At 34.2% G+C, this 106,497-nt stretch overlaps 12 protein-coding genes across 17 annotated transcripts; 6 read left to right on the forward strand and 6 right to left on the reverse strand.

The window, feature by feature from the left end:
• Positions 1-19,627: 19,627 nt before the first annotated feature.
• LOC142547156 (putative disease resistance protein At4g19050) lies at positions 19,628-34,257 on the forward strand. Of its 2 annotated transcripts, none has more exons than XM_075655280.1 (5): positions 19,628-20,354; positions 28,659-28,965; positions 29,107-29,358; positions 29,909-30,166; positions 30,423-34,257. In XM_075655280.1, exons 1-5 carry the CDS (start codon positions 20,336-20,338, stop codon positions 34,102-34,104), a joined length of 4,518 nt encoding a protein of 1,505 aa, XP_075511395.1. In that variant the 5' UTR covers positions 19,628-20,335; the 3' UTR covers positions 34,105-34,257. The 2 variants fall into 2 exon arrangements, with proteins under 2 accessions (XP_075511395.1, XP_075511396.1); XM_075655281.1 differs by lacking the exon at positions 19,628-20,354 and adding an exon at positions 28,320-28,407.
• A 189-nt stretch (positions 34,258-34,446) lies between these two features.
• LOC142547158 (zinc finger A20 and AN1 domain-containing stress-associated protein 8-like) lies at positions 34,447-36,684 on the reverse strand. 5 transcript variants are annotated; one of them, XM_075655285.1, is made up of 4 exons: positions 36,544-36,669; positions 36,014-36,123; positions 35,724-35,807; positions 34,447-35,417 (listed from the first exon to the last, which is right to left on the reverse strand). In XM_075655285.1, the coding sequence occupies exon 4, from the start codon at positions 35,404-35,406 to the stop codon at positions 34,885-34,887; it is 522 nt and encodes a 173-aa protein (XP_075511400.1). In that variant the 5' UTR covers positions 35,407-35,417; positions 35,724-35,807; positions 36,014-36,123; positions 36,544-36,669; the 3' UTR covers positions 34,447-34,884. The 5 variants fall into 5 exon arrangements, with proteins under 5 accessions (XP_075511400.1, XP_075511399.1, XP_075511401.1 ...); XM_075655284.1 differs by lacking the exon at positions 36,014-36,123 and having other exon boundaries at positions 36,544-36,684; XM_075655286.1 differs by lacking the exon at positions 35,724-35,807.
• Positions 36,685-45,191: 8,507 nt separating this feature from the next.
• Positions 45,192-48,714, reverse strand: LOC142547159 (carboxyl-terminal-processing peptidase 3, chloroplastic-like). Its single transcript, XM_075655287.1, is given in 12 exon segments — positions 45,192-45,579; positions 45,946-46,053; positions 46,186-46,335; positions 46,424-46,510; positions 46,695-46,814; positions 46,925-46,957; positions 47,040-47,128; positions 47,219-47,312; positions 47,314-47,385; positions 47,496-47,626; positions 47,868-47,949; positions 48,219-48,714. Coding segments are annotated over 12 exon segments (1,557 nt in total). The 5' UTR covers positions 48,561-48,714; the 3' UTR covers positions 45,192-45,330.
• Positions 48,715-50,283: 1,569 nt separating this feature from the next.
• LOC142547160 (H/ACA ribonucleoprotein complex subunit 4-like) lies at positions 50,284-52,339 on the reverse strand. Its single transcript, XM_075655288.1, is given in 2 exon segments — positions 50,284-51,927; positions 51,929-52,339. Coding segments are annotated over 2 exon segments (1,794 nt in total). The 5' UTR covers positions 52,271-52,339; the 3' UTR covers positions 50,284-50,475.
• Positions 52,340-66,299: 13,960 nt separating this feature from the next.
• Positions 66,300-69,591, forward strand: LOC142544893 (nuclear transcription factor Y subunit A-5-like). The gene is made up of 3 exons (XM_075651918.1): positions 66,300-66,538; positions 66,747-67,030; positions 69,395-69,591. Exons 1-3 carry the CDS (start codon positions 66,394-66,396, stop codon positions 69,518-69,520), a joined length of 555 nt encoding a protein of 184 aa, XP_075508033.1. The 5' UTR covers positions 66,300-66,393; the 3' UTR covers positions 69,521-69,591.
• Positions 69,592-75,905: 6,314 nt separating this feature from the next.
• LOC142544203 (serine/threonine-protein phosphatase 7 long form homolog) lies at positions 75,906-78,106 on the forward strand. Its single transcript, XM_075651265.1, has 5 exons — positions 75,906-76,674; positions 76,758-76,876; positions 76,961-77,048; positions 77,152-77,592; positions 77,705-78,106. Exons 1-5 carry the CDS (start codon positions 76,630-76,632, stop codon positions 78,104-78,106), a joined length of 1,095 nt encoding a protein of 364 aa, XP_075507380.1. The 5' UTR covers positions 75,906-76,629.
• A 234-nt stretch (positions 78,107-78,340) lies between these two features.
• LOC142547161 (uncharacterized) lies at positions 78,341-81,473 on the reverse strand. The gene is made up of 3 exons (XM_075655289.1): positions 81,439-81,473; positions 78,609-81,275; positions 78,341-78,496 (listed from the first exon to the last, which is right to left on the reverse strand). Exon 2 carries the CDS (start codon positions 81,023-81,025, stop codon positions 78,797-78,799), a length of 2,229 nt encoding a protein of 742 aa, XP_075511404.1. The 5' UTR covers positions 81,026-81,275; positions 81,439-81,473; the 3' UTR covers positions 78,341-78,496; positions 78,609-78,796.
• A 1,680-nt stretch (positions 81,474-83,153) lies between these two features.
• Positions 83,154-87,411, forward strand: LOC142547163 (leucine-rich repeat receptor-like tyrosine-protein kinase PXC3). Its single transcript, XM_075655290.1, has 2 exons — positions 83,154-86,272; positions 86,614-87,411. The coding sequence occupies exons 1-2, from the start codon at positions 83,929-83,931 to the stop codon at positions 86,937-86,939; spliced, it is 2,670 nt and encodes an 889-aa protein (XP_075511405.1). The 5' UTR covers positions 83,154-83,928; the 3' UTR covers positions 86,940-87,411.
• A 745-nt stretch (positions 87,412-88,156) lies between these two features.
• LOC142547164 (zinc finger AN1 and C2H2 domain-containing stress-associated protein 13-like) lies at positions 88,157-90,723 on the reverse strand. The gene is made up of 2 exons (XM_075655291.1): positions 90,409-90,723; positions 88,157-89,115 (listed from the first exon to the last, which is right to left on the reverse strand). Exons 1-2 carry the CDS (start codon positions 90,505-90,507, stop codon positions 88,345-88,347), a joined length of 870 nt encoding a protein of 289 aa, XP_075511406.1. The 5' UTR covers positions 90,508-90,723; the 3' UTR covers positions 88,157-88,344.
• A 7,533-nt stretch (positions 90,724-98,256) lies between these two features.
• LOC142544895 (uncharacterized) lies at positions 98,257-99,073 on the forward strand. The gene has a single exon (XM_075651920.1). It carries the CDS (start codon positions 98,547-98,549, stop codon positions 98,862-98,864), a length of 318 nt encoding a protein of 105 aa, XP_075508035.1. The 5' UTR covers positions 98,257-98,546; the 3' UTR covers positions 98,865-99,073.
• A 957-nt stretch (positions 99,074-100,030) lies between these two features.
• On the forward strand, positions 100,031-101,573 carry LOC142544894 (senescence-specific cysteine protease SAG39-like). Its single transcript, XM_075651919.1, has 2 exons — positions 100,031-100,583; positions 100,898-101,573. The coding sequence occupies exons 1-2, from the start codon at positions 100,031-100,033 to the stop codon at positions 101,488-101,490; spliced, it is 1,146 nt and encodes a 381-aa protein (XP_075508034.1). The 3' UTR covers positions 101,491-101,573.
• Positions 101,574-102,294: 721 nt separating this feature from the next.
• LOC142547165 (calcium-dependent protein kinase 32-like) lies at positions 102,295-106,239 on the reverse strand. The gene is made up of 8 exons (XM_075655292.1): positions 105,232-106,239; positions 104,405-104,528; positions 104,173-104,316; positions 103,751-103,903; positions 103,534-103,649; positions 103,273-103,440; positions 102,696-102,932; positions 102,295-102,606 (listed from the first exon to the last, which is right to left on the reverse strand). Exons 1-8 carry the CDS (start codon positions 105,730-105,732, stop codon positions 102,466-102,468), a joined length of 1,584 nt encoding a protein of 527 aa, XP_075511407.1. The 5' UTR covers positions 105,733-106,239; the 3' UTR covers positions 102,295-102,465.
• Between the last annotated feature and the right edge of the window lie 258 nt (positions 106,240-106,497).

Genomic DNA, 106,497 nt, shown 5'->3' on the forward strand with positions numbered 1-106,497 from the left:
GATGAATTAGATCAAATTTGGTTTCAAACCAAGCGAAAAATACCCGAAATAATCATTCGTTAAGAAAACCGATACATTTTATATCATATATAACTGAATAACTGAAAATAAAGAGAATCATTTGTGATATATATCAGTTCAGTTATGGTGAAAACTGAATTGCAGATGCTCTAACTGGTCAAATCAGTTTCAAAACAGTAGTTAAACAATTAAATACACAAGATATGTTTATAGATGTTCGGAGACTTCAACTGCTCCTACGTCACCCTTTCTACCACCTCGGTAGGATCCACTAGAAGACTTTGATTTATACAACACCTTGTACAAACCCACTCAACTTATGACTTACACAACTGCCTAACTGAACTCCTAGACTAGACTGAAGGCAACACCTTCCATTCAACACTTGTTTTACGTCTGTGTGTCAAATACTACATACCAAGTTTTACATCTTTATGCAAGACGATATTTGAGTGGTGGTATATGTGTGTGTGAGAACTGATCTTTGAAAACTACCCGAAAGTGTTCTCACACACTGAAGGAAATATGCTTCTAAAACTAATCTGATAACACGTTGAAGTGTTCTCTCTGGGTTGACTGCTTCTTCAAAGCTGATAATCATTATGCGTGCCCTATTTGTTTTTCCACACACTTCTTCTTTTACCTCTCTTTTTTTATTGGTCTTCACTGATCTTCTATTTATAGGTGGGAATCTGATTGTATAGTGAGACTCAATAATTGTATCTGTTGCAACTTGAATGCGTTTCTTGAGATTCTTGTCTCGACTTTTCCGACATCTATGTTGGAACATTTTGTCTTTAAACTTTGCTGCAACGTCCATTATTTTACTTTGATAGTATAATAGCTTTTGTATCGTTGTGCGTAGCTGGAATCCACTTAAGCTTGTCTTGATCTGCAACTGATTGAATCTTAACTGATACACCTAACTGGTCATCTAAACTGATATTCAGTTGGGCTTGTGAAATCAGTTGATTCGACAGTTGAACTGATTTCACTCTTTCAGTTGAACTGGTCATCTGGGCTCTTCATCAGTTAAACACTTCATCAGCTAACCGGGCTTTTGAAGGTCTTCTGCTGAACTGCCTATCAATCAGCTGGACAATCAGTTGAACTGTTCTTTAATCTATCAGTTTAGCTGATTCAGTTTGAGCAATCAGCCGACACTTTCAGTTCGCATCTGTTAGCTTCAGTTTTGGCCCGTTTAACTTATCAGTTCGGAGTCTGATCAGTTTCAGCTTTCTGCGCACTAAGATAAATCATTAGAAACAAAATAACAAGTTTTGTTATCATCAAAATCAAGATTGTGAACATGAAATGTTCTAACAAATATTATATTATTAATTTATTTCCTAGCATTTGTTGTTTTTTCCAATATTATTTTATTAATTTTTTTGATAATAAAATGGAAATAAGATGTGTATATTATGACAATTTATTAATGTTATTTATTTATTTTAAATAAATATGTTGTACAGTTATCATGAAATCTGATATCTATTTTAATCATACAATTTATTTTTATTAGTTATATTAATATCACATTATTATTATTAGAAAAATTATGTGTGACAAAATAAACTTGTTTTAATTATTTTGGAATGTGATTCTAATTTCAGTAAATTATATTAATTTATTGAGATAAGAAAAAAAAAAGGAGATGTATATTATAATAGCTTATTAATTTTTTTTATTTTTTTAAAAATACACACTGCTACATAGTCATCATAGAATATAATTAAATACTTAATATGACCTTAAAATGCACTTAATTTGATATAGCCGATACCTATTCTTCATGTTGATACTCAAATTTGGTGAGAAAATATTCGGTGTAGTATAAATGCATCCCACTTTGAGGGATATTTTGGTAAATTTATGTTGGCACCATGCATTCAAAATCCCAGTGGAAAGGACAACTCGAAACAGCGACTCATAGCTAGTGAATGAACGCTGGAAGCTAGAGATGAAAGGAGACAAAGACGAATATTCAAACACAGCCGTCCGATCTTGACACACATGGATGATTGTGTCCACATATAAAACAAAATATCATTTTCTTATATAGCAATCGAGTAAAAATCATTCTTTGAAGTTCATTCATTAGTAAATTAATTAAATTTTTTTTTAGGACAACAAAAGTTACTCACAAATATCTCGTATGACGATATCTCGTATCTTTATTATGAGATGAGGAAAAAAAATCAATATTTTCCAATTCTTTCATCAACTTTCCTATGTTTTTGCTTTGTTTTTGTTTTTGTTTTTTTTCCAGAGATAACTTGTAATATTTTTTGAATAATCAGAAAGCCATCATATACAAGTTTAACTAGCCAAATCGGAAATTTCTACACCCAATAAAAAAGGTGAAGAGGAAGAAGTGGAAAATTTTGCTAAACCGCTACTACATTCGCCGATATTTTAGGTCCCCAATCTCCACCGCACTCGTACTGATATAACTCAAATATTCTTGTGGCATGGTAGCTGCTTGCACAACCAAAAGAAAAAGTGTCGTTGCTTGGACATTTTGAAATCCATCCTCATATAAAAATCCTTAGTCCTTCCTGTAGTTCCCCATGTCTCACAAAAAAGTGTTCTTTTGGTTTGCTGCCCAAATGCGAAAATCAGCTTTCCATGGTGATCCCGTAAAGCACACCCAATTGCATATAATTTCAGTTGTTGATTAAAGGACACATCCACATCTAAATGTAGAGACCCGGGGAGGGTCCGAGCTCGTGCATCAGCAAATAACAGATATGTCTTGAATCCTGGCCCTGGATTTTAGCAGTAAGGCAGTGGAATTATGTTCTCTTTAAACAAGCTTTACTGGTGGTGCATGAGAATAATGAATGGCTCGTTGTCTTCGTTCCAAAATCGCATATGGGGCAGTGAACTAAAACAGGAACATGATGAGTCAATAAATTCCAGCTTGTGGTAATAGAATCATGAAACACCTTCCACTAGAACATACGGAGACCACATGAACTTCCACCTTGACTTCATCGTGACTTCAGTTTGATTTTCCCCAGGGGTGTATATTCATATTCCTAATTTAAACCCATTTCGCACTGAATATTTCCTTTCAGATCATTTCGCCAAAATCGTGAATCTTCTCTACTGGTTTGTGGTAATGGAACCGCTATAATCTCTGATGCCAAGAATGATGGAAACTTCTTGTTAATGAGGTTCACATCCCATTTACTATTAGATCGATATCAGTGATTGAACCATAGATTGATCATCTTCGTTGGGGAGAATTTTGTCCAAGGCAGCTTTGGAAACTAGACATGGTAAACGGTTCCTGGTTCGGGGTCAAGCGGTTTCGGAATAGGTCAGAACCGATTCCGAACCCGTTCCGGTTCTAGTTCTAAGGTAAGAACCTTGGAAACAATCCGAACCGCGGACCGGTTATATAATTTATAGATAGGTTTTCGGTCCGGTTAGAACCCGTTCCGGGTTCCGACTCCGAATTTTATTATTTTTTAATATAAATTATTTTTATTAATGGACAATTTTGTTTATTTAGTAGTTTGAGTGGAAACAATATTGATTAAATATAAAAATATAATAACTTAACCATTGATTTTTACAATTGAATATATAAAATTCATCACGATTAATTATAATATATTTTGAATACTCCGGATCTTCGTTGGAACTTGAGCTTGAAATTCATCGATCGCTCCAGCGGTTCTATTCTTTTTATCGGCTACAAATCAACGTTATAGGTATGTTAGCATGCGAAGTGTTTCTGGCTTTAAAATATTTCTTTGTTCACCAATTATTCTTTCACATAATGAAAATACTTATTTAGAAGCAACACTTGATCTTTGAACGATTATGACATCTCTTGCAATTGTTGCTAATACTGGATAAAATTGAGAATTTACTTTCCACCAATCAAGAACATATAAATTCTCTGTAGTATCAATATATTGTCTAAGATAAATTTGGATTTAACTGTAATTTGCTGTTGTCGTTGATTTTCCATTAAACTTCTATCGTTTCTAACTTTGAAAGAAGTTGAGTGCTCAGATTTTGCTTTTCTTTGTCGGCCTCTCATCCGACTATGCATTCGGTTCACATTATTCACTAGCATACATATCAAATAATTCTTAGAGAGAATGCATGATTGACTTCTTTTGATCGTCAACATTCTCGCGAATAAATTTAACATAATATTCAAAAAAACATGTCTACCCTATGCACTTTGACTTTGATTAAGGATCAACTAATGTTACTAGGCCATGCACAATTGAGATATTCTCCCATTATTCTATATTTTTATTTTTCATATTTGAAACAAAATCATCACAATATTCAATAAATTTATAAAACATATTGAAAAACAAAGATAGAAACATAGCTAAAGTAAGGTAGTTACAACCATAAAAATTTTCGGTTGCTTTTTTAAAAATTTCTAACAAAAAAACACAGTAACACAAAATATTTCAATCATCGCCAGTCAACATTAAAGACTCTACCGCAATATTACCGTAATAGAGATTAAGTTAATCTTGAAAACATAGCAAGGTTTGAATAATTTGATTAAAGAATTTAATCTAGTTTCAACATGAAGAGGAAATTTTGTACATTCAATTTCATTTGATTCGACCAGTGTTTTTCAATCACGTTCATATCTTCTTTCACATAATGATTTCTTACTTGAATTTTTCTATTACAATAGACATATGCTCATCACATTCACATTTAACAATTAAGTTGATAATATGACATGCACATCTAACATGAACCAAATTACCATTTAAATAGGTTTTAATGAATTTTTGAGGTATTTAAACGCAAAAAGTATTGGCACTTTTATTATCTAATACGATCAACATTATTTTATTTTGTATGCTATAAATTTTAACAACATTATTTAGCTATAATGTATGCGTGCGTGACGATACTAAATGATCTAGTGCTATTTTTTTTTTTTTTTTTGCATAATTTGAGTTTCATCAATCCAATGATATGTAACAACAAATTAAGATTCATATTTTAAATTAGTCAAAATATTAGTTGTCAAAATATAGTGTATGTGTGTGTGACGAATACTATAATTACTATAGAGACCCATTGTACAGTCACATTATTTCCAATGCATTCTTTTTTTTTTTTCCGATTCCCCACCAAAAGTCAACACACGCCTTCTCAATTTAATTGCGTATTACTTTATGGATTCAGAAAAATGACATAACATACGCTGGTATCCCTTGGAGAACTGATTTTATTATGACCTCATTCCCACCTTCGGACTCCATCGCTTAATTTTTTTCTCAACCTTCTCAATCAGATAGCCAAATTGTACCTTTTTATTCCTCAAGGTCCTAAATACACTTAATGTCCCTGAACTACTGGATAATGAGCTTCATCTTAATAAGACCAATCATCACATTACTGATAAGACTGATTTTTAAAAATTTATGAGCTGCCAGAAGTTGATTCATAAAGATTTAAGCATCTTTTTATCTCATTACAATCCTATGTTGTAGCTCGAAAAAACACGAAACTATCATCTAATCTAAAAAAATAAATATGATATCGAAGGACTAGAAAGGGAAATTTTGATTCCATGAATAAGGCCCCGATATTGAAAGGTGGACAACATCTATGATAGACCATGCACATATAACAAATAAAAATGGCGAAAGAGGATCTCCTTGGCGAATACCCCGGTGCGGAGTTTCAAGTCAACAACAACATCCTAATTTATCGCAAATGAGTAAGACATTGATGTCATGCACTTCATAATTAATCCAATCTAGTTTTTTGAGAAGCCCAATCGTTGCATAACTGCTTCAAGAAAACATGACCAGATCATATGTTCTGCTCATATCAAGTTTGAGCGTGGCATAGCCCGTCTTTCTAGTGTGTTTATTCTGGATCTAGTGAGTCAATTCAAATCCCACTATTATATTATTCGAGATCAATCTGTCCGTACAAATGCACGTTGAGAATCCTCTATTATTTGTGACAGAATCGGTCTTAACATTTTCGTCAAAGCCCTGGCTATGATTTTATAGCACACATTACACAAACTGCTAGGGCGAAATTATTTCATCATCGTTGGCTATGTAACTTTAGGCAATGGTGGAGCCACCTGCGTGTATACCCGGGCTTTAGCTCGGGTGGCCCAATTTTTTTTACAAAATTTATATGTAAATTTTGTATAATTTTGGAATAATATGATATTAGCCCGTGTAGATCAATTTAAAATATTAAAAGATTTTAAAATTTAAAATTCTAGCTCGGACAGAACCATATTTCTGGCAAGTCGTTATAATAACCGTAGAGTTATGCTCTGTCAGATCGGCACCTTATTCAACACTTTTTGGGAACTTTTGATAAAACAGCACGGACATTCCGTCTGGGCCCTGGGGCTTTATCAGGATTCATGTCAAATAAGACCATGCATCTTTATTTCGGGGTATTTTGTTTTTTAACCTCGATCAACTATTTAATTAAGAAAATGACCTCCTCATGTGTATTTCAAATACACATGGGGATGTCATTTTCTTAAATAAATAATTGACCGATGTCATTTTGCAAATTTTCTCCTTTATTTCTTTTTCAGAGAATGGGGAATGTGTTCATATTTGTATTGACTTTAGGCTTAATGCATTCAGTGACTAGTTGGATTTCCTCTTGTGTGGCACGATTTGAGGTGAACAACGTAGAAAAATAATCAAGAACGATTTCTGCCATACCTATGAGTTCTTCACAAAATCACCATGATTTGATATTAATCCATGGATGGAGTTTTTGGCCTTTTGCATCAACGCCTTTGTGTGAAAGAATCTTGAGTTTCGATCCCCCAAAGCCAGTCCATTCTACCTCTTTGCTTACAATATATTTCATCTTTAGTGCAATGATTCTCTATTTCCCTTTCGAGATCCTTAATTCTCCCAAAATCCTGCTTCCAGTTTGGTACTCACGAGAAATTTAGGATTCGATTCCAGCAAGTGTCACTAGTCCAGACTCAGGTTACGAGATTGTCCTGAGCTTGAAATAACGAATAAGACCGTTAGAAAGAGGCCAAGAGGGTGTCCCGACGTAGCCCCTCCAATTCTCAAGTCAGATACTGAGGATATAAGTGGAGAACAGCTAATTGTTGGTTTCTCAAACCGAATTTCAAAAAAAATTTATATTTTGCGTAAGCTTGACATAGATCGAATCATATAAAACAACATTTTCCACCAAAATGTTGAACGATCAATACCTATATTAATTTAATAAATAATCAACAACAGATAGAATATACTTTTGTTGAATGAAGTTGTAATACTTAGTTAAGACACCGTAATTCTTCCACGCCTACTCTCTCGAACCAACGAACTGACGTGTGGGCGTCACCAAAATATTGCTCTTCTTTTTTCTTTTTCTCGCTTACCAGTACACTGATATATTTCTCTATTTATAAATCTCAACCATTGAGAAAAATAAAGAGAAAATATATTATTGTGTAGAATATCTCTCAATTTGTTAAGATTTCTCATCTCAAAATCATATCTTCTATATATATATATATATATATATATATATATATATATATATATATATATATTATCACAAGGATCATCATGAATAATGGAGAAGATCTCATCTCCATCATAATTCAAAAATTAGTTTCTCAAATATTTATCTAATAAATATTTCAAGGAGAAAATAATTGGTATTAATAATTCAAAATTAAATATTTGGAATGTATATCTTTTTGTGATCTCTATCACAAATTATTGTTTGACAATTAATTCAAAATTAAATTTTAAGTTAATGAATAAGTGTTCGAAGTAAATCGGAGATGGCATGGGGAACTATGGACCTATAATTTCAAACTCCAATAAAATTGATAATAAATTAAACTCTTTAATTTATATATATTAACTAGCATTTCACCCGTGCGATGCACGAAGTGTTGTTTTATATAATTAACGATTAAAATTAGTAAGTATTAATGTTTGAATAATTATTTAAAATAATTAATATAATATAATGAATATATTTAAATTTTAAATATTATTATAAAAAGTTATCATATCAAAATATTTATGTCATTTGAGATAACACTCAAATGATTATGTTATTAAATTGACTTATTTATTTTGTTTAAGTGAAACTGTTATTAATAAATAAAAAATAAAAAATTAAAAGTCATATATTATTTGTTTATCAAAATTTTAAATAATAAATAAATATTTTTTTAAAATTAAAATTTTTTGTCACTTATTTAGATGAATAAATTTATTTAATTTTTGAAAAATTAAAAATATTTATATTAAATTTTTATTAAGATACATATATTAAAGTTCTATTAAGATATATAATAATAATAACATTTCACATGTAGTTAATATAGCAAAAATTAATGACATTTTTTAAAATAGTTGAAAAACTTAATATTATATTAAAATTTGATATTTTATTTAATATGATATAGAGTAGTAAAAATTAACTCTATAAATATAACACACAACTTAAAAACATAATTGGAATTAAATAGAATGATATAATCAATGCAAATACTTAAATGTAGTTTATCTTTTCAAAGAAAATCAAATTTAAATTTAAATTTTAAAAAATAAATTGAAAAAAAATCACATTTCATTACATAATTATTTCTTATTTGTTTCAAATATTAATACGATAGGTCAATATATTAATAATTATCAAATATTTTTCTTTTATAGCATATTAGTGTTGGCGAAGACTTTTTAAATAGAACAAAAACTATGTTTATATATATATATGACATTATTTGAGAATATTTTTTACTCTTTTCATGATCGGACACTTGATTATTTCATATATGTGTGAACCTCATAAAATAAAAAAAATATAAATAATACCTCTATATCAAAAAATAAAATACATGAAAAAAAATTGTAGCCTCTTGGTAATGAAAAATACATTGTAAACTGAAATCTTTGTTGTTTTCATATGCATGTTAATCATATCAACAAATTAATCAGAGTTTAAGCGTCAAATATATTTTTGAATGATTTATCTCACGAGTGATACTGAATGTTGCACTTATTTTTTTAATTCTAATTGAAAATTGATTGTCTAAATATGATGCAGAAATTTGTCTGAATTATTTATACAATTTATAATAACAACTAAATATATCATAGTAATACAAAATCATATCCTAAATTAAATAAATTGATATAATCAATGCAAAAAATTAAATTATTTTATATTTTCAATGGATTTCAGTTTCAATTTAAATAAAAAAACATATAATTCATAAATTAAATTTAAATTTATATAAAAATAATTAAATTCAAATTTGAATTAAAAAAAGAATTGTTATAATCCATGATAACAATAGTTGAACTTATCATTTATTGCAGTACATCTATTTCGAGATTCATTTTATATATATATATATATATATATATATATATATATATAATTGTCATTGTGCGGGAACTTACTATTTTAGGTAAAAACTCAGCTTATATATACATATATATATATAAATAGATATTGATTCAAATAAAGAAAATAAAAATATATAATTTATAAGTTACATTTAAATTGATATAAAAATAATAAAATTCAAATTTGAATTACTAAAATAATTGATATAATCAATGAAAATATATTATTGAAGTTATCATTTATTGCAGTACATCTATTTCGAGATTCATGATATCTATGTCTTTTTTTTTCTAGAATTGTCATTTTGGCGGGAACTTACTATTTTTAGCAAAACTCTGCTTTTGAATTGCACTCTTGAAAAAATAGATATAAAATTACTCAAACAAAAATGAATAGTCCATTGATATAGTCACCACATGTGAATCAATCCTCCATAAATTATCCCTAATTAAAGCTAGGTAATTTTTCGCATAACCTCTTTAATTATATCTTTTTCCTTAAGTCTCATTGATTTTATAATGAATAATATGTTTATGATCTAAATTGAGCGCTCTTATTATTCAAGTCCCGAATCAACACTTAAGGGAACCATTTATCTATCTTCTTTTACGAAGGAATGGATTTCGTCTTGTATATTAATATTCACAGCTATTTATTTTATTGTATTTCCAATGTACCAAGAACTTTGACACCATATAATTTGTGTCATTACTCGATATGTCAAAAAATACAATATCATAAATAGGAGTTTATTAATAACTCAGAATTAAGATTGACTCATATATGACCATTATTGATTAATATTGAAATATCAATGAGAGACGGAAATTTAAAGAGATTCAAAATTAATCATGCTCCAATCCTATATAATCAAATTATATAAAGCGTTTTTCATAATAATCTCATTAATAATAATCTGGATAAGATCATTCTAAAATGAACAACGCTAACAATTTTAAATTAAAGATCCCAACTTTAATTTCTAATTGCGGACATATTTAGATCATTATATTTTAAATATTATCATCATGTATATAACACTTATATAAAAATATTTAAAATCACATAATAATAATCTTGGGATTCCAGATATTTATGAAGCATCAAAAACATGCATGCAAAAACAATATTGAAATATTTCTCACATTAACTAAAATCATTTGTTTTTGGACACAAATCCCAATAATCTCCCACTTGCCCTTAAAGCAAATGAGACATGTTTTTGAGTCCCATCCCTTCAAGATGTTGTTCAAAACTTCGAGCAGGCAATGTCTTAGTAAATGGATCAGCTACATTGTTCGCAGAAGCGATCTTTTGAACTGACACATCTCCTCTCTTGATAATGTCTCTTATCAAGTGAAACTTCCGCTCTATGTGCTTTCCTCTGCGGTGGTTTCTAGGTTCTTTGGCATTGGCCACCGCTCCACTATTATCACAATAGAGCTTGATTGGTTCATGCAGGTTTGGAACAACTTCCAGATCTCTCAAGAACTCACGAAGCCAAACTGCTTCTTTTGCCGCTTCACAAGCTGCTACATACTCGGCCTCCATAGTTGAATCAGCAACACAAGTTTACTTAACACTCTTCCATGTAATGGTACCGTTTCCTAAAGTGAACACCGCACCGGAAGTAGACTTTCTAGAGTCCCTATCTGATTGGAAATCAGAATCTGTATATCCAATAAGAATCAAATCCCCAATAGAATACACTAGCATATAGTTTCTAGTCCTTTTTTCTAGTCCTTCTCAGATATTTGAGTATATGCTTCATTGCTACCCAATGATCTAATTCTGGATTTGACTGATATCGACTAACTACTTCCACTGCAAAGCATATGTCGGGTCTTGTACACAACATTGCATATATGAAACTACCAACTGCTGATGCATAGGGAATCCGTCTCATTGTCTCTTATTCTTGCGGTGTTCTGGGACACTGCTCTTTTGAGAGATGAATTCCATGTCTAGAAGGCAAGTTTCCTTTCTTGGAGTTCTGCATCGCAAATCTGACAAGTACCTTGTCAATGTATGATGCTTGAGACAATGCCACAAGTTTATTTTTTCGATCTCTAATAATCTTAATCCCAAGAATGTAACTTGCTTCTCCCAAATCTTTCATTTGGAATTTGTTGGCTAGCCAATTCTTTATGCTAGATAAAATTTCCACATCATTCCAATTGAGCAAAATATCATCTACATAAAGAACTAAGAAGACCACCTTTTGTCCTTCGATTTTCTTGTATACACAAGGTTCACCTATATTTTGTTGAAAACCATAAGATTTTATAGCTTCATCAAATTTTATGTTCCATGATCTAGAAGCCTGCTTAAGTCCATAAATAGATCTTTGTAGCTGGCAGACTTTCTGCTCTTGGCCTTTAACTACGAAACCTTCTGGTTGTACCATATAAATTGTTTCCTCAAGATGACCGTTCAGGAAAGCCGTCTTAACGTCCATTTGCCATATCTCATAATCATAATGAGCAGCAATGGATAAGAGAACCCGGATAGATTTTAGCATGGCAACTGGAGAGAAAGTATCCTCATAGTCTACTCCTTCTTTTTGGGTAAAACCCTTCGCCACTAATCTAGCCTTGAAAGTCTCGACTTTCCCATCGGGCCCTCTCTTTTTCTTGTAGATCCATTTGCTACCAATAGGCTTAATACCTTCAGGTTGATCTACAAGTTTCTAGACAGAATTCAAGTACATAGACTCCATTTCGAGTTTCATAGCTTCTTGCCATTTTTCTTGATCAACATCAACCATCGCCATCTTATATGTCAATGGATCATCGTCACCTCCATCAGTGACTGCAACTTGTGCTTCACCTATTTCACGATAGCGAATAGGCAATCTTATTTCCCTTCCACTATGTCATGGTGGAGGCGGGGGTGTTGGACCTTGAGTATTGGTCTCCATCCTTTCTTTTTCAACAACTTTTGTTGGTATGGGGCTAATCTCATCAGCCAACAACTCTTTCAGAACTACTTTACTTCTGGGTTTGAAATCTGCAATGTATTTATGCTCAAGAAAAGTAGCATTTGTCGATACAAACACTTTGTTTTCAGTAGCATTATAAAACAGACCTCCTCTTGTCCCCTTGAGATAGCCTACAAAAATACACACTTCTGAATGAGGTTCCAATTTTCCAGTTTTTCCCTTTAGAACATGTGTAGGACACCCCTACATGCGGATGTGTCTCAAACTAGGTTTGTGACCATTCCACAACTCTAGGGGAGTTTTAGGGATTGACTTAGATGGAACGATATTCAAAATGTATACTGCTGTATCCAGTGCATAACCCCAAATTGAGTTAGGCATAGAAGAATAACTTAACATTGATCTCATCATGTCGAGCAAAGTTCGATTTCTTCTTTCGGCTACACCATTTTATTGTGGTGTTCCAGGTGTCGTGAGCTGTGACAATATTCCATTTTCAATCAAGTGGTTCTTGAATTCATAATCCATGTATTCTCCTCCTCGATCTGATCGAAAAGTCTTGATTGACTTGCCGAGTTGATTTTCTACTTCAGCACGGAATTATTTGAACTTTTCAAAAGTTTCGGACTTTCTTTGCATTAAATATGCATATCCGTATCTTGAATAATCATCAATGAAAGTGATGAAATATTCATAACCTCCTCTTGCTGTGACATTCAAAGGTCCACATACATCGGAATGTATAATATCCATAGGTGTTTTAGCTCTAGCACCTTTTGCCAAAAATCTTTCCTTGAAGACATGATTCACAAACTGGTAGAGTACTAAGTTTTAACTCTTTCAAAGGACCATCATTTACTAGTCTTTCTATCCTTTCTACATTGATATGACCAAGCCTTAAATGCCACAAATATGTATCATTATTTTCATCAGAAATTTTTCTTCTCTTAGGGGTTGATTCAGCGACTTTGAACATTTCAGTTTGAAGTAAATTATGTGAAATTGGCTTAATAAAAAATAGACCATTTTCAACATAACCAGAACAAATATTCATACCATTCTTATTAATTGAAACAGAATCAATATCAAAAGAAACATAAATAAATTGTTCATGCAACTTCGAAACTGAAATCAAATTGCGTTGGAAACCAGGAATAAAATAAACATTGTTCAAAATCAAATATTTATTATTCTTAAATGACAGTCGCACTGTCCCAACTGCCGTCACTGATAATCTTTCCCCATTGCCTACTCTCATCATGAAAGCTCCCTCAGTCAAGATCCATGGACGACTCTAGCATCTGCAAAGAAACACAAACATGGTTAGACGCTCCTGAATCAATTATCCAGCTTGAGAAATCATTCTCAACAAAGCATGTTTCCATGACTAGTAAATCTAATTTACCTTGTTTCTTCTTTTGTTTCAGCTCATCAAGGTACTTCTTACAGTTCCTTTTCCAATGGCCATCCACGTTGCAATGGAAACATTTTCCCTTTGGTTTGGGTTCAGCACCCTTCTAATTCTTCTTTTGAATCTTTTTCTTGCCCTTAAACTTTCCCACATTTTTCTTCTTTTTATTCTTAGAAGAAGAAGCCTTTCCCACAGCCACATTAGCTTCGGCAACATTTGCCTTGCCATTGTTATCATCTATAAGATATTCATAACTTTGCAGCTCATTTAGGAGTTATGTCATATTACATGCCCTATGATTCATAACATAGTTTGTCCTAAATTGGAGAAAAGCAGGAGAAAATGTCTCTAGGATCATGCCAACTTGATTTTTTTCATCAATGTTCGCACCATTGATATCAGCATCATTGAAATGATTAATCATTTTCAACACATGCTCACGAACTGAAGAACCGTTCTTCATTTTGCAGTTCATAACTGCTTTCACAGCTTCATAGTGTGCTTGTTCAGATGGACGTCCAAACATTTGTTGTAGAGATTCCATAATCTCTTTAGCAGTCTCAAAGGCTTCATGCTTAGCTCTAAGCACTTCATTCATTGCTGCTAACAGGTAGCAACGTGCCTTGTTGTTTGCAACAATCCAATTGTTATATGCTTGTGACATAGTCCTTGAAGCATTAGCTGGAGGCACTGGAGGACAATCCTCCTTCAGGACAAAATGGTAACTTTCATTAATCAAAAGGATATTCATGTTGCTTTTCCATTTAGAAAAATTTTCACAAGTCAAAACTTGCGATGCAAGAAGAAGAAGAATATGATTTGACATATTTTCAGAAAAAATGAGAAATATTTTCAATGTGCAGTTGCATAAATATCACAAAATAATTTAAAGACAAAGTAAATAGAATGCATAAAACCACATGATAATACACAAAACATGTTACTTGAAGTCTTACAGAATTATAATCACCACAATTAAATGCTGCCATAGGGTAGGTCAAAATTGCTAATTATAATCAGACTTTCTCAATTAATAAATGCTATCTAAAATATCTCATATTTCTAGCATCTTTCTTATAAATTTTAGTCAAAAAGATAATTAACTAATTTAATCACCTTTTTTTATGAATGTAACCCACCGTATCATATTTTAAAACTTAATTTAGTAATTGCCTCCGTAGGGTAGATCAAAACTAAAATACATTTTAAAATCTTATCTCATGGAAAACAACCTTGCTATTGTAATTTGTATAAACCCTCCGTAGGGAGGACATAATAAAAATGTCTCGAAGCGCTACAAAAAACTCTCGGTGTTGTTCTAACGGTGGAGACCAAAGGTTAATATTGTCATATTACCCGCTCCCACTCATTATTTTACAAAAGTGTATTTGATTTATAAAGTAACTCTTATTTTATAAAACTCTTAATCAATTTAAACATTTTAAATTGTCAAGTCCTTTAATTTTAAACAATTTAAAATTATAAATATTGTGTGCAACACGGAAAAGGCACCACAAGCAGTACAAGAATAATTTTAAAATTAACATGCACATGCCTTGGACACATCAAATCAATCATCGTGAATATTAAATATATTATGCACGATACATAGGAACCGAGATTGAAAAAACAACTTTGCAATTTGTGGTATGAGACAACACTACATAAAAAATTGTCACCCTCGATATTTAATATTTAATTTAAATTTTAAACATTTTAAAACTATAAATCGATTATGACAATGATTGAAGTTTAACAATTAAATTCATAATATTCATTGATCAGTCCATACATCAACATGAATGTAACAATCAAATTGCATGGAGAAAAAATAAAAATAAAATCATGCTAATTACAGGAAAGGCTTTCACGAAGGAGTACAACATATAATCATAGACCAACCATGATAAATTAGCATGAATGTATCCGAAATATAGAGAGAAAAAAATCCCTATCAGAAAAGATTAAATTAGTATAGAGTATTGACCGCTTTGATACCAATTGTTGATTTCTCAAACCGAATTTCAAAAAAAATTTATATTTTGCGGAAGCTTGGCATAGATCGAATCGTATAAAACAAGTTTTTCCACCAAAATGTTGAACGATCAATACCTATATTAATTTAATAAATAATCAACAACAGATAGAATATACCTTTGTTGAATGAAGTTGTAATACTTTGAGTTAAGACACCTTAATTCTTCCACGCCTATTCTCTCGAACTAACGAACTGACGTGTGGGCGTCACCAAAATATTGCTCTTCTGTTTTCTTTTTCTCGCTTACCAGTACACTGATATATTTCTCTATTTATAAATCTCAACCATTGAGAAAAATCAAGAGAAAATATATTATTGTGTAGAATATCTCTCAATTTGTTAATATTTCTCATCTCAAAATCATATCTTCTATATATGATATAAAAACAAACTTTTTGTTTAAATTATATATATATATATGTGGGGACCCGGACGCTAATCAGTTCTTAATCGTCATCAGGATTAATTTACTAATCAAGTAATTAGGGTCATAAAATTTTTTTTCTTTTTTTAATGCGGAATGTAGTGAAATCAAACTAATATACAACTCAGTATAAAATAAAGTACAAGTCCTGTACCGTCTACAAATCAGTAAAAACTAAGGTTCAACATCTAATTATCAAGTGCCAAAACCCTATATACATCAAAGTCCGAAGTCTCCACTCTATCACGATCTCTCCTCATCTCCTGGACCCTGATCATGTCCCACCTATTGTCATGTACACATACAAACAAGACAACAGCCGGATAATTCCGGTGAGAATATAATCCCAGTATAAATCAACGAACATGCAATCATATAAACAAATATAAAGCATGTAACGATAACAACAATAGGTATCAAAATCTGAAACATAATCAATATCAGGCTGTCAACAATACTCGTAACTCTACAATTCAGACTAGACTCAATCCTAGTCTAGGGATCCCGGTTTCCAGAAGTTGGCATTCCTATATCGACCAACAGTAATAGAAAAGACTTCAGTTCTATCCACGTCGATAAGGTATCGATCACCAGAAATAGAAAAAGATCTGATTCTATCCACACCGATATGGTATCGATCACCAGTAATAGAAGGAACTCTAATTCTATCCACACCGATATAATATCGATCACCAGTAATAGAAGAAGCTCCAATTCTATCCACACTGATACGACATCGATCAACAGTAATAGAAGAAACCCAAATTCTATCCACATCGATAGCCAATCATCCGGTGACATACTTTGGCACTATCGCCAATACACTATCTTGTGACATCGTGCAATGTGCCCGTGGCGATCCCGCCACTATTAAGCACTTCTGTCACAAGATTACTCGTCTAATACATGTTATCTATAAATCAAGAAAACAAGTACATCAATCAAATCAATGTAAATATCAATGCAATAAAGTAAAGTATGTGATTTAGGGAAACTTAAGTCTAAACCGACTTAAGTCGATCTCCCGATACCACATTGACTTATACCTTTCGTTTGTAATCACTGTCTGAAGCAATCTCAGTTCTGAACTCAAGATTGTCTTTGTAAATCTGAAACGACATATTGAGAATCATAATATCAATATTCCATTCTCAATTCAACACTGAATCTGATTAATCCGGATTTAATTCAAATAACAGCATAACGGCACAATCTCAGTATCCTCGTCAATACCATATCAACAGACATCAATTACAAATCATAACTCATATCCGATACAATCTATAATCCGTCCATAATCCAAATCTGTCCGATTTCAGATCAATATAATCAGAAAATCATAACAATTCCATAATCAGTCCGTTTCTTAATCTGACTTCGATTCTATGATGTCTAACATGTCAAGAACATCATATATGACGTGTATTCAATTCCAACAACATCATAATTTCAAAACATGTCAAAACGTAGTAAAACTTACGTCCAAGTTGTAGCCTACGTTGCTAGGAACTCGGTACTGCAGTCAGATTCAAAATCAGACGGACGGATTTTTCACAAAAGGCGTAAGGATTTTTCACAACTTTCCCCTGACCCTTTCTCGGTTTTCTTCTGAAGGAACGAAGGGAATTGCATTGTATATATATATATATACATCAACGTACATGCATCAAGGCAAATGGCGCACCCTTCACGCAACACGTCTCGCGCATATGCGCGACCCTTCTCGGCGCATATGCGCGAGACAGTATGTCTCGGCGCGTGTCTTCCCAGCCGCTCGCGCATATGCGCGCCTCAATTCCGCGCATATGCGCGAGGCTCTTTGGACTCGACCTGTGCAGCTCGCGCATATGCGCGCCCTCATGTCGCGCATATGCGCGAGGTCTTCTGCCCATTTGGCGCTATGGGCGCGCATCACGTCGCGCACGTGCGCGAGAGGCACTGTCCTCGCACATAAATTATCACACGTTACCTCAAATCGTGTCTCGATTAATCCTCTCATAATCACATCAAATTATAAATCAATAATTATGGATTACTAGGATAAATATTTGGAGGAGAAAATAATTGGTATTAATAATTCAAACATTGAGATGAGATAAATGTATCGCTAAAGAAAAAACATTTTTCTTTACCATTTTCCAAACAAATTAAAATTGAGCAAAAATTTTAAGTTAATGAATAAGTGTTCGAAGTAAATCGGAGATGGCATGGGGAACTATGGACCTATAATTTCAAGCTACAATAAAATTGATAATAAATTAAACTCTTTAATTTACATATATTGATTTTATTAATTCCAAAGTTATTCCACTATAAACTTGGAATTGCACTCTTGAAAAAATAGATATAAAATTACTCAAATAAAAATGAATAGTCCATTGATATAGTCACTACATGTGAATCAATCCTCCATAAATTGTCCATAATTAAAGCTAGGTAATTTTCCGCTTAACCTCTTTAATTATATCTTTTTCCTTAAGTCCTATTAATTCTCTGATGAATAATATGTTTATGATCTAATCATAAATTGAGCGCTCTTGTTATTCAAGTCCCGAATCAACACTTAAGGGAACCATTTATCTATCTTCTTTTACGAAGGAATGGATTTCGTCTTGTATATTAATATTCCCAGCTATTTATTTTATTGTATTTCTAATGTACCAAGAACTTTGACACCATATAATTTGTGTCATTACTCGATATGTCAAAAAATACAATATCATAAATAGGAGTTTATTAATAACTCAGAATTAAGATTGACTCATATATGACCATCATTGATTAATATTGAAATCTCAATGAGATACGGAAACTTAAAGAGATTCAAAATTAATCATGCTCCAATCCTATATAATCAAATTATATAAAGCGTTTTCATAATAATCTCATTAATAATAATCCGGATAAGATCATTCTAAAATGAACCACGCTAACAATTTTAAATTAAAGATCCCAACTTTAATTTCTAATTGCGGACATATTTAGATCATTATATTTTAAATATTATCCTCATGTATATAACACTTATATACAAATATTTAAAATCACATAATAATAATCTTGGGATTCCAGATATTTATAAAGAATCAAAAAACATGCATGCAAAAACAATATTGAAAAATTTCTCACATTAATTAAAAGCATTTGTTTTTGGCACAAATCTCAATACTAAGGGTACTGTTTGAGTTAGACATCTAAATTTGTTATAGAAAAATATTTGGGCATGTCATGGTTCCTCTACTTTTGTTAAAGATGGGCCAAGAGTTTGAGCTGGGTATGAGCTATCACAGTTAGCAATTGTTTTGAGTTTATGTTGTAATGGCGATCTCTTGTTTACCGGTGAAGAACTCACCTTGGCAGTAGAGATCTTTTGGAGAGCAGTCATTCAAAACATCACGAAAGGCCCGAGTTTGAGCCGCTGACTTTAACTTTCCTCCATTTTTTCACTGTCAAACCAAATTTCATTGAAATCAATTCCCACCGGTCAGGGCAGTCTATTAATCAAAGTGTGAAGTTTGAATTTTATTAATCTGTTCATCAGAAACGTATTGGTGATCAGATGAACCAAAGTTTCCAAATTTCTCAAATCAAGCAGCTATGAAACTAAATCTATCCATTTTCTACTTCCAAGCCTTTCTTTATTGCACTCTCAGCCTACACTCGTCAATCCTCCAACCACTCAGCCTCTTCATGAAAGACTACGGCGCCACCGGCACCGGCGTCGTCTACGACACCGTTCCAATCCAATCCACCATAGACGTCTGCTCCTCCGCCACCGCCGTCCCTGCTACGTCACCTTCCCTCCCGGGAAGTACCTGACCGCTACTCTGTTCCTTAAATCCGGCGTGACGTTGGACATCTCAAAAAACGATACTATTCTCGGCGGCACCAAGCTGAGTGACTATCCTGAAAAGCAGGACAGATGGGACGTGGGGATAACTGGAGGCGGGGAGATCAACGGTCAGGGTTTGAAGTACGTGACAAAATTCGATGAGAGGAAGAATGTGATGGTGAGCTGTAATCAGACTGAGGGGTGTTTCGATGACGAGTGTAGGCCCAGGTTGGTGGGGTTTATTGGCTGCAAGAGTGCGAGGATTTGGAATGTGAGATTGAATGATCCGGCTTATTGGCGGTACGTAACCTGTTATTTTGGTTGCCGACTGGTGAGTTTCTTTGTTAAAATCCACTTGAAGGGTGTGCCATTAGTTCTAGCATTAGCTTATTAGAATATCATTTTCTTTAATACTTACGAGGTCGAAGCTGGCTCTGTTGTTTTGCCGATGCCCGTATGATGCCATTAACTCAATAACCAATATTTTATGATTATGTGGCTGAATTCTAATATGGCGTCGACTGAAGTTGGTTTCAGAACATGAAATGATTGTAGTTACATGTTGGCCTTGCTGGTGCCCGTGTGTTAAATCATAAGTCTAAGAGTACACTACAGATTCAAATGGCCTGTGTATAAGTTAGGAGATTACTTAACATCAAGAATTTTGGGCATGATCAACGTGGGATCGTAATATTTCTCATCCCTTGGGAGACGTTATCCAAGCTCACCCTCTATAGAAGTCTGTCGCCTTTCTTGACTATGCGATGCATATACCTTAATTCAGTTTATAATATGACATTATGCCGTGATATTGACATTATGAACGGCAACCTGATGACATCCTTTGTTAAGCTTTCATTGCGTCATTGCCAATGAAACCATCAGTTCTATTTCATAAGCCAAAAATAAGAGCAAACTCAAAAGACTAGAATTTTAGTTGGCTGGATACTCGAGCTTATTTGTTATTTCACGATTGCTCGTGCAGTACAAGATTGAAATGTATAAGTTATGGCTAAGTGGCATACATTCATTTCTTTCACAAAGGCCTTGTAACGTATCCAATAACAATTTATTTCTGTCCTGCTTTCATTTATCATTAGAGTTTGTCGATCTTATAGCTAGCATTAAGCCTCTTGTTTCATTAGCATGTCTTGAGGTATATTGTTCGAGGGAATGCTTGGTTAAGATTATCTTCAGTCAAAGATGTCGGAAGGTCCTTGGTTGATAACGAAAGGATTACGGTTTACATGTTTGTCTAATTTGTTGAGCAGCAACAATTATCTCCAATATCTTAACTCTTGTATGATGCCTAAATGGCATATTGATTGAATTATAATGTTTAAGCTGTATTTCTTGGTAAAGTGGCAGATCCTTGATGCTTTGGCCTAATAAATCATAAAAACCATCTCATAAAGCTAAGTAGCGATTGTTTTAGAGATAAAATAAAAAGCCTGTAAAACTCGATATAGGCCATAAAAGTTTAGTAGATATTTCCTTTTTAAACTTGGCCGATCACCACCCTCTTAAGGTCTCGGGCCAGGTGGAAATTATCATATTCGTGTTGTTTTATGAACAGCTGAAGTTATCGGTATGTTTGTGTTGTTCTAAGAACTATTTCAATCAAATTATTTCTGCAATCAAAATCTTTATTGATGCGATCCTTGTGAAATGGATGAGCAGGGTCGGGTGCTCCACCGGATCTGCTATCAAGATAATGAATGAAACTGAGCAAGAACTATATCTGTGACGAAGATATATCTCTGCAATATGGCTTCCGCTGTAACCTGCAAATAAGAAAAGAACTAGTGAATGGGCGCCTGAGGGGTGTCCGGCGTGGCCACTCCGATGCTTAAGTCAGCAGGTGAAGATGATAACCAGTGTAACTTAGATAAAAGTAAAGGCTACTGATGTAAATATGTGCGTTAACATGTGTTCGGTGAATGAATCATTCTCCAGCACAAGAGAAGAAGAGGAAGCCAAAAGTCCCTCAAATGAATTACATACCTGCTATTTATAGGAAAAAAGGTAGTAGGTACCTTGTTTTCAGTGCCTACTTGCCACTTCCTGTCACGCCACCCTACTTTTCTATCAAGTCACATCAATAGGATTTTGTCAGGTGCGCTTCTCGAGACAAGATCTTATCTTCTGAACCACTAGAATGCGGCACTGTTATCGAGGTGCCCGGGTAGAATGCCTCCCGGGAGATTTATACAAGAGCCCGGGACTATGACTGCCCGGAGAGTAGAGCATGGGCTTGCATCCTGCCCGGCTCCAGAAGAATCCATCTGCAGACTCACTCGGATTTGGGAATCCATTTGATATTCCGGGTCATCCATGACCCGGGCTCTTACGGGGGGATATCATCACACATCCCTTAAATAGTCGGGCTAGAGTCATACTCGCTGTCCCGATCAGTCATGCCTGGATTCCGAAAGAGATCATCAATCTTGTTCTATAAAAGCATCGGGGGCTTCATGTCTCCCAGAAATGGGATGAAATGCCGGAGTCTCATGTCTTATGGACTTGAGATAAGATGCCGGGGCCTCGTGCCTCCCGGTCTTTGCATAAGATGCCGGAGCCTCATGTCTCCCGGACTTTGCATAAGATACCGGAGCCTCATATCTCCCGGACTTAGGAATGGTCGAGGTGTGGTGCCCCGAGCCAGGTTTGAGAACCTTGGGCTTATAAATAACCAAGGTGCGGAGCCTTGGGCCGGGAGCATGTCCCGGGACTTGGGAATGGTCGAGGTGCGGAGCCCCGAGCCAGAGTGTAGTGCCCTGGGCTTACAGATAACCAAGGTGCGGAGCCTTGGGCCGGGGAGCATGTCCCGGGACTTGGGAATGGTCGACGTTCGGAGCCCCGAGCCAGAGTGTAGTGCCCTGGGCTTATAGATAACCAAGGTGCGTAGCCTTGGGCCGGGGAGCATGTACTGGGACTTGGGAATGGTCGAGGTGCGGAGCCCCGAGCCAGGGTGTAGTGCCCTGGGCTTATAGATAACCAAGGTGCGGAGCCTTGGGGGCCGGGGAGCATGTCCCGGGACTTGGGAATGGTCGAGGTGCGGAGCCCCGAGTCAGGGTGTAGTGCCCTGGGCTTACAGATAACCAAGGTTCGGAGCTTTGGGCCGGGAAGCATGTCCCGGGACTTGGGAATGGTCGAGGTGCGGAGCCCCGAGCCAGGTTTGAGAACCCTGGGCTTACAGATAACCAAGGTGCAGAGCCTTGGGCCGGGGAGCATGTCCCGGGACTTGGGAATGGTCGAAGGTGCGGAGCCCCGAGCCAGGTTTGAGAACCCTGGGCTTATAAATAACCAAGGTGCGGAGCCTTGGGCCGAGGAGCATGTCCCGGGACTTGGGAATGGTCGAGGTGCGGAGCCCCGAGCCAGGGTACGGAGCCCTGGACTTTAGATAACGTGCTGGGGCCTCAAATCTCCCGGGCTTAAGATAACGTGCCGAGGCCTCGTCTCTCCCGGACTTAAAATCAGATGTCGGGACCTCGTCTCTCCCGGACTTTCAAGAATAAGATGCCGGGGTCTCATACCTCCCGGGCTTTGCATAATATGCCGGGGCCTCGTATCTCCCGGACTTTCAAGAATGTGCCGGGGCCTCATACCTTCCCGGACTTGAGATAATGTGCCGGGGCCTCGTACCTCCCGGGCTTAAGAGATTTTGCTTTACCTGCTGTTTTAGTTTTATTAAAAATCGAATCACTAACCTGGAAATATTGAATCCGAATTCATTTCCGGTAGAGTGAAACTTCTCTGGTTGAGCTAAATTAGGTGACTAATATAGCTGTATGCTACTGAGTGTATAGTAAATGCTCTTCATGCCAATCCGGGATAGCTGCTGAGCTTTGAGCCCATATGAAATCCACATATAAGATATGACAAGCCGAGCAGATCGGACTTGTATGTTTGTCAAGCAGAGTTGGGCTTATTTTTGAATGGAAACCTATATCTACGTCTCGAGCTCAATTTCCCACAGACGGCGCCAATGATGCGATCCTTGTGAAATGGATGAGCAGGGTCGGGTGCTCCACCGGATCTGCTATCAAGATAATGAAGGCAAACTGAGCAAGAACTATATCTGTGACGAAGATATATCTCTGCAATATGGCTTCCGCTGTAACCTGCAAATAAGAAAAGAACTCGTGAATGGGCGCCGGAGGGGTGTCCGGCGTGGCCACTCCGATGCTTAAGTCAGCAGGTGAAGATGATAACCAGTGTAACTTAGATAAAAGTAAGGCAAAAGTCCCTCAAATGAATTACATACCTGCTATTTATAGGAGAAAAGGTAGTGGTTACCTTGTTTTCAGTGCCTACTTGTCACTTCCTGTCACGCCACCCTATTTTCCATCAAGTCACATCAATAGGATTTTGTCAGGTGCGTTTCTCGAGACAAGATCTTATCTTCTGAACCACTAGAATGTGGCACTGTTATCGAGGTGCCCGTGTAGAATGCCTCCCGGGAAATTTATACAAGAGCCCGAGACTATGACTGCCCGGAGAGTAGAGCATGGGCTTGCACCTGTCCGGCTCCAGAAGAATCCATCTGCAGACTCACTCGGATTTGGAATCCATTTGATATTTCGGGTCATCCATGAACCGGGTTCTTACGGGGGTATCATCATTTATCTTACAGGAAATGTTGGTGACATTATCTTCTCAAACATTAAAATAAGCACAAGGTATTATGATCCTTCATGCATGGTGGGGTAGAGCGGAGCCAATATATGTTACCACCTACCCACGAGATGAGATGACAAATCAAAAGCTGTTTCCATCTCTAATCTGCAATTCATAAACATAACAGCAACTTCCGAAAATGGTGAATTCTTATCAGGATCGAAAAGGCGGAATTCTGAGCAATTTGAAATTTATCAACGTGAACCTGAACTACAAAAGGTGGACGAACCATTCAGGCGGCCTTGTGGACTACAGACCGGGGCGTAAGGCTCGTAAATCACAGCACTGCCGGTTTCATGATGGAACACATCGATGGTTTGTATGTTCAGAATTTGAGCATATATGAGATGGGCTGATGAGAAGAATACGGCAAAGTGGAATAATCCATTCTGGATTTTACAAACAGTGAGGACCATAATATTGTTACACTTTTCGTAAAAGAATGAACACTTGTTTCTTCACCACATGGTTTGAATTTCAGAATAATAAACATGATCATATGATATACTTGTTGGATATCGGTTTTCTCGTGCCCAAAACGCAGCGGAAGTTTTAGAATTTTATTTTTATTTTTACAATCAAAATATTTGTTTGAGCACTCGTATGATTTTATATATTCAAACATTCATAGGGTGTTAGAATATTATACCATTGGTGAATTAAATCACTTGGCTCCAACTAATCCGGTATAGGCGGATATAACTCTTGATGAATCCCTACGAACTTTCTTCAAGAACTTCTTTCTTTATTCTTCTAATCAGGTCCACGACTAGATGATTTGTTCCTATTCTAATTTGCACTAGAAAAATTAGAAGAGATTTTACGTTGGAAATCAATGTTTGAGAGGCGGCTCAAACTTTTCCCAAAGAGAAGTGGCCGAAATTTGGAGAGGAGGAGGAGAGTGATTTTTTTTTAAAATCACTATGATGGAGGCTAGGGTTATGGCTTGATTATTATTTTTTATAATTAAGCCATGACCTAATTCACATAATTAACATTAATGGGCTTGTTTAATTAATTGGGTTAGTCCAACTAGTTTAATTAATTAATCAAAGTCAACTTTAATTATTTAGTATGTTGGACTTGTACTCCTACAAGCCCATTAAACATACTTCCCACCAATTTTAATTAATATTTAATAAACTCAACTTTTGAGCTTAATAAATTAAATCGATTATAAATTCAACATTTGAATTTATTATTTAAATTATAAATTCAACTCCTTGAATTTTATCACCTCCAAAATTTAATATTTAATAAACCCAACTTTTGAGTTTAATAAATTAAATTCTCAGATTTTATAAATTCAACTCCTAGAATTTATTTTGTCAAAATTTAATTATCATAAATTCAACTTCTTGAATTTAATATATCATAATATAAATTCAACTCCTTGAATTTATTCTCTCAACGGGAACAAACGATCCAGTGCTTGTGTGACCCTCAATGGTTTAGAGATACATCTAACTGTGGGTTCACAACTCCTTGTGATTCAGGACATAATCCTTTATTCGGGCTTACCCTTACTTGCCACATTCTATGTATCAACAATTGATTATCAGAATGTCAGAAATCATATTTCTGATTAAACCCATCGAATCATGGTAAGAGCGTCTAGTAACATCGCCCAATGATTCCCTAGGTATCACAGATAGTGCCTGCAAGAACCAGTCGATTATGATTAGCGTACAATACGGTCTCTTCCTCTCATATATCCCGATCAAATCTGCAACCATTGGTTCATCGAGGGTTGCATAATAATTCGATAACTATGTGATACATATAAATAGTGTCATAGCATGTACTATTGGAGAACTCTTTATTTAACGTACATCTCATACTATGGCCAGAGATTCCACGCACTATTATTTCATCAAATCACATAGGATATTCACACCCATAGGTGAGCGGTGAATCCCCGACTACAATGCACTGGCTCCTATATGTAACGCAACTGTACCCAACCTCGCCACCTGATGACTCTCCTGGAACCGGTAAACGAGTCAAAGCACAGCCCTAGCATATAGAGCCTCAGTGTTGTCCCGGGTCGTAAGGACTAATGGTGTACAATCATAACCAAAGACTTATCCTCTCGATGAATGATAATCACTTAGAAAGTCCGATGGAGGGTTGTTCGGTATGATCATCATATGACTACCTATCTGCATGTTTGGACATCTCTATGCCCTTATCAAGAAACGCAGTACACAACATCACATATGCTAGTCTCGAGCTCAAGCGACCTTTATCCATTTTTTAGGCGGCTGAATCGACTAGGAACGAATTTAGATCATACAGTGTTTACAAATGAGTTTCAACATCGAATTACGATTCATTTGTATTAAAGTATAATCAATGATTTTATCTATACTGATTGAATGGGTATATAGATAAAGTAAAACAATACCATAAAAAGTTAAATTATATTAAAATAAAGATTGTTTATTTCACTTGAGTCAATAAATTCTCTAACCAACCGTTGGTTTGCAGGGCATCTACTCTAACAATACTTGTATGATTATTCAGGTATTAGAGATCGTGTCACCTACATCAGTTCTTCGGGCTGAATTAAAACTTAATCTGCACCTATCCCTTCGTGTTGAAGTGTTGCAATTATTCGAACTCTTCCAATTGATCAGCTTTATACAAACTTGCTTGAAAAGGTTCCCTCTTCATACATTAAATCTTATATCATCCGTGGTATTGGTATTAAAATTTGGACAAGTTTAATTAATAACTTGAATTAAACTTCTAAAAAAAAATTAGGTCCACACTTGAGTAACTCCTACACTACTTAAAAGAAGGCAAAAGGGAAAAAAAGAAGAAGAAAAGAAATCTAATATTCATATTATGTTAAAGATGTGCGAATTAAAGTTAATGTGGTCCTTAATTTTTAACTTTTGTCTCCGCTTGAACCGGAAGCTGTTAAGAACAAATGTGTCTCACATGATCAATGTATACTGCGGTTAGTTTGATCCTACACTGGGGTATCCAAGAGGGTTGATTCAATTGATGTAAAAAATCACGTCATTTTTTCATGTGATATAATATATTGGTCGATGTGAAAAACACGTGACTCTTTTACCGTAATTGGATCAATATTTGGGGTATTACCCTAAGAATATGATGGAATAAATCAGATACTGGATGCTTGTGAATTCATATACACTTTTCATTTAGTTTGTCTAAATTCTTTAATCATTTTACATGAGTTTCTGTGGTTTCAGATGATTGTTTTCGCATATTATTCTATCAATGTTGGAATTTCGGGTAAAATTAATTATTTAATCAACTATAATTTGTGCTTTCATCAAATGAATGTTCATTTTGTATTTTTGATCTTTTAATACGAGGACAGTTTTAGTGGTATAATTACAAAATTAATGAATGTAATTACTTGAAACATTTAACTATAACTGCTTTCTCCAAAACCAAATTGCCTAGGAAACTAAAGTTTTTTTTTTTTTAAAGTTAAAGTAGGAAAAATGCTTTAATCAAATTCAAAGGAACGATTATGATTCTTTACTTGTTTGAATTAGATTGGAATATATTTTTTTACTACCTGAAAATGAAACTACATAAGACCATAGGATACAGCTTCAAGTGTGCATTTTCATCTCAATTTTTGGTTGAAAGAAATTAAGGAGAAGAAGGGAGATTTTCTTGTTTCCAGGTTCTTTACTTCTGTTAGCCCTTTCATATCTTGCCAACTTTTAATTAATGCTTTTGGTATGATAATATCTTGGTGGATAATTGTTAAAATTGTTGTATAAAATTGCAAAACTTCTCTAGTGCATGCATGCATGCATTTTAAGCACGTGTGTCAATGCTAGTTCATATATATACACATATATATTGATTTTCTGTTGTTGTCGTGAATCTTTTCACATTGGAGAAATGCTAATTACTTATGTGTTACTGCAGTGATGAGCACTTCCAAAAAGACTCCACCCCCAACAATGGCGGCTGCAGACCCACAAGAAATGGCAGATAAGCTGTTAAGGGAAGCCATGGAAGGCGTTGGATCAGACGATGAAGCGCTGAAGAAAGCATTCAATATCCTCAGCAGCCAGATGAAGGGTTACGTTTCTGCAGATGTGATTCAGCGTGCAATGCCAATTCTTTGTGAGTGTGTAGAAGATCGTAAGGAGATTGATGAGGTCATTAAGAACAAGGCCAATGTGGAAAATGATACGAAGATCAACTATCAGGAATTCATCAGAATCATTCGGTAACCCAAATTGTTTAATCTTCGTTCCTATGGCTGTATATAAATTCATGGTTTGGGTTCACTCTTGGTGTTTAGATTTAGCTGTTTCATATACATTAATGTTGATATTCTTGATTTCAATTATTTAAAATCACGATACAGAAACATCTGGAAAAGGGTGGCCGATTCGATGATCAATGAAGAAATCGATTCAGACGAGGGACTGGAGACAGCTTTCATGGTGCTTGCCAAGAAAAATGAGTCTTATATCTCCGCTGCTCTGCTTCGGCGTATCATACCGTTTCTGGGTGGTAATCTAAACGACAAGGTGATCTTCGACGACATCAAGAAAGTCAAGAGCAATGCAGACGAAGATGGAAAGATCAACTATGAACAATTCATCCAGATCATAAGGTAATAAAGCGTTTTCGTAGAAAAACCAAAAGAACAAAGTTCGCATAGTTTGTATAGTTATGATTAAACCGAGCAATAATTTTAAAAAATAAGCAAAAATAGGCAAATATATATATATATATATATATATAAAATGGTTGGACAAGTGCAGATATAATACAAGGACAGTGTTTTGAAAGAGGTCTGTCTAAATGCGTGATATGGTTTGAGTGCCCATTTAAAAGTGGAGAAAATTGTTTGTTAGAAATTATGATCCATTGTATTTTTCCAATGTTAGGGGCTTAGTTTGATAAATGATTTGTTTGTGGCATAATATATGATGTTGTCAAGGTATCAGTTCTTTCTTGATGTATATAGGATACATGACATGATTCTGGCTTTCGTTCTCTGACTGTTTTTATATGCATGCAGTAATGTGAAAACAACTAAGATTTCTAAAAAATTAAAGTAAGAATCTGAATGTATATAATATATATGTTAAACTCTCAGCATGTTGGTTTACATCATAATGTCATCATAGTCTCAAGTTTTACTTAGAACCATTCAACAGAAACATTTGGCAAATGCCAACCGATTTGCTGTTAAAGAAAATGCAAAAAGGTGCTGATTCAGCGGATGCACTCGTAAACGCTTTCAATGTTCTTAGCAACCCACTGGATGGTTCTGTTTCTGCTACTATTCTCAGAGTTGTCCTGCTAAATCTTGATAAAAATCTAAATTCTAAGGATGTTGATTGGATAATACACTACGTCAAGGCCAAACTGGAAGGTGAACTGATCCAAATGAAAGGGCTTACTGAGATCGTGAGGTAAGAAATGAACGAAAATCGAATTATTATTTTAAGTATGCGTCCATAGAAAAGGCAATGAAAGAAAATATTGATGAGCCTGTGCTTATTTCTTGAGTAAAGGCATGTATTTGATGATAAAAACTGTGTTGATGATAAAAACTTGATATAATCTGGTGTCATGTTTAAAAATGATCCATCGTTTTTCCTTATCATATCCCTCAAAATTCAAGATTTTGTTGAGAACTTGGACAACTGTTCGTTATGTTTCATGCAGTTATGTCAAGGATCTGATGGAGAAGTACCCGCTGGATAAGATCTATGGAGTTTTAACTAGAGAGAAAACAAGAAAAGTTGTTATCTTTGGTGAAAGTGGCGTCGGGAAGACATGGATGGCAACAAAAACAGCTGACCGGGCAACAAGGAAAGGGAAATTTGATTTTGCACTTTGGGTGAATCTGAAAGGTATGGATCTTTCCAAGATTATCGGGTATCAACTGTCTCTACTTTCCGCGTCTGATGACATGGAAGCTGAAGACGCCAAGGAGGTGTCGGGGAGGGATAAGAAGTTCAAAAGCCTCAAGGAAAAGATTCACGAAGCACTGGAAAAGAAGAGCGTTCTTTTGATATTCGATGCTGTGAATAGTATTGAGGAAATAAACAAAGTCTTGTCAGAAAAATCAGAACTGGACCAACTTTTGAACCTGAGTAAGTTGAACCATTATAAGGTTCTAATCACTACTAGTGATTTTTACGAACTCCAACAAGAATTCAAACGAGAGTGGATCGGAATAGAGGTGAAACGTTGGACTAGTGACGAGTCGACATCATTTTTGAGAAATATGATCACTGCTGGTAAATACTCAGAAGTAGAAAAATTAGCAGAATTTTATATCAAGCGGAGTAAAGGGCTACCTGGTGAAATTCTCATCATAGCAAAAACCTTGAATTATTTTGTGAGCAGCGACGAGGGATTGCAGAAGCTGCAGGGTGTGAAAAAGGTAGTTTTGGAGGACACAGCCCATGACTACGATGACTATCACAACATCGAGAAACTATTAATCAGCACTGAGATGGTTCCGAAAATTATTTTAGTCGACTGCTATAGCTCAGAGACTCCGGCAGAACACTTCCTAAACAAACGAGGTTGGGTGCATTACAATGAGTTGATAAGCTATTGGATAATTGAAGGGCATCTTGGCCATTTTTCTTGCATCGAAGATGCTTATGCGCAGGGACATCATGTCTTGATGGAGCTTTTAGACTGCGGTCTCCTCAAAACGCTCAAAGCTGGATACGTTAAGTCGAATGGGGCGACATTTGAGTTTAGTGCTCAAGATTACTTTGATTTATATCAAAATAATCGACTTGGATTAGCAACTACATTTGACAACAAGCTAGGGAATACTGTGCTGGGAGATGGAATGATAAGAACATTCCCCAGGGACAAAGAGAGGGAGAAAAAGGAGAAAATGTCGACATTGCTGCTCGATGGAGACCGTACTGGTGAAGTATCGGACAACTTATTTGATTCCATGATAGATCTTGAAATTCTTGCCATCTTCAATCCCACCCATAAACCGTTTCCACTGCCTATATCTTACATGTCAAAGTATCGTTTGCTCGTGCTTAGAGGCTGTGAATTCTTGGAGAGCTTTGACAAAGTTTTCAAAATGATCGGTCCAGAAGCTCCAGAAATATCTGGTCTTGGTTCAAAAGCATTTTCCAATCTAACTGTTCTTGAAATATCTGGGCCTAGTTCCTTGAAGAAAATTCCTGAAAATCTTTTCGACACCATGACAAACCTCAAAAGCCTTAACATGTCCTCCCTCCAGATGGAATTTCTGCCGCCATCTTTCTACGATTTGAGAACAATAGAAATTCTCATCCTGAAGGACTGTTCTTCCTTAAAAAGAATGGAATCTTTAAAAAAATTTGAACGACTCCAGTTGCTTGACCTTTCTGGTGCGACATCCCTTGAGGCCTTCAAAGACAAGAGCTTCAAAGAAAACAGAAAACTTCAAATGATCAATCTTTCCCAATCCAGGATTGCAAAATTTCCTGTTGTCCATTCTCTTGAAAACCTTCAATATCTGTCGCTTAGCAAATGTCCCGCTTTAGTCAGAGTTCGCAAGATTGGTTTGGTTGAAACACTCCGAGTTTTTGATATTTCAGGTTCCAAAAATGTTGAACAACTCCTGGATCCAGGGTTAAAAAACCTTAAAAACCTTTTCACTCTTGATGTTTCAGGAACTGCAATCAGAAGGTTACCCTCGACCATTGGTACACCCCGCTATCTCCATTTAAGAGATTGCTCCAATCTGAAACAACTACCACCCATTGAAACTCTTAGCGAAGTTCGAGTCCTTGACCTCTCAGGTTCTGCCTTTCTGGATGATGTCAAACGGGATTTCATAACAACTTTGAAAAATCTCACAGAGTTCAACCTTTCGAAAACCGGTGTTGTGAATCTTCCTCCCCTTTCTAGTCTTGTCAATCTTCGACGCTTGTTAATGTCACAATGTCAAAGCCTGAAGAAGTTGGAAGGTTTAGGATCCTTAATAAACCTAGAAGTTCTTGATCTTTCCGGTTGCAAGGCTTTGTCGAAGATAGAGGATCAATCTTTTGACAAAATGGATCGTCTCCATTCTCTTGACCTATCTGAAACTCCTCTCGACATGTTGCCATCCCTGTCAAATCTCGAGAAACTTAAAAGGCTGAATCTGAGAGGTTGCACAAAATTAACCAACATTCCAGGTTTCGAAGATCTTCCTGTGCTTGAAGATCTGGATATTTCCAGGACTACTCTGAAAGTACCAAAATTTGAAAACCTCGATTGCCGTCATGGCCCTAAACCTTCAAGTTTTAAGATATTTAAAGCCACAGAGATCGTAGAAGATCTAGGTGCCCAGCCAGTGTCCAATTGTGATGACACGAAAAAACTCCCACAGGAGAAGATGGATCAGTGTGATCACTGGAATATTTCGAATAGGCTGGCGTCTCAAAACTCGGAGACCATTGGCAAACCTGTGATTGATGCTCATTTTCTTCAACTCTTGGAGATGCATTCAACACTGTTAGAGGATAACATCAAAAAATTCCATTTCTTTGTTTACCCTATGGAAGAGGCAACCGAACAGCCCATAGACAAAAAATTGCCCATAAAAGAATTTGTTTTGAGAAAAATCTTACTTGGAAATGTCTTCCCGGAAGCTCAAGATCGGTGCTTGGAGATTCGAGGATTTCGGGATTTCCCAAAGTTCCTTGAACAGTTGCTGGAACATGCTGAGATGATGGTGCTGATCAAGAACTCATGTATCCAGTTTTTATCTGACTTAGGTGCTGGTAACTTAAAGAAGATGAAGGTTTGTTGGATCGAAAGGTGCAATGAAATGGAGTATGTGACTGATGAAGTAAAAGAGTCTGCTGATATTCCCACCGAAAATATCGAGATTCTATGGGTTTCTGAGGCAGCCAAACTGAAGAGTATATGTAAGGAAACCTCACGTGGCATTGGCTTCAGTGCCCTCACGTCATTATACCTGGAGTATTGTCCGGAGCTCTCAAGTCTTAGCTTCTCAAACGAGCAGCTCAGTGGCCTAAAGATCCTTCATGTCAAATATTGTCAGAAATTGGTGAAACTCTTCGAGGTTCAATTTCCAAATCTGAAATCACTGCATCTGTGGGCGCTGCCAGCGTTGAAGGAAATTTCATGCAGCATGCAATCTCTTCGTACTTTGACTGTGGCACACTGCCCCTTGCTGCTATATATTTTTGATCGGGACACTTCTTCTCCGACAAATCTCGAGGGCCTTCAACTTAAAGTGAAATTTTGCGACAACATGAAGAGTATATTCCAGGATGGCAAATTACCATCAGGCTTGTTGCGGGAAAATATCATTATACTGGGTTGCCCAGAACTGCAATTGCCTGAATCATCAGCGCCAAGAAATACATGAGATAGTTGGCAATTAATTAATATTCTCTCAATTCCAGTTACACTCCCGAGACAGTTGTGAGTTTTTCTGTTGTGTGCTGCAAGTTTCTTGAGCATTTGTTTCTTTAATTTGTTCATATCCTTGAGATGTTGCAAAGTGCCTGATATTTGTACATATGCGATAAGCGACAATGACCTTTTATTGACTACATTGAACACTAATGTTTTGCAAACCTATTTTACCGTTTTCGTGCAAAAAACATGGTATACCACCTACGAATATTTCACTGTTCAGGAGATGACATCATTGGTGGTTCCTAAAGGAGAGTGGAGATTATAGCTGTGGATTGATATTTCATCGATGTATACGTCAAATGCATACGCAGAACTTACATTCAAGAATCACATACATGTTTAGTTTCTTTAACCGAGCCAGACCAAACCCATCCCCAAGTCATCAAGTCTTCTTACAGACCCACCTGACCATAGAGGTATGGGCCTGAACCTGTCCCGGTACGAAAAATTGCACAATAACATGAAGAGCAAGTTGCAAATTTCACAACAATATTGTCATTCGTCCAGCAAATAACTTACACACTGTAACAAACCAAACGAACCACTACCCGACTGGCAGCGACACTGGACTCGATATATCCCGATGAAATCACAATGATACCACCCATTTCTTCGGTAATTCACCCCCACAACACCACCAGCGTCCTAATAAGAAAACTGATCAACTTATATGAGAACGCACAGATAATATATAACGAGAAAGCATTTTACTTCAGTTCGTAACCTTCTAGATCTTCTCGAGCTTTTCACCTTTCACAAGTGGATTCGCTTTCGCTATAGCATCCTGAGCAGCAGTCCGATAATCAAATTGGCAGTCGTGTTTGTCAGAATACCGGTGAACTGAGCAGAAGAGGTGCCCACACTTACAATTGAATCCTGTTAAACCCACACGCTTGTGGCAAGAAGTGCATCGTTTTGGGCCTTCTACTGCCTTCGTATCTGAACACTTGCCCGACATCAATCCAGACGATGACCGTGAAAAAGATTCTTTCACCTCTACTGCTCCAGCTTCCGTCTTCACCATATCAACAAGGACTGGTTCTTTCTCATTGACACTACTTGAACTAGCTTTGACTATGTTCTCAATGGACGAGGTAGCAAGACTCACCTGCTGTTGTTGAAATACCACGTCTTTATGACACTTGGAGCACATATTCATGGTAGCTGCACTTCCGAAGAAACCACAGTTGTTAATGCAAAGAATCGGGCCTTCGGGAACCTGACAACCAGTTTCTTTGGAAGATTCCATTCCTGTATGTCCTGAAATTTCAACATACATCCGCTCGATGTGTATAAGGCTATTCAAGAAATGCATCAAAATTGAAGGGCACTAGCATTTCCTGAAGAAAATTCCCACCCAGGAAATGAAACACGATTGCAAGAAACTATAACATCCAAATCCATATTTAATACCAAAATCAAGTGAGCTTGGATACAAAAACATTCAGCCTGCTCAACAAAGAGTTTTACTAAACAAAAGCTTTTTAATATATTCTTTTTGTTTAGGAAAAAAAAAGAAGCAGAACCGATTCAGATACACGAAAAGACACTTTTTGAAGGAGTAACTGCACAGTCGTGTTGCATAATTGTTGAGGCAACATGCATTGAACACATCTTCTCACATCCACACGCAATTCAATAAAGTAGCCACTGTAATTGAACAATCCAGAATCAATAAAAGAAAAAAAGGTTTACAGTAGCAAAAATCAGTTCATGCAAAAAAGTAAAGTTATGGACCAACTGAGTCGACAGAAGAGAAAATTTATTATTTCTTTCATATTTCGCAGAAATCAGGCTTCAAGTGCTTCAGAAAGTTAAATAAAGTGAAATAGCAAGGTCCAAGTACAAAACTAGACCTTAATCCATTGGTATTTCAACAACAGCAGATGACTGCCACCGAGCCAACCGATCCCATAACTTACATACAAAATCCCAAAAATCCTAGATTTCCACCTTTCTCAAAATCCTTTAGTTCGAAACCAAAAGAGATTCCATAGGTGAAAAATATTTCAGTCAGAAAGATCGTAACACTTCCATAAGCAGCATAATCAATATGATAAAATAAAAGTTAAGTACATACATCAAATAATCATCAATTCACGCCAAATAAGAAAGAAAGAAAAAGCCAGCAGACACACGCAAAGAAAATTTTCATCTCTAAAATTGAACAAATGACGAAGCTTATCCCGATCTCGACTTCGCAGAATTAACCCAACAATTTTATACTATATCCCGACCCACGAGATAAAGGAATACGAGCGAAAGATTCCATCTTTTTACGAAATTAACAAAACCCATGAGCAGTCAGCAGATCACGAAACCGAGTCAATTTTTTGCAAAAAAAAAAAAAAAAAACAGATTAAAAGCCCAAAAGCGTCGATAATACCTTCGACTGAGAGACAATTGGAGCAGTTCGAGGGGTGAAAAAAGAAAGAGGACGAATAGAGAGAGAACACCGCAGAAGAGTAATTTCTTACTGAATAACCAATTTGTCTCTCTTCGAAATTCGTATAAGAAATTGAATATGTACATATCTTTTGATATGTTGCATGCGACACCCATTTATTAAATATATGATATACGATAAAACATATTTAAATTATACTATTTAATATATGAATGTTTGTATTCAGATTATATCTCTTGTGAGATGGTCTGAATTTTTATATGTGAGACGGGTCAATCTTACCGATATTCAGAATAAAAAGTAATACTCTTAGCATAAAAAGTAATATTTTTTCATTGATGACCCAAATAAGATATCAGTCTCACAAAATACGATCTGTGAAATCGTCTCACACAAGTTTTTTCCTTATATTTAGTAGATAATTGTTATTGATGGATAAGAAGTTTGGCATAGTTAATCATACAACACATCAAAATGTGGAATTCTACATAATTGATATATATATATATATAAACTATATTATTTTTACTCTATTACTAAGTTTGAGATCTTTAGAATAACTAATTTTTGATTTCATTATCTGTTTTAATAATTATACATATTAATAAAGTGTTAAAATTTTAATGTAAGTAATATGTAGCTTAGCGGATATGGTCTTTGTTTTCAAACATCAAGTTGTATGTTCAATTTCTATCACGGTCTTTTTACCACATATGGTAAATTTGAGTAAAATACATTTTTCAATCTTTAAATTAAGATTCAGTACCTAAGTATAATTTTTTATAAATCAGTACCTGACAATACCATAATTTTTGCTTTAACTCCCCACAAATTCAAGTTACATTTTTGCCCTTTTTCTTATTTACAATGAAATAAGAGTAAGTACTTATTTTGACTCACAAAATGCTTATTTTGGAGTTCCAGATACTTGATTTGGATATTTGAATGCTTCAAATGAATAAAAAAATACTGGATCTTCGAGAATTATCAAAAATTTAATCATTGTTGGTCTTTTCATTGAAAATGTATTAAGATGCATTATTCAAGTCATTTATTAAAAAAATCATAGTTATCCCTTATCATGAAATAAGAAAAAAGTACATATTTTGACTTAAAAAGTACATATATTTTGGGGTTTCAATATTTGATTTGGCTATTTGAATATCCAAATATTTAAGAAAATAATTAATCTTCGAATGATCACCATAAATTCAACAATTGTTGGTCTTTTCATGAAAAAATATTAGGATGACTTTTTCATGTAATTTAATTTAAAAAAATTTATAGTTCCTCACTCATGTTGGAATAAGAGTAAGTATTTATTTGGAGCTATAATGTACCTATTATAAGGTTTCAGATTTTTCAACCATTGATTAAATCTAAGTTATTTCGATAAATTTCAGAATTCATTTTTTGTTTGAGTTCTTGAATACTAAACTAATCAAGTTGTTTAGATTTGATATACATATAAGTATTCAGTGTTGTAATATTCTATCTAAATATAAAATTATTTATTGATATGATTTCTAATCAGAATTATATTCTTATTATTAATGTGACACCTATATAATATCACAAACCTTAAAATTGTAAAATTTGTTAAGCTCAAGCGCTTACCACTAGTTCAAAAGATATAGTTGTTAGACAAGGCGTAATTTTATTTCCTTATATTTGTGGCAGCGTAGAGTGCACCTGCTTGGGTGCTAACGGGTCGTGCTTTTAGGTCCTTGAGTATGAGGATGTGCGTATTTGTCTGTTGGGGCTGTCTCATGTCCTTTAAAGATCAGTCCTACCATTTTTCTACCATCGGCTCTGTCCTCAGCAGAGACATTATTACCCGTTAAAATCTGGCGTCACTCTTTTACGGCTCACCTAGTCAACCAAATCAAGCAATGCAACGTCGGTAGCTTTGTAGGACCGAGTGCTTGTCGATTTACCAAAATCTATAACAAGTGGTAATAGTGCAACTCAAATCTTTTAAATCGCACAGCAGTTCAAGCACAACGGTTCAATCGCTCTACCAAGTAGGGACAATTATTGCACCCAACAATCTCTCTTCCAATAATTTCACTACTTGCGATCAATGGGAATCGAACCCGTGACCTTGGCTCTGATACCAATTGTAGAACCGAGCGCTTACCGCTTTACCAAAAGCTATAGCTAATAGTAATAGTACAACTCAAATCTTTTAAATCGCACAGCAGCTCAATCACCACGGTTCGATCGTTCTACCAAGCACGAACAAGCTTGAAGCATGAAAACTTCCCAAGAGGTCATCCATCTCAATACTACTCTTACTCATGCATGTTTAACCTAACATTCACCCTCCCCTAAGAAGCATATAAATATGCTTCTTGAGATACTTGAACTCATGATCTTGCTTTGATACCAATTGTTAGGATCAAGCGCTTACCATCAGGTCAAAAATTATAGCTGTTAGCCAATGCTTAACTTTATTTCCTTATATTTGTGACATCGCAGAGTGCACCTACTTGGATTCTAATGGGTTGAATTGTTAGGCTCATGAGTCCGTGAAGGTACGCCTCTAGCTATGATCTGCTGGTGTTGTCTCATATCTTTTAGAGATTAGTCTTACATTTTCCTACCGTCGGCCTTATCCCCAGCAAAGTCACTATTACCTGTAAGATTTGTCTTCACTTTTTTACGGCCAATTTATCCAGCCAAATCAAGCGGCACAACCTTCACTTATGCACGCTTAACCCAACAAAAATAGTATGGTTAGACTATGAGTGTTCAAAGTAATAAAACAAGAAAACAAATGTATCAGTTTTAAATTTTTTTACAACTATAATTTCTAAATTTTTCATGATATATTTTGAAATTATAAAGTTATATACATTAATCAAGTACTTGAAAAAGTAGCTACAAATTCTACAAGTATTCATCAATAGAAATTTGACGGCACATAAAACATGAAAATAATTATAATATATTAAAACATGACTTTTATTTTGTAGGCAAAAAAAATTAAAAACACAAGGAAATTTTAAAAATCTTATAAACCATTTGAATTAAGTTAGACGTAAGAGTAATTTGTTTAACATAAAAATGATTTGATATCATTTTGATTCCTCATTTTCTATCATTTTGATGTATATAAGAATTATTGTTTCAAACAAAATTAATTTAAACTCATTGTGATTATTTTAAAGTGTTCTTTTATGGCACACAACAATTATTTGGGTTTTTCATGCATAGGATTTTATGGTTTGGCCTATTAATACCCACGTCAGTGCTATCCTAATTATGTCCACCATTCACTTCGTATAAAGCTTTGCACGGTAGATCACAATTATAAGAAATAAAAGTCGTATCTTGTGAAATAAATATAACTTTTTACTTAGAAATCAAGAAATGTTTAAACTAAAAAAATAATCTTTTAGTATCGTTCAGTTTTATTAATGATTTAATAATCATCAATATTGATTAGTTCTAGTAGCATAATTTTGTATTATGTTGTAAAAAATAACGAGAAAATTAATTATAATAATAATATATTTTTTTACACGAGTACATAAAAATATCAATGTTGTTGAGTATACTTTTGATCTATTAGTTTATCACTTATTTTTGTGGTTCTTAAATATTTTTGTTCAATATTTTTTGTCTCTGATCTTTAAAATTAATATACAACTAGTCTTCGTTATTAATTTGATGTTTAAAAATTAACAGCTTAATTTATTTTTTGGTTTTCTTTAAAAGTCTAATGATCAAAACATTAAGTTAAAAAATTCAAAGGTGATAAGTTCTGAGGTGGAAATAAGTAAAAAATTAATAGTTTTTTAATTATACTTTTACTATCATATCCATGACAAAAATTTATAATAATTTTTAAATTTTAGACAATATATTTGAAATGGTCTAATTTATTTAATAATTAACAATGTATGTACTATATAACTTTTAAAATAGCAATATAATTTTTAATACAATTAACTATAATAATAATATGGATTTCTTTCAAAACAAAGGAATATAAAGAGAATCATATGAGAGTTATAAATAAAATGGTTTAAATAAAATGTACATAAGTTACTTGGCAAAGATAATATGACCATTAGATTCAAGAACTTATATATTCAAAGCTTGTGACAAATGATAAAAAGATATTAAAATAGTGAGTCGAAAATTAAAACATGCATTGTAGCTATATATTTCACAACCATTTGCACATGATTTTGTTTTTAATTATGAATGAACAACAATTATCTTTTAATAAACAAAATATGTGAATCTGAGGCTGAAAAAACAATGAAGAGCGACCGCTGGTGCAAAGAGGTTGTACGGACAAGGAGCGGCTCCTTGCAGACTTCTAGGCAAAAGAGAACATGAACAAATCGATTTCACACAATAATGAGTGGGATTCCAAGAATGTGCAGGTTTGAGATTGTACATTTGAGGAGGGTTTAAAAGATTTGATAGATACTACTCATATCAACACGATGCTTCTTCTATTCGGAACCTCATTACATAAGAACTTAAAAGTTAAATGTGCTTGAGTTGGGCCAATTATGGGATCTGTGACCCCCTTAGAAGTTTCTCAAGGTATGTGTAAGTGATTATAAAGCACGTTATAGAAATATCACTGTTGGCAAAGTAAGAAAATTCATCAAACATGAGGTGTTACAAAAATTTTAAAAATTAATATTAATTTAATTAATTTCTTCACTTATTATAACGATCTATTTGATCGATTATATTTAAAAAAATGTATAAACATAGTAGAATTGATTATAAAATTTAATTTGACAAATATTTCATAATTTTGTTCGGTATAAGAATAATGAAATTGCCTATAAAAATTAATTCGATTATAGAATTTATTTGTTAAAAATTTGCTATGATGGAGTCATAGTTTATGAATTACTTACTCAAAATATTATTTGATAAAACTCTAAAGAGTTAACGAAAATTATAATGACTGACTATAAAAAAACATTTCTTCAATTTTATGTGTTTTAGTAATCATGTCAGATATGATCACTATTAATATATAATGTATTGTTAGCATTTATTTTATGATTCAATGAATTAATAATCATTGCCTTTTATGTTATAATTTTATTAAATCTTGTTTATTAATGAATATAATTTTCAAATCTATTTGACTTTTAAAATTTATTATTCCCGTAATATTTACGTTATTTATGGACATTAATTTACTTACCTTAAAAATTGGCAAAAAAAACTCCTATGAAGTTGTTTCATGTGTCAATTTTGTTAACTATGTCTTTTATTGGACCCGGACCATGAAAAACACTGTTGTTCACTGTGAAAATAGACTGAATCGACGCGTCTCAGATATATAAATTCATAATACATTCTCATAGAAAACCTACTCAAATTTGATAACTGTAAAATTTTGAGCAAGAATGTAAACTTCATTTTAGTTATATTTATTTTAAAATTCATTAATTAATGAAAAAAGATAAATCAAACAAAAGGTCTGTTAGGTTTTGAAACTCTAAAAATCTTAATTTTAATGATAACAAATTTTTTTATTTTTTTAAATATATTTACTCAAGTGTGAAGTTGCTAACTCAATATGAAAGCTAAAACTCGAATTTAGCCAAACTGAAAATATGACGAAATGAGGTTTTTCGATGATATCTCCCAGTTCGGTGATGCAAACAACCACCCATCGAAACTTCTGAACGGAAACTCAATTTACGATAAGCCGTATTTCACATTAGTTGGGATAGATATTATGTAGGCAAACTTATGGCAATAAGGCTCATCAGTTTGGCTAATCAGTAAGAATCAGTTGGGTATGAGCAGTTACGGTATTTTAGTCAGTCTGATCAAATCCAAATAGAATAATTCAGTATGATTTACAAAGATAAGATGATTTTCATAAGTCAAAGTCTGAATCGGAGTTTAAGATACTGATAAATGCCGATGGATAGATGAGTTCTACGCAAACTGAAATCAGCAATACTAATTTCAGTAGACCTTGTAAGTTTGGTTCAGTCTGGCAGACGAGCTAGACTTAAACAAACTGAATGACCAGTCTTGCTAAAGAGCCCAACTAAACAAAAAAGTCAAATCAGTTAGTCTCGGGAAAAATGTCCAACAAATTGGATTTGACCGTCTAATATTAGAAATTGTACAGAAACTTTCCCAACGGTCATATTCTTGTTTCAAATGTTCATATCATTGTTGAAGGCTATAAATACAACATCTTGAATATCAAATACAAGTTTTGGAAGGAGATTCAAAGTATGGACAACCTACATAAAGAAATTATATATAATGAGAGCAAGCCTAAGTGTGAGGATGCATTTGATATAAACATACAATGTAAAAATCCTCGCACACGATCATTCATACATATACATAAGAGTTGAGCTTCAAAGTTGAGTTGAGTGAGTCTTCACACAAAAACATTAAATATTGTGTTTATAGTCTTTGCATAAGAGACGTTAAAAATTATGCGGACTGTGAAGTTGCGGTCTATAATCGAGAGTGTGTTAAAAGTTTCAATTAGGTAAGAGATAAGTCCTAAGTTGAAACAAGTTTGTACAAGGAGTTGTATAAATCAAAGTCTTATAGTGGATCATTCCCAAGGGGAAGAAGAGATGACATAGGAGTTATTAATATCTGAAAATTCATAAATAAATTATTTATCGTATTTACTTATTATTGCTATTGTTTTTAAGATACACTGTTCAATAATTTTATGTGTTCTTCAATTATCAAAATATTGCAAACAAATTATTTGATAAAATGTTTCAACCAAAATGTTTTTAATCATTCAACTTGTATTAGGGGTGGGCATAGTTTGGTTAAAACCGAAATAATCGACCGAACCGAAAAATTCGGTTTAAATGGTTCGGTTTTATCGGTTTTTCGGCCGGTTATCGGTTTCAAAATTAAAGAAATTCGGTTTTTCGATTCGGTTTACGATTTTGATCCTCAGAAAACCGAAATAATCGAACCGACCATATTATATTTAACCATAAAGCTTTTTGTATAATTGGCTAATAAATGGGCCTTAGTCATATGACAAGTCCAATATTGACAACTGAAATTTCAAATTTTTATTGAAGTTCATATTGTTTAATGTATTGATATTTGAGATGCAAAATCTATGTGCAATTTGGAGTTGAAAATTGGAATTTAATGACTGTGTATCCTTTTATTGAAGAGCTACGGTTTGAAATTGTATTTCAAATTGTTATTGAAGCTTAGATTGTTAAGTCATAAGTGTATTGTAATCGTATATGTTCTAATAATCTACTATCATTTTTTCTTTTATATGTGTTGCATCCATCAAGCATCAAGTGATGTATAATTTTGTTTCTTAACAAAATATTATAAAACCATATATAACCGACCATATAACCGAACCGTATTACAAAAAAACCGGACCGAACCGTAATAAAATGGTTTGGTTTTGGACCAGATATATTCAAAACCGAAAACCGAAAAACCGAACCATTATAGAGAAAAACCGGATCGAACCGACCGACGCATACCCCTAACTTGTATATCTTTTAAATGCTTTACAAAATGTTTATTCGGTTTCTACGAAATATTAATTTGAATGTCTTCCAGCTTGGTTTGAAAATCAAACTTGATTTAATTCATCGGTGTTCAATATTTCAAGAACCGAGATATTGTAGATCAACGATTATCCATCAATCGATCCAATCATGGACATCTAAAAAATAAAGATATAGTTCACAAATCACAAAAAAAAAATAAAAAATAAAAAAAGTAATTAGTTTTGAAAATAAGGATATAGTTCTCTTTAAAAAAAATTGAGTGTAAATTTCATTATTCTTTTATTTATTTTAATTTTTATTAAAGATATAGTTTTTTTTTTAAAAAAAAAGAGAATATAAATTTTATTATAAAAAAGGCTAATTTTTTTTTTCAATTTATTTGGAATATATTAATACTCGAAAAAAAAACAAACAAAAACATATACTTATAAATATATTTAACGATGATAAAGATATACGTGTAAATTCATATAAAGAAAATCACCTTAACATGATGAACTAATCAACAATCAAAAAAAATTATTTATTTTTAAAATATTTAAAAAATCATCTTTCCAAAAAATTTGTACCCTTTAATTTTTTTTAAAAAATCATTTTTAATGATAAATTTCTTGATATTTTTAAAATATATAATTCAGGAAACAGTCAACCCACAGAATCGACCCACATATCTGACTGTTTAAAAGCAAAAAACCATAATCGGCTTGCTTATGGTCAGTTACAGTAAAGGTTCCGGACCAAAACAGTTGACCCGATTAAACGACCTGATGATGGCGGGCCAGTTCCAGTCCGGGTCCAAGTCTAACCCGAACCGTGGCCAGGTCTACTTCCAATTTGCCACAACACCCCGCTCATATTGGGGATTTTCTTAGACAAATTTTAATTTTAGTATGATTGACAATAGTTTACGGCAGTAAAAAAAATAAAAAAAAATAGATATTTTGTTTTATAGTTTGAAATCGTATGTATATAACAATCTTGCATATGCTATTAATTTGTAAATATAAGTTGCTATGGCAATTATCGTGAGAAAATAATAGGAAAACATGGCTGATTATTAGTTTTAATTTCTTGGAATTTTAGGAAGCTCAATTTGATCTCCAAGGCCAACCTGATGTCATAAATTCTCATTAAATTTTAAGATTTCCATTGTACACATACAATTTATTTTACATAATTACAATAATCAATCTGAGCAAACAATAATATGAATTCGAGTGATTGACCGAATGATGAATCAAGAAGCTGAGCCTTTGGATAGTTGAATATCATCAAGCTGATGCTGGGCTAACAGTACACAAGAATCACTTTCCAAAGATTTGGCCGAGTTTTTATGGTTGAAGTAGTCTTTGGGTGAATTGAGGATATCAGTTGAGCACTGTACGTCAGGTGCAATGCCAACCTGATCGATGTCGTGAAACGCCGGAGAAAGATACTTGGCCACCGTAATGAAAAGGGCCGATCCGTCGTGTAGCTGAGTCACACTCTGTATCAGAGATTCCGGTATAATCAGTTTCAAGGCCTTATTTATGGACAGCAAGTGAAAATGAACTTTTAGACTGAGAAAATGATAATGCAATAGCAGGATGGTTTTTGTTTTTGAAGGTTAGAAAACAATTTTCAGAAACAAAACCAAATATTTCCTTAGTTTTTGGAAGATGTCGATATCTTGAACCAGACAAATCAAGTTAAAGCTTGAATATAAAAACATAGGAATTATTTTACTCGTTTAAACCCTTGTTGTGACATATTGTGCTTTCAGAGATTTCAAGATCTGATTTTCCCATTTTTAACAGTGATTTTCCTAGCAGCCAGGCCTCATGTTGTCTGAAAATGGTAAGTTAAGCTTAACCTGAATTTTTCCTTTGCCAAAAGTTCTATGCCCAACAAGAATTGCTCTGCCATTGTCATGAAGTGCCCCTGCAAGAATCTCACTTGCACTTGCACTCTCCTCATTCACCTGTTTTTAAGTGAAGACAGGGTTTGGTTACTTCCCGAGAAAATACACCGACCTTCAACTTAGATGCATCATGCAGTCCAAGAAACAATGTATTCAGGGCAAAATCTGCAACAGCTAGAAGGGATAACTCACTAGTACAACAAGTGGATCTCGTGTCAAAGCATGGCCATTGATCATGCTGATAGGTATCATGTTTCCATCCCTATCAATAGTGTTCACCAAAATCCCTGTTCCGTCGAGCCAGATTTGAGCAACATCTAGTCCCACTTTCACCAAACCACCCTCAAAATTTCAAGGAGAATGAATCAACAACACCAATCATCATTCTTAGCCAAATAAATTCGATTTCGATGAAAAAGGGTTAACTCACTGGATTGTTACGTAGATCCAATATGTATGACTGCACGCCTTGATTCTCCATCTCATGTACTGTGTCTTCCATCTCTGCTGCAGCAGTCTGTTATATTTAAAGGTTGTGTTCATTCTTTTGAACAGCCTTTACCCTCTCCATGTTTATTTATGAAAACAACTAGTCCAGAGATGACTACTTTTTGGTTCTTCTTATTTACCACTAAAACAGATTTTATACTCAAATCTCAGGCATTTCACTTGAAAAAATCAAATTTTATTTTAGCAACTACCTGAGAGAATGTTGACAGCTTCACATATCCTGTCTTCGATAGATGCCCGTCAGGTGTTATGTGAGAGAGGATGGCACTAGAGATAGGTGAAAGCTTGATATCTTCGCGGGGCAATTTAATCTATGTAAAAACTCATCATTAGCATTGAGCAAAAAACTTTATCTTGTGTAAAATTTATTGCATCTAGGAGTGAATTCAAAACGCAACAAGTGTTGGATTTGGTCGTATACCTCTTTGACACAAGCACTCCCCATATCATTAATCTGATAAATGGTAGAATAATTAAGGAATATGCACACCATGATGTTGATAATCTGAATCAAGTAAAAGGAAAAAAATGCTCACACTGTTAAGTTTTATGGTAACAGTAGTTCCGACACGTCCTCTGAGTTTTTGAGCAGCTGCTTCACTAGCCACTCCATCGAGTCGTTCACCTGGAGCCCCTCAAAAACAATCAATAGCCTTTCAGAGCACTGATATTTCATCTGATAGTTTGACTGAGAGTTAATCCTTGAAAAAGGTACCATTTATCTCGACTAATTCATCTCCTTCATGTATCCCAGCACGTGCTGCTGGGCTATTCTCTACGCACGATAGCACAACCAAATGCCCAGTCCTCAGGTTCAGAGCTGATAAATAAACCAACACCTTGTAAATTTCCATCACTTCCTATTCTAAAACTTCGATATTCCTGCATATAATATTTAGCAGTGATTAGAACAAATCCTTCACAGAATTGATTATATGAAAACCGAGAGAGTTTGACCCCAGCATGATTTTTGGGAGTTTCAGGATTATTACCTTAGGGCTGACTATTCGCGTAAAAGGATCTCCAAGAGTTGAAAGCATTCCCTTGACCTTGCCATATGCCGCTTCTTCTGATCTCAGTGGATACATTTCAACCATTGTTTGCTGCAGTTGCAAGTCCCAATCTGTATATATATGACCTTTTTTATAATTTGAAATGCTACTAAAAAGGATTCTTCTAAATCATCTGCTTCCAGACTCAACAGAAAACTGAAATATTTAAACGATGTAAATAAAAAATTTCTTGACTGCTTAAAGCTCTTTTTAAATGGTTGCAACAAACAATGGAGTCAATTCTTAATTCAAGATTGTAAAAACTTAACCTTCTGTACAAACAAAACAAAATAAAAAGCTTGTTATTGTCACCTTGATGGTTGAAAGTAGGATCGATGAAGGTCTCCCTGATCAATCCCCAAGCCTCCACCAGGGTTCTTTGGACTGTATTCACCTGCTATAACAACCTCAGTCAAGTATCCAACAAGAGAATAAACTATTTCAAAAGAAATGTTGTGGTTCCACTTCCACTTCCCCATGTCACTGCACTAAAAATATAATAAAATAAAACGTTTCTATTGCCATGCGCTCCAATCAGCGAACATATTTTGTAACATGTTTTGCTCAAATAAACATTGAGTCACCCCTTGATACACAAATGAATTTCACAAAATTAAGCTGTCAGTACGAATAAGATGCTGAAAAGTTCAAGAACTTGATCACCTCACGCGTGTGAGAAACAGGAAAAGCAACAGTCAGAGATTCGGCAAAAGAAGGCGAATCACAGCACAGGGAGACTGCAGCAGCAAATCCAAGAGCACCTCTCCCAACCCTTCTAACCAAGTCTTCGTTTAAACCTAAAACACAGCTATTCTTGGACTTTGCACTAGAATTCTTCTGTTCCAAACAACGAACAATCTTTATTCTACATTTCTGGGTCCTACTACAGTTACCCGGTTTCCAAGAACAAATAACTTTTGATGCGTGTTTTCTGTGAAATTCACAAAATGGAGAGAGAACGGACGGGCTAGGATCAAGATTTGAGCGAAGAACTTCCATGTTCATAAGGGAAATTACTTTTTCCTGCCTTTAGAGAATCAAAACGTCGAAATATAAGGCCGGTGGCATCGTTAGTTTCTGGAGTGGGATCCACAAGAATCTCTCAGCCTTGCGGTGGCTAAGCCTGTTGCGTGTACTAACAGAGTATCTTCGTGGAAACAGCTCGTAGAATCAAGACATGTGCATAATTTGTGGCCAAAGGAATTTTAGAAATTGATGAAAATTATAGGACAAAATATAGTACACAAGAAGTGAGCCTTGTTTGAAATTCGAAGATTCAAACAAAAATACAAGTCCAAGTCCAAAAAAAAAAATGAAAGTAAATTGAGTAGAAATATAAATTATAAAGAGTAGATTTTTATCCATTAATATACTTTTAAATAAAATTCCTTCGTGTGCCGCAAAATTGAAACTACGTAACGTAGAAGGATTTTCTTTTTCATCTTTGTTTTTTTTATACCATCTTTATCGTTTGCACAAAAAAATCAAGTATATTATTTTTCGGTGTTTTGAAAGGACAAAAAAATTGCTACATGGTTCGTGATATTGGTGAATATGATATATATTGGATTATATTTCTGAAAATGAATAATTTTTACTGTATGTATAATTTCATATAATAAATTTTTGGATCAACGTATATATTTAGTTATCTCGTGGTATCTTCAAATTTGATGTGTCAAATCGAAATATACAATATAATAAAAGAACAGCTCGACTAATTTATACTAAAGTCTCACCTAGCTTGCTAGAAAATATTCCATTTTGTGGCTAATTAAGATTTGCATTAACGGTCCATGCATACCTCAAGAACTCAACCGGATGGAATATCTGATTTAAGTGCATTCATAGGCTTGATTGCAGATCAATTCGGAAATTGATCTTTCAAATAACCGAAACAAAAACTTCATTTCCCACAATATATTCCAGCTGTTTGCGAGCTGAACCAAACTTTCCCTCGCACCCCCCCCCGGTGTGTTTCAAGTACTAGGCTTTAGATATGACACCAGTCAGACAGGATAGGAAGAAGTAGCCGCAATCTGGTGACAACGGAAAGTATAGTCCAAAACACTGACACAGACTGGCGTTGCAACATGGTTGTCCAAGAAAATAGCTTACTTAGTGTGTCAAAGCCCGATTGAACCACCAACAGAAAGCGTTGAGACCATGACATCTTAGCACTGAATCAAACATCCACAAAAATCTTGTTGGAAGGAGCTCAAGAGTGGTTTTATGAACTATTAGTACATCCATCAGTGAATGGTTTGACACACAAAAAGTTGAAAACCACGAAAGCATGAGTTGATCAGGAGAATAGATCTAATGTAGCAAGCATGAGATCGGATGACTGAAAGGTGGAAGCAACGGTGGCACAATTTAATGCATATACTTAAAAATTTGATGATATGGAGTCATGGTTAATACACTAACCAAAAATTATCAATGTATTTTGGTTTAATCAAGATATGTGTGTGTTCCACATGATGACTCGAGAGAGAAAGAAACATCATTCTTACCCTCGAACAAATGTTCAGTTTTGTATTACAGACACATATTAACCTTCGATCTGTAGCAGCACCTGGTATATCCGAGCACAACCGCTTTACGTTGGCATAAGCACAAATGTTCCAAGAATTTTAAAAAAACAAGCTACTATCCTCGTTGATGAAAACACCCAGATAATGAAGTACCGGATCTTGCAAAACATTAAAAAAGAAAAAAAAACTAGTGAAAAAAACAACATTTTACAAGGACCCAGGCTACTATCGAAAGCTGAAGGCAGAGAGGCAGGCGGCCTGAATATTTGTGTGTCAAATAGGACATCGAAATTTGGAAGGATACATTCTTATGCAAATGATAAATATTACAGGGCACAACGCAGTGGTTCTCCAAGCTAAAGCACGGACCTAAATCCTCAAGTCTACTCCTCTTCAGCATCCTCGTGCTTCTTTTTCTTATTCTCCTTTTTCTTCGCGCTTTTACTTGTTTCATCATCATTTTCAGCTAAACCAGTGCCACCATTTTCTACATCCTTGTCCTTCTTTTTCTTCTTTCTCTCAAATTTCTCTTCATCTGATGCACCAGGTTCATCCTTCTTGTTTTTATCCTTCGATTTCTCAACATCAGGAGTTACATCTACACCTGCACCATCTTTCTTCTTTTTCTTTTTCTTCTCCTTCCTCTCTACTTGCACCTCTACATTTTCAACCTTAGCCACCTTCAATCCAGTTTTTTCCGTCACCTGCTGAACCTCTTCTGCTTCTACCTTGGCTTTCTTAAGAACAACCTCAGGTGCAACACTACCATCAACCTCTTCTAGCTTGCGCTTCAGCCCATCCTCTTTGCCATCTTCTTTATCCTTGTGTTTCTTCTTCTTCTCTGCAACTACCACAACACCACTCCCCACATTCAGTACATTTGGAGGCTGTGGCTCTGCAGCTGCCGCAAGACTGGCAACCACAGAATCTCCTCCACTAGGCAAAACAACATTCCTTAACCACTCTTCTGGTGTTTTCTCATTTGGCTTCCCATGCTTATCTAACTTCCCCTCAGCAACAAGCTTCTTTTTCATTGATGCCCTGGGACCCAATCCCCATTTTCTGGGATATGTATCCCTATCCATCACCACCCTCTTAATCTTAGCCACCGTCCCGTGATCACAAGTAGCCATGACCGCTGTCGTCATCTCTGCAATCCCCAGTGCAATTGCCTCACCCTTTGTTGTCATCAACACCAACTCCTCGCCAACCTCAATATCATTTTCAAACCTTAACAATCCTGGAATCATTAACTTTGCTCCATAACAAATGGCATTCACAGCTGAATCTTTCACCACAATCCTCTTATAGCTAGTCAGAACCACCTCCAAAGGCATAATGACCCTCCTCAAATAGCTTTCATCCCTATAGTTATCATACACCCATTGCCCATCCATCACATCATGCATCGTTACCATATTATCCTTTTCTCCCAGAATCCCAGATCTCACCCTCCTCAACTCCTGCATATGTGCTCCCACACCTAACAAAAGGCCTAAATGAACACACATTGTCCTCACGTATGTCCCCGCCTCACAAGAAATCCAGAAAACAACCAAGTGCCGATCCGCATCATACTCAAGCAACTTACTTTCATAGATAGTTCTAATTCTGAGCTGCCTTTTCACAGCAGAAATCAAAGGGGGTCTCTGAAAAACCGCACCTGTGAGAGTCTCGAGGGCTCGAGCCACTTTAGCAACCTCAGGCACCTTTGAATGCAACCTGGCAATACAGACATACTCCTTCCCAGCACCCTGCTGCGATTTCACCAAGCGCGTCGCCCTGTCAATGCAAACAATCAAATTACCAGTAACTTTCGGGTCTAGGGTACCTGAAGTGCCCAGTTTTCTCGACCCGTAAAATGCGCTTGATCCATGCAACCACTTCATGAGAAGATGGGTTGGCGGGTTTGTCCAGATTAATAATACCATACTTGATGTACTCAGGTAAAGGACGTTTCAAAGGGGAGTAACCGGATGGAAGAGGAGTGTAGTGTCCGGTTCTTACATTCAATTTATCGTAGTTTTTTAGCAGAATCGGCCATTGAGAGGTGTCTATGGTGGGAGTGTAGCTCTGAGGCTTTATCAGGAAATCAACGGCGTCGGTTTCTTCATCTTCTTTGGACTTGTTTTTCTTTTTCTTAGCCTTTTCAGAGTGAGAAAGCTGAACGTCAGCCATGGCTTCGCGGAAAATGAGAGAGAGTGGGAGGAGTGCACAGAATTTTGTCTAGGGCTTAGGGTTTCGATCACAATATGGTCGTGTTTATTGTATGGGCCGCAAACGTAGGAGTTTAGGCCCATAAAAGAAAACTGATACAATAGGACTAGAATATGGGAGTACACACAAAAACAATGGTTCCTAGTATCATGACGAGGACCAAAACATCGTGTTTCGATTATTTTATAGTTTAAATTGCGATATATTTTATTGTTTGACGAAACATTTGGTAAAACGATAAAAAAATTTGTCCTACAATTCACATCGTATATTAGATCACATAATTGATACATACGTTGGTTTCAGACGCGGCAACTTGAGATATAAATATGAAAATAAAAAATAAAATTGGACATCGAGATTTACATGGAAAACTCCTAAAAATTATTAGAGTAAAAATTACGGACGAGATGAAAATAATTCGACAATAATATTTTATGAGCAGTTCTTTTGTGAGACGGTCTCACGAGTCTTTATCTGTGAGACGGGTCAACCCTCTCGATATTCACAATAAAAAGTAATACTCTTGGTATAAAAGGTAATATTTTTTCATGGATGACCCAAATAAGATATCTGTCTTACAAAATACGACCCGTGAGACCGTCTCACACAAGTTTTTGCCATATTTTATTATGTAAAACCATTTACTGTATTTTCAAAGAGAAAACACTGTCTTAATAAATGAGAACTAACACCTCATAAATATTATAGAACAAAACACTTAAATAAGAATGTTATTAGATGGGAGAAGAATTAAGAATGAGATACTTTGAAATGCCAAATGATGGACTTTGAGTAGCTTTATGAAACTCGATGGCTCACCATCCTCTGTTAATAGACAATATGTAATATTGCTTTTAGTGACATAATACAAAAATCAACCTGGCGGTCTTCTATTAGAGTTGACTGCATCACATTGGAAACCTCATACTCAATATGTCCTTGTTCATCGTACTCTTGTACCGCTTCACAAGAAATTTGATATTCGTCTTTCTTATTTTCCACTTGAATTATAGTAGTTTTTGAATTCAGTGTTCCTTTGTCTCACTTTGCTTTATCTTCCTCGAAGATAACATCCATGCTGGTGATAAGCTTATGTATAGTAGAATTCCACAAGCGAAACCCCTTTACTCCATCAACATAGCCCAAGAAGATACACTTTTCTGCATTTTGAATTCAACTTCGATATTTCTTGATCATTTTACAAACTGTACACATGGCTTCCAAATGTATGCAAATGAAAATAGTCATTGAAAAGAGAATGATTGTTAATATAACAAGCATTTTTGGCTGCTTCTACCCAAAATGACTTGGCTAGACCATCAGTTCTTAGCATGGCTCTAGTTCTGTCCAACAAGGTCATGTTCATCCGCTCTTCCACTTCTTTCTGTTGAGGTGTGTAAGCTATGATGAACTATCGTTTGATGTCCTCGTTTTGACAAAATACATCAAATGTGTCACAGGTATATTCTTCACCATTGTCATTCCCCAAACACTTGATTTGCTTTTTAGAATCAAGTTCAACCCGTGCTTTGAAATCATTAATCTGGAAAACATTTTATTTCTTCTTAATTGGATACACCCACATCTCCAAAGAAATCGTTAATGTACGAGACAAAATATCTCGCTCCTCCTAGAGATATAACCAGTGCTAGCCAAACATTCGAATGATCAGCTGCAATATGTTTTTTCTTTTGGCAGTAGAAGTTCCAAATTTTAATATGTATTTCTTACTTGTAACACAATGCTCACAAAAAGATAGTGAAACTTTTGTAATCCCCGGCAGCAGCTTCCGTTCTGAGAGAATTTTCAACTCTTATTCTGATATATTCTAAGCTTTTTATGCTCTTTGTGTGTTTTTCGCAAAAGTACATACATATTTGCAACAACATTTTTCGTCCTTCATAACCACAAGCACGCGCCCTTCACAATTTTCATGAACTCATTCTCGATATGGGTTTTGCACCCGATATCATCCAATTGCCCCAAAGACAAAAGATTCTTCGTCAGCCCTTCACATGTTGCACCTCATGTATGGTATGAATGGTGCCATCAAAATTTTTTATTTTGATAGTATCGACTAATAGCGATTTCCAAGGCATAATCATTTCTCATTAATACATATCCTTCTGAGACTGATTCATATTGATCGAACTATTTTTTCCTAGACTTCATGTGCCATGTCGTTCTTGAATCTATAATTCCATTTGTCAAAAAAAATTTGTCTACCTTCTACAACTGTTGTTACTTCGCTGAATAATATTTCACCACCATCTGAAGTACTAACCATACTTCCTTGAGAACCCTTTTCGATAATCGTACATTCTTTCTTGAAGTGTCATTTTTACCGCCTCATTTAAAACAGTAAATATTTTCTTCTATTTTTTACTTTGATCTACCTCGTATCTGGCTCTCATTCGAAGTCACGGTCTATAAATCTTCTCCTATCATCAGTAAAGCCTCTGTCTGCTTTGAAGTTACCAACATAACTTTCTTATTCTTTCTTATCTGAAAACCGCTATTAATACATCTTCGAAGTTTAAAAGTATGTGAGGATATTGTTGGTTAAATTGATGATAAGTTGTTCTTATGAATCTGGTAGATTTTGAAGTAGAAATTTTGCACGTCTTTTTTCTTATATTTTATGCCTCATATAGATGAGTTGGACAAATAGATTATTTAGACTGTTGATATGATCGGTCATTGATAAGGATTCTAGCATCCGAAAAGTATAAAATCTTTCTTTTACGGAAAATCTTATTAGTGTAGTGAGTTGACTTCGTACATCTTTATCAGAGTATCACAAATAATTTGTCATCTTTATCTCATATATACTTCGCAGTCATTCATCTGCTATAGTCAAGTGTAAATTGACAACAATATTGTCATCCATCTCATTCTACTTTTCATCGTCCGTCATTTCTCTCGGACAAAATAATCTCACCTCAATAAAAAAAAAATCTCAAAAAAATCTTTTTTGGTGTGAAATATCAGTTTAGGCTGCAACCACATAACATACTCAAAATTTAAAAAAAATTAAACCAAGGTCGTGATACCACTTGTTAGTCCCTGATGTGTTTTCATGTAAAACCAATAAAAATTATTTGCGTAAAAATTATGGACAAAATGAAAAATATTCTAATATAATATTTTATGATATACAACCACTCACTGTATTTTTAAAAAGAACACACTATCTTAATACATGAGAACTAACACATCACAAATACTATAAAATAACACTTAAATAAGAATGTTATGAGATGGGAGAATAATTGAGAATGAGATATTTTGAAATGCCAAATGATGCATCTATCATTCCAGCGTGACACAATTTCAAAGGTGATGCCTAACAAAATAATATAAAATGTGTTTTTTTTATTATTTTTTTTAACAATGCTCACACCACGCACCTCATTTAATTCAATCATTCACCTTTGCCGACAACATATTTTTACTATTTTATAATAGTTGAATAACAACATCTTCGGTATGAAAATAAAATTTAAAAATGAAATCCAAATTATCAACTCTCATCTTCATTTTGAGCCAAGAATAAGTTGCATAAAGCAAATATGTATATGAAATTTAAATTTTTCTTGAAATTAATGTTAAATGAGATTTAAAAAAAAATAGTGGAGAAAAAATATTGAATAAGTACGCAAGCCTCTACACAAAACCTTCATGATACTTTGTCCCCATTTCTTGCTTTTCTCTCCTTTGTTTCCTTAATTAGGATAAAAATCAGAAAGATGAGAAGGGTGAGGGGAGGCATCGGAAGCGGGGAGAAACTTTTCAATTCAACGAAATGGAACTAAATTAGGATTTCAAAAAATCGCCAGCACAAAGAAAAATATAACAAATTGAAAAACTGGATTGAGTGGGGAATTAACTTTTGAGAACTTGGTGGAGATAATAATACAAAAAAACTCCTATAAGACGATCTCACTAGTCAATTTTATGAGACCAATATTTTATTTTGGCCGTTCATGAAAAAATATTATAGCTCATGAAATAAATTCTTCGTATCAAATATCATGTGGGAAAGAAAATAAAAAAATTGGTGTGATTTTTTTAAGGGAAAATTTGCGATTTTAATTTTGTAACTTGTCATATTTAATCCTGTAACTTTTAAATATTTGGTTTTTATCCATTAATTTGGATTTTTTTTTTTGTTTTGGCCTTATTTTACCAAAAGCCGTTAACTCCTTCAAATATTATGTTTTATCTGACACAGATGTTCTTCTATATAATTCATCTAACGAGAATAAAAACATTTTACACACATCAAAATAAATCTAATAAAAACAAATGGGAAAAATAAATTGAAACGACACTGAATACTTCAAAATAGAAGATAAAAACTTTTTGTTTCCTTTTACTTTTGTTTAGATAGATATTAATGTGTATAATATATGTTTTATTCTTGCTATATGAGCTATGTAGGAGAATCGCGATTCCAAATAAATAATATTTGATATATTTAGTGGTTTCGGGTGAAAAATGATTAAAACAAAAAAATACAAGTTATTATATGAAAATCAAATATTGACAAGTTACAAAACTAAAAACAGACCAATTTACATAATTAAAAACACATTTTTTTCTTGGATGAATAAATTAAATTTCCACACCCAAATTGGCTCATTATATATCATTATAAACTAAAATAATTATAACACGAGCTTATATTTATTTTCTTTTTAAATAAAAGAAGTCGATTGATCGAGTCGTAATATTATTTCATGAGTAACCAAAGTCAAATTATTTTTCAAAGGTTAATTTCAATTTCAGCGTCCATTAGAATGAATGCCCAACATTCGCATAACACTGGTGTTGGGTGCAATAATTGTCCCTGCTTGGTAGAACGATCGAACCATGGTGCTTGAGCTGCTGTGCAGTTTAAAATATTTGAGTTGCACCATTACCACTAGCTATAGCTTTTGGTAAAGCGGTAAGCATTCGGTCCTACAATTGGTATCAGAGCCAAGGTCATGGGTTCAATTCTCATTGATTGCAAGGAGTGCAATTATTTGGATGGAGATTGTTGGGCGCAATAATAGTTCATGCTTGGTAGAGCGATCGAACCATGGTGCTTGAGCTGCTGTGCGGTTTAAAAGATTTGAGTTGCGTCATTACCACTAACTATAGCTTTTGGTAAAGCGGTAAGCACTCGGTCCTACAACTGGTAAAGGAGAAGGATCAGCAGCTTGAGTAAACATCTTACACTCTTGACCCAAACTTTTTTCATGGACCCAATATAAACAAAAAAACATTTTGTATTCTTAAAATTTATAATATAGTAGTGTAATTGGACAAATGTAAAAATTTATTCTTTGACTCATAGGGATTGTTATGATATTAATGAGGATGATTTAATTTCGTAGTTGACATTCTTAAAGTTTCCATTACCAATAGAAACAAAATAGACAATTGATGTGGTGGATTACTTGAAGAGAATAGATAGATATTTCCCAAATGCTTACATTACTTATAAAATTTTGTTGACTTGTCCTGATTACAGTATTAAGTGCAAAATGAAGTTTTTCAAAGTTAAAACTCTTCAAAACTTTTATCCGATCAACTATGTCACAAGAAAATATTGAATAGACTGCTATATCGCCAATTTAAAAAGAAAATAATGAACAATTTGATTAGTATTTTTGGTTCTAAAACTGCAAAACCGATTGTTTTTTGATTTTTTGCACCAAACCTTCATGTGAAATATTGAAAATGCAAATTTTTTTCCTAGGAATAATTAAATAAGCGTATCAAACCTTAATTTTTTTAATAAAAGTTTCACGGACACCCCTGACCTGCAACAACAAGAAATCTGGCAAACTGATGTATTTTAATGATACTTCATATCATTTTATGTTCATATTTTAAAGGTTACAATATATTTTTATTTAAAAATATATATGATAAATACTTCCAAGCCTTTGTTAGACAAAATAGATTTTGCTGATGTAACTTAATTTGATATAAATTTAAGAATTAAAAGTGAAAGAAAACGTGACTCATTAAGAATTAAAAGTAAAATAAAACGTGACTTTTTAAAGACATAAATTTATCTCTTTAATTATTATTTTTTTATAAGATTTTACATAGAAATTTTGCATTTATAAAATATTGAGTTTCTTGAACTCTATATTTGATTTTTATTATTTGGAAGAATTTTTTTTCTAATAAACATTATTTTTCTTATTTTGTAGGAATCAATTAAAGCCTATCAATATCAACATAAGTCTATATATAATAATAAATAATTGATACAAAAGAGATGCGTCGGTCGAAGGTGCTAGAGAAACAAGACAAGCAATACACGAGAGAATTTTCAGAAGAACTCGCAAAGACGAAGTATCGTAATTATAATGTGTTGTCGTTGAATCTTGGAGACATCTGAAAACAACACTTGTGAAAGTATTCATTGAAGATTCCATTTTGTTGCTTCCATTTTCGGCACATCGTTTTGCATTCATTGGTTTTGTTTTAAGTCCGGTTATTTGTTTTAAAATGCAATTTCTTTTCTCAATTTGGTGAGGAAATTATTTTCCATTGAATTTACATTTTCTAGTGATTATTTTGCCCTACGGCATGCGCAATTATGTATACTTATGCATAATTATTTATGAGTTATTTTAATTAAGTTAATTGTTTGTATGTTTATTATTCCGATGCATGTTATCATAAGGTGTTAAAACATTTAAGATAACATATATATCTAATACATACAATCTTTATTGTTCATGTTAAACAAAATATTTTCAATTGGCAGCAGAGCCATCACTTGGCTTTACTAAGTGATATTCTGTTTATTTTTGTTTAACAGATACAAATTAATGGACGTGTCACTTACAAACATTGTACTACGACCATCTTCTGTCTTGGATGGATCCTACTACAGTCTATGCAAGGTCAAGAATCAGAATATATATTAAGTCCATAGATAAGAGATCATGGCAATGAGTTGTGGGTTGGACTCCACAGAAAAGAGCAGACGAAGATGGTGATAGTTTGCCAAAGCCAAAAAGTGAATGGATAGCTGATGAAGTCCAAGTTTCGAATCACAATTGAAAGACTTTAAATATCATCTTCACATCACTCGATCTATTCAGTTTGATTACTAAATGCGTTTCTACAAAGGATTCATGAGAAATATTTCAAAAATATTGTGAAGGATCTGAAAGTACGCGAATGACAAAGTTGAAAATGCTAGCATCAAAATTCGAAATTTTGAGGATGGAAAAGACTGAAACAATCATAGAATATGATCGCCGCATGAGAGAGACAGATAGCCAATGAAGCATTCAACCTTAGGTAATACAATTTCAAATGAACGATTGGTTATCAATTCATGAACGCCTCAATATCAAAATTTGTGCAATTGATGAAGCACGAGACACATCTCAACTCTCTCTGGAAGACTTGGTCAGTTATTTTCATAATTTCGAGATGAACATAGACTTACAAAAGAATTTTAAAGCTAAGACTATTACTTTCCAGGTGTCTATTGATTCTTCCAATGATCTTCTTCAATTAACACAGAAAGCCAATGAGTCGGACCTCTGTGAAGACTCTATCTCATTAATCACGAAGAAGTTTGGAAATTATATAAAAACAATTAGAGGTAAAAAAGAAAACTTGACAACAATTTATGTTTCCAAGTCACACTGCTCCTGAAAAATTTCAAAGACGTCTACCCACTAGAGGAGAGTCTTGACTAAGGATTGAAGGCAAGAATCAAATTGATTCTAAGAAGTTTTATTCTGTGCAATGTAAAGAGTGAAAAATGTTTGGATATTATGCAAATGAATGTGTCAATATACTTCACGAAAATAAAGGATTGAATGTCTCCTTGAGTGATGAGGAATCTGATGAAGAGCAATGATCCAACGAAGGAGAAAACCACACTTCCTTGACTACATCTTTGGAGGTAAAATATTTGTTACGGGTTAATCCACTATTTGTTGCCTCCGGTACTGTAAGACCTGGTTGGAACATCTGATAAGTGTAAGAATTGCACTTAATTTATATGAGAATTCATTTGAATTATGTTAGTTTCGGACAGAATTATGCTTGGTATTTGTTGTTTTCGTGTCGTGCAGAAGATGAACAACTATTGGATGATTGATGTCGATTAGAGGGGTTTTTTGATTGTGTAATGTTGATAGACTAGCACTGCAACTCCAAGGAGGAAGCGCCACAACTGCTAAGGCTTCAACATCTCTCCAAAATCAGCCTTGATGATACAAATGTTGGGGATTCGAATATTCAAGAAACTTTGGAGGAAGATGAAAAGGAAGTCACTCTCTAGAGTATATAAATATTATATAAAGAGTTTTATGTTGACTGGATCAAGAATTATACAATGAACACCATTCTCTCAAAAGAAAATATTGAGCTAAAGGGTTTTGTGGCCAAACTTGAATTAATTCTAAGAAAGAAGGATTTGAAATTGTACAAGATCAAGGGCGAACTTGAAATAGTAACTCAATTCTTTACTAAGTTTAACATAAGCACAATCAAGCTTGATTCCATACTGATGATGGGAAAGAATACCAAGGTTGGGCTAGGTTTCAACAATAGTGTGTTTGAAGTTGGCGAATCATCTAAACCTACTATATTTGTGAAGAAATTAGTGATACTTCAGGAACAACTTTAGTTGATCCTCCGGCTAATAATTTTCCATCAAAGAAGCAAGTTGTTGCTAAAAGCCGAAGCAAAAGAAACGTCATTTTGTGTGTCACTACTGTTTCAAACCTAGTCATATCAAGCTCTATTGTTTCAAGCTTAGGGAAGACTACATGTATGTGAAAGCAAATTGAATGTTGCCCAAAGTGTCGCACAACACCTCCAACAAACGACCTACAGTGAAGAAAATTTGGGTACCAAAAGACAAAATTCAATGTCATGTTGTTTATACATCATTAAAAATTAACATTACAGGTCACTGGTACTTTGATAGCGGGAGATCACACCACATGACATGTTCAAGAGAAAATCTCACGGACCATGTTGAACAAAAAAGTGACAGAGTGACCTATGGAGTGAAGCAAAAGGAAGGATTGTTAGAAACTAAACATTGAAGGACTGCCCAAGCTTCAAAATGTGCTACAAATCGAGGGACTAAACATAAAATTTGATAAGCAATAGTCAATTATGTGACGATGACTTGCAAGTTATATTTGATAAAAATTTATGTGAAGTTTTTGACAAGGCAAACACGTATGTCATTGAAATACAAGATCAGAAGATAATTGCAATTAATTAGGAAGAGAATTTTACTCATGAACATACAAAAGTAAGTGAACTTTATTTAAGGCATCAAAAGTAGGGGCATGCGAACTTCAAGACTTTAAAAAACCTCAGTAAGTATGATGGTGTACGTGATATGCCCAATTTATCCTTAGGAGTACCATATGTATGTGGAGCTTGTGAAAAAAGTAAGCGAACTCGAATGTCACACCCTTTGTTACAACATTTTGACACAACTTGTTGCCTTGAATTACTTCATATGGATCTTATGAATCCAATGGAAGTGGAAAGTTGTGAAGGTAAGAAGTAATCTTTTATTTGTGTCAATGATTTTTCAAGATTCGCTTGGATAAGTTTTCTTAGAGAAAAATTAGACATGTTCATTGTCTTTAAAAGGCTACTTACAAATATTAATAACCTACATAACTTTAAAGTAGGGAAAATCAGAACAGACCATAGTTAGGAGTTCGAGAACTCTCTATTTTCATCCTTTTGTGACAACAAGGTATAAATCATGAGTTTTCTGGCCCGAAGACTCCCCAACATAATGGCATTACAGAACGAAAGAATCGAACCTTACAAGAAATGACTAGGGTGATGCTGAGCTCAGAGTATATCACGAAGTTGTTTTGGTATGAAGTCCTAAACACGACATGTCATATATCAAACTATGTATATTTGAGGAATGGATCTACTATGACATCCTATGAGATAATCATGTCAAATATTAAATAATTTCATGTCTTTAATTGTATATGCAATGTTTTAAATGATAGAGATCACTTAGCTAAATTTGGAAAAATGCCCACTTTTTTGTTGTGAACCAGGTGTTTCCTCCACCGCCTCATGTTCGTCGATCAAAACGCCAAGCGGGATACAATCCTAGCTGTACTTCTTCGAAACAATTTCGCCACAAGGGCGAATCATCTGCTAGACCGTTGTTGGCTAACCCAGAGTACACCTCTGGTGTTGATTAATAGGACGCTGATTATAAAATTTGTGGCTAGGGAAAGACTACTCAAGCCCCCGCAAGCAGCTCCACCTATGAAGGAGAAGAAAATCTCTCATCCACTGAAGAAAAAGAAGTTCCCAAGGAATCGAGTTTCTCTGACAAGAAGGATGTTTCCCTAGCTCAATTTTTGGTCAATTTGGAAGAGAAAAAGGCTTTGCATCTTTCCCACTGTTGAAAAATATGAAGATGAACCTATTGCTGAAATGCAATAGGAATTTGTCATGCCTGACCAGTCTGATAGCTCCTCTTCCACTTCTGATGATGAGGAAATTGTTACTGATGATAACATTGCTGCTGAGAAAGAGGATGTTGAGAGAAACATTGTCGGCATAGAAGACAACATCAACGACGAAGATTATGATCTTGCCTCGCATTCTCTCACAAGTTCTACTTAGAGAAGTCTGTAACTGTTTGGCCTCTCTATGCCAATAGAGAGCTTATTGATGAAAAGAATATTGATTCGGATTTGTACGAAATATATAATTGGGTTGATTTCTACAAAAAAAAAAATGGTGTTTTATTATTATGATGCATATTGTCATAAATTGTTACAACATTTGAGACAACATTTATATTTGATACACGTAATCTTTATCATTCATGTTAAACAAAATACTTGTAAGAATGTACGTATATTTGGTGGTAGCAGTTGTTAAATTGTTATGTAATTGTTGTTTTTATTTCAAAAGCCACATTATATCCATTCCCACTCTCGAACATAGTTTAATCCCTGATTCTAACTTCAGTATGTTTTGTTCATTTTAATATGGTCTCAATGCCTACATAAGCAAGATATTATAGCTGAACCAATCAAACATTTCTTGAAAAATCTTTCATCCACTTTTTTCAACAACTTGTTTGAAATAAATTTGGTAAAGGATTCGTGTACATTCTTCCATTTAAAATGGCTCCAAATAGTGCAAGAATTCTTGATCCGAAGATTAACAAAGAACTCATGGCGGGAATGCAAGCCTCTTTTGCATTGTCCTACATTGATGGGGGCTTGAAGGGCACCCCCCTCTACTAAAGAAATTTTAGGAAGTACGTGTTCAGCACCAAAGGATAAGAGATTCAAGATACCGGAAACACTAGAATGCCCATCGGCCCCGAAGATGAGGAGATTAACATCGAGTTCTTTGCTCCTCCTGAAGTAGAGACTTTTTTGGCGCATGCGTTTCAAAACAGTTATCTGACTTAAAATATTTCGATAGCACGGGTAAACTTTTTATTGTCACTTGTAAATTAAAGGGATGTCTCGAGTTTTTCTTTATTTTCATCCTCCTTTGAAAGAGATTTAGAAGTTTACATTTCGTAAAGTCAATGCTTGGAGCTGAGCTAGTTTTTTTTTTTTCTTTTTTAATCTAATGTATATTTTGATTGTCTAGTGACATACTGGTGAGTGATTTTGAACCCTTATTCTCTCGTTCGTGTGAAGAATGCAAGTTAAGTTTCCAAGAAAATTTTCGAATAGCATTATGGTTTTCTGTCAAGCTCATGCTAAAAAAAACAATTATTTTATTAAGATCAAATTGATTGTTGTTTTATCAAAAGTTATATTTAATGATAATGATGTAATTCAAATCTTATAAACTGCACAGCATCTCAAGCGTTACAGTTCGATCACTTTCTCAATATTGACAATTATTACGCTTTAAATAGGTGACTCGAAAATAAAATAAAGACCAAGGAAAAGATACCTGGGAAAAAATAAATATGTTTATTTTCGTAAAATAACAAATCAATCGTCTGAGAGATAAATTAACCACCTTTTGCATTGTATCATATCGTCGTAGATGAATGTATTATAAAACTATTGGCAACTGCGCAAGTGGTTATTTATTTCTATAATAAAAATATAAGATAATTTATCATAAGGTAACATGTGGAAAGCTGACGGTCGCCGTCACGGACAACGGCGCAGCGCCGTCACGAGGTGTTGTGTCATTGGAAAACGTGGCTATCTGTTGGTCTGCTTTGTCACTAAATGGTGGGACGCGTACTCACTCAATCAATGTCATCTAATGCTAGCATTTTTCCATATTATCATAATATATATTAATATGACCTTTTTTTTTATTTCCTAAAGCACCACCTTAAATTACTATTTTAATAAACATGAAATTTTTTCTCAAACCATATCACAGATAAATTTTATGAGATAAATCTCAAACTCGATCTAATTTATATAGAAATGAATCAGATAAACTTATTTCATAGATATAGACTCGTAAAGCTGTATCATAAAAAAATATATACTATTTAATAACTTAATACTCTTCTTTACTTCTCATTATATATTTTTTGTGCATTCTAAATTGTCATATTTTATAATATAATCATGACGTTTTTTGTAACATATACATAGTAGTACAACAGTAGTCATTACATGCACTATATTATTATTATTATTATTATTATTATTAAATTATCTGATCTTTTTATTTGTGTTTTTTTTTTTTTAAATAAATAAATACATTTGATATTTAAAAATAAAAATGCGTGTGCATGCAGGACCTAAGGAGACTAGGGAACGTAAGTGCAACCGGAAACGAACGATCGAGTGACTTAATGTGTATGAAGATTGAAATAAAGACTTCAAGAAAATATATTAATTAAAGCTTTTTTAAGTTAATAGAGGATTATAAATTCATAATTGCATCCTCCGAATAATATATTCATTTAAAAATCAGAGAAAAGCCGTGAAACTTATCAAATGACGACTTACGGTAAAAATTAAATTAAATTAAATTAAGTTTTTTTTTAATTTCGAAAGTTGCTAACTAAAATTTAAAGATATTTATAGAATAAATATCTTAATTTATTCAAATATTGAGTATACTCATTAATTCGCCCACGAGACTATTTAGAGGAAAATTATTTTTTTACTCCTGTAATTTATATTTTTTTCAGCTTTTGATTATGTTAATAATAAATTTGTATTTTAAGTCTTGTAATTTGTATATTTTATTTCAATTTTTTTCTTGAAAAAAATTGAATTTGCATTTTAAGTTTCGCAACTTGCATGTTTATTTCATTTTTTGTCTTCTTATCGGTGCATTTAATTTGTAATTGTAGCGCTGTAATTTGCATGTTTTTTTTCATTTTTGATGGACTTTTTAACTAGAGTTCGACGATTCTCGTTCCAAATAATATTCTAAAAAATCACGGCACATATGAAATATTCTTCCAAAAATCTATGTCAACATCCACATCCACAAAAAAATGACCAAAAATAAAAAAATATAAATCACAAGACTAAAAAAGTAAATTAATTTTTAATAGTACCAGAAATGAAAACACATACAAATTAAAAGACTAAAAATGCAAATTCGTGATTAACATAACCAAAATTTTTTTAAAAAAATATAGACCCAAAATATAATTATCCCGACTGGTACGTATCCTTAATTTGTTTATCCTATCTTCCTCCCAACATCTGTACTACAACATATTACGTGTTATGCGTGGATGGTGCATTCATTTTCCTCTCAAGTACTCTGTACCATACCCAAGAAATGTCGTGTCCTTCGTCAAATTTAAAAAAAAAAGAAAAAAAAAAAGAGTCTATGTTCATCCAATCAAACAAAAATATAATATTCTTCCCCACAAATAAAGTAATTTACCTAAACATTCTCCATGTATATATATATATATATATATATATATATATATAATGTGTGTGCGTGTATATATAGCCAGCATTGCATGAAGTGTTAGAACATTGATCAAACACTTCTTCGAAGCTGAGTGTAATTTGTCTTACACAAACATTGTAAAAATCTTGAAAACGGTCTTTAAATTGTGCGTGCGCAGTATGAAAGTGCTGACTGGCGGTAAAAGAGATGAGCAATATCAAGGATTTGATCATGTGTATTGGTTAATGGACTTGAGCTCATCTTGGTGGAATTATGGAAGTGATCATGGCACCATTAACATTTTCGGCCCGGACCGTTCGACGAGTAAGTCGACCGCCCTAGCTAGCTTCCTCGAGTAAATCTAGATAAGTCGCGTGTAAACAGCACATTATCAGAAGAACTAAAATCTCTACGAATGTCTTTTTCTAAATTTTGTGAACGTAGATGGATTTTTTTTGCTAATTATTGACGAGCCTCGCGCAATTCAATTCTTGGATCACAGGGGAAAAGTTTTTTATTTTTTTATTTTCAGTGTGCAGGGAAGAAAATGTTGAAGCCATGGTGCCGGCTCGCGCGATGGGAGAAAATTTAATGCAAGAAATACCACGAAATCATGTTAATGGCGGCGGTAATCCGACAAGTGTTGGTAGTTTGTTTCCGAAGACGATCGCCGATGATCATTTGTTCTCCAGTTATTCATTTTCTCACGAGGAGCCTGTTTATGTGAATGCCAAACAGTATCACGGGATACTCAGGCGAAGACGGCTGCGTGCAAAAGCTGCCCTGGAAAATAAAACGACTGCTTCGGTTAGAAAGGTTTGTCATATTAATATTTCTTTTAAAAACTTTGGATAATTTATTTTTTCGATTTCAATTTAATACATATGGCAATTTAAGCCATGATTAACCACAAATAATTACTAGTGAAAATATGCTTTAAAAAGTGTTCCAAAAATATTTTTGAAGCTAGTCTCTTAATATTAGGGTTGTCAATCAAAATGGTTCACCGATCCCGAAAATTTGATTTCTAACTGAAAAATCTAGACCGATGAAACCTGGTTTCTATTCAAGTGATTTTGTGGTTAAGATTGAGACTTGAGTCTAACTATTATAAAGTAGTTCAAGAAAAAAAAGATTATTCAAGTGTATATATACAATATCTCAAATACTTAATTTAACCGACGTGGGACATGTAACATGCTTATCACGGCAAAAAATGAAATGAACAACTTGAACTTAGAGTTTACAAGATATTATCGGATGTTTCATAAAACAGTTCAATACATAATCGGTGAACTCGAGGTTTGATATTTAATTAAATTAGGACTTGAGCCTAACTCTTTCCTTCTCCCTCGTTTCTTATCAGAAAATTACGAATTTGCTATCGAATCAAAGATAACAAAGAGTGCTACAAATCATATGTTGAACACATTTCCAGAAAACCAACCAATAAGTCTCAGAATTTTAAATAACCGAGGCTTTAATGTGTTTAATAGGTTGTGGGCCTTTAATGTGTAGAGACATAAGTGTAATTTTTTTTATGATGGACTAAAACAGAAAATTTTCATATCTTTTTGATTTTGTAACAATATATGGACGAAAATTGAATATATACACTAGAAAAACTACACTGATTTTTCAGTCTATTTATTCAAAGAATTTAATTTCCTAGTCTTGTTTTCTATATTTTACGTGCTTTAGTTGTTACCTAAAAGTAATAAATGTAAATAAAAATAATAATTAAGCTTATCCCAACCAATCGGGAACTAAATTTTTTTTTGTTATTTAAAATTAATAAAAGTAAAATAAACCTATGTTGAGATTAAAATGATTTTTATTTAATTTAACGCTTAAATTTCTAATTTATTATGTCGTTTAATCACTAATTTATTAAGCTTTGTTTTATTTAAAAAATAATGAGTGGTGTGAGGGATTTTTTGGGAAAAAAGTTTGGTATAACGAGAGCAAAAATAGTTGCCACTTAGTTATAAAAAAAGGTTACTACTCATGTCTCGATTTTAATGTTATATATATATATATATATATACATATGTATGTATGTTTTGAGGGTCGTATATGTATGTTGTGCGGGTGCCATCGAAAATTCTCATTCACCCCTTTATTTAGCAAAAAGTTTTTTAAAAAATGTAAAATCGCAAATGATTCAAATTAATTATTGTTAGATCAATCATTCAGCAAAAAGTTATAATTCTTTGCTAAAACACAACATTAATTCTTTATATTCGTGGAAGCAAAGAGTTCATTTACTTGGTGCTAATAGGTCAGGATATTAGACTTATGAGTTCGGAGAGGTTTGTGTCTATCTACTGATTATGTCTCATATCTCTTAGAGATCAGTTTGATCGTTTCCTTACATCCGCTCTTGTCCCTAATAAAGATATTATTATTCGTTAAGATCTAACATCACTCTTTAACGGTCCACCTAGCCAACAAGATGAAACGACACTACGTCAGTAGCTTGACGCTCGATAACTTCTTAGGAGGTCACTCATCTCAGTGCTACACTCATTCGTGCATTTTTAACCCAACATTTCTCCCGTAAAAAATATAGAAATATGTTTATTGAGATACTTAAACTCATTACCTCACTCTGATATCAATTATTAGGATCAAGCGCTTACAACTAGACTGAAAACTATAGTTTTTGGCCAATTTGCAACTTCATTTTTTTATATTAGTGGCAGCGCATAGTGCACCTACTTAGATTGTAATGGTATGGCTATTAGGTCCATGAGTCTGGAAAGATACATGTCTATCCGCTGATGTTGTCTCATGTTCTTTAGAGATCAGTCGGTCGTGTCTCCAGCAGAGATGGTATGACACGTTAAGATCTGACGTCATTCTTTTTTGACACACCTAGTCAACAAGATCAAGTGACACAGCGTCAGCAGCTTGACGTATAAAAAATGTCTAAGATGTCACTTATCCAAGTACTACACTCGATTATACACGCTTAACCCAAAAATTCTTTACCTAACAAATTTAGCATAATCTACTAGTAAAAATTTTCTCTATATTTAAAAGTATTGGGTGCATATATTTTAGGTTAAATAGAATTTGGTGAGAAACTTGCATGCACTTGAGCGTGTAAAAATATACAGTTCAATTTTAAATCCCTTTTTCTAATGTTGCATCGAATTTTTTTTTCCAATTTGTCAGCCATATCTTCATGAATCTCGGCATTTGCACGCCGTGAAAAGAGCTCGAGGGTGCGGGGGTCGATTTATTAACACCAAGAACTATGATACCTCATCAGATAAACCCAAAGGTTCATCAAGCAACTGATACTTCACTTGAGAGTCGATCCGGCGTCCTTGAATCGTCGTCATGAATGAATAGAGATGTTGAATCGAAAAATTAAGGATCTGAAACTAGTATATATATATATATATATATATATATATATATATATATTCGAATTCACTTGCCATATGTATTCCATAATGAACTCGGAAAACTAGCAAAGAACATGTTATGGGTTTTTACCTGACTCAATCATGTACAAGCTGCTCGTTTCCAATGGTGTGCTCTTTTTATTTGCTATTTACGAATTGATAGTATATTAAATTGATGAAAATTATATCTTTTAAAGATTGGATTCTAATTGGGTGCATTCGTGGGAAAAATCTTGAAAAAGATAAAAAGGGATTGATGCTATTTTCGTTATGCGTGTTTCTCTCTGTAATTAGACTAAAATTAGGTCATAGTCTTATATGTTCCATTTTCTTTTTTGACAGATTTTAGTCTTTTTTATTATTATTAAAAATGTTGATGTGACACTATATACATGAACTCTGGTATGAAAAAGGACCACAATTATTTAAAATAAAAAAAGATAACGAATCAATACTGAATTTGAAGGTTAAATGATTAAAACCGCTAATTTGATCAAAACAAATGTGAGGGACTCGCTATACCTGTCATGCTTTTCGTTTTAATTCAAGAAATTTAAAATAGGAATGCACTGATTAAAAATAATAAACATGAAAACCAAGTATAGATTCGTTAGGTAAGTTAAGCTTTATAAAATACCGCACCATTAAGAAAATTTGTAAAAGTATAGATTCGAATACTTTTGTTTGGTTGATTTTGGGATATCTTCACGCAGATTTGTTATAATATATTTATTATAGATCTCTTGAGACACGAGTCAAGCGGATACAACAAAATATGGTTCTCCATGACCCGCCCATTCATTAACTTACTGGTGAGTGATTTTGAACCCTTATTCTCTCGTTCGTGTGAAGAATGCAAGTTAAGTTTTTAACTAATGCACTTCCAAGAAAATTTTCAAATACTTGTTAACCCATAAAGAATTAAACATAAGAAAAATGTGGTGTATCGAACTTTTGAAAGACTACGATTTGACAATAAGCTACCATCCGAGTAAGGAAAACTAGGCAGCTGACGTTTTAAATCGGAAGAGTATTGGGTAAAATCCCCCCAACTTACAAAGAGGAGAAAGATTTGATGGCAAACGAAATCAAGGTACGGTAAATCTCAAGTCGAGTGCTACAATTTTGATAGATTTGTGCATTATGATAAACTAGGCAAGATCACCTCAATTCTTGAGGTGTTCACCCGGTTTGTGGTTCAACTTATGATTGTTTCTATTTTTTTTAAAGAAATTAAACATGTGTTTATATTTGCATGTCTTATTTTATACTTTAATTTATTACCGTATAAAAAATATTTTATACGGTAACGCTTGAGAAAGTGATCAAACTGTAACGCTTGAGATGCTGTGCAGTTTATAAGATTTGAATTACATCATTATCACTAAATATAACTTTTGATAAAACAACAATCAATTTGATCTTAATAAAATAATTGTTTTTTTTAGCATGAGCTTAACAGAAAACCATAATGCTATTGAAAATTTTCTTGGAAGTGCATTAGTTAAAAACTTAACTTGCATTCTTCACACGAACGAGAGAATAAGGGTTCAAAATCACTCACCAGTATGTCACTAGACACATCATATTTATATTCCAAATATGTTAGTACAATACTAAAACCTTAGGTCATTGTACTCACACATCCTCATTTACATAATTAATATCTAAAGTAGTTGAACAATCATAATTAATACAGCATTAAAAGTGTGCTTTAATCATATGAGAAATTCCAGAGCATATTGTTAATATACTAACGTGGGTGTAATGATTGTTTACATTTAAGCAAATACACTTTGATTAATTAATTAAATGTTAACTCATCAGAACAGGCAAGTTGGTGTTTTGGGAAACCAAACCAGACATGGAGAAATAATTAGCAACAACGACGACAAATAGACATTTTAGATTATCCCAATTCTCGTAATATGTTGCAAATTTCAATCGAACTTAATATTGGAGTAATATTTTTTTTCCCAAGAACTCTCGATAAATTAGAATATTAATTATTTTAAATAGTATATTTGGTATATTAATTATTGTACATGACTTAAGTAGGTTTTTTTATTATTAATTTTTTTTTAAAAAAATGTTTTTTAATAATAATTTGAGTGGAAATGTTTATCACTAGTACTGCAAAACTTCAAAGATAAAAACGAACGTTGTCTTATTTTTTGCAGCGTTTGCTGGACACAGCAGCTGACATTGCCTATGCGTCACCTTGGACAACAGGCAGCGAGACAACGGATGCTGCTCGGTTTTATCATCTTCTCTGTCCTCAAAACTTTCTCAGTTTCCATAATTATTTGCTTACTATTTATTTCTTCTCTATACTTTTGCAATCCAAAATTTTTCTGTCAATTTATTTAAATTTTCTGTATATTCGAAATTTCCCTTATATTGGAAATTTCTTCTTCCAAATGACTATTATCGATGTAGTTTTATGTTTTGGTGGTCAAGTTATTGTCGGGAATGAATTGATCGAATATAGTATTCCTTATATTAGACCGATACGAGTATTACAATATATTACTTTGTTGCAATTTGTTCAAGTTTTGCATAAAATGTTAGCAATCGATCCAATGAAGTTTACTATGAAGTTGTCAACAAAATATTAATTCATGGAGATAACAACTTGACATGAAATTCAAGTGAATCTTGTTGATGATAACGCTTTAGAGTTTTCAATGCAATGTCCCAATACACATATGTTGCATTTATACGTAGAAACAAATCCAATTGATAATTGTATTAGTTTTGGTGAACATTAATCATAGGTTCCATACATGTTCGATTTAGGATTCAATAACCAACCCGATACTTCCTACATCTATGGCTTTTCACGAGCCAGAAGCATATGTTTCTCACATCATTAAATGATTGAGCAATATATATTGTGAGCATAAAAGTGGATCGTGAGATCAGTATATGACCGTCCCTTCTAAACAAAATCCAGAAAGACATAATTTTGTGGCAACAATGTTGGCTTAGATATGGGAGCTCGTAGTCTGGATATGACTACTAATGATGATGTTTGTAGGAGTGATACTGAATTGGAGATGTTACATGCGATTGTGAAGAAGAAGTGAATTTGGATGTAAATGTGAATTCACATGCTAATCCCGACGAAGGGACATCATCTCGTCAATCACCTCGTGAAACGTTGTAGAGGTAAGTCTTATCATTTCTTTCTAGCACTTCTGAAATGCCATCATTTTTAAATAAATTTTTCGGGGAAGAGTCTCCTGATTCTGTAGGTGTACGTTCTGGAATGCGAATAAGCTATTATAATCTGGAATATAATAAATACATGTATGTCATCATAGCACGAAAGTATTGTTTTCCGACATCTGAAACAAAAATAATAATCGTTTTAGTTTTTAAAAATCTGATATTGACCAGTTGAAATAAAAAAAAAATTCGACATAAAAGTTATAAATAATGAAAAAACAAATCTTTTGAAAAAAAACTGATGTGCGTGATGGATGAAGTACCAATACGACATCACATGAAAAATCTCACTTATTCTCAATTTACATAGTTTTAATGATCGAAAGTTTTTGCATTTTTTGCACTTCATTTAGACATTTCTGATAAATTTTTTGGTTTTTTGACATATACTTTAAATTACATATAAATAAAAATATATTTATATTATATATTTTTATCAAATATATTTTAGATGTGCGTATAGTTTTTATACCGAGTTATAATTTTAGTAATATATAAATATAATACAGAGGGAAAAAAATATTTATATATTTTAAAAATATATTATATTTGAATATATAATTTATAAATTATTTATGTTAATTAATGATTTTATCATTTTTTATACAAAGAATATGATAATAAAATAAATATAAATTTATTTTTACAATTTTAATTAATAAAATAACCTTTACAAATAAAATATGTATTTAGTAGGATTTAATATAATAATTGGACTTCAAAGAAACTTGAGTAAAATTGATATTTTAGTTATATCACGTATCAATTAAGTCATTTATAATAGTTCATGAATCAATTTATCAATAGTTCGTATACCAAATAAATTATACACTTTATGATTATACATATGTACTACATAATATAAAAAAAAAAGTTGCAATATTTGTAGATTAACATAATTATTTATTTATTTACAATATTTGTAAGAATGGAAAAATATTATCAAAGAAGCTCGAGAATTTTCGACACTTGCGATGCAAATTGAGCCACATAAATTAAAAAAAAATTGATTTTTTTTTTGTGATTTCAAATTATTCTGAAATAAATTTACATTATTACATTTTTAAAAAAAAGTTAAACTAAGAGAGAGTTGATTTACAATTAGCATCGATTCAAAAATCATAAGAAATCATATCTATGTTGATCAGCGTTGGATTGTTAAAATATATGTACACTTTTTTGTATATATACGTGTGTACCTATTTAATGACTCAACATCTAACCATTTGTGTTGGGCAATTTGTGTTGGGTGTAATAATTGTCCATATTGATTAGAATAATCGAAACATAATATTTAGCATGTTGTCCGAATTTAAAAGATTTTAGTTACACCGTAACCATCAACTATAACTTTAGATAAAACAAGAAGCGTTCGTTACCATCATTTGAAACCATAAAATTAATATATAAATCTAATATAAAAATTTGAAATTTATTTATTTATCATGAAAAATTTCACTTCAATGTTCTAGTAAGCTTCAATTAAACTTGAACAAAATTATTATTATTTTCAAATAGTGCATTGATAGATTGTGAAACATTTTGAGTCAAGTTTTTTTTCTAAAAAAAAAATATTTCACGTATATGTTATAAAAACTAAGACACATTTACTCTATTTGGTAACACAAAAACTCTTGTGACATGATCTCACAGATCAATTTTGTGGGTCGAATATCTTATTTGGGATCATCCATGAAAAAATAGTACTTTTTATGCTAAGAGTGTTGCTTCTTATTGTGAATCCATCTCACAAATAAAGATTCGTGAGACCGTCTACATACTCATTTGATAAAGACTTTTATGTCTGAATTTTAAAAAACACGAGACCTAAAATGTTAGATAGAATTTATTTTTATTTTTTATTTTGTTAGAGTGAGTGTTGAAATATTGATGTAAATTAGCCATATTTTTCATAAACATTAACCAAAACACACTACACAATTAAAATACCCAGAAAAAAACAACCGTGACAAAATTCCTCGATAAATTCAAATTTATTCAATTCAGTCCCGACGGATATAAAATGAAATTAATTTTCGGAAATCAATAATTAAATTATATATACAAAAGTAATAATGAAAATCAAGTCGATTCTCTTATGACTTGTAGTACACAGAATGATAACTGAGGCACGCTTGCAGCATTCTGAGACAGAAACACTGTAATTGGTTCAAGACTGCTCAATTCTCTCGGGTTTTTTTTAAAAATATTGTAAATTAAAACAATAGTTTATTATATTTATTATTGTCAGCTAATTCCGATTTTGCGAGAATTTCGTTCAGCACAATAATTATATTATTAATTGTATTATTATTGTACTTATTGGATACCGAGAACTTTATGACCGCATCGTAATAGTTTTAAGTAATAATAATCACTATACTTAATTTTATTACAGTAATTATAAATTATATTATTGGAATTACATGTTATAAATAAATATTATTCCACGTAGATCTTAAATAATTAGAGCTAAGTTAATTAGATTATGTTATAGGTTTATTTAACTAAGTTGAAATTTTATTTTTAAGTAATAATAATAACTATACTTAATTTATTTACAAAAATTATAAGTAATATTAATACGTATATATTAATTGTAATAATAATAACTATTTTGATACTTATATATTTATAATTATAAAATAATATTAATACGTATATATTAATACTCTTATATTGTATAATTTTAATACTTATATATTAATATTAATCGACTCACGTAATTTTGTTATTATTTATATATTAATTGCATCACGTATTAAAATATTAATACTGAATAATTAAAATATTAATTGTATAATATTAATACCTATATATTAATTCCATGAAGTAATATTTTTATTGAAATACTTATGATATTAATTATATAATAATAAGTATATTTAATTTAATTACAATAAATGTATACGTTTTATAACTATTACTAATGTATTTATTATAATAAATAAGTATTATTAATTTATTTATTGTAATTACATGCTATATTTTTTATAATAAATAACTATTGCTAATGTATATATTTTATAACAAATAACTATTAACTAATGATTTATTGTTTGCAAGATGGCTGAAAATACGGAGAATGTGTTGTATTTGCGGGATAGACACAAATCAACTAATATCAACGCTGAAAATATGGATGCAATAATTTCGCCACGCCGGTCAGACAAATGTCTCTGGAGATTGCATAATGCTGGGATTCACCTCCGTGTCCGCCTATGTCTTGCACGCATGGGCTTCTATGGTGTCATTCAGTGTGGGCCTATTAAATATTATGATAATCATTTGCTTACAGCCATTGTTGAGAGATGGCGTCGTGAGACACACACATTTCATCTAACCGTGGGCGAGGCAACAATCACCCTGCAGGACGTTGCCATTATTTGGGGGTTGAATATTGATGGCATTCCCATCACTGGTGTAGATACCGCGTACAATAAACATACTTTACAACAGCGCTGCGCTACCTGGTTGGGTTTTACGCCCACATTTTCTCAGATTAAAGGTGCACATCTTTATCTGACCGCTTTGCTAGACCATTGCTTGAATAATATGGTTGATGACGAAAGCACTGAAGAGGAGGTGACACAATATTCTCGTTGTGTTGCATTAATGATCATTGGTGGATGTATGTTTCCGGACTCGGAAGGTGCTGCTGTGAAACTTATGTATTTGCAGTTCTTTGAGGACATATAATTAGTGAATACGTACAGCTGGGGTTCTGCTGTGTTGGCATATCTTTATAGAGAGTTGTGCGACACATCAATGAGTTTGAAGGGCGATTTGTGTGGCCCAGTTCAGATATTGCAGGTATTTGTACATTTATACGGTCATTATATTTTTTGTACTTTTTTTTCTTAAGATTTGACTATTTCTGTTGTATGTTATTGCAGATTTGGGTGTGGTCTAGGATTATTCTTCTTTGCCCTGATAGAGCTGAACAGGTATCTATTTCAGAAGAGCAGGCTGCGGATGTGATGCATGGTCTACCATTCCCACCATACGGCGCACGGTACTAATAAAAAATAGTTAAAATTTAATATTATTATTTCTTATTTTTTTAAATGAAAATATTGTGTACTTTTTTAAATTACAGGTGGAGACGCGGATTTTCTTGGACACACACGGCCCAGCATTCGGTTCGTATAATGAGAGATATGCTTGACAGGATGGTAGAAGGGCAGGTAGATATAAATTATTTGTTTAGAGTTTGAAATTTTTTTACAATTTTAATCTTATTTATATATTATGAAATTGCTAATCTTTTTTTCATTTTATTTGCTTCAGTTTCTATGGACAGTTTATGATATGTGTCCGGAGGTTGGCAGAATTCTGGATGAAAATAGCATTCATCTATGTCGGTCGGCATGCGCATTGATTAATTTTCATATCGTTGAGATGCATAGACCTGAGCGGTGTCTCCGACAGTTCGGAATGCGTCAGGGTATTCCGCCACCTGCTACTAACTTCGACAATTTCCATAAGCTGACTCGACAAGGCCGGAACAACTTCGATTGGGCGACATATCACGCAGATTTTGTACAAATGTGGAATGATAGATATAATTTTGTGATTGATGGAGACTATGTCATACCTGGTACGCCCGCCATCGCAGTGGACTATATTGGTTGGTATTATCGCATTTCACAGATAGTGCTCTCGCCGCCAGTGGTACCTTCGAACATCATGGGCTATCATCCTGTTGATGCAAACTACCGACAATTTATCGTAAGAAATGTTTTATTTATCTACATATGAACGCAAATTTATCTACATATGTACGTGAATTTAATTTGTTGTATTAAATATATGTTACATAACATATGCATCTATGTCACAGGCACGACCAGCTCATGTGCAATATCCACCGATGTGGACAGGAAATGAGTTTGAACCCGGACCATCATCTTCAAATATGGCGTACACTACTCCGCCAGTGGTTTCAAGCTTTCCATCATATGACGCTGGTTACTACACTCCAATTGTTGGTAGTTTTACACAATTTCTACAAAGTGACTTTCGCCCGGGTATGAATGAGAGTCGCCCTACTTTTAACCCGTCGCCCATACCATTTCCACAATATTCTGATCCAGAAGGGTTTGAGGTTGGTGGGAACATTGCCGAGACCAGTACATCTGCAGGACAAACAAGTACTCATGGAGATGATGAACAGATGTTAGGTCGTGGACGTAGAGTAATCAGGAGACCACCGTGTGGCACTGGGAGGCATCGTTACCATTGACATTAACTATTTATTTAGATATACACAATTACTTACATCGTATTGTTGCATGTTTAGCAATTTTTTATTTTAATTACAAGTTGTTGCTGAAACATATTTTTTGCGACATTCGTAAACTATCTTTGTATTATTGACTTTTTAAAATTGTAGACTGTATTGATTGTGACTTATTATTCTTTTACGAATAAATTTAGGGATAAATTTATAGTACTGAAAAAACATAAGTATAATTGCTAAATCAAGTCAGGGTATGTCAACAAACTACATAGTAAAAAATCTTCATAACAATACAACACTGAATTGTCATATCAATACAATACTAAATTGTAAAATCTACGTCACAAACATAATTATTTTGCACCATAACTCGATCTTCTCACCTGCACCTACCTGCAATGAACAAAAATTATCAATAAATACAAAATTTTTATACACAATTTTGTAATTCTGCACATGTTACGATTTAAAAATAAAATAAAATACGTTATTGTAGATTTTTTACCTCCCACGTTGTCTCGCCCTCGTTGATGGCTGGTCCATCTCGTTTCTTATGCGTGTCGTTCGATCTCTACCAGCCTGCCTCCGTTGTCGACGAACACCATTGTGTCGTAATTGGAATGTAGGTTCATCCCAATATTGTTCATCATGAATAGGATAGAATCTTCCATCGTATGTGTTCACGTATTCGCTCTATGTAAACCATGGTTGTACAAGCTGTGCGGGATTCAAACCAAACCATTTCGCTGCACATATCACATGTGAACAAGGTATTCCAAATATTGTGAATTTACCACAGGTGCAATCACGCGTAGAAATGTTCACAGCTTGTACGTGATGTTGACGACCCGGTCTTCCTCCTGTCGCGACGGATGCTGTTTTATCTCTTTGGTCAAATCTTACAACTCGATGTTCAATTGACTTTTTCGACCACATATCAAATTTAGAGTATGCGTAGTCGGTCCATGGTTGATTTTTTTCCAGCATCTTATCACTTCGAGCTCGCCGTTGAATGAAATACTGCACGCAACGCTGAAAGCTCATCTCCACTATCGCAGTTATTGGAAGACGTCGCGCCCCTTTCAACACACCATTAATACACTCAGACATGTTCGTCGTCGTTATCCCTCGTCGCCATCCACCATCATGAGCCAATGACCATTTTTCTTTTGGAATGTTTGACAAATATGTGAAAGCTGCTGCATTATTGGTTTTAATTGCCTCCATTGTCGCATTAAATTTTGATACTTGGTGTTGTATCCCTGCTTCCCAACATAAGTCTTTTAAATGAATGTTTTTGAACCTGCTGTTGAAATTAGAGCAAACATGCCTCAAACAGAAACGATGAACACCAAGAGGAGGCCTGAAGTTAGGGAGATCTTGAACTGCACTTGTTATACCAGCATGTCTATCAGATATAAGGCACACACCACTACACCCTCTGGTAACATGTCGTGCAACATTACCGAGGAACCAATGCCAAGACTCGTAATTTTCTTCATCAACAAGCGCAAATGCTAGCGGCAAAACCTTGTTATTGGCATCCAATGTTACTGCTATGAGTAGTTTGTGCTTATATTTGGTGTACATATGGGTACCGTCTACACTGATTACGTTGCGACAATGTCGGAAACCATCTATACATGGTCTGAATGCCCAAAACACAAAGTTCAAAACTTTATGTGGATGGTCATACGGTCGAAGATGGTTCCATTCTACAACAGTTCCAGGATTGTACTTCGACAAAGCTCCCATATATTTAGGAAGCAAAGTTACAGAGCTTTCCCATGTGCCATAGACTAACTCGACCGCGCGTTTCAAACTCTGCCATGCCTTAGCATACGATATATCATAACCATATTTTTCTTTAATACTTTCTCGCACATATTTGATTTCGTATGCAGGATCACAACGTACGATTCCCAAAAGTGTATTGGCTATCATGTTTACGTCAAGGTTGTGGTGATCTATACCGACTTGGGTAGACATGCATGTGTGATCACCGCCATATTTTGTGATAATGAAGTAGCCTAAACTTTTTTTGAACGGTGCTTGAAGTCCCCACCCACAATTGCCACCTTCGGACCAGTTCTTGCATTTGACCTTCCAAATTGTCGGAGAACTTTCGACAACAATATATTCACGTCTCAAAACCCGAACAGAAAAATCCTTCACAGAAGCTATTAACTCACCTTTGCTATTAAACACCATTTTTACACCGAGCTCTGGCCTTTCAGGATTGTAAAAGTTTGTTCGTGATGCAGAAGGAATACCAAATGAATCTGGAATTTGTTCATGATAGACTTCATTGAAAAATTGAGGAATTTCACGTAAATGTTGCTCTGGTGCAATAGGAATGTTCTCTGCCATTGTTGCTCCAGACATTAACACACGCGCCGATGTCCCTTCATTTGCATTGTCAACATGATGATCATCTTCTCCGTCACTTGATGTAGCATACAAATCATCATCGCTATTCATGACATGATGCGAACTGTCCCTGAATAAATCATCATGCTCAGGCATGTGTTCTGTAATTGGGGTGGGAATATTTGCATCCAATTGACCTGTTCTACTAGAACCCCATGCGACATCAACTCCTGATGGACCCGTGATATGATGATCCCAACCCCCTGAGGAAAAATCCAATTCTCGAGTTCTATTCATCCCCCATGCATAGTCTTCTTCAGTGTGAGTGGTGATATGGTGATCCCAAGGACCAGTGTCGATCCCAGAGTAGGCCTGAGCTGACTGTTCATCGACGTGATACATAGAAGGTCCCGCTTCATTCAAACCTACTGTTCCCAAGCCTTGCGTTATTACTGGCATGAATGCATCAAAATCGTAATCACTTACATTCTGTAACACTGGCGATGAATCAACATACAAGTACAAGCAATCCAGTGTCGGCAACTCAAACATAAATTGTAAACTATCATCATCTGTGATATAGATATGCTCTTCAATGTAACGAGACAACGAGCTATAACAATATTTCGTTGACAATTTGATGCAGAATTTTGATGGGTCGATCTCCAGCTTCCGATGCACATAATTCAACAATTGAGAAAATGTAGTAGAGCGAGGGATTTTAATGGGCCTGGTCGCGGGAATACTATATCCAACCCTACCATCTTCAATAATGACATACCCACCTACGTAAAGTAAGGCTCTGACAGTATTCATATCTGTGAGAAATATAAAACATAATTAATATTAAAAATATAAAATATAACAAAATTATATAAAAGAATATAATGCAACTGAAAAAATTTATAATTACATTAATACAACATAAATAATACAATTAAAATATAAGAAATTATTGAAATTACCTTTTCAAATGTCGTTGTACGGAATTTGTAATGAAATGAGCTACCGGAGTTTAATATCTGCAATTAATTAAAAAAATTATCAGATACAATATAAAAAAACAATTCAATATAGAAAGAAAAAATATAGATTCGACTTAGACTCGGCGCAATTCTCCCAAATTCTGTTACTCAGCACAATTCTCTGAAATCAAATTCTGAATTGCTGATACTCGGCGCAATTCTCTAAAATTCTAAGATTCGACAGAAAAATATCAAGTCAAATTAGGAATTAAAATAATTACACGATCGACGCAAATTATAAAGGGAGAAGAATCACATATTCTTTATACGTAACAAAAAATACAAAGGAGTGAAAAAAAATAAAGAGCTGCGCAAGAAGAATCCCGAAAATTTGAGCTGAAGGACTGATGAATTCACCAAATACTCGGTGCAATTTTATTACATAATTTTCAAAAAAAAAAATTTGTATACACCAACACAAATTAATATATGACAACAAAAATTAATATAAGTTACTTATATTAAACTTTTAAGTAACTTATTTCAAAATATATAGTTGGATAAAAATATTTTAATTAGAATTATCAATTTCTTATATTACTTTGCATCAACAAATTTTTTTTTATAACATTATATAAATTATATTAAAGTGCCCAAAGTTAAAGAGTAACTAAACACTATTTCATATATAAATTGTTATAAATTTTTTAACAAAACATAACAAAATACTTTGTAATTTCATTACTATTAAGTACAATAATATTAACTCATCTTATATTAAATTAATTTAATTATATTAAAAATATTAAACTTCAAAAATTTCCAAAAACACAATATCATATTTATTATTTTTTTAATATTTCAATTATTTTTTAATATCATGATTAATATTATAAATATAATATTTAATTAAATTAGATTTATTAATATAATGTTAATGAACAAAATTATAATTACATTAATATAATATAATATAAAAAATACAAACAAAATATTAAAAGAATTGCTTAAATTACCTTCTCCGACGTAATTATACGGAATTTGTAATAATTTCAACGGACGGTGTTAATATCTAAAATAAATGACAAATATTATCAAAAAAAATACACAAAAAATATTAATTATTAATATATAATTATAATATTATCAAAAAAATTAAGCATTACCTCTTGATATATCTTCAAATTAAAAGGATAATAAAATCAACAAATAATATCAATACAATATCGAATTAGAAAAGATGGATTCTGCGCATTTGAATCGGATAAATACGAGAATTATTACGGAAATACTTTCGGACGTAGGAAGGAAAGATAGAAAGGATACAATTTGAAGCGGACCGAAATTTTTATTTATAGAGGAATATACGCGGAGTAGACACGGTCACGGATTCTTTAGAATCCGTGACAGACTGTCACGGATTCTTTGAATCCGTCACCCACTCACTTTTCTTTTTTTTTTAGTTTTTTTAATTTTTTTTATAAAAAACGGATGAATCCGCGGCAGTGTGCAGCGGATTACTATATTTTTACAAACAGTCTCATTTTGCCATATTTCTATAATTATTATTTTAATTTATAATATTTTAAAAAAAAGCCCCAATTCTCTCCCCTCGTGAAGCTTTCACTGTGCACAAACATGGCGTCTCCCCCCCCCCCCCCCCCCCCCCTCTCTCTCTCTCTCTCTCTCTCTCTCTCTCTCACACACACACACTCACACAGAGTGACAGAGCGGAAAAAGCATCTGATTCTGAGCATTTCTGAAAGCTATGATTACCTATAAACATTGTACTATCCACCCTCTTTCACCACCTGCGTTTTTTCTGTAGTTATAGGAAAGCTCCCTTCTTTCTTTTCCTACCTGCAAGATTTTGCTCAGCTTTTTTATTCTTGTTTTTCCTTTATTTTTTTGGTTTAGCATGTTTTGGATTTTTTTTAGTGTACTCGACAGTCAATTGAGTTTTGATGACGAGTTCTGGAAATTACTTTCTACCCTTTGTCGATCTTGCTACCCTCCAGCCTGTTGTGTGCGTTTTCACATAATTTGGTAGGATCCAGCAGAAAGATTACTGCTTTTTTGGTAGATTTTGGGCCGAGTTAGGATATTTGGTTTTGTTGGTTTGGATCGAGGTATCATAAAAAAGTACATTTTACTACACAAGTTGTGGGGAAGGAAAGGTTCTTGCTTTCTATTTCCCTTCGTTTTCAAGATTTTGAGATGGGCCAGTTAGGAAAGGTGAAAGGTGTTGGTGGGGTCGTCTACCTCAAGGCTTTTCTTGTTTCGCTTTACTAAAAATATGAAATGGCAGAGTCTTCATGTTGTTTGCTCCGTAACCTATCAGTGGATTCACAGCATAAATAGAAAGATAGAAGCTCATGTTTTTATCAAATTCATGATAATATGATGTTTTCATGACCTTTTTTGGCTTTGTGAGGATAAGAAAACATCTTTAGCTCCATAATTTTTTCCCAAATTGCGAGTAACCCGAAAATGCAATTCTTGTGTTTTTCGAGTATTTTGCTTTTTGGGTTGCTCTCATCTTCTCAACTTGGATTTACTCAAGTTTTCAATGATGAAGAAACACTAATAGAAATTGGGAAAGAGCTTAAATTATCCGGTTGGAACGGAAATAACTCAGATTATTGCACGTGGCCTGGCATTTTTTGCAGCTCTAACAATTCCTTTGTTGAGAGGCTTGATCTTTCTAATCATGGGCTTCAAGGTAACGCGACTCTCATTTCTCAGCTTAAAGCGCTGAAGTGGCTTGATCTTTCATACAACAATTTCCAAGGCATCATTCCATCTGCTTTTGGGTATTTATCTGAGCTTGAATTTCTTGATTTATCGTTCAATAAGTTTGGAGGTTCAATTCCTCTAGAGTTGGGTAGGCTTAGAAATCTCAGGGAATTAAATCTATCCGATAACATGCTCATGGGTGTGATACCTGATGAGCTTGAGGGTTTAAAGAAGCTGCAGGATTTACAGCTGTTTTCAAATAGATTGAATGGTTCTATCCCATTGTGGGTGGGTAATCTTACCAACTTGAGAATCTTTGCTGCTTATGAAAATGAGTTTAGTGGTGTGATTCTTGACAAGTTAGGTTCGGTCTCTGAACTTCAGTTGCTTAATCTTCATTCAAACCAGCTTGAGGGGTCGATTCCTGGTAGCATTTTTGCGATGGCTAAACTTGAAACATTGGTTCTGACTCAGAATAGATTGAATGGGAGTATTCCTGAATCAATTGGGAAGTGCAGAGACCTTTCGAATATTCGGATTGGGAATAACAATTTGACTGGAGGCATTCCTAAGGAAATTGGAAATATCAGTGGCCTCACATATTTTGAAGCAGACAATAACAATCTTTCTGGAGGAATTGTGCCTGAGTTATCAAGATGCTTGAATCTGTCCCTCCTTAATCTAGCTTCAAATGGGTTCACTGGAACCATCCCACCCGAGTTTGGCGAACTCAGTTACCTCCAGGAGTTGATTGTTTCTGGGAACAGTCTGTTTGGAGACATCCCAACTTCAATTCTTCGGGGCAAGAATCTGAACAAGCTTGACTTGAGCAATAATAGATTCAATGGCACCATACCGGAGACTATCTGTAGTATGTCAAGATTACAGTTCCTGCTTTTGGGTCAGAATTCAATAAGCGGTGAGATTCCACATGAGATTGGGAACTGTGTGAAACTACTCGAATTGCATTTGGATGGTAACAGTCTCACTGGAAGCATTCCACCCGAGATTGGCCGTATCAAGAACTTACAGATTGCTTTAAATTTGAGTTCCAACCATCTCCATGGCCAATTGCCTGAAGAACTTGGAAGACTAGACAAGCTAGTTTCATTAGATGTATCTGATAATCAACTGAGTGGAAGCATTCCAGCAGCATTGAAAGGCATGCTAAGTTTGATAGAGGTTAATTTTTCAAACAATCAATTAAGCGGCCAAATACCCTCCTTTATTCCCTTTCAAAAAAGCCTGAATTCAAGCTTTCTTGGAAATAAAGGGCTCTGTGGTGAGCCTCTGAGTATTTCCTGTGAAGGTTTGAACGCTCAGGCTCGTGATGCTTACCACCACAAAGTGTCGTACAGAATAGTGTTGGTTGTCATTGGTTCGGGTTTGGCTGTTTTCGCATCTGTGATTGTAGTTGTATTGCTGTTTATGATGAGGGAGAGGCAAGAAAAAGCTGCAAAAGATTCAGGAACTGATGAAAATGAAACAAACACTGCGCCCGTGGTAATACTCGGAAATGTATTTGTTGAGAACCTCAAGCATGCTGTAGACTTTGAAGCAGTTGCCAAAGCAATTACGAAAGATATAAATAAGCTCTGTGTTGGTACATTTAGCACTGTATACAAAGCCGATATGCCATCTGGTATGATATTATCTGTTAGAAAACTTAAATCAATGGATAGAACCATAGTTCATCATCAGAGCAAGATGATCAGAGAAGTTGAAAAGATGAGTAAGCTCTGCCACGAAAATTTGATGAGGCCCATTGGGTTTGTGGTATTTGAAGAAGATGTTCTTTTATTACATCAGTACTTTCCAAATGGGACGTTGGCTCAGTTTCTTCACGATTTTTCGAAGAAACCAGAATACAAACCTGATTGGTCTGCTAGACTTGCCATTGCCATTGGAGTGGCTGAAGGGCTGGCATTTCTCCATCATGTGGCCGTTATCCACCTTGATATTTCTTCGGGCAACGTAGTTCTGGATCATAATTTTAATCCATTAGTCAGTGAAGTTGAAATAACCAAGCTCCTTGACCCGTCTAGAGGGACCGCAAGTATCAGTGCTGTTGCAGGTTCATTTGGATATATTCCCCCAGGTAACCCCTCTATCTTGAATTTGAGGAGAACCAACTTGAGGTTGTCCCTTAATTAACCTTGAGTTCGCTCCTGTCGGGATCTTATATCTACTTCTTAATAATTTTTGGAGCATTTAATAAGTTTGTGAACTCCTAACCCTTAGAAGAGTTATTTTTTGGATTTGGGCTCCCCTTAAATTTGTGTGTTCAATTCCCTGCTAGAATGCCCTCTTGTCCTATTTCGACTTCCAAAATAAAATTTATTTATCCATAGAACACGACTAAACTTTGCCAATATAATTTTAATAAAATACTTTTAACCTTATTTAACTTGCCTACAATCTTTTTAACTTGTTCAACAGAATATGCATATACCATGCAAGTTACAGCGCCTGGCAACGTTTATAGCTATGGAGTTGTCCTGCTTGAGATCCTCACCACTCGACTTCCCGTGGAAGAGGATTTTGGAGAAGGGGTCGATCTGGTGAAGTGGGTTCATACTGCTCCCATACGAGGGGAGACCCCAGAGCAGATCCTGGACTCTCGGCTGAGCACTGTCTCATTTGGTTGGAGGAAAGAAATGCTGGCTGCTCTGAAAGTAGCTTTACTCTGCACAGATAGCACACCAGCAAAACGGCCCAAAATGAAGAAGGTTGTCGAAATGCTTAGTGAAATCTCTCAAAATTAGATGGAGTGGATTTTTCTATTGATCATACTACACTGAAGTATCTGGGCCACACCAGTTGACCGCCGACACACATTTCACAAGCCTGCAAGTTTCTTGTAATGTTTGGGACATGCTCAGGGTTTGGCTGCATCCTAGATCCCGGTTGCATGTAGAAGTTGATAATAAGCCGAAGTTGCAATCTTTATAGATAGAAATGATAGAAGAGATGATCAGATGCAGAACAAATGCAAAGAGAGTGGTTCTCTTAGAGTTGTGAATTTGCCTCAATTGAGATGACTAAGGATTTGTTGGTTTCTGATATGGATGATATGAATTAAAATGATGTATGTTTGTATTATTTTAGATACAGCTAATTTATATATGTGTCAACAAATTGGAGAACCATGAAAAAACAATTGTGATAGTCTAGACTCCAATCTAGAAATGGTAAAACTTGCTAAAATTCAGTACGTCGGAGGTACAACATCAGATTTGAAGTCAGCTTCGCAAAGAAAGAATTTAAGGCCAAGAATTCGAAATTTGAGCGAATCCTTGTATTATTCCTTTGGAATAAGACATATCTGGTTCAACTTCTTTATTCTCATCTGCTCAAATTTAATTATTCCAGGAGCTTAAACTAGTGTTCATTGGCGACTTGAATCCACATGTACGGCAAAAGTAACATTATTAAATGTAAGGTTAGCTATCCCTCTTGGAGCTCCGTGCATAAGAAGTTATTTTGGTGCATATTTTAAAATAAGTGGTATCCTGAACAAAAAAAGAGGCAAAAATCATCCCAATTCACCCCACGCAAAGAACATTCAAAAGAACGAATTTAATAACTTAGTTTGATGAATTCTATTTTCTACTCAACTTTTAAGTTTCAACCCTCGAGCCTAATAATTGGTACATTAAAGATATATTACTTGAAAAACCATTATTTTGCATTTTCAACCTATTATTGGTATGATTTTTTTAAAAAAATATATCATTTTTAAACTATAACTTTATTATGGTGTAATTTTTTTCATCTGTATTTTAATATTCATTTTTTATTCTTATCTTTTAAAAAAGAAATTTCATTGAAATAATTCTTGTATAAAAACTGTTTCAAATTTCCCGTAAAAAGCGTGTGATCATTTGTTTTCCCAATTTACAAACAAAAATCTTCTCATTTTGTCACAGGTAATAATGAAAACATATGATGTTCTCCACTTCCTTAACCTGTCCTCATGAAAGATCAGCAACACTTTTTCCTAGCATATCTTAGTAAATAATACTGATACATTTTTCTTTAAAAGAAGAAAAAAAATAATTCACCGGCCATTGGTAACAGCCATGCGCCTCAAGCCTACATACAAAAAAATTAATGGGGATAAAAATAGCATCAAATGAACACAGTTATCAAGTTTTGGCTCACAGTTGATCATGATTTTGAGACGCCTCCATGTTCTCTCTCGACATGCTCCACGAGGGTTGCAGGATCACGAAATCCTTTACTACATTTGGGACAGACATCAAGCGTCGCCTTCATGACCCCATTCCTTTCATGGACTTTTTCTACATGATCTACTAGAGCTCCAACATTAGAGAATCTTAAATTACACCGTGGACACACTTCAACTTGCCCACTCACACTTCCATGTTGACTCGTACTGCCATTGCTACTCTGGACTGCTCCATCTTTACTCATTACTTGATGGAATTCATTGCTCAATTTAGTTATTCCAGCTTCAGCTGTGGCTCGAACTGAAGAAGCTGCCTTGAGGAAACTTGTGGTCCATTTTGATGAAGAAGTGACCGGAGCTCGCTTGGGGTCCTCTTTTTGGCTTCTATTCAAAAATCCCATAAACTGAAACGAGGGTTCAGGTTTCTTGGGTCCAGGACACTTGTGGTCTGGTCCAAACCTATGTTTCAAGCAATGGTCGAGTGTACAATCTCTACATTTGATTGAGTTTGAGAATGCTAGAATTTCTCTGCAGCCTGGTACTGGACATTTCCGTTTCTTGGTAGTGTTTTCATAGTTTGATGGGTCACACTCAATGTTTACATGTGATTCCCAAGTAATATTAGGATCTTCATTGTGGATCAAACGAACTCCTTTTGCACAGAGCGGGCAGATGACAACAGTAACATCATGTTTGTTAGCTTTGGGACATTGGTGTCTGCCATAGCTCCGGTGCTCAAGACAGAACACCTGTGAAGATTTTGCAGGGGAATATAGAAGATTGACGAGAACTGAATTTACGACAGTCATTGGTAGATGAGGTGAGGAATATAGGCGATTTAACATTAGCAATGACTATAGACCGTGTAGGCCGAACTATGATCAATTTAACCAGAACATGTAATGGCAGATAAGTAAAATGGATGACCAATGATAGAAATTAATGTAAGCATAGCTCCTCAACAAATATCATCTAGCGGTAAATTGGCGAGAAATTCCCATGTGATTGAGGAAATATAAGAACAGTACACATAGCATCAATATGACCATCAGGCTTTCTACAGATAAAAAAAGTTCACCAGACCACAGAATCAACAGACTTCTTGAAGTATAAAGTACGTAGTAGCATCCACAGCTTCCAAATAGTAAAAATTTGAGAATAATGAATAGCTAAATAATCATCATTTTTAGTTTAGAAGGAAAACCAAATTTGATTCCAGAATCTTCTCCACTACAAATGACAATGATATTGTAGGAGTAAGGTGTTAGTTAAATCAATATCCTATGTCTCATCATAAGAAAAATCAACTTGAACCAACTCTTAAAAATATGTGAAAAAAGACTCACTGACCAAAGTACAACCACTGTAACAGGGACCAATGACACGTTGTTTCATTGGATTTCACATAGAAGTTTTTAAAAAAATAGAAGCTTGATCTTAATCGGTGGTCGCAAATGTTAATGTTGTCCAGATAGCTCTTTGAACAAACTTCAACTATTATGCCAGTAAAACTACTCAAACAATTAAGTGCAAGCATGAAGTATGCATCATCCATCACTATATGCCAATATAGTTTCGCAATTTTGTGTTCAAGGTCGAAAATTACAACCCTTTCTTGATGGTTTTGAAAACAAATCGCTCATGCTCATCAATTATCTCAATTTTTTATGACTGAGCCCGTTATATCCGGCCAAACTTGACAGCAATAATTCAGAACCTTCCACACATGCTACCATGCTCTAAACAAACACTTTTACACGGTCTAACCATAAATTCCCAATTACCACAAGTTTTCGAATTATAGGCAAGTATCAGATCTCATCGGAGTCAACTACAAAGGCAAAAAAGGACAAAAAAACAACACCCGATAATTCCGTTTATAAATGGACAACCTTTTTCTAAAAGCTGATGCTGAAAAAACAAAAGAAATAAAAATCCAGGTTCTATAAAATTCTAAATCATCAAACACAACAATACCGCAAATACATAAATCTACTGCTTCATCAAAGTACATTAACAAGGATACAAAATCAGAAACATACCTGATTGCAACAATCGCATGTGAAAGGAAGGAAATCAATCTGGTGGCAGTCGTCAACGCTGCAGTGTTTCCCTAAATTTGGAAATGCCGGCGTCCCCATGATTCAAGACAAAGAATCTTGTTCCGGTGAAAAAAAAAAAAGAAAGAAAAGAATTTGATATGATTAATCAATTGAAATGCGATACAATCTCGAAATTCGTAACGTATTCCCTGGATTCGTGCCGGCAAAGGCGAAATCGGGGCTAGATTTTTCTACCCCAATTGCGCATTTGGACAGAGAAAATGTAAAACAGACAACGCGGAATTTGAAACTTTGACGCCAAATAAATATAATAATAGTACTTGAATAAATACATAAATAAATAAATTTTATGTTTATTAAGTTCGATCTTTAAAAATGATTTTAATATCTCAAAAAAAAATTTTAAAAAATTCAAATATAAGAATCAAAAGTCTCTTAGTTTTTAAAAAATTAAACCATATTAACATATAAATATAAATATAAATATTATATTTTAAATTTAACCTACGAATTCGTCAAATATGAGTTGAGCGCTTTAACCATTCAGCCATGGATGCTTAGTTGGGAACCTCGTACATGGTGAATAAACAAATTTCAATTAAAATAAAATCTTTAGGATAAATCAATGCAATTTAGGAGGAAAACGATGAAAGGACATCAATTCAAATCCTGGATTTTCGAATTGAGAGATCCAACAATTCTCATTATTTCTTATATTCATGGACCCAATTCAATTCGGTATGGTCTTTCATTCACAATTTTTTCCACCAAGAACGTTTTCTAAAACTCTTTGGCCCCCGAATTTTGAGTATCCTTCTTTTCACGCAATTCGCAGGGTTCAACAAGCATCGATATTTCACGATCAAGGGTGTAATATTATTTGTAGCAGCGGTCTTTATATATCATATTAACAATCGAAATATGATCAAAAGAAAGAATCTGTATTTGAGGGGGAATTTTCCTATACCTATGAATTCCATTAGACCCAAAAATGATACATTGGAAGAATCGATTAGGTCTTCCAATATCGATTGTTTCGCTCTTGTATCTTCCAAAAGGAAAAAAATATCTTTGAGAGTTGTTTCCTGAATCCGAAAGAAATTATTTGGGTTCTCCCAATAACTAAAAAGTATAGCATGCTTGAATCTAATTGGGGTTCACGGTAGTGGAGGAACTAGATAGGAAAAAAGAGGTATTTTAGTTGTAAGATACCTAATGAAATCATCGCTGAAATTGAGATCTTATTTAAAGAGAAAGCTATAAAAAAAATCTATAGTTTATTTTTATATATTATATGGATGATTTGCACAAATTATATGTTTCGAGATCATTTTGTGGAAAATCGTTATGTATAAATATGTTAGATACATGTGACTCGATTTTGAAATCCCTATTTTGGACCATAAAAGTCTAAAATGCATGGTTTTGTGTTTTTCCAGGTATTTTAGATTAATGTTACTTAAAAGTTAACAAAAGATTTAAAGACTTTTCAAAATTGCATATAATTTTTAAAAAACTAACTTCCAAATTTACATTCTTTTTTGTGTTGGTGCTTATTAAAATTAGTCAGGAGGTGAGCAAAATTTTGATTAAAGTAAAATAAATGGTCCATCTGGTTTAATTAAAAAGTTTAGTTTAGTATATTATGTAATTTGGTTCCCATTCTTTTTCTAAATATTTTCGCCTAGGTGCTAATTACATGAACACTCCTTTAAAAAATAATAAACAAAATTACTTTGTTTAAAAGTAATAGTATTTTATACTTTATGTTTTTAAATAACCATGCATAAAACATCTTCTTAGAGAAGTAAATAAACTTGAGTTTTTATAACATATGAGTGAAACGTGTTTGATTTTCAAGAAACGAAAGATGTATTAGTCCATTAATAATTTTTAAGAGATTTTAGACTTTTCATAAGAGGTTGGTGTAATTTATCTAAACAATGAGTGTCTTTATAATAATAACTAGAAAAAAAAAGACATATGTTGCACGTTGAAAAATTTGTGTTGGTAAAAATTAACTATTCAAATGAAATAATGTCACGTCAATTTCTTTATTTACTTTGTTTAGGCTTAGCATGAGAAATCTATGGTATATACACTATTCCAAATGTCCACCAAATATCCGGCCCTATGTTCATATGTTCAAATGGCTTCTCAACTTAAAAGTTAGGCTTATGATGTTCATATATTGTGTTAGATCGAATAAAGTTAATAAATTTATTTTGTCTTTGGTTAGGCACACTTGAACATTACTGTCAGCGATGTCGATATCATTGTTACTCAAATCGAGACACGTCATGTCTCCTGAGGCTTTTGCATCTCCTGAATTTTCTCGAGGCTGAATAAAGACTTGTTCAAAAATCTGATCAGCTCGACTAATTTTTGTTCTCAAAAATCAGTTACTGATACTCAACTTGTATTATCTCATTCTCAGTTTTTAGAACATCTTTTCTGGCTATTCCCAGTTAGGCTACATATTCTTGTTAGGCAAGTTTGAATACTTAGCTTTAACTTCCTCGAATGATTGATAAAATATATTGTACTCATTAACTATTTCATGAAGTGTTGTGACAAGATCATCTGGTACGAATTCAGTCGAGATAAAATCAAATACCTCGTCACTGATTGATTCCAGATCAGCATCATCTGCATCTTCTTGATCACTATAATGTTAGAACTCTGATTCAAATAAATCAAATTCAAAATCCACTTACTTTCTCTTACTTTCCTCAATTAACAACACTTTCTGATCCCTTTTCTTCCTTAATGACTTCTTGTCATACTCATGTTTTTTCTTCTTATCATGGGATCTTCTGTCCTTATCAGACATCTTGTCATCCTTATTTGATTTAAGACAATTAGCAATAAAGTGACTGGTTCTTCTACAATTTAAACATCCATTGTCCCCATCAATTGAATCTTTCTTTTAATGATCTAAGACTCTGAAATGCGCCCTGATTTTTCCTTAGAAACTTTCCAAATTTCTTCACAAATAATGACGTTGCTTCATTACTCAGTTGTGCGATAGATTTTTCTTTGGAAACGGATGAATCGATTGTTGCAGCAACAAGTGCTTTGGTTACCATTGAAGTGGACTCACCATCATTTCTTGATTCCAATTCAAACTCATAAACTTTAATATCTATGAACAGATCATAAATTAAAGAATTTTCAAGTCTTTTGATTATTGCATGGTCGTTGTTTTAACATCTCACTCTCTCAAGAGTGCCCTCATAACCTTCAAGGTTATTTCTATGTTCCCATACTCTTTACCAAGAACAGCCAAGTCGATTTTTATGTTGTTGAATCCTTCATCAGAATGTGACATAGATTCACCGAATTTCATCATTATGTTATCAAATTTCGGTATGACAACAAACAATTTGTCCTCTTTTGTTTGATCATTGCCCTCACATAGTCGAATTAAATTCTCCCAGATATCTTTGGCAGTTGAGCACATTTTAATCTTACTGAATGTGTTCTAATCTAGCATTTTTTACATTGTCATTAGCCTCATTGTCTAAATTGACTTTCTTTTTATCTTCACTAGTCAATTTCATCTCGTTTTCTAACTTTTGTGGTGCACCTTCTGTAATGGCAACAACAGTATTGGATTTCATAATCTTCATTGGTTTGTATGTAATAGCATACCTGATAAATCGGTTCGGGCACCTTTGAAGGTGCTTCAAACACAATAATCTCAATGAGTTGCAATAGCTCGTGTTCTAAGAATGTAAACACCGATAAATTAGATCGATTTTGGTTATAAACCAAGCGGAAAATAATCGAAATAATCCTTCGTTAAGAAAGCTAATCAGTTTAAAGCTTTTAACTTGTGTAAACTGATTAACTGATATAAGGGGAATCAGTTCTTGCATGTAACAGTTCAGTTATGGTGAGAAATAAACTGATATCACCTCGAACTGATCAAATCAGTTTAAAACAATAGTTAAACAGTTAAATATTTAAAATATGTTTATGGATGTTCGGAGATTTCAGCTGCTCCTACGTCATCCATTCTATCACCTCGGGTATGTTTCACTTGAAGAATTTGATTTATACAACACCTGGTACAAACCAACTCAACTTAGAACTTACGTTACTGCCTAACCGAACTCCTAGTCCAAACTGAAGGCAGCAACTTTCAGCCAACACTTGTTTAACGTTTATGTATTGAAGACTACATACACAAGTTAAATGTCTTTATGCAAGATTCACTCAGCTATTCAATATGCTCGATTCTCTGTGAGTGATGGTGATTGCTTCTTGTAAGCTGATATGAATTGAGTGTTCCCTATCTTCCTCTCTTTGTTTTTTACACACTTGTTTGTTGATGGTCTTGATCTTGTATTTATAGAGGCAATGTGACCGTACATCAAGACTCATCAAATATATCCGTTGCAATTTGAATCTGTTCCTCGAAAATTGTGTCTTACACTTTCTGATAGCCATTCTGAAACGTATTGCCATTAAGCTCTGCTGCAACTTTCATTATTGTTCTTTGACCGGACACTTGCTTTTATACTGTTGTGCACAGCTGGATTCCACTTAGATAAGCTTGTCATGTTCTGCAAACTAGTCGACTCCTAACTGGTGCTCTAAACTGGTCAGATGAACTGGTGTGGTGAAATCAGTTGGCTCGTCAGCTGAACTGGTTTCACTGATACAATTGAACTGGTGAGTTGTGCTCTTCATCAATTGAACTCTTCATCAGCTGACCGAGCTTCTGAAGGTCTTCTGTTGAACCAACTATCGGCTGAACAATCAATTTAACTGTTATTCGATATATCAGTTGGGCTGGTTCGTTTCGGTCAATCAGTTGGTACTTTCATTTTGCGTCTCGATAACTTCAGTTTTGGCTCGTAAACTGATCAGTTCGAAGCTGATCAGTTTCAGTTTTCTGTGCACTTAGGTAAACTCGTTAGAAACAAAATAACAAATTTTGTTAACATCAAAATAAAGATTGCGAACATGAAATGCTCCAACAGTTTGAACAATATAAGTAGCAAAGCTAAGTATCAGTTAGGCTAGAGAGCTGAAATAATGTAAATGCACAAACAAGTTGTTTATTGAAATTTGTAGATTTTAACAACTCAAACGTCACATATTTTTCGTTTATGAAATGATTTCACTAAAAGAATTTGGAAATTACAATAATTTGCAACAATCCGCTTCAGTAGATCTTATCACTAGCCTACTGAAGCTCTTAGCTAACTTCAATATTGTTGGAATATTATAAGTTTCAATTAATCCACAAAAAAACTTAAGAATCTAACTGATCGAACAATCGAGTAATCGTAACTGAAGATTTCATTTGAGCTGAACTGAAAAAACTTATCAATCGAAGTATTTGTAACTGATAGGACATCAGTTAGAGTTGATAATGTCCAGCTGAACTGATCGGTTGATCATTTGACTTCTAATTAGTTGGCCACATCATTGGTTGAATTATCAACAGACTGACTGACAGGTCGTACCGTAGCAGAACAGAACAGTCTGAATATCACATACTACTGTCAGATAAAGTAACTAGAGACGATTCAACGGATATTTGTCATTTAATTCATTCAATACGACTGTTGAGATCAAAGACTATATATGTTGATTGAATAAGTTGAAGAAGGTTACTGAAAGTGAGAAAACACACACGAAACAATCAAAACTTAAATCTTTAATCAATTGTGATACATCTTTCGAGTATTTTCTCATTTTATAGATCGCACACCCAAGCTCTACATTCATTGTATTTATTCGTAGAATTCAGGCTATCAATTAAGAGATTTTTAGTTAATTAATGTATAAGTGTTGTTAGATTAGGAGTTTCATTTTGGCAGTGTGTAAGACCAGCTGGAATGGATTATTACAATCTGTTTTAATATATCAAAGTCTTTTAGTGAAATCCTATCATCGTGATATAAAGGGTGACGTAGGAGCATTTGAAGTCCGAACATCCATAAAAATATGTGTGTTCGTTTCAGTTACCATTTCAGTTTTACACTATATCAACCCTAAGTATGCAATTTATATTTCAGTCTTATTCCGCACTTTTATCAGTTGACTGATTTATATCGACAAACAAAATTTAGGATAAGTTCCTCAAAGAACTGATTCACACATTTGAAAAAGAATACAAAAATCTTAAGTGTTTATTCAGCCCCAATTTTAAACATTTCAACTACCTTAACCGATCCTATCAAGTGGTATCATAGCGGTTAATCTTGTATTGAATACTTTCAAACGGTCAAAATGATACAGATCATCATGTCTTCTTTCAACAAGATTCTAATGTTCTTCAGGGAAGAGTTTGATGATTGGAAAATAAGAATGCAAGTTCATCTAGCTGCTCAAGATGATGACATGTGGTATGTTATAACAGATGGATCGATTAAGATCATGAAAGCCAATATAGTTGTTGATCGTACTGATAGAGCACCACATCGAATAGAGAAGCCACAAGATGAGTGAACCTCATAAGACAAGAGAAAAGCTAACTTAGACAATGTGGCCAAGTAAATCTTGTATAAAACTTAAACAATCTGATCAGTAAGATTCTTACAGTCATTTACATGTATTTTTGAACAAAATAAACAAGCGCAGATGATCCTTAATGATATGAAAATAACAATCAAGCGTGTGAACAATCATTTGGAATTTAAAAACTTTGATTGCAGAATAAGGCCTGTGAACAAGAAAAGTGTAGAGCAACTGAGTGTCCACACTTTCTGATCTATTTATAGGCACAACTTCCAACATGTTATTTTTGAATTTGATAGTCGTTTCCAAATACAGAAGTTGTTGTGTCACGTCATTGTCCTCTCTGAAAAATAGTATAATTGGGCAGTGACTAATAACATATTAAATAATTGTTAATGGTACGAAGGATATTTTATCTGATAATGTCAGCTGAGCTCTGATCCTTAGAGAAAATGTTCTGGAACAACTTCTGAATGATTCAGTAAGATAAGGTAACCAGTAAGCCTTGAATGGTAATCAGCAAAACTTGAACAAGTGACCTTCGATAACCATTTAAGTTCAAAATTTTCTAAGTATTCAGTTCGGCTCGACTTAAAATTAATGTTCACTTTAAAACTATAATTTTTTGTTAAATCACCGAAACTCAATTGATCCAAAATTTTATATATATATATACACTATATAACAATAATAATCATAATAATAATGTAGGTGAAGCATGGTCACTTTCGTCCTCACACTGCATCACTTACATGTCATTGAATGGTCAACATACATAACTTTAAATGGTGATATTTCATATTTAACTCAGGTGTCCCTGTTTTCTTTCCCATCCACCAAAGGACAAACAAACCACTATATGCTAATCAATTTTCACATTAATTCACTTGCAAAAACTGCTGTTTTTTTCATAGCACATTCATCGAAATAATTCATGAATTGTAAGTTAGTGTAATTAATTATTAGGAGATGAGTTGTCTTTTGAAATTAGTGTACAAAATAATTAAGTTTTTGCATTTATATATATTACAAAGTCTGATAATTAAAGTGAAAGAAAAAAGATATTACTATTGAACAGAAATAAAGTTAGACCAATGGGACAACGGTCATATTTTCATTTTCTTATTATATTTAGAAATAATCCAATTAATTGATCAGCTTAAATAAATTAGAATTTAAAATTAATAAAAACAATCTAGAAATCATAAAAGGTGAAAATATGTACTAAATATGAGTAATATTCTTTTAAAAATTATATAAATTATTATTATTTTTTATTATAAATATATTGAATTTGTGATGTTTATAATAAATTATTTATGATATATATCTTTTTGAAATTAAACTAAAATACAATTCAGCCCTTCCTTTTTATTTCTCCCACAAAGTCCAATACCATCATTTTGCTGCTTCAAAGCTCATCTGAACACTCTCTCCTCCTCCTCTGCTCTCTCCGACACTCACTCACGCATATTTGCACACATCAACAATCCCAAAATGTTTGAAGCTCATTCTGCAATCATGCTGATCCCGTAGTTCTGAGAAATCTTTGGCCATTTTCATGTTCAATCTGTTCTTCCAGCTGACTTCTGTTTAACCCGTATATCTTCAGTACATCGCCATATATCTGTTCTTTAAACATGGCTCTAGTGAATCAGCTGCCGCCACTTGTGGGGCCGCCTCCGGTTCTGGTGGAGGTGGAGCCGAGCCATTCCACCCACCACTCCATCGAGACACTGGTGGTGGTGCTAGCGGTGATAACAATACTTGGAGTAGTTGCGGGTATCCTAGCTCGGCTCTGTGGGGGCAGGCATTTGGGGGGATCCGGGGAACATGACGTAGAAGGATGGGTGGAGAGGAAGTGCCGCAGCTGCATCGACGGCGGTGTAACAACCGCCGCCCCGCCGCCCAAGGAGGAACAGCCAAAGCCGGCGGCAACTGAGGAAGCAAATAAATGAAGAATATTAATACATGTGAGAGTTGGGCCAATTGAGAAATCTTGAAGTAGCCAATCTTTTTTCCTAAATTTTAAATTCTCTCTATGTTATCTTCAAAAAATAAAAAAAGTTCTATCTATTTTCAATTTTTGTTATTTATTTACATTTTGTGCATTAATTTTGTACTCGCCTGCATTGTCTAATCTAATAGTAAATTCTTTTTTGAGGTATATATTTAGTTATTTATCGGTAAAATTACAGTCAAAATAAATAGATTAAAGAATTCCTGTCGAGTTCTTAAATATGGAAAAAAAAAACAAATTAAAAATACAAACAATAAAAAGTAATATTAATTATTTTATCATGGATGACCCAAATAAGAGATTTGTCTCACAAAATACGACCCGTGAGACCGTCTCACACAAGTGTTTGCCCTTGTTTTAACAACTATTTGTAATTTTTTTTACTAAATAAATTATGAGAGTTTATAAACTTTAAAACAACTTATAAGCTGTTTTTAGAGTATATAACCTCAGACAAACACTTTCTTAATTGTGAAAAGCTTTTAGCCATTTATTTATTTAATTACATTTCCTCTTTACATCCCTAATAATAATAATACGAAGCTCGATTGAATAATTTTGGAATTAACTTTTCTTCGCTATTGAGAATGATGCTCAAACTTGGCTCTAGGTAGTATGCCTTTTTAGTAGTAACAATAAGCCAATAATTATTATAATTGTAAATAAAAAATGATCAAAAATTTAGCATTAATATCTCTCAAAGTTGTGTATGCATGGATTGAAAGATTTGGATTTGAGGGGTTTTTTGAATGATGTTTTCAAATGATTATGTATTGAGTGAATTTGAAATCTGCCCCGATGACTCAAAAAATAATCAGCGGTGATTTGAATGGAGTTTCCCGACAAACCAATGGAAAAACACTACAACATGATAATATTTTCTTGAGAATTGACGAAGGATCCTTAATCAAATCTTAGATTTTATAGAGTTTGACTTTATAACTTGTGTATCCCACGATTAATCAAAGGCATACAATGATATTCTAGGACAAGTTATAGGTCAATTTGAACTATGTTCGATGGACCAACGTCTACGGTTTCGTTAATCAGTCACATTGATCTCCCCGGCAAACTGGAAATAACTTAATCGAATTTTTCGTTTACATGATAATTGAACAAATCTTCTTCTATAAATGCATGACTTCTTCGAGGCTAAAATGCAACCTTAAAAAGGACATTGTGTTCTTTGATATTTATAACCAAGAAATGACTATCTCATCAGCAGTAAACATGAAATCTAGTACCATTGTTCTTATGTTGGCAATCTTGGGAATTTTCGTCACTCGAACCACATCGCGCCAAGTACCAACGTTTTCCATGCCAGAGAGACACGAGCAATGGATGTTAGAATACGGCAGAGTTTATGAGAATATCGAAGAAAAGGCGATTCGCTTCACGATATTCAAGGATAATGTGGAGTTCATTGAAAGGTTCAATGAAGGTGGAAATAGGCCTTACAAGCTTGGCCTCAATGCATTTGCTGATCAAACTAACGAGGAGTTTAGGTCTGCTAGGAATGGACTTAAGACAGTTTCTTCGAACGAGAAATGGACTGAAACTACATCGTTCAAGTATGAAAATGTGAGTGTTGTCCCACCTAGCATGGACTGGAGAAAGAAAGGGGCCGTTACACCAGTCAAGGATCAAGGCCAATGCGGTAAGACATTCCCTTTCCTAGTTACGATAGACAAGCTTTCTTAACAAAAACATTTTTCCTTTGGAAATTTCAAGGTTAATGTATGGTTAGGCTTTAAAAATTTTAAACGCACTTACATAATGAAAGTGAATAGGCCAAAAAAATATTATGTTTAGAGATTCTGCTTCAATTTTTCTTCAAGATATAAATCCATGCAAATATTAAAAAATAAAGAGAGAGTAGTGTTCCCACCGGTCATGTTTGGTTGTGTAACGTATATATTCGAGGTAATTCACGGTCTTTTTCTTCACTATTTTCCTGTCCTGAAACTACAGGAAGTTGCTGGGCATTTTCAGCAATAGCAGCAACAGAAGGGATCAACAAGCTCTCAACAGGCAAACTGATCTCACTCTCCGAGCAAGAAATAGTAGACTGCGACAGAACAAGCAACGACCAAGGCTGTGAGGGCGGATACATGGAAGATGCCTTCGGGTTCATTGCGAAGAACAAAGGGATCGCCTCCGAATCCACGTACCCTTACTCAGCCGCAGATGGAACCTGCAACAAGAACAAAGAAGCATCCCACGCAGCCAAGATTTCGGGGTTTGAAAAGGTGCCCACCAACAGTGAGGCTGCTCTTGTTAAGGCGGTCGCACATCAGCCTGTATCCGTGTCCATCGACGCGAGCGGAATGGCGTTTCAGTTTTATTCAAGCGGGGTGTTTACAGGGGACTGTGGGACCGATCTGGATCACGGCGTGACTGCTGTTGGATATGGGATGGCTGGGGATGGTACTAAGTATTGGTTGATCAAGAATTCTTGGGGAACTAGCTGGGGTATGGAGGGGTATATTATGATGGAGAAGGATATCAGTGCTAAAGAAGGGCTTTGTGGGATTGCTATGGATTCCTCATACCCTACTGCTTGATCTTGATCATCAGAAAGAAGTTGTATATATTAATGGTGTTTCTATCGTCTATCTGTACACACATACATATACAGACAGGTCGAATCCTCCGAATGTTGCATTGTCCGTCTTGTGTATATATATATATATATCATGTGTCTACTTGTTGTCTCTTTAATCAAGTCATGTCATGTGTGCTGAATTTGGGTCATGGAGTTTGAGAAATTTATCCAACATGGTTAATTATGTCTAGCTCTTTCATCAGCAGAAATCCAAATACAAGTTTATTTTACCACAATTGGCTGGGGGTTTGTTGTGTCTAGAGTTGGAACCGAAAATAGCATATGCCAAATACAATTCGATCAGGTTTACAAAAGTTTGACAGTTGAAAACTCCAATAGCTCTATGCCAATGCCCTTCATTTATCATCAGCATCGCTAGCAGCTGATTGATGCAGCATAGAATCTATTTAAAAACTGAGCTACTGTCCTATTCTAGCATGGTCATAATTTTTTAATACGTTCCTTCAGAAAATGTATAAATTTTTTTTAAGTATATAAACAAAATAAATGACAGAATATATATATATATATACATATATATAAAATGGAATTTGTAAAAATATAGCCCAACATCATGTCTAACCATTAAAAAGTATTGAAAATTTTACTGGATTAATCAAATGTGAAAATAAAACCCATATGATAAATCGAATCAGGTGAATATAAAAAAAACCAGGATTGGTGATCAACTAGTTTAATTGGATCTAATCTGTTTCAATATTCTATTTCTAGTTTACACCAGTAATTCTAACTAACTCCAATATTGTATCTTTAGAATCTATCATTAACTATTCAAATTAACTTGCAAACTTCGGTAACAATGGACAATATGCATGTGAAATTGATCGTGGCTCTACACTTACAACTTGGATTAACAAAAAAAGAGAAAAACTTGTTTCCACTCAAGCAAATGTGCCATTCTCTACAGGGGCCATCACATTCGTATTGATCCGCTCTTGATCAGGTTCAAATTCAGACTGTTGTATCGTTCTCTCGAATACTGTCTCGACGCCTTTCTCCAATCTGTTCCGGCCTTCATCATTGCGGCAAACTCGTCGTAACTTATACGCCCATCCTGCAGAAAATAATATAGAAAAAAATGTAAGCAATGTATGAAAGAATGTGTTAGAGATGGTCAGAAATTTGAGATAGGGGGCGACTGACCTTGTCTGTGTCCACGTCTTGCATAATGGCAATAATGACCTCTTCACTGGTCGCCTCTGTCTCTGCCTCTTCGGCGAAGGCTTCTCTTAGCTCTTCCATCTCTATATACCCACTTTTGTTAGCATCAAAGAACTCGAATGCCTTGTGTATGTGTTCGTCGTTTCCCATCTTTCTTAGGTGAACAGATATTGCAACAAATTCTCCACAATTGAGATATCCATCTTTATCCACATCACCCTGTTCCAACAGGAATTAAAAAAACTAACGTTACTCTACTAGTTAATACAAAGCAAAAAATTTCACGTGACGAGGCGTGTAGCATTCAAAAATCTTGTGCTTTGCAAACGAAGTGTTCTCTAACATGGCATCATCTGTTTCAGTAATCGTTGTCAAAAATGCGAGCTCGTGGGAGGTAAGCTAACAAAAGTTTTATAGGGTCACTGCCCTGCTTTTTCCCATGCTTCTCGTTTCTCATCGAATCATGTATTGATGAACGACTCATAGATGACTACCACTGTAGAGCTGTTCAAAAGATTTAAGCCTAGAATGAAGTCTTATAATCAGATATGACACTCACAGCTTCCATTAGAACTTGAAGATCGCTATCTGGGATGTGATGGCCGAGCTTGTGTAGCCCCACTCTTAACTCGTCAATGTCAATCTTCCCCTTGTTGTCCATATCCATCAATTGGAATCCTTCAACTATGCCTGCCACTTCCTCCACAGATAGATGCTCAGCAATCACCTGACATTCGAGAAATTGATTTAGCAAAAACCTTAACGGGCCAACGACACCATTATTGATTTTTTATTAACTTTTAGAAGCAAGAGCTGTTACCCGTAGAGCTTTTTTCTTGAGCTTATTCATCATTGAAAACTGCTTGAGCCTAGCTCTAACAGTTTCACCCAAAGAAACATTGGGAGCACTCTTTGCATTGTGCAACCAAGGATGATCTGCGAGTCAAGCAGCTAGAATTGTCAACAATTTGAAACGAGCAATCAAGCATGGCTATATGTAAAATGTGGTGTCAATAAATAATTGGGCTAAATGTTACCTAGAACCTCCTCGGGTGTAAGACGTTTCTTGGGGTCGGGGTTGAGCATTTTCTTTACCAGGTCTTTTGCTTTATCAGAAACCTTGGGCCAAGGATCTCTTTTGAAGCTCACAACAGAACGAATAATCGATTGGGCAATGCCTTGTTCAGTTTCTGCAGTTTAACAACATTTTGTGCCAGAGGGAATGTCAAAACCGAGTGGAAAAATTCGGTACTTTCAATCAAACAAGAGAGAGTTTCCATGTCCACACACACTAGTTAACCGAATTTCGCATCCCTATCTACTATACGATACACAAAATATGATTGATTCAACCATTTTTAACTAGTTTGAACATCCTCCTTCAATAAAGTTGGCATTAAAGTTTAGTGGCATAAATTCAAAATATGGGAGCAACGCGTACGGAAAATTGGAAACTAACCAGCCCAAAACGGTGGAAATCCACAGAGTAAGATATAAAGAACAACACCAGCACTCCAAATGTCTATTTCTGGACCATAGTCTTTCTTCAGGACCTCCGGAGCCATATAGAAAGGGCTTCCCACAATTTCATCAAATCTCTCGCCTGCAGAATCGCCAAAAAGTTAGCTAATGCAATCCAACATATGTTTAACTGCAACCCAAAGAATTAATCAAGCGTGAAAGGAACATACCAGGCTTGAAGATAACTGACAGCCCAAAATCAATGACCTTTAGTGGTGCCGTTTCTTTCATATTTGCAAACAAGAAGTTTTCGGGTTTAAGATCACGATGCATGACCCCATGCTTATGGCAATTCTGCAGGAAGATCCACTTAATTAGATAACACTTACAAGGGTGGACAAAATACAGTTACTTGGCAAGTTACCACGGCAACAAACAGAACAGAGTTGGAAAAAAAAAGATGCAATCCTAAAAAATAGGGTCGAATAATGCATTTTTGCGTCAACAAATGACAGATGTAAAACATACTTATTGAATTGGCATCATTTGTCACTCAAAATGTCATCACTCCAGAGTCTCAATATTCAACATACACCCTCAATCACTCTCTATTGCAGGTTTCTTCAACAGGATGTCCAGATAATCTAGTCTAATTGTATCTTCAACTGCCTTTATCCATGTGCTAATAAGGTCTCCATGGACATGGGTCAGACACTACAATAATGCACTAAATTGGATTATTGGACATTTTCTGGTGTTCCTTAAACGAAAGATCAAAGAATTAATGTATCCATTGGCACGGCCAGACGGGGTGCGCAGGGGGCTCACTCCTCTTCCTCCAAACTTTTCTATAGATCCATATATTTGCATATGCTATAAATACCCACTAAAATATGATATCACCCCAACCCATATTTTGAATTTTAATTACCTTTGCGGTTCTGTCAATGAATGTATACTGGCACAAACAAATGATAAATCAACAATAAAAATCTATACTCAGCAAATATAGATTATTACTAAATCGACACAAAACATCAAGAAATCAAATCTTCACCTGAATAACTTCGACAATGGTTCGAGTCACCGCGGCAGCCGCCCTCTCAGTATAATGTCCTCTAGCAACAATTCTGTCAAACAGTTCACCACCCTCACATAACTCCATAACTAAATGCACTGCACTATCATCTTCGTATGTATCCTTCAAACTCACAACATTTGGAAGCTCAGGCAAATGCTTCATGATCTGAACCTCTCTCCTCACATCCTCAATATCTACTCTAGTCCTGAGCTTCTTCTTAGATATCGACTTACAAGCAAACACTTCCCCAGTTGATTTTTCAGTGCATAAATAGGTAACCCCGAATTCACCTCTACCGAGCTCACGCCCCAGCTCGTAAAAGCCCTCAATGTTATGGCCTGTCGGATTGGTCAATACGTAGGATTTGTATCCACCAAATGGCACATGTTTACCATCATTAATAGCGAAGCGATTTGGCTTATGATTTCCCACTATCTCCTCGTCGGAAGTTTTAGGAACAACACAACAGTTTCCCATTTTAATGAAATCAAGAAAAATCAAACAATTTTTTCAATATTTGAACAAAAAATGTAGTCAGGATTCAATAGAATCCCAAGTATCAATGAATCAATCAAAATCTGAACTTTTTCAGATCAAAAGAATAAAGATTTAACTTTTATCAGCATAAGCTCCAAAATCTCAATTCCCACGATTTCTACGCCGATTAAGCTTATGACTTGCACAAAAAAGATAGAACTCCGCTAAAGATTTAAAAAAAAAACCCCAAACTTTAAGATCAAAACACGAGAAACAAAGAATTGGGTTCTCTCTAAATTCAACCAGCTTCAAAACCCGCAAAACAAGTTTCAGATATTTGAAGATTCAATATTCCGGATGAAAGGGGTGGCAAAACCAAGAAAATATACCAAGTTTCAAGAAATATGTGGTGAGTTGAAGGAAGAAGGTTTGGTATGACAAAACAATGTGAAGGGGAAGGGGATTTAAGGGAAGATGGGAAAGGTCTTGTAGTAAAATGTCGAGAATTGGAATATATCCACATTATGGAGGGAGAGATTTCGTCATTTCTTGGTGACTTCCCTCCTCATGAGGCCATCTCCAACCGTCCTTCATATCCAACCGTATTCTATTTGTTTCCTTCATTTTAGAGTATGCAACAGTGATCCTCTATTTATGGAGTATCACTGTTCATACAGAGGATTGAAAAGGGGTGAAAAATAATTACAAAATAGATATTTTAAAAATTGTCATATAGTCTTTTTGAAAATTAATAAGCGAATTACA

Source organism: Primulina tabacum, chromosome 5 (assembly GCF_025594145.1).
Source record: "Primulina tabacum isolate GXHZ01 chromosome 5, ASM2559414v2, whole genome shotgun sequence".
Lineage (NCBI taxonomy): Eukaryota > Viridiplantae > Streptophyta > Magnoliopsida > Lamiales > Gesneriaceae > Primulina > Primulina tabacum.

What these genes read in the sequence shown, in the direction of transcription:
- LOC142547156 (XM_075655280.1), top strand. An exon ending in GAATTCATCAGAATCATTCG is followed by an intron (nt 28,966 to 29,106) that starts GTAACCCAAATT and finishes ATCACGATACAG; the next exon opens with AAACATCTGGAAAAGGGTGG. An exon ending in GGGCTTACTGAGATCGTGAG is followed by an intron (nt 30,167 to 30,422) that starts GTAAGAAATGAA and finishes TGTTTCATGCAG; the next exon opens with TTATGTCAAGGATCTGATGG.
- LOC142547158 (XM_075655282.1), bottom strand. Translation starts at nt 35,472, where the DNA reads ATGCATTTCTTGAATAGCCTTATACACATCGAGCGGATGTATGTTGAA.
- LOC142544893 (XM_075651918.1), top strand. Translation starts at nt 66,394, where the DNA reads ATGAAAGTGCTGACTGGCGGTAAAAGAGATGAGCAATATCAAGGATTT. An exon ending in CGGCCCGGACCGTTCGACGA is followed by an intron (nt 66,539 to 66,746) that starts GTAAGTCGACCG and finishes TTTTATTTTCAG; the next exon opens with TGTGCAGGGAAGAAAATGTT. An exon ending in CGACTGCTTCGGTTAGAAAG is followed by an intron (nt 67,031 to 69,394) that starts GTTTGTCATATT and finishes CCAATTTGTCAG; the next exon opens with CCATATCTTCATGAATCTCG.
- LOC142544203 (XM_075651265.1), top strand. Translation starts at nt 76,630, where the DNA reads ATGAGTTTGAAGGGCGATTTGTGTGGCCCAGTTCAGATATTGCAG. An exon ending in TTCCCACCATACGGCGCACG is followed by an intron (nt 76,877 to 76,960) that starts GTACTAATAAAA and finishes TTTAAATTACAG; the next exon opens with GTGGAGACGCGGATTTTCTT. An exon ending in CAAACTACCGACAATTTATC is followed by an intron (nt 77,593 to 77,704) that starts GTAAGAAATGTT and finishes TCTATGTCACAG; the next exon opens with GCACGACCAGCTCATGTGCA.
- LOC142547161 (XM_075655289.1), bottom strand. Translation starts at nt 81,025, where the DNA reads ATGTTTGAGTTGCCGACACTGGATTGCTTGTACTTGTATGTTGATTCA.
- LOC142547163 (XM_075655290.1), top strand. Translation starts at nt 83,929, where the DNA reads ATGCAATTCTTGTGTTTTTCGAGTATTTTGCTTTTTGGGTTGCTCTCA. An exon ending in ATTTGGATATATTCCCCCAG is followed by an intron (nt 86,273 to 86,613) that starts GTAACCCCTCTA and finishes CTTGTTCAACAG; the next exon opens with AATATGCATATACCATGCAA.
- LOC142547164 (XM_075655291.1), bottom strand. Translation starts at nt 90,507, where the DNA reads ATGGGGACGCCGGCATTTCCAAATTTAGGGAAACACTGCAGCGTTGAC. An exon ending in CATGCGATTGTTGCAATCAG is followed by an intron (nt 89,116 to 90,408) that starts GTATGTTTCTGA and finishes AAATCTTCACAG; the next exon opens with GTGTTCTGTCTTGAGCACCG.
- LOC142544895 (XM_075651920.1), top strand. Translation starts at nt 98,547, where the DNA reads ATGGCTCTAGTGAATCAGCTGCCGCCACTTGTGGGGCCGCCTCCGGTT.
- LOC142544894 (XM_075651919.1), top strand. Translation starts at nt 100,031, where the DNA reads ATGATAATTGAACAAATCTTCTTCTATAAATGCATGACTTCTTCGAGG. An exon ending in CAAGGATCAAGGCCAATGCG is followed by an intron (nt 100,584 to 100,897) that starts GTAAGACATTCC and finishes CTGAAACTACAG; the next exon opens with GAAGTTGCTGGGCATTTTCA.
- LOC142547165 (XM_075655292.1), bottom strand. Translation starts at nt 105,732, where the DNA reads ATGGGAAACTGTTGTGTTGTTCCTAAAACTTCCGACGAGGAGATAGTG. An exon ending in TCAAGAAAAAAGCTCTACGG is followed by an intron (nt 103,441 to 103,533) that starts GTAACAGCTCTT and finishes CTCGAATGTCAG; the next exon opens with GTGATTGCTGAGCATCTATC. An exon ending in AAGACGTGGACACAGACAAG is followed by an intron (nt 102,607 to 102,695) that starts GTCAGTCGCCCC and finishes TATTTTCTGCAG; the next exon opens with GATGGGCGTATAAGTTACGA.